This window comes from Taudactylus pleione, unplaced genomic scaffold, assembly GCF_031769625.1.
Source record: "Taudactylus pleione unplaced genomic scaffold, aTauple2 ptg000033l, whole genome shotgun sequence".
In the NCBI taxonomy this organism is placed as follows: Eukaryota; Metazoa; Chordata; class Amphibia; order Anura; family Myobatrachidae; genus Taudactylus; species Taudactylus pleione.
Window position 1 is genome coordinate 4,691,556 of NW_028284435.1, and position 139,562 is coordinate 4,831,117.

Consider the following 139,562-nt stretch of genomic DNA (forward strand, 5'->3'; position numbering starts at 1 on the left):
TAATAGCCCGGGGTATCAATTAGCCCACGGTAAATTACCACAGCTAATTGAAGTCCCCCCATAGAAATTAGTTAAATAAGCACAGCTGCTGCTGGATGCAAAATAGGCAACTCCTATTCTCATATCCTTTTCAGCCTGTACCTCATGCTATGAACCCAGTAAAGCAGTGTTCCTCAGTGGATAAAGCTTCAACTGAGTGATGCAATGTAAATGGCATTTCAAATGTGGCTCTTATTATTTGTGGGCACTAGGGAGCAGCTTTACAACACCTCCCTGGCCCTTTTCACTTAACATTAAGGAGGGTGTATTCAGAAGGTTTTAGAAAATAACAATTTAAAAAAAAAAAAAAAGAAGAAGGATGCAAGGAGATCACTTACAAGACATTACACCTAAGAGATCTGCATTTAAAGTACCAAGTGTGATACTATAGTCCTTGCATGGATTAAACAGTCTTATTTTTAACATGCTTTTTTGTTCTGGCAATTAGGTCTTGATTTTCTAGTGCCGTAGAGCCAATAATGTTTGGGTGCATTCAAATGATTATCCGATTCCAGCTGGCTGCCGCTTAATTGTAGAATCAACAAGTCTTGACACAATAAACTGTTTGCCAACAGAGTTGTGTATCAACTTACTATGAGACATCGTGAATCGAAGAACAGGGTGTGCCCACAAAACACACAGAAGCTACAATAAGCCTCTCAGTTCCATAATAGAGTATGCATGGCGATTGGTAAGCATTAAGTTCAGGCTCTTGTACATTACTTGTAGCATGACCTATACTGGTGTGTTTGTACGTACTAGTATGATCCTCAAAATTCAGCAAAACATCAGCCACAGATCACAATGGACAATAGTCTTTGCTGCAAAACTCATGGAGAAAAAAAAAAAAGCAGAAATGCTTGCTTAGCCTTAACATGGGGTACAAAAAAATTGATTAAGCATCTCAGAATTTAATAGGAATAGTTGTACTATACACGTTTTCCACATTTACACATTTTATGTATATAAAATATCAAGTGGATGTGGAAGGCTGCATTTACTGTATGCAGAGTACAGCTTTAACTGAACTGATTGGGGATCTGTGACAAACACAGTCTGTACGCATATGTGCTGACCAAACCACTATATAGCAGGCCTGGCCAACCTGTGCCTCTCCAGCTGTTATGAAACTACAAGTGCCACCATGACCTGCCACAGGTTTGCTATTAGGAAATGCTAAAAAACTGTTGCAGGGCATCCTGGGACTTGTAGTTTCACAACACTTGGAGAGCCACAGGTTGGCCAGGCCTGCTCTATAGAATTAAGTATGCTATTTGATTATCTCAGCTTTAGGGGTTTTACACCAAAAACCGGCTGAAAAATCTCAAATGCATCTTTAAAGCTTAATTGTTACGAATATAAAATTTTACTAACAAATAAAATCGATAGATGTTACTACCTGTATTTAGATATCAAAGCAAACACACTTTAACACTGTTCATTTGCACAGATAGGAAAAAAAAGACATCAGATTTTATATTAAAAAATTAGAGGAAGATTTATTATAAAGAAAAGTGGGTAAAGCTACATCATGACGCAGGCATAAAAACACAACAGCTTGTCTTCCATGCTGGTGAAATAATGTGAACACAATTTAACAAGCGAAGCCATTATAAAAAAGACTAGATGAATTCTAGAAATTAGGAGAAACATTTTCCCTCTCATAGGATCTCATTAAAATAAAATTAAAAACTGGTTGGGAAAAAAAAACCAAAAAAAAACACCAAGGGGTGGGTAAAAAAAAATAATAAAAAAAAAATAATAATAATTATATTTAAATTGCACTGCTATATGCATGCAGAATGAGCCACCTCAAATGAATCTTCAACCCAGAAAATACTGCTTGTCCACCTAAAGAAAAACAAGAAACACAGTTACATTAGTATTCTTTGGAATAGGACCATCTAGAATATTGCATTTTAACCCCCCTTTACCAAGATATGCATTATATATTTAGATCTATAAATATATGTGTAGACAAGAAAACTAAATGTCCAAGAGCTTTGAAATCCTTGTGTGCACCAAATTATTTTCAAAGGAAGCCAACTGTTTTGTATTTATCGGTTTTCACTAAAAAGGAACACAATATATTCCTTCACATTACAGTACATTGGATGCATTATGCAAATACATATTTTTTTAAACAGCTATAAAATACACGTTCCCAGAAGTGGTTTGTTAGGATTACAAGTCTTCTGTAGGTAAACCTGCATTTGAAAAATTGATACACAACAGGAATTCAGCCCAAGAACGTATTGCGATTACAGCTAAGTTTATAAATAGGGAAAAGCAAGCATTTAAATAGATTCATAATTAATACGGGAATCCAGAGATAAGCTGTATCCTTAGAAGAACAAATAGTTAAAATTATTCAGTAAAGTTCACGTATCTAATGATTACGGGGCCTGTAAAAAAGTATTAAAATTACCAGTATGTTTTATTTAAAAATGTTTTTAACGCAAAAGGAATAAGTGAAAGCATAGCTTGGAGTATCCATTTTATATTATAATGCTGATACAGGATGTTGGAAGAGACCATACCAAACGGCAGCATTCGAGAGCGTGAGCATCTCGTACCCTGTCCGCATTGAGCGGGCCTGTGAGAATCGTGAAGTCAGCGCGACACAGGGCCTGCAATGAATTCCCCGCTGGCGGGTACAAACAAGGTATAATGTCAGAGTTAGTAGGCAATTCCTTATTTTGTACCCATTAGCAGTACGTTACCTGTTAACTTTACTGACTTGTTATAAATAGGGCAAAAAAAATAAAGCGCTCTATAGCACGTGTTCGTATCTTCAAAGTCTCTATATTACGCTATAGTAAGCACTTCTGGGTGCTGTAAAATTTTAAAATAATTAAGCATTACAATATCTTAAATACTTAATATATATCTTACCATTACGCTTAATGAAAAATAATAAAATCAAGGTTTTGAAAGCAAGGAAACACAACATACCTGTTTGTGAAACGTTGTAAAGGGAATAATTTAGTACGGTTTGTAACTATTTTGATGACCACCTCGTCTGGCTGTTTTCCCATAACCACTCTGCTGATCTAAAAAATGAAAAATATCTGTTTGATAGCAAAGACCAGAGAAGCAATGGATCTGAAAGCGACATACATGTGCAACGTGTGCCATGATATAATGCCATGTTAGTCTTAATATAAAACATTCACAATATGTAGAAGTTATAGGACAAAATTATACATGCAAATTTGTGCATATCCCTGTTTGTTGGCTGAATGCAAGCAGGTCTTCTGCAATCCTTCATGAAAAGGTTCCAATGTCAATAGACATTACAGCTGGACTGGTGCACATAGAAGGAAAAAATACCTTTCCGACACACAGCAGACTTGTTGGTACCTTCATAAAGGATATAAACCAAACCCAGGTTTGAGCCAAAAGTCCAGGAAAGAAAACATTGAGTTGACAACGTAATTGTGAACTGACAATAATAATAAAAAAAAGGTTTACCTTTATATTAAAAGATAGACAATTGTGATCTAGATATAGATGCAATAAATAATGCAACTAATTTTGAAATTCAGGTTTTCAATGATTTTGTGACAGAACAGAAAAAAATAAATAAGTATCCATATAGTTGGGTTAATCATGGTGAGATTTTGCGCACACACTAAAAGTATATAAGTATGGGTGGACAAATGACACATAAAACAGGAGTCAGTCATGCAAATCTAGTACCCAGCAGGATTTTTTAAAGGAGCCAGAGAAGATATTCTCCCAGGGACAGAAATAGAAATGAACACAAGAAGTCAGACGCCAGCAGTACATTTTCAGCTGCATTGACTACCTGGCATTTATGCAGCCCTGGTATATAAGGTTATTGATCTAACCTGCTTCATAGAGAGTCAAAAACAAGAGCAAGAGTCCCTCATGAAAAGAACTACATAAATAAAACCATAAACCAGCTACTCCGTTTTGTCACATGCACTAGAACTGCAGCTATTGCATACTTACTATGGGCAGTTGTTGGAAACTACACAGAGTACTGTGGCCAGTCTAATACTTTGGGGCGATTCAATTATATGCGAGCTGCCTTGCCTGTATTTTTCCCAAGATCCACTAGAAGGATAGTGTCTGGCAACAGGGCTTAATTTCACTCATTCTTGGTAAGATACCATTGCCATTTTACACTACTTATATGCAACACCACTAACTCTACATATCGTCATATTAATTGACTGATACTCACTACTGTAGTCTCCATATCCATAGTAATTATAACCAGTGTAGTCATAGTTGCCATAGCCTCCGTAGCCCTGGTTGTTATAGCCATAACTACTGTAGCTTGGATTCCAGTAACTGCTGTATCCCTGGCTCCAACTCTGGTTTGCGCCTGCGGAAAGAGCATTAATCAGCAGGAGCAAGACTGAGAAGGCAGCAGTGTATGGTACAGATATTTAGTTATGAAAACTCAACCTCCTCTTCCACGAGATCTTGATGAAGATCCTCCACCTCTTGTTCCCCACTGTTGCTGCTGTTGATACTGTTCCTTTGAAAGTGCTACTTTAATTTCACACTATAGATAAAAAATATATATAGAGAGAGGATTATTTATCTCTTAATCTTGGTACACACAATAAGATTATCTGTACAATCTGGCTGGTTGGAGTGAAAATCTGGTAATGTATGGGAGCAAATGACAATCACCATTTATTCCCAAATATTGGAACACAGACAAAAATGGTAATTTCAAACAAACTGTTTAATCCTTTTGATTTAACCAATTTGTCAGTGTGTTTGTCTGTTTTACAGTGTTTGGGGGCAAGAAGAAGGACTTTCGTTCCAACCAGACTGATTGAACAGAACTCTTATAGTGTGTACCTAGCTTTAGCAATAACTTTAGTAAGTCTGTATAACAAACAGCTGGATGGCTAAGCAGCACAGCTTCAATAAGATTCATGTCTGAACCTCACTTTCTGAACATAATAGGATTTGAAATGCCAAAACATTTGTCCACTTAAAACCAAATTAAAATATAATTGGATTGTATCTACTAGTAAAATCTTGAAAAGAATGACATACTTTACTCAAGCCAACATTATGGTATTTCTTTTCCATTATCTGTTTCACTGGTTCCTCTTCCTTAAACGTGATGAAGCAGAAACCTCGTCTTTTGTTAGTCTTGTTGTCCATAGGCAGCTCAATTGCTTCAATCTGAATCAGTGGAATTTATAAAAAAAAAAAAAAAGTGGGAGTCAACTTATCAGGACAAGGCATTGTGTGCGAGTGGGATCATTATTACATCTAATTAAACATTTTATCTGGACAACTTTAAACCACTTCTAGCAAAATGTAAGTACCTCCCCAAATGTTCCAAAGTATTCCCTTATCTTGTCTTCTGGTGTATCTGGTGATAAGCCACCTACAAATATCTTTTTAACAGGTTCTTTTGTCTTCATCGCTTTTGCCCTCTTTGGATCAATAACTTTGCCATTCAACTTGTGCTCTTTGTGCTCCATCACCTGCAGGAATAAAGCCAGCACTATAAATGGTGCATATATGGGCTACATGCAAAAGCAGCCAGCATTTACCCTGCATGCGAAATAAAATAAGTTTATTTGCACCCCTTGCAATGTAGCATGGTTTGTTCCAGTTGCAGTGTTACTTGCTCTTCTTTGATTGACTCCAAACTCGGAATCAGGCTCAGTATGCCACATAAGGAAGTGTATAGTATACAGGTTAAACAGATGTCCAAACCTTCCACATCTTTCAACAAGCCTGTTTTTATTTACAAAAAGCTGATAACAGAACAAATAAGAAGGCAGGCACTCCGATCCAAGCAAATGTAAATTCCCATTGTATCTTAAGCTGGGTACACACCATGAGATGGTGCGGCCCAGCAATGATGAGATGTAACAATACATTGCACATGCCGTACACTGCACAATGATGTTGTCACATTCTGCATGTAACAGCCCCATGTCATTCATTGCATCGTCTCATCTGCCGTGCAGAACAGCAGATGGGACGAAGCAATGTACGATCGTCTGAAACGGTGGATTGGGCATACACACTATATGATATGTACGATATATTAGTCCGATCCACCTCGGAAAAATATATCGTACAATATATCGTACAGTGTACATCCAGCTTTTATAAACACAAGATTGAGCAGCCGGTTAATGGGAAGGACAAGAGTATATTTAAAAAATTGGCCAATCGGTGATAGCATGATATGTACAGACAATACTACTTAAAATGGATTAAATTCATTAATTAACTATAATTAAATCTTAACTATAATTAATCTGTAACATGGCATGTTAGTGGTCCAATGTGTGCTGGCATGTTATCGAGGATGGATCACCACACAAGTAACATCCAGAAAACCGCATTCCTGGGGATCACCAAAGCGGCTAATGGAGGGGAACATAGTATGTGCAAATTATCAATCTACAGTCAGTGAATGCTAGAGTACATTGGTCATGTCTTGTCATGGATGGGGTATGGCAACCAACAGCTACAGAGTACCACTCCAGTAATAAAAAAATTGGGAAGAGGAGAGGGCCAGAATAAGGCTAAAGCCAGTCATCCAGGGATCCACTCTGTTACCTGTCAAAACAGCAAATGTGGAGGTAGCGAGTAGGCTATAACAAACTGAGGGAAAATGGTTACTGGCTAGATGTACTTAATACTGTCACCAATCCAGTGTCTGTGACGTTTATGGATGGCTCCCGTAAACAAAACTTCCGTGAATCAAATAGATTTACACCAGAAAATGTAATTATTTACTTTGGCGCCTACTCTAATGCAACAATTATACTACATTTCTGTTTACATTTCTCTAACAGTGCCAACTCACATGCAGGCCTAATTGGCCGCACTGCTGAAAGACCAGATCCGTGTAAACAGGTAGAGAACAAAATGACACAACTTTGATTATTCAGACAAAAGGTGTAATTTATTGCTGTCACCTTTATTATTGAACTGGGCAAGATGACCAATAATACTAATAACCAAACTGGCATATGACAGATCAATGTGTGGTCAGACTAGTCTCGACAAATCCCTAAAATTGCTTAAAATGGGGCATACTTAATAATGAGTGATATTCTGGTTATTACTCATTACTAATCTTAAATGTTGATCCAACCAATCAGCTCCTGTCATGTGTTTAAAAAAATGACAGGGGGGAGTGAGGCCCTAGAAACTGATAAATAGATCCATCCAAATAAATATGCACCACTAGTAACATCTAATGAAAGACCAAACCATCGATCCCCACGTAACCATTCCAACAGCAATAAATCATATCAGAGGGATGAGTTACCTTACACTAGATTTGAAACTATGAATTACACAACAAAAGGGAGGCTATAACAGGAGCCTCAGGGGCCAAAAATATAGAAAAAGAATATTTAACATTTATTCCAAACAACTAGACAAATCACAATTATCTTTACTGAGTAAGGATCTTAAACGCCCTCCAACTAGTGAACCCAACATTTTTGACCTGTATGTTGATTTGAACAGTTTTATACGGACCCTCTGTTGTAAGAGATTCTATGCTAGGAAACATTTGACTAAACAGTGATGAATCAATCCCTATTCTACTGCATAGCACAGAAGACATCATGCTATCCAGGGCCGTAGCTAGGGTAGTGTGGCCAGTGCCATCGCACAGGGCAGCACAGGTCAGGGGGCGCTGTTTGGGCCTGTCAAATTTCTGTTTATTATCATTCTTGCTTGTAGCTTCCTCTTATTTCATCCCCAGCGTCTCCTGGCCTCTCCTATCTCTTCCCTGGCCCTTCCCCATGAAGCCATGGCCCTTTTTTGGGTGCATTATGTCCCTTTGAAAAATGAGGGGGCACCAATGCTCTTTCTGGCACAGGGCACCAAAAAGTCTAGTTACGGCTCTGATGCTATCTACCCCTGAGGAGTTATGGGAGGAGAGGAATACAGACAGTATAAATGAATTTAAATATAAGGGAATTAAAAAGATTTTTCATTTAAATAGGAGCTTGCGTGTGCAAATACAAAAATTGTTCTTGCGAGATTAGGGATATTGAGACAAGATAGTTTGCTTGAGGACCTTTTACCATCTAAACCCCATATTGAGTTTAGGAAAAATAGATCAAAACCATCTTGGCTCCCAGCCATCTAGAAGACATTAAATATAGCAGCAATCTGACAGGCTAAGGTTGGTTAAACAAAAAAAACCACCTGGATTTTTCAGATGTGGGAAACCAAAATGTTCACAGAAGTGGTTATACCTACATTGAAAGATAGTTATAAGTTAACTGCATTTATAAAATGTGTTTCCAAATGAATTATATATTTGTTAACCTGTGAATGCGGTTTGTTTTTTTTGTGGGCCGAACCAAGAGTTCTTTACGCACACTGTTTCTGGAGCACTGGAAAAAAATTGTCAATAGGAGCACTCTACATAGTGTTCCTTGACATTTCAATGATAAACATAACAGTGTTCCTGCCTGTTTGTCAATTATTGGCCTTGAAATAATTCCACCAACAACCAGAGGATATTGATTTAATACACTGTGCTGTAGGGAGGTTTATTTGATGTTGAAATTGAACTCCCTGATGGTTTGAACAAATCGATTGAGTTGAACTCAGTATCCACTAACCTTTGTTTCCTCATTTCTTCCTTTCCCATCCACTACAACAATGGAGGTAATTCAATTCAGGGCAATGCTAAATATCCCCGGGAAGGAGTTCCTGGAGCTATTCAATTCACCGTGCTGTTAAGTCCAACTAAAGCCACTTATGTCGGAGAATGCCAGTTAGCTCGACTAAAGCAGGGTATTTTGTCTCGCTAACCTTAATTCTCTGACTAAAGTGGCGACTGCAAGGCTGTTAGCGCCACGCTAAGCTGAGAACAGCATCGTGGCCGTAACTTTAGTTGGATTTCTGCTCATACCCTCAGGAGGGTGCAAGAAGAAATCCTTTAGTTGGGCTAACAGCACAGTGAATTGAATAGCTCCAAGGTCTCCTTCCCGGGGCTATTCAGCATCGTGTTGAATTGAATCGCCCTCTATGTATGTAATCCATGGATGTATTTTAAATTTCTTTACCTATAGACTAACTTGCTTAATAATACCTTTGTATTTCTCTATGTTTACATCCCAGTCTGGTCACATTGGTTTGTTTACATCATGTGACCTTAGGCGACCCACCCAAGTCACATAGGGAGTGATTCAATTCAGAGCGAAGTGAACAGTGCCAGGAAGTTGGTCCCGGAGCTATTCAATCCACCTCGCAGTTTAGTCAGACTACAATCACTTAAGTGGGAGAATGCCATTTCTTGCAACTTAACCTGGGTGATTAGTCGTGATAACCGGCATTCTCCAAATAAATTGTGTGGGCCGTGAGGCTGTTAGCGCCGTGCTAAGCCGGCAAAGAGCCTCGCGGCCGGCACTTAAGTCGGATTTCTCCTCGCACCCTAAGGAGGGTGCTAGTATCATTAGTCGCCCTAACATTGCGCTGCATTAAATAGCTCCGGGAGCTCCCTCCCGGCGCTATCAACAGCGCACTGAATTGAATCGCCCCCATAGAGACGCGAGGTGGATTGATCACGTGACCGGTCTGAACGAGTGATGCGCAACCTCATGCAGATGTGCTTACCTGGTGTCATCTGATTAAAGTGAACCACATGACCAGGAAGCCTACTACAGTACCAAAGTTTGTTTATTAGCAACTCCGCTGGATTGGCTTAGTCCAGCACGTGACCATTGTAGGTCACGTGATTAGGATGCCAGACATCAGAGCTCACTGAATCCAACCAATCTATGGGTTACAGGTAACATTATTACCAACGGACCGATTAAAATATTTGAGAATTAAGTAAGAATGCCTGAATTATGTTTTAGGTTATAATTTGATGGATAGTTTATCCTGGTTTGGCCTTATTAATCACAGATAGCACATGTTTGCCAATTACTGAATTGTTATATAAAGGGCATTTTGACACACAGCGCTATGCTCCTGAGGAAGTTGGGTGACTATAGCCCAGTGAAACGTGTACTGGACTCCTGCGACTTATTTGAATATTCAACATTACATCTCTCCCTGGAAATATATGCAGCGTTCCAGGATACCTGGTGGACTTTATCTCAACCCATATTTCTGCAAAATTGGATGCTAAATGACTGTTTTGGATCACTGGCATCACTAGGTGGGTGCGGGCCGCACTGGGTGACCCCATCCGAGGGCGTGACACCAAAATAGCATCGGGTGGGGTCACCGTGAAGCCAGGACACGGAGAGAGGCAGGGAAGATACTGTGGGCTTCTTCCCTAGCAGCTGCAGGAGCGCTGGGGTAGCCCACTGTATGCTGAGTACAGGAGGTGGTAACGCTCCCAAGTTTGGCACACGTAAGGGGGCGTGGTTTTGCAGGTCAAGGTCACACTCCTTTCTGCAAAGCCACGCCCCCTTTCGAGAGCGCACGAAAGAACTCAATCCAGCCAGATGTCACCCAGGTAAGTGATGCCTCTGTTTTTTATACACAGATCCACGTAATACCCTGCTGCTAAACTGATTCCTTTTGGATACGCAGGAGAGAGTCCTAACTTGATTACTGATTAGCACAGGAGCTAGTTTGACATTCTTGTACTGTATTGTAACACATTTATGGCCATTTGATTGATCACAATTTTTATTGCCATTGAATTGTTTATATTGAGAAATTTAATAAATGTGTAATGTTTTATTTTTAAACCTTCCATCATTCAGTTATTGTTCCTTTAGCACTGGTGTTTTACTTTTTTATTTTTCTTTGATATTTGCAGGTGCTAACTATCCCTTTACCAGCTGCTTTGTGACAGCCTGCTAGATTTTCTCTTCTTTATATTAAATCCCTAAAATTGCCTAATATGGGGCATATGGTGCTCCAACCAATCAGCTCCTAACTATCATGTGTTTGAAAAAAATGACAGTTAGGAGCTGATTGGTTACATCATTATTTAAGATTTGGAATGAGTGATAAAAAGAATATCACTTGTTATTAAATATGTCCCTTAGAATTTCAAAAAAGAAAGATAAAATTGCACTGTACCTTGTCAACACCTTCAGCTTCTTTAAATAATACAAAGCCAAAGCCTCTTGACCGACCAGTGATTGGATCCAGTTTCAAGGTGCAGTCCACAACTTCTCCAAATTTGGAAAAGTAATCCTTCAGGTCTTTCTTAGTAGTGTCCCAGCTAAGCCCACCGATAAACATCTTTCTATAGAGAAATGACAAATACAAATATGTGAAGTAAACAACTTCTACAGTTGTTTCAAAATAAATAAATCGGACCTATATTCTTAAGCTTGGTACACACCTGGCCGTCCTATCTAATGATTGGTAAGTGCATACACACTTACCAGTCGTACGGCCGATGTGTCTGCGCTGACATCACATCTGTTAGGGAATTTCAATTGCCCGCCCAGTTGAGATGTCAGTCACTGGCGGGTCGCCTAAAAGCAAGTTTATGGGCGGTCGGCCGATCGCCTGTACAAACAGCCAGATATATCGATACATATCTGAACAACATCGTTCACAGACATATCTGTAAACGCACGTCTGCACACAACCACTAATGCACTACAGATATATCGCCCGTTCAATGCAACGGGCGATATAACGGTCAGTATGTACCCAGCTTCACAGACTGAGCATGGACCAAAATGTTTTAAAAAACATAATGTAGGTAAACACTTTCATAGTGTTTATATACTAGAACTGCTCACGCGGCATTACTATATTTAGCCAACATCTCCAAGTACAAATAACTATCTGCTGGGCTGGTAGCATAAAAAATATTATGCAAACATATATATCTAATAATGAGAACAAAATGCGGCAAATTATTTATACAACCCAAATTATAAAACAGTATTATGCAACCAATCATATCAGAAAAAGAAAGTGCAGATAATGGCAAAATATAAAAAGTGGGTGAGAGCCAGTTCCACCAATACCACCACATATAAGGATATCATAAACCGTTAGATACTGACAAAGTGTATAGATAATGGATTATAACAGCAGAGGAGGGTTGGCTACACATTCCTGAGAACACTGCTAATTTTCCTAGATACCTCTATGGGGTATGAAGGAAAGTTGGCAAAGCTGATAGCTGGAAGGTTCCAGTGTTTCCTCTCCTGTCAAGTTTGACAAAAGCTCTGTGTTCTTATTATTAATAGACCCGAAAAATAACATTCCACGTGGCTGCACATCACAGCAATTTGGAATGTTTTAGATTATTTATCAATCTGGCGATCTCAAGTGGTCATTTTGTCACCCTTGCGGCCCAGCCTAGTACTGCCGATATGGTGCTCCTGCATTATGTTCAGCCATCGGGCCTCAATTGTAACCTATGGGCGGAATTCAATTGTTTTCATCCCCTATCGCGCCCGACGGAGCTATTCTATTCTTGCTCCTGTCGGGCGCGATCAGCTGCCAAGTGCTACATTTCAGCTCGCAGCCCCTGGGGGATGAGAGCTGAAATGTGCAAAAAGTGACATGTCTGGGCGCCCAAACATCACTTTTCGCGATCGCGCCCAGCACTTTGGTCGGGTTTAGCTGCTTTACGCAGCTAAACCTGACCTCTATGGGCGCGATCAGCGCGAAGAACGGAGGCAATTGAATGGCGGCCCGCGATCTCCTGTCACTTTAGACGGGAGATCCGGACCGCGTAATCAATTGAATTCCGCCCATAGACTGCAATGGCTAACACTATTTGAAAATGGTGTCAATTTTTGCAGGATTAAGCTCTGAAATTTTTCATAGTTTAAATATTTAGGGAAGAATAAAGACACCCTGCAATCTGACCCCTTTGTACCAAACTCTTTTGTCCCTTTGGTTTACGCCATCCACAGATGGTGTAAACCACTTAATGCCTATGTAGGCATTCTCGTCCCACAGCCTCCCTCCAGCTCTTGAACCTGACACAGTACAATATCAGATTCTCTGGAGAAGTCTTTTACAAAAAGACTCCTCCGGTACCCTGAGAATGTAACTTGCAGGGACAGTGGTTAGTGCTGCCCCTGTCCCTGCGAGTTACATTTAGGGGGCGATTCAATTGTTTTTAAACTGTGATAATTAATGAGCGCCCAGTGTTGCAATTCAATTGTTCTGGGCGCTCATTAATTATCACCCTCTTCGCCCGGGTCTAGCCGGAAAGTTCTGGCTAGTGCGCACTAACTGCGGTTAGCGCGCCCTAACCAGATTATTCTCACACATTTCTGTCCGCACCTTCCTGAGGGTGCCAGCAGAAATGCTGGCACCGCCGGATATTGCACCCTGACTGAGCAACAATTGAATAGCTCCGTCGGGCGTCTTAAAGAAACAGTTGCAGGCAAAACATTTGAATTGCCCCCTTAGTACAGAGCAAAGATAATTATGTACAATTGAGTATCCTCGCTGCAAAGTATAATTAAAAAAAAATAATAAAAACACAGCACTTTTAGCAATTTTTAGTACAAATGCCCCCACACATGGAGCGATATAGCGGCCGATCCGACGGATTAGAACAATATCGCAGCTATATAGTTCCGTGTTTGGGCATGATATCGTCTGCTGCGGGGTCGTCCGTCACTCCTCCAGATCTTCCTGCATGCACAAGAGATCTTGAGAATTGACGGACTACATACAAGTCTATGTGGGGAGGGGGCCAGAATATCGGGCACCAAATCGATCCGTGTGTGGGGACCGCCTGATATGTTGGCCGTCGGATCATGAATCGCATCGCTGGGTGCACATCACACAGTGTATGGGGCCCTTTAGTTGTCTATGTACTAGGTTTTGGTGAGAGAAAGTGGGGGGAGATAAAGTGCCAACCAATCAGCTCCGGTAATTTTTCTCAAACACGGCAGTTAGGAGCTGATTGGTTGGCACTTTATCGCTCTCCAAGGCTCAGTAAATAAACCGCTAAGACTTTTATGGTAGCAGCTGTCTGGAACCAATATTTTAAAGTGGTTAAGGGACAGCATAATAAAAGCTGCAACTAACCATGTTAAGAATAGATTTTATATATAACTATATATCCGCATGACATGGAAACGTTACTCGGGTGTGCTGAATATTTGGAGTCCTGTTACCAGCTCCCTGTACAGGTAGGAATCTCAAGCACCATTTTACTTAACATATTAGCACAGGGCAGGTTACAGCATAGCAATGCCCCAGTTATCCCTGAGCCCATCCTGTGTAGGGCATGGCACCTCTCCAGCATTAACAGTGCATTCTGATGGGCGGGGGGCACTGCTTACTGGGCAAAATGTTAAGAGCACGCCAGTGGATGACACCCTAACAGCACGAGCAGCCCTGCAATGCCACCATGTAGAAACACAGAATCATGACCCGCTTGCAGTGCACACATGTACTGCAGTGCAACCGATAACAGAGCTGGGCCGGGTAGATAATGGAGGGGAGGCTGCAGGAAAAGCTCCCTGTCCCAGCGCAAGTGACACGGGTCGGGAAGGCACACAGGCTGCCTGCAGCAGTGTGCGCGGTAACGTACAGCTCCATCGTACCCCAAGTGCCCCGTTGTACGCCCGCCGCCTAATGGTAAGGACGTCAGGGTACAAATACTGAAGGGGGTCTATCCACTACCCTAATGGTAATAACCGCTCACCCCTCGTCCTCCTCGCCTTTACTTGCGTTGATCTTCAAGCCCTCGTTGGGTCCGGTCCCCTCGGGCTCATTGCCGGCGGCCTCCACCATAGCTTCGTCCTGCATCTCCTCCTCGGCTATCATGGTTATTAACTATAAACAATAGCGAAAATAGTGCAACTGCAGTAGCTTGGAAAGCGGATAATGGCGGCTCCCTTGCCTTGCCACTCCTCCAATGGTAATCATAGCACCGCCTCCGCCTCGCAGTAATGGCGGCCGCACGGAAAGTGCTTGAAATGGCCGCCGGGGCAAAGCAAGGCATATCGGTATCACCGCCAGCAGTATCAGACCCGTCTTTAGCCATCTCACAGTACGGGCAATATGCACAGTCGTTATGATACGCTATTACTATAATCCTTCAGAACATTATTTTTGGTTTAAGGCCACCTTACGATCATATTGTAATGAAATGGAATTGGAGATACATGTAACCGTGTGTGTGTGGCCCATTTATCAAAGTGAATTTGAGGTAAATTCCCCGAGGGTTTACTTCAAATACTAAGTATCCCCCGGATGTATGAAGGAGGGACTGCAGCAGGTATCTCCGATACCTGCTGCGATCCCTCTAGTGCCGCTGGCGGAATCGGTATGATTTACGGTCGGAATCCCGACAGCAGCTGCCCGACATGGGTGAAAATCCTGATCGTCCCTAAGGTAAGTATAGACTAACCTAGCCCTAAATCCCCCCCCCCCGGGGTGCCTAACCCTCCCTCCCCCTAGCCTAACCTCCCCGGGGGGGGGGGTGCCTAACTCTAAGTTTCCTACGGGAGCCCTAATCCCCATCCCCCCGCAGTTGTCCGCGCCCGGCGTCCCTTCAGTCGGGATGCCAGGCGCCGGTCTCCCAGCGTCGGTAAAATGACAGGCGTCTAGATTTAGACGCCTGTAATTTAACCCTCGCCGGAATACAGCCGTCGGGAAGCCGGCTGTCGGGATTAGGTCCGCCGGCTCCCCGACTGTATACCCCGCTGGCAGCCGCCTCCCCCATAGGTTTCCATGGGGGATGCGATGCTGCCAAATGTATCAATACCGGGAATGCGAAGCATTCCCGATATTGGCCCCAGCAGCTAACGCCATCTGAAGATAGTGTTAGCCGCTGTAGTCTATGACAACTTACCGCATATCAGCCAGTGGAGGGATCTCACGGAACCCTCCGCCGGCAATGAGAGCCGCTCATGTGCAGTCTGCGGGACTGCGCATGCGCAGCAGCCCCGACTGCACTCCGGAGACGTCTCCCTGCATATCCCGGACAATACATCCAGCAGATAGGATCACATTTTGCAGTGCGATCAGGGCCGTTACTGGCATGCCCTGATCGCATTGCAAAAGCGATCCTTGATAAATGGGGCTCTGTGTTTTTACAGATTTTACCTGCCATATTTAAAAGGGCAATAATATTTAAATCAAAACAAGCCAGATTTTCCATTTACTATTATTGCAATTTTAAATATGGCAGGCAAAATCTGCAAAAAGTAAAGGTTTTGAAAATCCATAAATATACCTCTAATTGGCTAAAGTTCAGAACATGGTGTACACCATAGGTGTATTTATTAGGGTTGCATGATGTTACCACACAGGCCACTGGGTCCAGGGGGGGTCCCTCACACCCTGCACCCAAAGTATACTTACCTCGCTCCAGAAAGCGGGTCTCTCCTCCCCTGCAACACCATCTTTCCAACTGAGCCAGAGCCTTTGCTCTCTAGTGAATGTGTCATCTTCCCAAATGTCACTGGGAAGTTGGCACCATGGAAGAGGAGGGACCTGCTTGCCGGAGCAAAATAAGATGCCTGATTTTGGGGGGGCACTGCACTTGCCCCCCCCACCCCCACCCTGATATACACTATATTACAAGTTTAGTGTTTCTGATGATTAGAAATTTTACCCCAGTCTTATATTATATTCACAGATGCACTACAATACTAATAATGTGTACAACCTATCTAGGTTTGGTATATATGTTCAACACGCAATGTCAACATTCATCATGTCGACATGTTCGCAATATCAGTTTTGTACTGTAATTCTGTCCCTAACCCTCCTGGAAATGTCAACATTTTAACTATGTTGATGGGCTCTCAAGAGCCACTTCTTCATTAAAGCCTTCCAGCTCTCATCCTAATCCACTGCTCCATGACCATTCCTCATTGTCTACCCCATCTGTATCACCCATTTGTTTGACCCTTCCCTTTAGAATGTAAGCTCTCGCAAGCAGGGCCCTCTTCATTCATGTGCTTCTCCTACCCTTACTTATACTATCATTTACTCATAGGCCCTCTTTTCACTTGTTTCTCCTACCCTTACTTATACTATATTCTACTCCTAACTCCCCACAAAGGCACCTTACACTTGGTTGGTGACACCCTGCTGCTTATTTAAGTGTTATTATTGCTAATGCTGCAATTGGCTAGATGGCAGTCTTTTGCTGGTTGAAATAATTTCTCACCGACAGGTCAGTTTCTTCTAGTATAAACTCTTCATCACCAGTGCCACTTCCATGTGGTGTCCCATATGGTTCTATACTATCTCCCATGCTTTTTGCAGTATACATGCTACCACTGGGTGAAATGAAGATGTCATGGCCTAGTCTACCACTGCTATGCAGGTTATATGTCCTTTGCTCCAGGTACTGAGAACCCAATACCAACCCTAAATGGCTGTCTAGCTGAGCTCCAGGAGTAGATTGAGTGCCAGTTGGCTGTGACTGAACCCTGATAAAACAGAGGTCCTTATGATAGGTCACAGAACAAGACTGCAACATAGCCAACTAACAGGACGTAAGGTGTATACACACGTAAAGATTTTCTGTCCAATCATCCAACTAGTTGATTGGTTGGAATGAAAATCTGGTAAGGTATGAAAGCAAATGACAATCAGCAACTTGCTCCCAAATGCCGGAAAATGGACCAAAACTGTTGTTTGAACAAATTGTTTAGATCAGTGGTTGGGGAACAGGTGTAAATTACCCCACATGGGGTAAAAATTAAATTCCTGGGGGTAATGGACAGACAGCTGGGCATGCATATGAATCATTCTATAATATAGAATGATTCATATGCATGCCTGGCTGTACCGCAGGGAGACTCTAAGCCGGACGCCCGCTGAGATGTTATTACCAGCGGTCGCCCAGCTCCTTCCCTGCAGTGCCGCATTAGCCGGAGGCTGGAGTTCCCTTCTTAACTCCAGGTTCCGGCTCTCCCCATGCGCACTATGGGAGAGACATCATGACGTCTCTCCCATAGTTCCGAGGAGCAGCCGGATGGACAGGACGGCGGCGGATGCAGGAGCGGGGATTAAGGTAAGTGGGGGTTTATGTTTTTTTTTAGTACAAGCGGCATAACTATGGGGGCACTCCTACAGGGGCATAACTATGGGGGAACTACTACAGGGGCATAGCTATGGGGGCACTACTATATGATTTCCTTCCTTTCAATTCAAGGGGGTAATGTCGGAGTATCTAAATATATTTTGGAGTAAAAGGTAAAAAAGTTCCCTGACCCCTGGTTTAGATCAAACATTTAACAAACTTGTCTGAACGACCATTTTCATCTGTTTTCTGGCATTTAGGAAATTGCTGATCATCAGTTACTCCCATACGTTACCAGATTTTCATTCCAACCAATCAACTAGTTGGATGGTTGGACAGAAAATCTTTACGCGTGTACCCAGCTTTAACGCTTGGGGGTTCAGAACGACAAAATACTGAACATGTGTGGAATCTTGGTGTTGTCCTGGATAGTGGCTTGACACTTAAACATCTGGTATCAGCCACAATCAAATCCTTATTATTTCATCTGAGGATTTTAGCCAGAATCAAGCACTTCATTCCTTCAGATTTGCCTGAAGTCATACATGCATTTATATAATCACGCCTATACTGCAATGCTCTCTAACTTGGTCTCACAGCTTGCAGATGGTACAAAATGTAGCTGCCAGGCTTTTAACTTACCAGCCCCATAACACCAATTCTCTACTCCCTTCACTGGCTGCCTGTAAGATGTTGTTTTCAAGGTTGGCTTACTGACTTTCAAAGCTCTACATGGCCAGGGCCCAAGGTACATGAAGCAGCTTCTGATCCTTTACTGTCCCACTCAATCACTGGGATCTGTTGACAAAGGACTATTAACAATACCTAGAAGCTCCCAGAATTCATTTGGGGGTTGCGCTTTCAGCTTTGTGGCTCCGACTCTATGGAACTCGCTTCCTCGCACTTCGAGAAGCCTCCAGTCTAGAATCCTTCAAAATAGACTAAAGATTTACCTGTTCGCACAAGTATTTTACTAATGTCCCTTGATAAGCTTGTACAGGATGTTTCACTCGCTATTAGCCCCAATGTTTTTCTTATAATTTAGTGAAATGTGACAGACATACCTTAGTCTATGAGAAACATGAGGAAGTTATAGCAAGTGTTCGCCATTAGCATCCAGGCCAGCTGTACACACATGCGCAAAGTGAAGGCCAACTGTTCACCACCCTAGTCAGCAGCACAGTCCAAATATCAAACAGGGGAACCACACCAACTGCCATTCTCACTAGCGGTACCCCTTTTTGAATTTTGGACTGTGCTGCAGCCCCACCTCTTGGACGTCAATTACTTTAAAATGTTTAAGAAAAATATTGGGGCCAATAGTGAGTGAAACACTCTTTATTTTGTGCTGTTAAGGCAAATGTAAAGCACAGGAGAAAAGTGCTATATAAATATTATTATAAACCTCCTGCATGTTTGGTACTGTTAATAACTCTTTCCTTGTACCCATTTGCTAATCTACTTTGTATGGTGCTGTGGAACCTTTGTGGCGCCATATAAAGGATAATAACAATAGATTGAAATGAAAGCACTTGTGATACCCCTTTTACACCAGAGCTAAAACCCAGTTTATTGCAGGGTTAACCCGGATATTTCCTTGGTGTAAAAAGGGGACAGGGTTGGATTCCCAGGTCAAGTGACCCAGCAATCCAACCCAGGTAATTTGCAAGGTTTAAGACGGGAATGACCCGTGAAACCCTGCTGTGTAAACGGTGCAATCCGGGTCGCGATGACCTGGAGCGCGCCGATTGGCCGGCTTCAGTGGCACTTGGAGATGGCATCATCTCCAAGCATCCACTTCCACGCCGGGTCACTGCAGACCCGGCGCCCGGCTAAATTCTGGGTCTGATCTGGTTTGGAACCCTGTTCCAACCTCCAGGTCAATGTGTCAATAAATTGCATTGGAAAATCTGGCGAGTGCTCCTTTCATTTCACTTTATCTTGGATATCCACATCAATTAAGGGATAGACCCCGGTGGATTGAAAATTACTGAATGTGTCCGTGTGGACCTTATACCTGTTATCTATGTACTGAGAGTGTGTATGTGTCTGTTTGTCCTTTATGCACGACCACTTTTGTACCTAGATCCACCAAATTTGGCATGGTGTTGCAGTTTGACCAGGATTAGGTAATTGCCTAGGTGTGAACTTCGTCAGGGCCACATTCCCACAAAACCGGGACATTCTCCAATTACACAGGTTCTGGGGCTGGCTTCATACACACACTGTCGCACTCTCATCTCTTCCAAAGTGCTGTTGTATCACTTTTCCAACAGCCGCATACATGAAATACGGAGCTAGTCAGCCCTGTTTGCATGATAAACTTATGTTGGGTACACACTAACAGATATATCTGTCCAATCTGTCTGGTGGAAAGGAAACTCTGGTCTTTCTTCCAGGGTTTTGGAGCAAATTTCTATTGGTATTTGCTCCCATACATTACCAGATTTTCCTTCCCACCAGACAGATTGGACAGATATATCTGTCAGTGTGTACCCAGCTTTAAACAGTGATTTATTAGCATTTCACTCACTGTCTCATCTTACAGTAGCCGCCCTGGTGGGTCTTAGCAGAGTGCCTGGCAGGGTCATGAGCAGCTCAGCGCAACTGTGGCAGACAGCATAATCAATCCACAACCTTTGATCCTGGCAAAGCTTAGTATATGGAGATTACAAACAACAGAGGAGATTGATCGCAGCCACAGTGTCACTGTGGCTGGGCTCCCTTCTCTCCAGTCCCAGCATTCCCCTCCCTGATGGCAGCCCTGCTAGACATGGTTTACAATGTTGATCTGCAGAGTGATTTCAGTGGGTGATTCAACTGCGGACGCAATGACGGAAGCATGTGCAGTCCAGTCTACAACCCATTTAGGGGGGGTGACACCTATGTTGCAGACATCGCAGCTAACATGTTAGCAGCTGCAATAGCTTATCCATCCACAGCTGAATCACCCCCTGTTCTGCAGTGATTTCTGAAACTAAAGTGATTTTGGAAGCTATACTGATTTCTGTTCTGTAAGTCAGTCTGCTCTTAATATACCCCATATGATAATACACCTGCCTGCACGGTCATTTACTCCTAATTTGCATAATTATCCAGATGGAATCGGTATGAAATACCGATGGACGGGATGCCTGCTCTCAGTACACTGACAGCGGCATCCCAATGGTTCAAATCTTGACAGGGGAACAGTAAGTAATGTTCCCATCCTATTTAACCCCTAACCATCCTTTCCCGCACCCTCCCAGTGCCTAAACCTAACCCCGCCGCCCACAGCCTAACTCTAAGTACCCCCGGGCTGCCTAAACCTCTCGGTTGTAGGGATGTTAACCCCATCCAGGTTATAGGAGAGAACAATTTTCTAAAAAAAAATTAAATGAAGGCTGTGGATGTACTTCAGGGTCCAGTCTTCAACCTGGGCAACGCCAGGAATCCCAGGTAGTTATATAAAATCATACTTGCCTACTCTCCTGCGGTGTCCCTGAAACTCCAGTTGACCTGCCCTGCAGATCCCATCCACTTACTCAGTGACTTCACAAAGCAGAGAGTGATGACGTGCTTTGTGTCATATCACATCATACCCCACCCCCACTGCTGCACCGTGGCATTGTAAATTTGGGATGTGGCCTTGATTATAATTTTCACAACACTATGCCCAACACCACCCAGCTTGATGTCTTCCCTAGGATCTCTAAGGCAACATACACACTAGACCACAGGTTCCGTGTGGGGTCCTGAGGACAGAGTTTGGGAACCACTGCACTAGACTGTGCATGTATGCAGCGATAGTCAGTGGCGGGCCAGGTAGTGTATACACACTTGCAGACAGCGAGCGGAGCCATGCTGCATTCAGCAGCATGCCATCATTCACGATATCCCCAGGTTGGGCTGCATGTACAGCTGGCTGGGGATATCATTGGTCATCTGGACCATACACACTAGACAGTATGAATGATATATCATTGAATGTTTTCAGTTTTATCGTCTGCTGTAGTGTGTATGCCCCATTAGAGGCAATGTTTAACCACTTAGCTGCAGTAGGGTTCAACATTCACATATACCTGCTTACGTTCCTTCTCCCTACCAGGCACTAATTACCAGTGGGAAGTCCCAAGTGTCTGTAGGCTGGTCCCGAAGCAGTGACATTGGCACGAATGCACATCATTTGAAAGTGTGTGTGTGTGTATGTATATATAATTTACATTTATTTAAAAGTGTTTTAAGTGTCAGAGAGGTGACTTTAAAGGCACATACACACTGGACAATGTGTCCAGTGAGCAGTGTCATTAAGTGCATACACACATGGCGGGGGGCGGCAGGGCTATACTGCATTCAGCAGCTTGGCATCGCCAACGATATCCCCAGATTTAGGTGCATATTCAGGCGACTGGGGATATCGTTACAACCCACGGGAGTTTTGCATCATCCGTCATTTACTGCATATACTGAACGATATATAGTTATCGTTCACAATTGTACAGTGTGTACGCGGCTTTAGTCTCTCTGGGTTAGATGTACCTAGCCTTAGACAGATTAAGAGGGAAGATAAAGTACCAAACAGCTCCCGACTCATTTATCATCAAGTTTTGTCATTCACAAGTGAATTAACTTGTTGCATATGATAATGGTGCTCAAGCCAATCAGCTCCCAAAGGTCATTTTTGAAACAGATGAGTTAGGAGCCAATTGGCTGGAGCACCATCATACGCAACAAGTTTTATCACTCACTGTGAATGACGAAACTAGTTAAAGGAGGTCCTATAGCCTGTAAAGTAAATTATAGCAACACTAGCCGATATATATCAGTCGTTCAACTGAACGGCCAATATATCATGGGTGTGTACCAGCGATGTCTGAACGTCATTCACAGACATATCGCGCTGGCTGTGCAGCATAGCTGATGGCAGATATATCGACACATTACAGCATGTGTACAGCCACCCAGTAGAGGCCACCACTGACTGACATCACAACTGGATGGGCATGTGTTAATGCCCACCCAGTTGTGACATCAAGCACAACATTGTGCCAACGAGAAGGAGGTAAAGTACCAAACAGTCTGTAAAATGGCAGTTAGAAGCAGATTGGTTGGTACTTTAGCTCTTGGACGTTTTGATAAATTTCTCCCGTTGTATGGGAATCACCAGCCAGTATCATGCACCACAAAAGATATTGGGGAAGGGCAGTGTTTTAACGCCTGTACACACATTGGGGGCACCATGACTTGAAAGAGGGAATTCTCTTAAATGATGTGCCTATTTAGTATTTTCTGGTGATCACATTCTCAACCAGCATCCAAGGTTTTAAATTCCCCTTAAATACACAACTTGCTAATATTTTTTAAAAAATAAATTGAACTATTTAAACCTGATTCAGTATTTTTTTAATTGTAGTTTGTTAATAAAAACCATACTGAATCAAGTTTATATAGCCAATTACAAAACTTAATAAAAAAAACAAAACGAAAATTGGAGTTACAAGATGGTTTAGTTGTTTTTATTTTTGAGAAAAGTACAAAAATACTTCTTACGGCACTTAAGCCTCCAAGGAGAAGACAATCCTTATTGCAGTGGTGCTGCAAAGAGAGGTGGGAGACGCAGCTGCTGGGGCCTCAGATTGTGCACAATTCTGTTAGGGTACGTACAGCCTGGCGTGGCTGCAAATTCTGACATGACCACAAACAATGCAACCCAGTCAGAAACACCCATTGGGCAGCTGCCGGAAGATGATCCACCAGCAGCCATGATTTAGAGGGATCTACATCCTCCATTAGCTGCAGTGTAGCAGATTGCCGATTGGGAAGCCTTACCACTGAAGAGAGCAGCAGCTGCCAGGGAAATGTAAGTTTAGCAGCCCTCAGTCCCCCCCCCAGTGTATACCTGGCAGCTGCTCAGAGCAACCACCAAGGAAATGCAAAGCCTAGGCGGTCCAATATATCTCTGATCTATATTAAAATAATGTTAACAAAATAAAATTACATTACGTTATAATAAGTAGATGTTCTGACCAAATTTAATTTAAAAACAATGAGCATATTTTTAGGAAAATAAAAATTATCCAGTTAAGTGGTTAACATGCTGAAAAATGTTAGATACAGCTATTGAAAAAGCATAGTATCCTAGAGAAACATTGGGATAATTTTCAGCAGGAACTCAGTTCCTGAAACTCATTAACTATGATGTAATGTCCTGGGCCAATATGCATTTTCAATTAGTTAAATTTCATTTTAAAGTCCCTTTTGCGTATACACACACCTCTGATCTGTTTGATAGATCAAAGTGGTTTCAGCAGAAAACCATCAAAAATAGAATATTTGTGTAATATTTTGGCAGAATCATGTAGTGGTGAAGTTTATGTTACATACTCAGTAATGTTAAACAGGCACTTGTCTCTTTTATGACCAAAAGCTAGAGGTTACATACAAGTACCATATCTGAACATTGTATGCAAGATATGCACAATGCAGTTATATACACCAGTCAATTTTTATTTAATTCAAATCAATGGCTTGTTGCAATTGCAAACAAATTTATATTGGTTTCTGCCAATCAGTTCCACAATCATAACAGTATGTCCTTATCAATGTCACCTAACCCCGTCAAGCTACTGTCATGTCAGTCTCTCAATGTACAGCACAAGCATTCTGTAGAATCTTACTGCAGCACTACCAAATTGAATTCTGTAGACCTCAAGTGTTAGACAGAATTCCCATATTAGTAAATGTCCTGGAACGCAGTAGGTTTTACTCAATTCTGACCATACTTTTAGCCATAGGGTGTCTTTTTAAATCATTTTATTACAAACACTGGACATTTATGCAGTGAAAGTCACAAGGTAACGTTACAGTTTATAAACAAAATTCAAGGAACATAAAAACCACTGTTTACAGATTTTGGGGGGCAAAAAAATAAAATAAAAAAATGAAGCCATTAAAAGAAAATTAAATGAGCCAAATACTATTTACAGCAAGACACCTTTGTGTCCTGTACACAAGTCCTCACAAGAGAAAAATGGGATCATAAACTCCCAGCCTGGATGAAAGTCCTGTAGCCAATCCTCAGTCCTGTCTACCTATAAAGAAAAAGAAACATGTTACTCTCTTCACACTGGCAATGGGGGGATTCTTTACAAAAAGAATAATCAAATCAGTTCTCTATTTAAATTCCTCTAAAAAAAAAATCATATGCACATTCTGCATTGACATGGCATTTTATCCCCACTAATTCCAGGGTGTCCACTATGAACTGACATTTAATTATGCACAAATGACCTTGCAAACAGTTCACCCCTCAGTTTATCAAGTTCCTCTGTCTGTAGAATTCACTATTTGCTATAAAGAAAAGAAGCAAGCATTAAATCCTAAAATGCACAAGTCAGAATTGAAGATTTATCAAAATGAAGAGCCAAAATGATTAAGCTGTAAAAAGGCATCTGCTCTTAAAACGCCTGTAAAAAACAATTTAAATTGAACGTTAAACAGAAAGACTTTAAAGATTAAGAAGCCAAAGACTGAAGTGGTTTTTTCCCCCAGTTTAATCTTTACGCTGGTACATGAAGTTGGAAGAGACCATACCACAGGACAGCGGTTTCTGGTGTACGCCTTGCGCTCTGCCCACAACGTGCGACCCCAGAGATAGACGTGGTCAGGGTGACACACGGCCTGCAATGAAGTTCCCGCTGGCGGGTACAAACAAGGTATAATGTCAGAGTTAGAAGACAACATTCTTCTTTACCTTAAGTTGTACCCATTTCAGTACTTTACCTGGTATTAACTTTTAAAAATTGCTTATTTATTCCTTAGATCGTCTGGCATAGACCAGAAAACCCCAATTTAAAAAGGATTCTGTATTATTTAAAGAGGGAAAAATATATATTTTTTAAAGAAAGAACACATCTTTAAGTTAAACTCTAACAAAATGCAAACAATTTACAAAAGGGCTGTTGAGGAAGTTAATCAAAGCATTTTAAAAAAGGGAGTCCACACACTGTTTAAGTTATCTTTATTAAAGTTATGTTATAAACATTTTAAAAATCTACTTCAATACACACCTTATGTGAATCATAGTCCATTAGTAAGGCTGATAGTTATTTTGATGGTTTCCAGCACCCCTTGATGCTTTTCCATATGTGCTTTGCTGACCTGCATTGAAAGATATTATTGCCACAGATGACATGAAGTTAGTCCAGCAAAGCAACAGTGCTAGACACAGCTAGAGACTATTAGTCAAGCTAAACCTTGCTGGCATTGCATGAAATTTGAACTCACCACTGTAGTCTGTGTACCCTTGGTTGTATCCACCATAGCTTCCATAGTTATACCCAGAGTAATCATAGCCACCATAGTTATTATAGCCGCCCTGGTCGCTGTAAGAGGAGTTGCCGTTACCATAGCTTCCATATCCTTGATCGTAGTAGTTATTGTAACCCTGGTTCCAATTTTGGCCTATCAAACAAATTTTTCAAAGTTGTGAACACATACAACTGCTTCTTCAAATTCACAGTAAAGGGATCAATTCAATTAGGCTCTAGGAGGGCAAGGTATCGTAGGTGCAAAATATAGCTGCACTTACTCACACAGCTAATTGAATAGAGCATTGTTTTAATTACATACCTCCCCTTCCTCTACCCCTTCCGCCTCCTCTTACAGCTGATGTGCCCCTTCCTCCTTTCTGCTGTTGTTGCTGCTGTTGTCTGTAAACTTCCTTGGGCTGTGCAACTTTGATCTCACACTAAAGAAAAGATGTAGCATAAAGCCTTAATGTATTTTTATATATATTTACAGTAACAACTTCATTTTCCACAAGCCTTACCTTTCCTGAGCCAATCTGATGATATCTGCTTTCCAAGAGCTTCTTTACTGGCTCTTCACCTGTGTATGTGATAAAGCAGAACCCTCTTCTCTCGTTTGTCTTGGTGTCCATAGGAAGTTCAATATTTTCAATCTAAAAAGACAATAGGTTGGTTACACCAACTGCCAAATACCCCCAAAAGTAATGTTTGCTAGACTTTAGTCATGCACAGGTGATTTAGCTGGATCTATAATTATCCCTCCTAGTTCCAGAGAAATCCTGAACACTTTGGGGGGAGATTTAAGAAGCACTGACACAGCACGTTTTGTGCGCTGACACCACTTCTCCCTGATGTATGATCAGGGGCTTTGCTATGTGCTCTTCATTATCGGTGCTGCTATCATTAACCTGGGCCATGTATGAACGGTCAGATCGCCTGAGCATTCTGCCCGCTGTAGATGTCACTGTTGACAGTTACAGCCTGGCGATGCCCTATCCCCACAGCAGGGACAGCGCTGTCCCTGCTGCCGGCTCAAGGGGTGCACGCGAGATCCCGCGCAGGCTCAGTGGAGCCGGCCAGGACTGAGAGACAGTGCATCAGCACTAGACTGATGCTGTGTAATCAGGCAGAGATCGCCGGAGGGGGGAGTTAACACTGTTATAGGTACACTAGGATTGGTGTATAGAAACACTGCTATAGCTGGCAAAGCCTAGAAAATACTATAAAGCAATAGGTTCTGTATCTTTAGTTTTGCTTGTCAAACAGAAACTTAATTCTTGGTTTTGCTTTCCGTTGCCATGGCTGCTCAATTTGTGACACCAGATGCAATATAACCAAGTATGTAGGAGCCAGCCAAGTGACCATTGTGTTAAGGTGTGTACACACTGGGCGATTAAAGTGGACGACTGAAGGATAACATTCACTTTATCGTCCTTTTTTCAACTAAAAAATGAACGATAATGACAAACGACCAACGATGCGCGTTCCCGCAGGTAGTTAGTCTTTATCGTTCAGCTGGCAAACATGCAGGCCAACCTGACGATATTGTCAGGTTGCTGCATGTTGGGGTATGGGTGTGAGCCCTGCTTTGAATAATATAGTTAATGACATCGTTCAGCGGGTGTGCTCAATGTCATCGACATTGAGCACACCTTGCCAGGGACACACTAGACGATATCGCTCAGGGAGCATATCGTCTAGTGTGTATGCGCCTTTAATTTGCTAAATGTACAATACTTACATCTCCAAAGCCACCAAAGTAGTCCTTGATCTGTTCCTCTGTAGTATCTGGGCTCAAGCCACCAACAAACACTTTTTTGGGAGGCTCTTTGCTTTTTAAAGCCTTTGCCCTCTTTGGATCAATGAGTTTCCCATCGAGTTTGTGCTCTTTAGTCTCCAGTACCTACAAAATAAAATAAGTCATAACATATCTACTGTACCTCTAATAATTGGACTTAGGAATAAGAATAGAGTTTACCTTGTCAACACTGATTGCATCTTTGAAAAGAACAAAGCCAAAGCCCCTTGATCGCCCAGTCACAGGGTCTGTTTTAATAGTGCAGTCAACTATTTCACCAAACCGGGCGAGATACTCTGTCAGATCTTTCTTGCTGGTGTCCCAGCTCAGGCCCCCGATGAACATCTTGCTGCAAGACAATGAGCGGCAGCACAGGGTTAGTAACAGCACCAGTACACACGGACAGGCAGCAAGGCTACTGCGGCTATTCTGCAGGACTCGCTCATGTGACCGCGCAAAGCCAATCCGCAGTGAGCACCACCCGTCCCGCCCCCCTAATGTATTAGTGCCGCTGACGACATCCCCTTATACCCCGTCGTTAGTGCAACAATCGCTAGTATATAAACTAGCCTCGTGCATAGGCAGCAACCGCGGGATAGTCATGCCGCCCGCACATTGTGGCATCACCATGGCGACGTCAGTAAGAATAAATAACTCCCACCCCCAGGCGGCTCTAATCCCGACACTCACCCCTCATCTTGCTGGTTCTTGCTGGCGTTGATCTTAGAGCCCTCGGAGTACTCATCCACGTTTCCGTAGCCGCTCATGATTCGGAATAGTGATAGTGGGGCGATGCCGGGACTGGCGGTATTTCACACAACAACCCTGCCGCAGCCAAAAACGGAAAAGATCGCCCAGTAGCCCGCCCTCCGCTTATATACAGGGAGCGGGAGCCAATGGAATCGCGCTCTCTTTGTGACGTCACATGGGAGCGCTCGCTTACCATTGGCTGATGGTGGGACAGTGGAACGCACGCTGCGGCCGGAAGCTCTCCCTGCGGGATGCTGCGCACACTCACACACACAGCGCCGCAGCATGCTAAGGGAAGGGAGACAATGGCTGCTGCAGCACGTGAGCTGCATGGAAAATGGCGCTGGGGCCGGGCCGCCCTGTGTGCAAACACACACCAGTGTTGTTAATGCACAGATCGCCGTCACACGGCGACCAGTAGCCCGCGGGCAGAGACCTGTGTACTAATATATATGATATGTGTGTGCGGAGCTCATACGTACTAGTAACAGTAATTATACATAGCGGTACAGCGTGCGTGGCTGCTGCAGAGGCGGATATATAATCATTTCCCCAGCCTGCCCTGCAGCCCCGGGAGGGAGTCCCGCTCTCTGGCCTCAGCAGCAGCAGGCAGGGTGTGTTCCTGCTCTCACGCCCCCCTCACCGTGTCACACACGCAGCAGTAGGCCAGGCTCATCAGTGTGTGGCCGAGGCTGCTGATGGTAAACAGACATGCTGCCGCTACCCCCCTCAGTCACCGCTGTACTGTTAGATATCGAGGGCACCACTACCCCAATCACGTTTGTGAAGGTAAGGGTGGCCCCCAGGGGCCCCTCATATTATGACACCACAGGCTCACGTCACACATCGTCAGTTATCGTTCTTATACATAGACCCCCGGGTACTGTTGGGTCCATTCATTCATGTCCTTGTTTCTTCCCATAAATCTAATCTAGCCTAGCATTGTGCTGGGGCAGGCTTTAATGACAGAAATGAGCAGACTTTTTTTTTTTTTTTATAATTTTCGGCAAAATAAATGTATATTTCTTTGTCTAAGAAAATCAGTTAATGGGTTACACCACTGATACGTGTGATACTTGCTATACTGTCTGATGCAGCAATTCTAGTACATTTATGTTTTGTGAATATTGCCCATTATCAGTAAAGTATTTTGTTCGTAAATCGCTGTTGTAGAAGAAATATACAAAGATAACATTACCTTAAAAATAGCATACTACATCCCCTTTAGTATTGGCTAATTGTACAGTCACTGTTGAATTTACAAACATAGAAAAGTTTAATTGTTTTGTTTTGGCTTCAGTGCAACCAATTGAGCTATAATTTATTTTCCCACAAGGGCCCTATAAATTAGTATGTACACTTTGTGTAATAACATGGTTTACGAAGGCTGATGATTTCCCCAGCCAGGGAAAAGGAAGTATCATTTGTGGGGGTGAGGGACAGTGTGTGAAATCAGTTCCATTCATTGAAATTCTGTTTTAAAATTGTAAAACCAAAATTCAATTCCCTGCATGCACATGAATACATTGTGGGATTAAAATTGTAATCAGCCCTTTCTGCACAAAAAATATACATAACTAGATTTATTACAGGAATCCAAAATCTTTCTAAATGCTTTAGATTTGAATCAGAGCATCTTATTGTATTATGCCTTTATGTCCTGGTCATCTGTGATGTCCTCAGTGAGTGGGGGGTAGCACAACCTGTACCCAATCAGATCATCAGCAGATGTGTCCCCTGCCCACTCCTGTAAGTGTGTTAGTGGGGGCAGGGTTGCATATGGCAGTAGTCACAGACTGATAGCAGAATAGTGAATGTGACACTGGTAATGAAGGAAATGTGTTGTGTCTTGATTTGAAACAAGGTTCATACATCATTTTACATATTTCATAAAATAATTTCTTGTCTACATAATAAAACTGTAGTTTTCAATTGTGTGGAAATTTCAGTAAGCGATTTCATGCATCAGACTCCATTTTTGTTTTGCGCTGCACAGTTACTCCTTTGTTTATTCTTATTGATGACTGTGTGCTACCACATAATACCTTGAAACTATATAGGACGTCTATGTATTAATAATCGCAGAACTGCCACGATTATTAATGTTCTGTGTCACGGTGGATATTTTCATTTTCAGTGAAACTATGCCCATTATGTAAAAAGGTGAATTCGCAGGGACAAGCGGTTACATGCAAGTTATATCCCCGACCTATTGTAGAAGTCTATCACGTTTGTGAAAGACTTCTCCGGTGGAAGCTGACACTGCGCATGCGCACAGTGTCACCTACTGCTGCCGTCCGGAGGCTGCGGGAGAGAGATTGGAAGATCTCTCTCCTGCTTGTAAGCCTCCATAGGTTTAAAAGCAGTTTACATCATCTGAAGATGGTCTAAACTATCGGGGCCAAACTCTGAAAAGGGGCCAGATCGTGGTCATTGATAATAATGGGGACTGCGATCTGCAGTGCTAATTAGCACTCTGCTGGAGCTTTCTGTGAAATCTGCATTGTGCTATAAGTACATAGCTACAATATATAAAATTATGTACAGTTTCTACGTAATTGTATGTAAAATGGTTTGATACATAGGCCCCATAATCCTCATACAGGTCATGATGTGACAAATGCATATGGCACAATCAGATTTCCAAAAGTAAAGTGAGCTTGTGACTGTAGGGCAGGGGTCTTCAACCTTTAAGACAGTGTGGGCCACATCAAAAAAATCAACAAAGCCTGAGGGCCCCTAAGCTATACTGCAGTATTTAGAGACTGTCCCCTCCCCGCGCAATTATGTCCCATAATTTCCACCTGCTACAATTTTAATTAGGTCCCAGAACAGCTCAGCCTCCTCCCACCATTATAATTATGCCCCATAACTGTCCCTCCTCCATTAATTATGTAAGTTGCCCCCACCCTCAAACAATTATGTTCCTTAACTGCCCTCCTCTGCAGTGCCCCTTATACAGTGCCACCAGTAGTGGTCCCCATTATGCAGTGCCCCCAGTAGAAGACCCCCTATGCAGTGCCCTCAGTAGAAGTCCCCCTATTGCAGTGCCCACAGTAGTGGTCTTTATCCAGTGCCCACTGTGGTAGTCCCCTCTATGCAGGCTCCCCCCTATGCAGTGCCCCTTATACAGTGCCCCCAGCAGTGGTCGCCCTATGCAGTGCCCCCAGTAGTAGTCCCCCCTATGCAGTGCCCCTTATATAGTGCACCCTTTAGTGGCACCCCCATTGCAATGTCCCCAGTAGTGCCTCCCCCCCCCTATGCATTGCCAGTCCCTTACATATATAGGACAAAGACACACAACAAAAAAACTAACACTTATCTGAATCCACGCTCCGGCGACCGCCGCCGTCCGCTCCTCCGTCCTCCCTGTACGGTCTGCACTTTGGGAGAGACGTCATGACGTCTCTCCCTTCACCCACTGCAGGAGCCAGAAGGGGGAGCTCATGAGTGAGCTCCAGCCCGGCTCCGACCGTTAGTGCAGCAGCCAATGAGAGTCTGTCTGACTCTCAATGGCTGCCAAAACAAACCAACCGCCGGTGATGTGTTTGTTACTGTGTAGTGTGGACGGCACTCGCTGCGGATCGCACTACACTAACTGAAATGGACCTGGAGGGGGTGACATTAGGGTGTGCCTGCACACCATTGGCGGGCCACGGGGAACAGCTCCGCAGGCAACGGGTTGAAGACCCCTACTGTAGGGCAAGCCAGAAATCAATGGACCTATGTTCATTTGTATAAGTAAATGGGATAAAATTGCAAAATCTAAACCCATGATGCATGATAATGAGAACTTATGTCCTTTGTAGCAAATATATATATAGCTAGTTTGCAAGTCTGTTGTACAACAGGGTTCCTTTTTCTGCCTTGTGCTGGCGGCATACACTGCAATAATGTTGCTTGTGTACTATCAAAAGTATTACCCATATTAATCAGATGAAATGTAGCGTTCGCGCTAGGCTGTTTTAGCGGGGTGCGGCGCCCTGCCCTCACAGCCTGCATGTACCGTCTTCACCCACGGGTCGAGTGTCCCGCAGGTGGGGAAATGTGCGGTGACCCAACATCTATTCTCCCTGTTAGCAGCGCTTGGGGGCTGCCCGGTGTGTCCGTAAGTGGCGGGCACGCCCCCAAGAGCGAGGAAAAGGGTGACGCGTCTTATAGACATGCCCCCTTTTCGGGTACTTCGGCGCGCGTGGCAGTGCCTTCTCTAGCTCCGGCGCCCTGTCTGCCACCGGAGCTAGAGTGAACACTAGAAATGTGAGTGCATAATTTTTGGTACATGCAATTGGAAGGTATCCACAGTCAGCCTATGGGCTTAATCCTATTATGTTCAAATTGGATCCTGCGAATATCATTTGCAGGTGAAAAGGCAGGGCAAACCTTTATTTGAAGGTAAAAATGTCAGGACCGTGCAGCACCTTTGGTACAATCCTCCCAATTAATAATCATGCACTTGGAGGTATATAAATAGTATGATTTGGCCAATAAAGGCATATCGGTTTTCAGATGAAATTTTCTAAAGAGTTCACTAATGATGTGGGATAGGTTTGTGGAGGTGTAATGATGGAAGAGGTTTCTTTTTTTTTTAACTTGCAGATGACAAAAAAACACTGAAAAACTACTATACTGATATATTTTCTGTACCCCAAAATGCAGGAAAGACTAATTTGATTTAAAAAAAAAACAAACACTTTCTCTAATTTTTTAACATTAATTAAAAGTGCAAAAATCACTAATTTGACACCGTTTAAAAACCTCCAATACTTTCTTTATGGTCACTAATAAGGCCCCCATACACGGGGCAATATAGCAGGCGATCCGACTGATTGGTGCAATTTGCCTGCTATATCGCACCATGTATGACCCTGATATCGGGCCGAGCGCGCTGCCAAGGGGTTGTACATCGCACCCCCTGATCTGTCTGCAGCATGAGATCATGGGATGCGATGTGTGATCCCATGGATTGCTATACGGGAGAGCAGGCACATCAGGCGGTCGACCACCCAATATGTCTGACGACAGATCGCACCGTGTTTGGGGGCCTTTAGCCTTATATGTTTTCTTGCTATCTGTTGCCAAGTTTTGGGGGTCCAGGATGGTTCCTGCAATTATTCATGCACTTCTCCCAAGTCGCATTTTGTAGAAAAGTTGCTGCGACTTCTGCAAATTGCCATTTATATTAGGTTCTCGCATACAGTATCTTGGGTGCACGCATTTGTGCTTTGCGAGTTTCTAGAAATGCATTTGCAAATTCACAGGTAGCATTCCCGCTAGGCTGTTTTAGCGGGGTGCCGCGCCCTGCCCTATTTCTGAAAGGAAGAAAGCACCCTGGCCTCCAGTGCGGCGCCCCGCTGAGACAGCCTGAGGGTTCTGTCTCCACCCGCAGGTCAGTGTCCCGCGGGTGGTCAAAACAGCGGCGCAGCGGTCACCGCCGCATCCATTCACTGTGACTGCAGCGGTTTGGGGCTGCCCGGCCTGCCCCCAGGAGTGACGAAAAGGGGACGCGTCATAAAGACACGCCCCCTTTTCTTTGGTCATTCTCCCCCTAACGGTGTTCTAGGTCCAGCGCCCTGTCTGCTGCTGGACCTAGAATGAACACTACACAGGTAATAGGGTTGAGCTCTATGTGTGCGGCTATATTCTATGCACACTAGAAGGCCTCAATAATGCGACAAGGGGTCTGGTTGCCTGGCCCATGCACAGAAGAGCTTCGCAACCACGTAATTTATAATTTGTATTATATATAGGCTTACCATACTGTCCCCTTAAACCGGGACATGAATCACACAGGTTCAGTGGCTGATTAAAACCAGGTGAAATGCAGACTTGAAGACATACAGACACAGAACCTGTATAATTCATCATTTTCCTGGTGTAAAGGGATAGTTTGGTATGCCTAATTATATATAACAACAATCATTGTTTCTAGTGTTTATTATCCTGCCGCCATTCTACTGACTGTTTTTTATTTGGGACTTGCTCCCTATTCAGAAAGGCAACAGGGTAAAGCTACAAAAGTGCAAACACACGCACACTCTCTCTCTCTAGTTTTTTGCCTAGGTTTGAACCTCGTCAGGCCCACACACAATCACTAAAAATGGGGACACTTGATGGTTCCAGTGGAAATTGGCAATCTGTCAAAAACCTGTGAGAATGCAAAAAAAAATTATCCTTTTCACCTAAGTCTGAGCAAACTAGATTACTCATGCAAGTTCATATTAAATCTAGAGCCTCTGTGTTTGCATGCAAGGACATAACCAGGGGCGCAGAGAGCTGACATAGGGGCGTGACCTAATTGTGGGGGGCATGGCCACGCCCCCCTAGGATAAAAAAAACTTTGCGGCAGTGGGGAGGGGGGGCGCTGTGAGACCCTCAGCTCGGTGCAAATCCACGGGGGGCTGTGATCAGTGGAGGGCGGGGGGAGGGTAGCGTCAGAGGGTAATTAGTACCCGCTCCCACCCTCTCGGCTCCCCTGGGCGCAACTAGAATTTTGTGGGCCACAGAGCAAGATCTTAAAAGGGCCCCTCCAATAGGTAAAAAAAAAACCGCATACATTTGCCACCACACAGAGCCCATTCATGTTATGCAACACAGACCCCATTCATATTATGCCACACAGAGCCCATTCAGGTTATGTCACACAGTAGTACCCCTTATACTAGGGGTGGGCAATAAGCTGCCCCCCAGCTGTTGTAAAACTACACATCCCAGCATGCCTTCCCACAGTTTTGCTATTTGACTGTGCTAAAACTGTTGCAAGGTATGCTGGGATGTGTAGATCAACAACAGATGGAGGGCCGCTTATTGCCCACCCCTGCCTTTTACACATTATGCCATGCAGTAATAGTGCCTCTTATACATTATGCCACACAGTAATGCCCCTTACACATTATACCATACAGTAATGTCCTTTACAGATTATGCCACATAGCAGTAGTGCCCCATATAACACATTATTCCACACAATAGTTGTGACCCTTACACATTATACCCCCCCACCCAGCAACTCACCTCCCCCTGTGTGCCATCAGCAGCCAGCCAGTGTAGATTTGGGCCTGGGCCGCCAGCTAATTACAGCTGGCACAGCGGCAGGTAGCAGAAGACATGAACAGTCAGCACTGGCGCAATTTGAATCTGGCGCCGGTCATGAGGCAATCAGAGCTCGCAGACTAGTAGCCAATCAGGAGCTGCCACTGCTGATTGGCTGCCAGTCCACAAGCTCTGATTGCCTTTCAACCGTCGGTGCTGTCTCTCCATGACTGCCTGCCATTTCACCAGCTGTAATCAGCTGGCGGGTTGGCACCAAATCAACATTGCTGACACTTGGGCTCCCCTGACGGCCCTAACTGGACTGGCCCACTTTGTGTGCGTGACTGGTTGCAGGGGGAGCTGTGGGCCACAGAGGCAGCTTGGGCACCATAGCAGCCACACCCCTTGCACCCATGCTAGTTATGCCACTGTTTGCAAGCATGTTAGCAAACAGTGGGGTCCTTTTCAGGATCAATGGAATGGGGTTATGGGCGAGGACAATGTAAACAAATAAAGGCTGCAGGTGTACTTCAGGGTCCAGTCTTCAACCCGGGCAATGCCAGGTATCCCAGCTAGTACAATAATCTATTTTATTTGGTTCATTTAATTACATTTGTAGCTTGTTGAATTAAGGCATTTTCATGTTTGAACCAATTAAAATTTTAATGAACCACAAATAATATAAATATATAAATTTATTATATTTATTTTCAGGGTCTATAGGGCTCCACAGGGAGACCATGGGGTGTAGGTGGGACCGGACACCAACAGGAAAGCTTTTCAATCCCAGGATGCTTCGGTCCTTCCCCTTATACCCCGCCCACAGCCTGAGGGTACTTCAGTTTTCGTTGGTGTCCGGCAGGACCTGGACCACCATTATAACCCGTGTCTTAGTGCAGTCTTGCCTCCAGTCTCAGGAGACAGAATGGAGGCGCTGATGTGGACACTCGCCCACTAGACCACTGGGGCATAACAATACTGGCTCAGAGGCATATTATAAAGGCAAGGGGACCCGGTGGTTAACATCAGCCACGGGATATGGCGCTCTCCCTGCAACCCCTCCCCCAGCTAAGGGCGCCTTTCCACTGCGGTCTTGGTGTTCCCTGAGCTGCTCTTCCCTCGCCCTCTGCCCCCTCAGAGACGTGCGGTAGCCATTTTAGGCAAGCAGGTCTCCGGGAAACATAGGGTCCAGTCTCCCTGTATACCTCTCCCACGGGCCAGGTTATACAGCGCTATATCCTACAAGTCACTGTGGTCTGTGTAGTTGATTTTAGTGCCCATTTTAGACATGTAATGTTTTTTTCTACGTTTGTACTGTATGGGACATGTGCTAGCGTTAATCTCTATACTGTCAGTTTATACCTGTACCTTTTTTCTACTATACCCTGACATACTAAGGAATTGGGTGTTTATTGTACTTCACATTTGCTTTTTAAGTGTGAGGACTATCACATACTATATAGCGCAGTTGCACACTACACTGTGCCATATATAGCGCGGTTGCATACTACATTGTGCCATATTACACATACTGCAAAGTGTTCATTGCACTGTATCATACTGTGTATTCTATTATTCTTGTGACTATGTCTGGCAGAGGAAAGAATAACAAGCAGCCTGATACTGCTCCTCCTACTCTATCTTGTAAGTCCTGCTCTGCGAGCTTAGCCACAGAGGACTTCATTCAGGATGGTCTCTGTATTAATTGTTACACAGCCCCAGGTCTATCAGCCCCGGTGTTTCTCCGTCAGGACCCACGCTGGGCTGCCTTTTCACAAATGCTGGCAAAACTTGTGGACCAAGAAGCAGTCCCCGTGGTAGCTCCCCCTATGGGATGGCCACAGCAGGTGCCCCCTGCAAATCCTTTGCCTCCCCCATGGGTAGACATACTGTCTACCTTAGTACAGAGTTTGGCTAATGCCTCTTCGTTTTTTTCAGCAAATGCTTCAAAAAGATAAACCTTTACCTATTACCCCTTTCACATCACAAACCTGGCTCTGATCCGGTAATTTGAACACTGGTCCAACCTGACTGCGACCCAGGTCAGACCCCTTTCACACTGCACCAGGGTTATTGCCGGGTTGGCCCTGTTCACACTGAACCCGGGTCAGCCATGTAAAACCCTATGGATGTCATTAAAAATTGAAATTTTCAGGCTCACAAAGATAAGATCACTTAAGGCAGTGATGGGGAACCTCAGGCCCGGGGAGTCATTTGGTCTGGCCCTTGGAGCTTTTCTCTGCTAGCCTCATCTAGAATGGCACCCTGCAGCCAGAATCTATTCAGCAGTGCCGCCAAGAGCATCCTTAGGACGCTTCAGATGGTCACACCGCTGCCCTTACATCTAGCCAGAGCATTGTCAGGATGCTTCGGGCATTGCTGTAATCACCGGAGTTTGTGGCCCCGTCCTATGTGTCGTCACATGAAGGGAGCATGGCCTGCACCGGGCCCGCAAATAATGTTATATATATATCAAAATGGCTCTCGGCAGAAAAAAGGTTCCCCACCCCTGACTTGAGGGATGGGGACTGCTCGCAGCATTGCAGGAATCATGGCTGATGGATTGCCACTGTGTAGCCCTGAGTTTGTGCTTTACTGCTGTTTGAGTCAGCCAATGAGAGCATGATGCAGCTTCTGGCAGCATAGTGTACAGTTCACTTCTTCATCACTCCAATTAGCCATAACTGTAGTGATATTAACCTCCTTCAGACTGCCGGAATGCTGCCTCTGCTGTTGTTTGCAGTGTGCTGCCTGTGTGTCTGGCTGCTGAGATCATTAGGTGAGACCCAGGAACATCCAATCAGCGTTGTTTGCCGAGTCCAGGGTAGGGCCTTTTCATACTGCACATCAACGTGGCTTGTTCCAGAGTTCAATTCTGGTCGATTGCAGGGTTGAAATGGCGAGTTGCTGAACCCGGCAAGTTTTCTGTTGGCGCGTTCACACTGCACCTCGACCCGGCAATATCCCAGGTTACTTTTGCGATGTGAAAGGGGTTCTATTAAGCCTACTAAACATACTATGATATCTTCCCAATCCACACAGTTATCTGATTCTAAGATATTATCTGGAGAGGGAGAAGACGCAGATCTCTCTCACTCTGACCATCTCAGGAGAAGAGGAGCCACCCTCTGCACTAAATATACCTGCTCTTGTGAGAGCTGTTAAAAGTATTCTACAAGGATAAACCCACTCCTAAGAAAAAACATGCACTTTTTAAGCGACAGAAGTTTGTTTTACCAGAGTTTCATCACCAGCTATCTGATCACATGAGTGAAGCTTGGAATATGCCCAGTAAAAGGTTTCGAATTCCAAAACTGTTCAGTTCCTTTTATCCACTTCCATCTACTGATTGTACTAAATGGGAAGTTCCCCCAACAGTGGATTCTCATGTAACACGTCTGGTTAAAAAAATAAATAAATGCTACCTTGCCCATTCATACTGCAACCTCCTTGAAGGAGACCACAGATAGACCTATAGATGCTTCTATATACTCTCTTACAGGAGCTATTACTTGTCCTGCTAGGGCTACGGCCTGGGTGGCAAAAGCCATTGAGAGTTGGGCAGAGGCTCTAGAAAAGACTTTTCCCCCTGATGCTTCGAGGGAACAGCTGTCCTACATATTTCACATTAGAGCTGCAGCCTCCTACTTAGCTACTCAGCTATGAACACGGCTGTCCTGGTCTCCAGAATATCTGCCACTTCGGTAGTGGCCCGCCTTTTTCTTTGGCTACGTTCCTGGAAAGCAGATTCAGAATCAAAATGGGCTCTAGAGTCTCTGCCTTATGCAGGAGACATCCGTTCTGGTCCAGAATTGGATAAAATTGTGACTACTTTGGCAACTAACAAGACGGCGTTCCTGCCCTCTGCATATAATACAAAGCCGCAGACGTCATCCTTTCGGTCCTTTCGCCTTCAAGGCAAAGCCAAGGGGTCAGTCTTTTCCACGGCAACAGACATCAGCCAAGGCCTCCAAGCCTAGGGCCAAACAAGCCTGGGCTACTAGAGTTCCACCTGCCAAGTCTGAGGACAAGCCTGCAGCCTGACGGGGCGGGCCTCTCCCTGGGTGGGAGGCAGACTTCTTCAATTTGCCCAAGTTTGGCATCAAACCACGTCAAATGCCTGGGTAAGAGAAGTGGTCTCCCACAGATACTACCTTTCCTTCCTGAGACGACCTCCTCCCCAACAGTTCTTTTGCACAGGACCTACATCGGACTCAACCAAGGCCCTGCTGTTCCAAAAAGCCATTCAGTCCTTACTGAATTCAGGAGTAATAATTCAGGTCTCCTCCTCACAATGGTGCAAGAGCTATTATTCTACCCCTTTCTTAGTTCATAAGCCCAATGGGTCTCATCGGTCTATCCTCAACCTCAAGTCTCTGATCACGTTTATCAGGGTGCCCAGGTTTTGTATGGAAATCCTCCGTTCTATTATCATAGCTATGGAGCCTGAAGATTTTATGGTATCCCTAGACATTCAGGACGCTTACCTACATGTACCTATAGCGCCTTCTCATCAACAATATCTCCAGTTTGCTATACTGCAGCAAAATGACCAATTCCAGGCTCTGCCGTTTGGCCTCTCAACGGCCCCTCGGGTCTTTACCAAGATCATGGCAGTTATGGCGGCCTCTCTTCATCGTCAAGGGATCAGACTGCTCCCATACTTAGACTACCTCTTGCTGTTGGCAAACTCTCCTGAGGCACGGTTGGCTGATAAACTGGTAAAAGTCTTCCCTTACACCCTCTCAAAGGATGGAACATTTGGGAGCCTTCCTCGACTCTGGAATTTAGAGAATCTTCGTTACAGCGGACAAGATTTCAGCACTACAGCACAGACTAGGCAGACTGCTTCACAATCGCAGAGTGTCGATTCACTCTACAATGCAGGCCTTGGGATTAATGGTGTCCACCTTCGACATGATGGAGTTCGCCCAGTTTTATTCCAGGCCCCTCCAACACCTGATCCTCTCCAGGTGGAACGGGCTACCCCATCTGCTCAAATCCCAGACAATGAGCCTCCCCCCCAGAGGTTTGCCTGTCCCTAGCCTAGTGGCTACAGACTTCCTATTTGAACCTAGGTCGTCCTTTTTGGATCCCGAACTGGACTCTTCTCACCATGGACGCAAGCCTCAGAGGGTGGGGCGCAGTAACCGGCCAGTACTCCTTGCAGGGCTGATGGCCCACAGTTGAGGCAGTGTTGCCAATAAACATCCTGGAACTTCAAGCCATCTACAGAGCTCTCACTCTGGCTCAGAATATTCTGAAAAACAGGTCAGTACAAGTACAGTCTGACAATGCCACAGCTATGGGCTACCTCAATCACCAAGGGGGCACTCGAAGTCAGTCAGCAATGATAGAAGTGTCCCGCAATCTCCCAGCCATCTCCGCAGTGTACATCCCGGGGATTCTCAATTGGGAGGCGGATTTCCTCAACCGTCACAACGTGCATGCAGGAGAAAGGTCTTTACATCCAGAAGTCTTTCAGCTTCTAGTGGACAAATGGAGTCTTCCAGAGGTGGATCTCATGGCCTCCAGACACCACAACAAACTTCCAAATTATGGAGCCAGAACAAAGGACACCGACGCGGCCTTCATAGATGCAGTGAAATGGAACTTCCATTTATATCTCCATTCCAATATCCCTGCTTCCTTGAGTGCTTCGAAAGTTCAGACAGGAGGGAGGCACAGTCATGTTAATAGCTTCCAGCCTGGCCCAGACGTCACTTGTACTCCGATCTTCAAAGGCTCTCCGTAGATGTACCTCTTCAGCTTTCTCTATGAGTAGACCTGTTGTCTCAGGGTCCATGTCTACATCCGGACCTAGCTTGTCTGTCTTTAACCGCTTGGCTCTTGAGACATCCCTCCTAACGGCTAAGGGTTTTTCCAGCTCTGTGGTCCAGACCATGCTAAAAGCACAGTCAGGGTTTACCAAAGAATATGGCATACATATTTCCAGTGGTGTGTTCCAAGAAACTATGACCCTCAGGTCTTTAAGGTTTCTAGAACTCTTGCCTTTCTTCAAGCTGGATTGGATCTAGGCCTCCGCCTAGCATCTCTGAAAGTGAAGGTCTCTACTTTGTCGATCTGGTTTCAGCGCAAATTTGCTCCTACACTGTATGTTCACACGTTCATGCAGTGTGTTCTACGAATACAATCTCCCTTTGTTCCTCCTATGACTCCATGGGATTTGTCAATGGTGCTCCAAGCACTTCAGGAACCTCCAATCGAACCTCTGGAATCAGTGGATGTCAAATGGCTCCCTATGAAGACTCTGTTTCTCCTGGCTATAACATTTGACCGTAGGGTATCGGATTTAGAGGTGTTTTAATGTCGCTCCCCCTTTTTGATATTTCATCAGGACAGGGCAGTTCTTCGAACACGCCCAGGCTTCCCTCCCAAGGTGGTTTATCGCTTCCACCTGAATGAGGAAATTTAATTCACCAGACCTCTCGCAGGTGAGGCCTCTTTGGATGTGGTCCATGTTCTAAAGATCTATGTGGACCGTACTGCTTCCATCTGGTAATCGGACTCCCTCTTTGTCCTATATGGATTCCACATGACTATCTCACAGGCTTACATACGGGCCTTCCTGTGCCAACTACAACTCTGCTCATTCTACTCGCTCTCTGGGTCCCTCGTGGGCATCCTGGCATGGCGCCTCAGCTGAGCAGCTATGCAAGGCAGCCACCTGGTCTTCTGTCCACACCTTTCTTAGAGTTCTCCGATCAGTTCAGGAGCGTTCCCGCCCTTGAACAACTGCTTTGGGACATCCCTATTGTCTCCCTGTTGAGCCCTATGGAGCCTGAAGAAGAATAGGAGAGTTATGGTAAAACTTACCTTGGTTAACTCTTTCTTCAGAGTCCATAGAGTCCATAGGGTCCACAGGGCACCCGCCCTGACGCTCCTAGCTTCTATGGGTTTCTTCTCCTGGTCACTTGTTTCCTTCTCTGTGTGAGAGTGTGTTTCTTCAGTGTACCAGTCTTCCTTCTCTCCTATCCTGCTCTTGCCTTGGGCTTGTTAACAAAACTGAAGAGCCCTCAGGCTGTGGGCGGGGTGTAGGGGGAAGGACCGGAGCATCCTGAGATTGAAAAGCTTTGCTGTTGGTGTCTGGTCCTCCAGGTCCCACCTACACCTCCCTGTGGAGTTAACCAAGGTAAGTTTTACCATAAAACTCTGTTCATTTAAAAAAACAAAAAAAAAATAACAAAATGGAATATGTGACTCAAAAGAAAGGCGCTAGTGAAAAAAATATATAGTGAATATTACGTTCCTGGAACAACACATGTGTCCGTGATGGAAGTCTGGAGAAATCTTCCTTCTTTTTCCTCCAGTGTACATAAAAGTCATAAAAAACACAAAAAAAAGATGTGTAGTACAGTTTTATGTTACATAGTGTGTAAATTGTTCGTTGTAGAGAAGATAATTCATTCTGTAGGGTGCAGGCGTACCCCAACTCACAATCAATTGTGTATTTTCATATATCAAAAAGTTTCTTTAATATCACCCCTGTGTGAAAAGGGCTATACGACCCAAAACCAGACGTCTTGATAACGGCCTACCACAGGCCGAAATGCACTGACAGTACCACGAGTGTGAACAGCCTTTTTTTCCTGTTACATCAGAGAGTGGCTGTATATGAAAACTACTAAGAAAAATGATAAAGAAACCTTTATATGTTTGAAGTCGTCTATATCTACCGTGAGTGGGGTACGCCCCTAGTTTGTGAAGGCTTTTTAAAGATACCTTGATGTGTTTCAACCCTACACCCTTATAGTGAGGAGTAGGGTATGCCACCTTTCTTCTTCCATTTTCCTGTTTTTTTGTCGTATAGCCCTTTTCACAAAGGGGTGATATTAAAGAAACCTTTTGATATATGAAAATACACAATTGAGTGTAAGTTGGGATACGCCTGCACTCTATTGAATGAATTATCTTCTCTACAACGAACAATTTACATACTGTGTAACATAAAACTGTATTACACTTATCTTTTATTTTTGTGTGTGTTTTTTATGACTTTTATGTACACTGGAGGATAAAGAAGGAAGATTTCTCCAGACTTCCATCACGGACACGTGTTGTTCCAGGAACGTAATATTCACTATATTTTTTTCACTGGCGCCTTTCTTTTGAGTCACATATTCCATTTTGTCTGTTCATTTAATTGTATTGAATTTTTGTGAGATTTCACATGTTGACTCATATAGGCTGCTTTTGTTTTTGCACCATTCACTAGGAATTTTATACTATTTCTTACTTTTTTTTTTTTTTAATCCGTAATGAATAAAAAAAAGTTTCCTGTACCTTGAATGAATTTTTAGCATCAGTTGTTAGTCTTTAATATAACTTCCAATTGTTACTTGTCTAGATTCTGTTGACATAGTCTTGCTAATATTAAAAAGTGCTCTGTGAAAAATATTTTTAATATTGAGCCCTAATTGCTATATTATTCAACCTATTTTAACAGCTACTTCAATGTAAAATAATCTGTTGTGTTATTTACCCACAGGACATCTTGTTTCCTTATATACATGACAATGTTGAAGAATATTTGAAGAAGCACTGGCAAGAAGAAGAGTGCCAGGAGGATGTTCGGCAACTAAGACTACAGGTTAGAATTAGACAGTAATTATTAGATGGCTGAAAACTAAATGGAACATAGCAGAGGTTCCCGAACTCTACCATAGCACTTCAGGTTTCAATGATATCCATTCTGAGGTCCAGATGGTTAAATCAAATTCACTATGGTACTAATTAAGTCACCTGTGCTCATGCTTGGATATCCTTAAAACGTGGACTGTAATGGTGGAGTTTGGGTACCTCTGGTACAAATCATATTAAGGGGTCAATCCAATTGGGTGCGAATTACGAGGTGCGAGTTGCTATTTTCTCTTCGAATTCGCATAACGAATTCATTTTGAAATCCAATTAACAACTCGTACGGAATCAGTCAGTCTGAATTCATTTGCATTCCCTGAGATGGAAAGGAAAATCTTTATTTTAAGGTTAAAATGTCGGAACACTGTGGCGACCCCATTGGACACCCCCTTAATGACTAATTAGGCAATTGGAAGTTATTTCATTTAACTAGTTTAATTAGTTTGAGATTAAACGAAAAAAGTTTTTTGTTTTTTTTAATCATTTTTAAGAAAAAAGCACAAATCAGCCATTTCACACCATTTAAAAACCTACAGTACCTTCCTAATGTCCACAAACAGCCTTCTATACGGTCCTGCTAACCAAATTATAAATTTTGGGGGGTCCAGGATGGTCTCCCCACTTTTTCATGCACTTCTCTCAAATCTCATTTGGCAGTCAGTTTGCAAACCTTCCCGGTGAGCAATGCAAATAGGCATTTTTAATTGGATTGGAGACTTGTCGGGAGTGTGCATCGATGCGAAGTGTGCGAGATTCAAGAAACAAACTCGCTACGCGCAATTCGCACCTTATGGGATTGACCCCTAAGAGTAGAAATATGCAAATATAAAATATTTGTACAGCCAGTAAGTAAGCAGTATCTGTGCTGGCTATCAATCCAGTAACTTAGCTTACTATCAGTCCAGCCAGCAAGTAGGGCAGTAACTGGGCAGCACTGCCATTCATCTGCAGCTAGCAAGTGGGGCTGGTTATCTGTGTCCAAACAGCCAATGGGGTAGTATTTGGGGACTGTTAAAAAATGTATTTGTGTCCAAAAAGCTTTTGGGCAGCATCATCAAAATTGTTTGAGCTAGAGTCTTACAAATATAAATAATGCATACATTTTCAACAATAACTGAGCTCGAAGATTCTTTTCCAAATTTAGAAACAATAGCTGCTATTGGGCTGACTACACCTGTAAGCACAGCTGAATGTGAAAGGATTTTCTGCTCTAAAACTAATTAAAACCTGTTTAAGGAATCGAATGAAGCAGAACACACTAAATAATCTAATGCTGATTTCACTGGAGGAACCAGATCCCACAGACATTGATTTTGAAAAAGATGCATACAACTGGGCCTCTAAAGCTGGGTACACATTATACCATTTATCTTTCAATAAGTATCATTACGACACGAATCGGACTGCTGCATCGTATAGTGTGTATGCCTAATCCGTCGTTCATTGAATCGTCCCATTAGTTGTGCTGCACATTAGATGGGATGATTCCACGGCTGTTGCAGTGTTCTTACATGCAAAATCTAACGACACATCGCACATCGTCGTATGCTAGATCGTGTAGTAAGTACGGCAATGCGATGTTTCTTCTTCAGGGTCCATAGGCTCCACAGGAAGACCTTGGGGTTTAGGTTGGGGAACCAAATCCGGGCACCACGCAGTTAAAGCTTTCAGCTCCCAGGATGCACTGGGCCCACTCTCCCTATAACCCCGCCCCCCGAGCCAGAGACACCTCAGTTGGAGTTGGGGCCAGGCTGGAGTCGGGTCACTGTTATCGCAGAGGGGCTGAATAGCAGCCCCTAAGGCTATTTAATTTTATTTTGTTTTCATGATTTCTGATAGTGAAACTATCTCCAGAGTTCGCAGCCCATCAGGTATGTACAGTCCTGATGAAAAGGCTTTAGAGCCTTGAAACGTCGACCTATTTCTGTACTAATGCTTTTGTTCATCTAAACACGTTTTGACCTACAGTCTTGCGAGTGCCGCTTCCTTCTTTTCCTCACTGGCCCGGTGCTCGCATGCACCCATACAGGAGAAGTCTACTTTTATTTATATAATCTGTGGGAAGGCACTCCTATAGACTAATACAACCACCGTGGTGCACAGCAAGAAGAGATATGCAGAAAACAAGGTAAGCGGCACTCATCCGGATTCAATAATGACAACAACAAATTCAAGTTGATCTTCAACGTTTCGGAATTTAATCCGTCATCGGGAAGAATATATGACATATATAACATGTTCTCAAGAACTAGACCCGCCACCGATCGCGCACCAGGCTCGGGGGCCGGGAGAGACCGCCCGCCATCGTAGACTTAACCTCCAACAGTGAACATCCGGGGTGTGACGCTCAACTGCGTCCGTAACCATGGCAGCGATGTAAACACTACTATGTTCCCTCTGTTAGCAGCTAAAACAATAAAAGCGCATAAGTAAAAAATTGTAACGGAATGGCAAAATGGATACATCACTGTAATTAAATCATATACAGATATCGGTAAATCTAGAAATAGTTTCTCTAAAGTGAGTAATTACTGAAACATCACCATTGGTACATAAATCAATATCCTCAATGTTCCAACAGTGTTATATATTATATCAATAAAATACCATACTCTGTAGCAGCACAAGTATGTTCCAACAGTCCCTGGAAATAGCATACCACAAAGTTGAATATAAACAAAAGTGATATGGGACAACAGAAGATGGAGATCATATACAAAAATCATCTGTATAAGCAGCATGAAATAGTGTCATAATTATATCAAAAAAAGGATGGTCTGAGTTAACCCGTCATGAGCACATACAAAGGAGATGGAGATGCTCATTCATACACTAGAAGTCCTATAAGGCACTATACTTAAGATGTTCATTTAAACCTCGTGGAGACACCATGTCAAGTCTGTGAATTCACTGGGTCTCTAACTGGAGCAGTCTCTTTCCTCTATCTCCACCTCGTATGTCCTCTGGCACATGATCTATGATATCATTAAAAGATGTCGCTAAACTATGTTTAGCTAACAAGAAATGTCTCGCTACTGGTTGGTCTGTATCCTTTTTGTTGCGAAGTGCTCCCTGGATTGCCACTGATGGAGGGCCATTCTCTCCTTAAAAGCACGGATTGTCTTACCCACGTAGCACAAGCCACATGGGCACTTAATTAGATAGACCACATGAGTGCTTGAGCAGGTCAATGGATGACGGATCATAAATTTGACCCCAGTATGTGGATGAAAAAACACTTTGGTTTGAAGCATGTAACTGCATGTAGTGCAGCCCAAACATTTATAACATCCACACCGTTTACTCTGAGTATTGGAAGGCAATCTCTTCGATATGTCTGTTCTAACAGTCATGTCTCTCAAGTTTCTACCTCGCTTGTAGCAGTACATGATGAGAGAATATTTTTATTTCTTTAGGTCTTTATCCTGTTGTATTACAGGCCACAAGGATCTAGCTGATTGTTTGATCAGTTTGTCTGCTGTATTGAATTCATGTACCCAATGGAGACGATTTACAGATTTACTAGTCTGAACCGCAGTTCAAGAGAGTAGTCCGTGAGATCGAGTCTACTTTCTTTTTAGTGTGTTTTGTATGTTATATATTCTTCCTGATGACTGATTAAATTCCGAAACGGTGAAGATCAACCTGACTTTGTTGTTGTCATGAAATCCGGATGAGTGCCGCTTACCTTGTGTGTGTGTGTGTGTGTGTGTGTGTGTGTATATATATATATATATATATATATATATATATATATATATTGTGATAGGATCACTGGTAAAGTGGTCTGTGACAGGGACATTTATCCCAGATTCCTGTCCTATGTGTTTAAAATCCCCAGGAGAAAGTCTGCAGTGTAGCAGGCTTGAGTCTCGGCTTTTTGAAAAGCCGGTTTGGGACCTGGGGGTTGTGGGTGAGAGGAGAGGGAGGGCTCCGCCCACGGCCACTCCAGGTTTTGGTTCTCGCAGCCTGGTAACAGGCTTGTTAGGATTTCCACCTGAGAGTGGCCAATATAAGCCTAATGTGTTTAGGGCTGAGTGTCTCACCTGGGAGAGCAGACAGGGAGTTTGCTCAGAGACACTTTAAAACTTAACTGTAAGTGTTGTGCTGTGCTTTTGTTGCTGGTGAGGGCATTAGGCCCTGCCAGGTTCTGGTAGTGAGGGAACTACCTGTGAAGTTAGTGCCCCGACAGGGCTAGGATTTACGTTTATGTTTTCTTTGTGTTATTTCTGACATTGCACAATAAAGACTGGCGCCGACCAGCTTGTACTTGCATCCAGTCTGGCGTACTGTTTCCCAGCTGCTGTGTGTGAAAGGAAGGCGTCCTCTACCCAGGAGAGGGACCCACTAACCTAACTGTGTCACAATAAATATATATATATATATATATATATATCTGCATTGTATGTGACTTATGCTAGCGCTGACTGTCTGTGCTTTTTCTCTCAACTGTCAGTTTATATCTACCCCTTTTCTTTACAATCTGCCCTAATACAGGTGCACTTAGGGTGGTTCTGAGGCCTCACATATATATACTTGTCAATATTTGTGAGGTTGGTCACATACTGCTGCGTGTTGCCATATTTTAGGTGGAACTGTGTGTTGCATACGCCAGTGGTTCCCAAACTTTTTTGAATCGCGGCACCCTAGTGCATCAGAATTGTTTTCACGGCACCCCTAAACCAAAAGTTTGTAATTGAGAAATTCAGAAAAAATGTAGTGAAGTAAATTGTGCTTACCTGTCATCCATAGGTTCAGTTATGTAGTGGGTGACAGGTTTGCGCTTCTGTTTGTCCACATATTTACATTACATTGGCCATAAATAATTTGATTTGGTGCTGAACCACCAAGCTGAGACACCCCTGCAAGTGTCCTGAGGCACCCCAGGTTGCCGCGGCGCACAGTTTGGGAACCACTGGCATACGCTGATAGTGGGTCCCTGCAGCTAGTCCTGATATTGCCACAATAATTGTTGGTCAGATATGTCTGACCAGGAAATGGAGCACAATACTGCACCAATTTTGCTATCCTGCAACTCATGTGCTGCAGGTGTGAGTGAGGAGGATTTGACGCAGGATGGGTTATGCATAAGGTGCCATCAGGTGCCGGGCCCCTTAAAGGACCCCCCTTGGGTGTTTTTTTTTTCTCAGCTCAGACCCTGGCCTCCATTGTGGATCGCCTGGTGGCACCAACAGTTGTAACCCACTTGGGGTTACTTCAACATGCTATCATTCCCTCTCAGGGTATCTCGCAGTTTTTTTGCAGTCTACTCCTGTGACACAGACTGTCGCTCCCTACCAGGGTTTTTCACAGTACATGCAATCCCCTCAGGCACCACAACAGTCTGTAATTTCCCTCGTAGGGATTACCGCAACGCCACCCTGGGTGGATGTCTTTTCTAAGCTACGGCCTTTTCAGACCATGTTAGAGAAGGACAAACTAAGAAAGCGTCTAAATGCCCTGTGGTGTCTTTCCAGTCTGCACTGCTGTCTAACACAGATTGTCAGATAAGAGAGAGATGGATGATGTGTCTGACTCCTATTCCTTCATCACGAGGGGGAGCCCAAATCAAGTATTGATATCCCTGTTTTGGTGCTGGCTGTCAGGTCCTTCTTAGTTATAGAGGATGTCGAACCTGCACCTAAATCAAATCGCCCTCAGTTTAAGCAAGTTAGTGTTTTTCCCCTCTCTGACCAGCGGGTGGTTCACATGGCGGAGGTCTGGCAATCGCCAGATAAGAGGTATCACAAAAACGTTTGGCCTCATGTTACCCATTCCCTGAGGGTCATTGCAAGTAATGAGAATCCACCACAGGAGGTGATTCCTATGTTATTCGTTTGGAAGCTTGCCTGAAATCAGCTGTTGTCCATTCAACCGTGGCTATTGCATGGGTGGCTAACGCTATAGAGAGCTGGGCTGATGCATTTGAAAACTTTTATCCCTCAGAACTTCTGGGGATCAGATGTCTTTTGTTGCTCACATTCAAGATGCAGTTTACTATGTTGAAGGAGTAACATTGGATGCTAGTCTCCTAACCTCCAGGGTTTCGTCCGCGATGGTATCCGCCCGCCATACCCTGTGGCTGCGCTCATGGACGGTAGTTGTGGATTCCAAGATAGGCCTTAAAGGATTACCCTATAAGGGGGAAATCTTGTTTGGCCCTGACCTTATCAAGGTTGTAGCAATGTTGGCAGCATCACAAATTTCTGCCTTCAGCTACTTCCACTACAAGGCCGCGGACTATATCTATATCCCAAGGAAAGCCAAAAGGCCAGTCCTTTCCTAGGCAGTCGGTCTACACGAGGGTCGCCATACCCAGAACCAAGCAAACCTGGAACACCAGATGCCCTGCTTCTAAACCTGAGGATAACCCTCAGCATGATGGGACAGGCCTTCATCTGGGGGATCCCAGAGTGAGATGCCGACTTCTTCAGTTCACCCAGTGCTGGTGTCAAACCACCACGGATGCTTGGGTAAGAGATGGGGTCTCTCATGGGTTTGCCCTCTCATTTTTCAGATATCTTCTCCACCTGTTTTTCTACACAGGCCCTCCTTCAGACCCGAACAAGGCCTTACAAATCCAGAAAGCTATACAGTCCTTGCTGTAAGCAGGGGTTATTATGCCAGTCCCACTATCTCAGCGAGGGACTGGTTATTCTACTTTCTTTCTGGTTCAGAAGCCGAATGGGTCTCATTGGCCTATCCTCAATCTCAAATCCCTGAACAAATTCCTAAAGGTGCCTAGGTTCAGGATGGAAACCCTACGCTCCATCATCTTAGCTATGGAGCCTGGGGACTTTATGGTATCCCTAGATATTCAGGACGCATACCTACATGTACCTATAGCACCCTCTCATCAGCGTTATCTCCGGGTTGCTATGCCACAGCAACACTTCCAATTTTCAGGCTCTGCCCTTTGGACTGTCCACAGCCCCACCAGGGTTTACCAGAATTATGGCTTTTATGAATGCCCACATGCACAGGGTATCTGACTGCTACTGTATCTGGATGGCCTCTTGCTCTTAGAAGGATCCCCAGAGGTGCTTCAAAGCCATTTCCAGTTAACCATTGCTTTCCTTCATAAGCACGGATGGTTAATCAACTGGGAAAAAGTCTTCCCTGATTCCCTCACAAAGAATGATTCATCTGGGAACACTGCGGGATTCTCAGGATCAGAGAATCTTTCTGACATCAGACAAGATCTCCACTCTTCAACTACGAGTGCACAGTCGACGAGTGTCCATACACTCAGTAAAGCTGGTTCTGGAATCCATGGTGTCCACCTTCGACATGGTGGAATATGCTCAGTTCCATTCCAGGCCTTTGCAAAAACTGATCCTCTCCAGGTGGAACGGGTTTCTCCATCGGATCAAGGTTCAGACGATAATGCTCTCACCGGAGGTGTGTCTGTCTCTATCTGGGTGGCTATAGCCATCTCATCTAACCAAGGGTCACCCCTTTTTGGATCCCGGACTGGGTAGTCCTTACAACGGACGCCAGTCTCCGGGGCTGGGGTGCTGTGACCGGTCCGCACTCCTTTCAGGGCTGTTGGACATCGGTCGAGGAGGCACTCGAAGTCGGGCAGCAGAGACAGAAGTGTCACACATTCTGACATGGGCCGAGGGTCACCCCCTGGCCATCTGTGCAGTGTTCATTCCGGGAGTTCTCATTTGGAAAGCGAACTTCCTCAGTCTTCACGATGTGCATCCCGGGGACTGGTCTCTTCGCCAAGAGGTGTATCAACTCCTAGTGAGCAGATGGGGCCTCCCGGAGGTGGCCCTCATGGCCTCCCGACACAATCACAAACTGCCGGTGTACGGGTCCAGATCTGGAGGTAATGAAGCGACCTTCGGAGATGCATTGTCAGTGAAGTGGACCTTCCCATTTGTGTACCTGTTCCCTCTGGTCTCCCTTCTTCCTCGAGTTCTTCAGAAGTTCAATCAAAACGGAGGTACTATCCTGCTGGTGGCTCCAGCTTGACCCAGACGTAACTGGTATTTAGTTTTTCGAGTCTCTCCATCGACACTGTTCATGATGCCTCAATGTCTGGACCTGTTGTCTCAGAGTCCTTGCCTTTCCCCGGACCTGGATTGTCTGTCTTTGACTGCGTCCCTACTAAGATCCAAAGGATTCTTTGGCTCTGTCATCTTGAGGATGCTTAGAGCGCGTAAGCTTCTGGTGGGATCTGCCACAGAGTGTGGCATACATATTTCTAATGGTATCGTACCAGTAGCTACGATCCTCAAGTGTTTAGGACTTCCAGTCCTGGCATTCCTTCTGGCTGGATTGGGTCTAGCCTTCCGCCTGGCTTCCCTGAAAGTGCAGGTATCGGCATTGTCAGTATGGTTCCGGCGTAGAATTGCTCCACTCCCGGGTATCCAGACCTTTCGTAAGGGTGTTCTCTGTATTCTACCTTCCTTTGTCCCCCCTAGGGGCTCCTTGAGATTTGGCAGTAGTTCTTGGCCTCCGTTTGAACCACTAGTTTCGTTAGACCTTTCTTAGACTCTCTTTCTTATGGCGTTTGCATCTGCCAGGAGAGTGTCAGAATGGAGGCGCTTTCCGGTGGCTCCCTCTTCTGCATATTTCACCAAGACAGGGCTGTGAGTCGCTCTTGTCCTGTGCTTCTTCCTAAGGGGGTTTCTGAATTCCTTTTTATTCAGGAACTTATTGTACCAGCCTTTGTCACCTGTCCTCTCGGCAGGTGAGGCCTCTTTGACTGTGGTCCGTGCTTTCAGGATTTACGTGGACTGTACCAGTTCCTTACGGAAATCTGACTCCTTATTTGTGCTCAATGATTTTCACAAGAAAGGATGGCCTGCCAACAAACAAACATTGGCTAGATGGCTTCGTAAGACTATCTCAGGGGCTACACACAGGAAGGCCTTCTAGTGGGCTGTTCAACCTTGCAAGACAGCCACGTGGTCTTCCATCCAGACCTTTTTAAGGTTCTATGCATTAGATACCTTTTGTCTCTCAGGATGTTTCCTTTGGGCGCCCTCATCTCGGTACCTAATGGCAGTCAGGCTACCTCTAGCGAGCACATGGAGGGCTGTGCGGCCCCCCCAAAGAAATGCTACCCCACACCATTACTGACCCACTGCCAAACCGGTCATGCTGGAGGATGTTGCAGGCAGCAGAATGTTCTCCTTGACGTCTCCAGACTCTGTCACGTCTGTCACATGTGCTCAGTGTGAACCTGCTTTCATCTGTGAAGAGCACAGAGCGCCAGTGGCTAATTTGCCAATCTTGGTGTTCTCTTGCAAATGCCAAACGTCCTGCATGATGTTGGGCTGTAAGCATAACCCCCACCTGTGGACGTCGGGCCCTCATACCACCCTCATGGAGTCTGTTTCTGACTGTTTGAGCAGGCACATGCACATTTGTGGCCTGCTGGAGGTCATTTTGCAGGGCTGGAGGTAGCGGTCCTGCTGCTGGGTTGTTGCCCTCCTACGGCCTCCTCCACGTCTCCTGATGTTCTGGCCTGTCTCTTGGTAGCGCCTCCATGCTCTGGACACTACGCTGACAGACACAGCAAACCTTCTTGCCACAGATCCCATTGATGTGCCATCCTGGATGAGTTGCACTACCTGAGCCACTTGTGTGGGTTGTAGACTCCGTCTCATGCTACCACTATTTATTTTATTTATTTATTAACAGTTTCTTATATAGCGCAGCATATTCCGTTGCACTTTACAATTGTAAGCATTAATAGAACAAAACTGGATAATAACAGACAGATATATAGGTAGGAAGGCCCTGCTCGCAAGCTTACAAAGCACCACCAGCATTCAAAAGTGACCAAAACATCAGCCAAAAAGCATAGGAACTGAGAAGTGGTCTGTGGTCACCACCTGCAGAACCACTCCTTTATTGGGGGTGTCTTGCTAATTGCCTATAATTTTCACCTGTTGTCTATTCCATTTGCACAACAGCATATGAAATTGATTGTCAATCAATGTTGCTTCCTAAGTGGACAGTTTGATTTCAAAGAAGTGTGAATTACTTGGAGTTACATTGTGTTGTTTAAGTGTTCCCCATATTTTTTTGAGCTGTGTGTGTGTATATATATATATATATATATATATATATATAAGCAAGGCATATCTTCATTTGCTATGCTGCACAGCAGATCGGATATGTCTGAAATACGTAATTCACAGACATATCTGCTGTACACATTAGCAGGTGCACTATAGATAAATTGCCCTAGGGCGATATACAGTACTTTGCAAAAGTTTTAGGTAGGTGTGCACAAAATGCTGTAAAATAAGAATGTTTTTAAAACTAGAAGTGTTAATAGTTTATTTTTATCAATTAACAAAATGAAAACGAATGAATAGAAGAGAAATCAAAATCAAATTAACATTTGATGTGACCACCCTTTGCCTTCAGAACAGCATCAATTTTTTTAAAATCTTCTAGCTACAGTGTTTGAAGGAACTTGACAGGGAGGTTGTTCCAAACATCTTGGAGAACTAACAACAGATCTTCTGTGAATGTAGGCTTGCTCGAATCCTTCTGTCTCCCAGACAGACTCTATGATGTTGAGATCAGGGCTCTGTGGGGGCCATATCATCACTTCCAAGACTCCTTGTTCTTCTTTACGCTGAAGATAGTTCTTAATGACATTGGCAATATGTTTGGGGTCATTATCCTGCTGCAGAATAAATTTGGAGCCAATCAGAAGCCTCCCTGATTGTTTTGCATGATGGCTAAGTATCTGCCTGTATTTCTCAGCATTGAGAACACCATTAATCCTGACCAAATCCCAAACTCCATTTGCTGAAGAACCTCCACCATGCTTCACTGTTGCCTGCAGACACTCATTATTGTACCTCTCTCCAGCTCTTTGGCAAAAGTGCCTTCTGTTACAGCCAAATATTTAAAATTTTGACTCCTCAGTCCAGAGCACCTGCTGCCATTTTTCTGCACCCCACTTCCTATGTTTTCGTGCACAGTTGAGTCGCTTGGACTTGTTTCCACATCGAAGGTATGGCTTTTTGGACACAATTCTTCCATGAAGACCATTTCTGGCCAGACTTCTCCGAACAGTAGATGGGTATACCTGAGCCCCACTGGTTTCTGCCAGCTCTGAGCTGATGGCACTGCTGGACATCTTCTGATTTCGAAGGGAAGTAAGCATGATGTGTCTTTCATCTGATGCACTAAATTTCCTTGGCCGACCACTGCGTCTATGGTCCTCAACATTGCCCGTTTGTTTGTGCTTCTTCAAAAGAGCTTGAACAGCACATCTTAAGACCTTGCTGATGCAGTAAAGCTACCTTGTGTTTTGTTGCTGTGCTCAGTCTTGCCATGGTGTATGACCTATGACATGAAACTGTCTTCCACAACATTACCATTGTAGCAGAGTTTAGCTGTTCCTCACCCAGTTTTAAGCCTCCTATACAGTTTTTTTTTCTGTTTCAGTTAATGACTTTTTCAACTTATATATGAAAATGAAGATCATTATCATTTGTTTGGCATAATTGATTAATCATACACCTGACTATAATCCTACAAAATTCCTGAGTTTGTGCAAGTGTACCTAGAAGAACTGCTGTTTTGAAGGGAATCGGTATGTAATGCTGGCGCTGCAGGTAAGTACCCTAACCCTCCCTTAGTGGTGCCTAACCCTAATATCTCCACATAGTGCCTAACCCCCCCCCCTAGTGGTGCCTAACCCTTATAAACCTAACCCTCTCTCCCACCCCCCCCCCCCAACCCAGCGGCTAAATGCCAAGACACCCGGCTTGCCTTCGTTCGGTAAGCCGGGTGTTGGGATTTTGTAGTGGGGCAAATGATAGGCGTTGGGTTTTCGACGCCTATCTTTTTAGTCCCATGTCGGGATGTCAGTGTCAGGATATCGTCGGGTGGGATAGCGCCCGACGGTATCCTGACTGCTTCCCGTTTTGAAGACAAAAGGTGGTCAAATATTGATTTTGTTAATTGATAAAAATAAACTATTAACACTTCTATTTTTGAAGCAATCTTAAATTGCAGCATTTTTTTCAACACCTGCCTAAAATTTTTGCACAGTATTGTATATATAACAGTGTGTACCCTACTTTAGATTGCAGGTTAGAGCTAGGTTGTGTAATTATGCCTAAGTGCTTTATAAGGTTACCATTCGGCCTGCCTATTCATTGTGTTCCACCGTGCTCTCTTTTCTACCAATGTTTGACTTTTCTGCCTGCAGTTAGTTTGAACTATTGATTATGTTTGCCATTACCCAGACTGACCTTGGATTAATTGGACCATTCACCTGCTTCCAGCTCTGGGCTTTTCCATTATTTTTGTTACAATGTTAACTACCTGCCCTGACATTTTGTCTACCTATGATTATTGTTTATTCTCTTCTGCCCAAAATGGGTTTCTGTAATGTAACGATACCAGTATGCACACACTGTTTTCCAACCCTATAAATGTGCAATTACTTTTTATTAATGTCAGAAACATTCCTGTATTGCAGTTATTCAGTCTATGCCATCTCCAAGTAAACTTGTACTAACTCGCACATAAGTCCTGGTGGCAACTGAGTATAGATGAGCACATTAAGTTCTAAAGGAAATGTGGCTGCTAAACGATAATACCAGATTGTTCTGTAGGTGTACAGTACACAGAATCTGAGTGTCAGTCATTACACATACAGGGTGGGAAATCCCAGCTTTTTCTGACAGACCTTCACTTTTCTTGTTCCATTAAATGTTCAAAAGTGTATTCCGTGGGTTTTTAATGCAGTGGAGTCTATGGGGATGCTCATTTGCACCTGCTGAGTACTTAACATTACTATTCTTGCATTGCTGTCTTTACAAAACTTAGTTTTGACCTCAACTAGAGCCCCAGCTCTTTACAGGACATGTCTTACTACACTGCATACTTTAGGTAAACAGTAAGACACTTTCTGTAGCTCATATATTAATGCGTTCCAAGCATGCTGTGTACAGTTGTTTAGTGCAAGGACAATTTGTCTGTTTTATTTAACATACTGGTAATTAGCATTGTACCAAATGCTCATGAGGATAAGCCAAGATTCGGTCTTGTCGGTCTATCTAATAGCACCGTGAAATGCAATGTAGTCTGCCAGCCAATTTTCCTATTTAATTCAAAGTAATATCACTTTCCAGCCCTCTACGTTCTCGCTTTTACATGTCTGACAAAGGCCCAATTATTCCAAGACATTTTTTTGTCATAGACTTACAGGGGTATTCAATATGAAACGTTAACTTCACTTCCTGAAGTTTACGTTTCATATCAGAGTTTTTTTCTGCGTTAAGGTATGGTGCGCGCTCCCGTGTATCCCCGTATTCAATTTGAAATCGTTGAAAACGGGAACCTCCGAAGTTGGATTTGCGTAAAGTTACGAATTTTTCCTTAAAATAATTGTAAGACCCCCCTAAAGTTGTAAAAACATGGGGGAACACTATGGGTACCCCCGTTTTAGCCTTTAATTGAAAGTCGGGGATTTAAATAGCCGCAGCAGGTGTTTTTTTCCCCGACATTGAAGAAGTGATGCAGAAGAGCACTTAGGTTATTTTTTTCATTTTTTTAAGTGGTCCCATCAAATTTGGGGTACATGAAAATGGGTACTAGCATATTTTTAAGTCCCTAAAGTAAGTTTTTAAAAATTCTGCATTTGTGCACCTGCCGCTATAATTCTATTCTTCAAAACACTTGCCGCATACTTGCAGAATAGCCCTGAACCTATTTCCCTACAATTTTTTCCCATTTTTTTTTTTTTCACCCCAATTTTTTAATTAATTTTTTGGGGTGTCCCTATTTTTTTTTTTTTTAAACCCTAAAACCCAAATTTATTTTTTTATGGGTGTCCCGATTTTTTGTAGGACATTTTTTTTTTTAACATTTCCTTTTAAGGGGACATTCCCAAAACTACAGGCTATTTTTTATAAGCCTACACCCCCAAAACCCTATTCTGCTTTTTTTTCACTTGCTATAGTGCTTAGAAAAATTATCCCTGTTTTTCAAAAAATGACCCTCGTGTAACACGTTTTTTTGTTTTAACACACCCATGGATTACTGCAGAGACCAGCGCTGGATGTAGGTGAGTATGAAATCTTTCTTGCAGGGCCAGCTACCATGGATCTCTACTGGACAAGGGGACAGAAACTTCTGGTATAGGTAAGTATGTGTGAATGGGTAGGTGTATGTAATAAACTTATACTGGGCACGGTGTGTGTGTTTTGTCTTTTTTTAACTATTTATTTTACAGTGAAATTACAGGTGCCGCATGTCTGCTGGCACTTATAGTTCCACAAGTGCAAAATGGCAGGCATGCTGGCACTTGTAGTTCCACTGTAAAGTACAATAGTGTTACATTATTTGGCCCCCCTATTACCCCCTTACCCACCAAGCAAGGGGTATGGGGAAGAGCCCCAGGCTTCAGCGTAAGCCTGTGGTGCTCGGGAGAGGGAGGACCCTTTTTTGGGGGGTCCCCGACTCCCCCGAGATCACCGGCTTGCGCTGACCGACTTGGGGTGTAATGCTTTGGACCTGGAGCCCTGGTGATTGGGTCTCCGGGCTGTGGCATTGCACCCCGGTCGGTTGGGTCTGGTGCTGGTCTTAAATATAGGGGGTACCCCACGTCGTTTTTGCCCCCTATATTTAAAACCAGCACTAGTCCCTGCAGCCTGGTGTTGGTTTCTAAAATACGGTGGAACCCTACACATTTTGTTCCCCGTATTTTTAGAACCACCACTGGCTGGCAAGCGTGGGGCTGGTTTGGCTTTTGGGGGGGGGACCTTATGTCATTTTTTTAATAAATTTTTACACATTTTTTTAACAGGTTAACAAAAACGGGAATTTTCGGAAAATATTCTAGGGACCCCCCTAATGATGTCTAGATATGGGGGATCACTATGGGTACCCCCATTTTTAACTCCTGAAGGAAGTCGGGCTTTCTAATAGCCGCAGCAAGTACATAAATGCGACTTTGAAGAAAGTGGTGCAGAAGAGCATTTAGAATTTTTTGGGGGGAAATATAACTATGCCCAGCAAATTTGGGGTACTTGAAAATGGGGGTCAGCATATTTTAAAGTTGCTAAATAGACTTGAAAAAATCGTGCAAAACCCACTTGTGCAAGTAGCTGCAATTCAAAAAACACCTGGGGCATACTTGGGGACCCCCCCAGAGTCAAGTTCGCTATTTTTTAACTTTGTTCCCCAACATTTTTTTTTGGGGCCCCCAAATTCAAAGTGCTTTTTTTGGGGTGTCCCGATTTTTTTTTTTTTTTGACACAGATCATTTCAAGGGGTCATTCTGAAGGGTGCAGGCTATTTTTTTTTAAGCCTGCACCCCTAAACCCCAATTCTGCACTTTTTTTCGACACCTATTCAATGGTGAAAACTTATCCCCGTTTTTTAACTTCGACTTTTCAAAAATGCGATAAGTCTTTGATATTGAATACAGTGTAAAAGTCAAACCTGCGATAATGACGTCATACCTCCGATATTAACGCAAAAACGGACTTATCGCTCCCATTTGAATACCCCTATAAAACTGTTAAATTTCCTACATTACAAGCTCCTTGTGTATTTACATTAAGATATTCTTAATTCTGTTTTGTAGCATTTAGCATTCAAAAACATTGGGAAAAAAGACTGAGGAAACTTCATATCACATATAACATTTAAATTGGCGGATGAGTGTGACATGAAGAGCCGTATTCAATTAGCGGCAAAAACGGCTGGTTTTTCCACCATTGGCGAAAATGGTCGGTTTTCACCAAAAAAAACTCTGACATTTTCGCCAAAAACAGGTGAAATCGGCAACAGGTGAAAAAAAAACTGGAGAAAAGTTTTCTCCATCCCAGACCAGGAGAAAAAATATGCAAAATCCCTGTTTTTGGCTAAAAGTGTGGGGATTTCTTTCAGAACACTTTCGACACCACCCCTAATGATAAATTACAGGGAAAAAAAATTGTAAGTTGCGTACTATGGTGAAACATGACTACAAATTTTGGGTGAAAAAAAAAATCGTTAAAAATGGTTTTAACGTATTGGGTCCTATTTTTCGGGGGGTGGTATGGATGGAATCGGTATGAAATACTGCCGGCCGCATGGTTCGATTCCCGGCAGCGCCTGGCTGACATCAGCAGAGTTCCCGGCAGTGGAAGCCCGACAGGGCTGGAAACCCTGATCGTGGATAGGTAAGTACTAACTAACCTAACCCCCTACCCCTAACCCTCCTTAGAGGTGCCTAACCCTAACCTCCCCCCCAACTGCCTAACCCTAAGTCCCCCCTGGGGGTGCCTAACCCTCCCTCCCCCTGGGCTAACCCTCCCAGGGGGGTGCCTAACCCTAATTCCCCCCCGGGTGCCCTAAACCTAAACCTCCCACCCACCTCCCCCCCCCCCCCCCCCGTGGCTGTCTGCTCGCGGCACTCGGCATCCCTTCGATCAGGATGCCGGGCGTCTGTCTCCCGGCGTCGGGGAAATGTCAGGCGTCTACATCTAGACGCCCGGCATTTCATCTCTCGCCGGGATATGACAGTCGGGAAGCCGGTTGCCAGTATTAAGGCAGCCGGCTTCCCGATTGTATACCGTATGGATGCATCAAGTGTGTTAAACATCGCACGCGTTTGCAGCAGGTGTTTTTTTAACGGTTTTTAAAATTTCATTTTTACGACACGAAAATATACTTGCACCCATTTCAACGTACCCCCAATTAACGTGGAACAGTAATTTCCTGGAAAAAATACTTAGCTTTCTATCTTTTTTCAACTATTTTATTTTTTTTTCGCCCAAAATTTGCCTAGTCGTTTTTCGCCAAAGTTCGCAACTTACAAAATTAATTTTCGGTAATTTATCATTAGGGTGAGGGGGTGTCCAAAGGGTTCTGAAAGAAATCTCCACATTTTTTGCCAAATATCGGGAATTTGCATTTTTTTTTTTTTTTGCTCCTGGTCTGGGATGGAGAAAACTTTTCTCCCAGTTTTTTTTTTTTGCCTGTTTTTTGGCGAAAATGGTAGTTTTCGGAGCTAAATGAACATGGCCCGAATTCGCATACAAGTAGTTGGGATAAGAAAAGGTATCCTGGGAGACTGGAAGTAACGAGGAGGTTTCTTTTTTTGTCCAAACAGCATGCAAGAATACCCATAGCAATAATTATGCTGCCGTAGAGATCAGCCAACAAGCATTGCTAGACATTTCACACTGAGGGCCTGATTCAGAGCCGCTCGTAAGTGGCCGCTCGTTCACTCTGCGCGATGTTTGCACAACTGCGCATGCGTATGGTTCGCAATGCGCATGTGCAAACCAGTCATTGCGGTCGGAAATCGTGCACTCGTAAAACAACGAGGGGCTGCTAATTTGATTGACAGAATGTACTGTTTGTGGGTGGTAACAGGGGAAGTTGCTTGAAAACGGGGGAGTGGAGATCCGAATGCAGGCGTGCCAAACGGTCAAAACGGCGTTTAATGGGAGTGCATAATTAGTAAAGGAGCGTCATCGAACACGTCACTTGGTTGTCTTTTAGCCTGAACTGCTCGTAGTGATAGCGGGAAGTAAATCCTACCACAAGCACTGCGACATTCTTTCGATGTTCCCAATTAATCTAATAAATAACGGAGATGACGTGTGATGCGAACGGCAAAGGGGCGTCTTTACAAAATAGCGAGTGCATTTTTCGGACGCTCGCTCAGACATAGAGGCGTCAACACATGGCAAAGAGCGAGCGCTCAATTTAAATATCCGGCCCCTTTTTAAGAACGAGCGTCCGCAAATAGCGTCCGGGTCTGAATCAGGCCCTGAGCTCCTTCATCCTTTTACCATACAAGCTCACTTAAATATGTGAGTTGAAAGGTTATTCTCATTCTCTTTGTATATCCTATTCCCCAATCATGTTCTATTCATTATTACTTATGTGAGTTCAAAAGCTCATAATGACAATCCTCTGCTGCCTGCATATCCATCGATTGTCACAATACCATAGCTCTCTTGCCTAGCCTCACATCCTTTGTCTACTATCAGTCTACTTTAATATTAAATTTTTGCACCCACTAAATCCCCACTTTTATTCCGCTCAATAATAAGCTTTTGTTGTTGTGCATACACATTTACCAACACTGCTCTTTAACTTGCATTTTTGCAAATCTCTTGCACTTTGTATCACATTCATATTTCATTTATACTTCAAGTTTTCTTCCCTCTAGTTACCTTAGTCACACCATGACAATGTTTTCTTCAACTCCCCCCTTCACTCAGTCCATACCTAATCCTCTGTTCTGCCCCCCTGCTTCCACCTTTATCCTTTGCCCCTCTTCTCCTCCACCTCCTCCTCCCCTTCTCCCCCTCCTCTGTCTGCCTTCTTTCCCCTCCTCTCCCGTTGCTCCACTTTCATCCTGTACTACCCCACCTTGGTCCTACTACCCTATAGGCTAATCCCTCCTCCTACACTCCTCTCCCTGTCACTTCACCCCACTGCTATTTACATCTCATTAAACTCCCTTCCTGCCCACCTCCTACAAGTTCCCTCTGTAGCTCAGGTGCCCGCAACATTGCTACACTCTATTCATATCGGGCCCCAAATTAATCTCACCTCCACGCTACAGCAACCCTGATAATCTCATTCCCATCTCCCCCACAAACTCTGTCCCTCTATCCTGTGCCCTCTGGAATGCCAGATCGGTTTGTAATAAACTGGTCTCCACCCATGACGTTTTCATCTCCAACTCCCTACATCTCCTAGCCATTAATGTAACCTGGATTTCACCCTCTGACACCATTTCTCCTGCTGCTCTCTTCTCTGGGGGGCCTAACCTTCTTTCACATCCCTCGGCCCGTGAGTCGCCATGGTGGTGGTGTTGGGGTCCCCCGGTTACTCCTACCAGATAATACCCTCAGAAACATCCCTTGCATTTTCCACAATTGAGGTTCATGCTATATTCCTCTTCTAACCAGTACACCTTTGAGTAGCTGCCATTTACCGTCCCCCTGGCCCTCCCTCCATTTTCCTTGACAACCTTGCATCCTGGCTCCCTCACTTTCTCTCCTCAGATCTTTCCTCCATTATCCTAGGTGACTTTAATATTCCAATTGATCTCCCCACAGAATCCTCTGCCTCTAAACTCCTTACCCTCACATCTTCATTTGGTCTCTCCCAATGGACCTCCTCACCCTCCCATGTGAGTGGGCACTCACTTGATCTGGTCTTCACTCACCGTTGTGATATTTCTGATTACTCCAATTCATCTTCTTTGACCATCACCTTTTTTCTTTTAACTTATCCCTCTTTCCTTCCAGTGCTCTACCTCCTAAGGCTACCATTACTAAGCGTAACATTGAGGCTATCAACACTGTTTCTTTTTCCTCCATGCTGGACTCTCTTCTTTCCCCTATCCTTTCTCTCTCCTGCCCTGACCAAGCCACTTCCCTTTACAATAACTCCCTTACCTCTGCTCTTGACTCTGTTGCTCCGGCGATCACTACTCACCCTCGCAGATCCACACCACAACCCTGGCATTCGAAATGCACCAGATACCTGCAAAAGTGTTCACAAATTGCCGAGCTTCAGTGGAGGAAATCGCGCTAAAAGCAGACTTCCTCCATTTCAAAGTTATGTTCTCATCCTACAGTGCTGCTCTGTCCCTCTCCAAACAATCATATTTCAAGAACCTCATCTCCTCCCAGTCCTGAAACCCCCGGCGTCTCTTTGCCACTTCAACTCCCTTCTCTGTCCTCCTCCTCTCCTCCCCACCTCGCTCTCTGTTCTTGACTTTGCCACCTACTTTACATCTAAAATTGACTCCATACGTCAGGACATCATATCCCACCAGACCCTCAGCACTCCACTCCCTCCTTTCTCAGACCACCCCTCCCCATCCATCTTACCAACTCTGACATCCTTCTCCCCTGTATCTGGAGAGGAGAGAGCCACTACTCTCTGCCCATTCTCCTTGACCTCTCTGCTGCATTTGACACTGTGGACCACCCTCTGCTCCTGCAAAACCTTCGCTCCCTTGGTCTACGTGGCATTGCCCTCTCCTGGCTGTCCTCCTACCTTTCCGATCGCTCCTTCTGCGTCTCATCTCATGACTCCTTTAATCCCCCTCCCCTCCAATTCCACTAACAGTAGGCATTCCCCAAGGTTCAGTTCTTGGACCTCTCTAATTCTCCCTATATACATCCTCTTTAGGTGAACTCATCAACTGTTTTGACCTCCAATATCATCTCTATGCTGATGATACTGAGATCTACCTTTCTTCCCCTGACCTCTCCCCCTCACTCCTCACCCATGTCCCCCATATGTCCAACTGTCTGTCTGCTGTCTCTTCCTGGATGTCCCAGCGCTTTTTTAATCTCAATATGGCTAAGACTGAGCTGATCATCTTCCCACTCTCTCGCTTAACCTCACTTCTCACAATTTCATTATCAATTGATGGCACAACTATCTCCTCTAGCCCCAAAGTGCGCTGTCTTGGAGTTATCTTGGACCCTCTCCTTCAAACCACACATTCAGCACCTCTCGCAGTCCTGCCATTTCCATCTCAAAAATATTTCCAGGATTAGACCCTTTCTCACCCTGGATGCTACTAAAACCATCATTCACTCACTGGTCATCTCTAGATTGGACTACTGTAACCTTCTATCTGGCCTCCCAGACTCCCACATATCTCCACTCCTACCTTCCTCAATGCTGATGCTTGGCTTATCTTCATCTCCAAACGTTCTACATCTGCCTCCCCTCTCCTTCAAACCTTACACTCTCTCCCCTTCAGATGCCAATTCAAGGTTCTTACACTCACCCACAAAGTCCTCTCCTATTTACATCTCTGACCTCATCTCCCTTCACACTCCCGCCCGTCCATTTTGTTCAACTTATGCACGCAGCCTCTCCTGCCAACTGATTACTTCCTCCCACTCCTGCCTCCAAGATTTTGCCTGTGCTGCTCCCTACCTCTGGAACTTGCTCCCTCTCCCCATCAGACTCTCCACCTCTCTACAAATCTATCAAACGGGCTCTCAAGACCCACTACTTCATCAAAGTCTCATCCTAAGCCACTACATGGTCTTTCCTCCCTGTCTACCCCATCTGTGTCACGCCTGTTTGTCTGCCCCTCCCCTTTACAATGCAAGCTCTCACAAGCAGGACCCTCTTCCCTCATGTGCTTCACCGTATACTTTCTTCTACTCCTTTCTCTCCACAAGGGCACCTAACACTTGTCTGCTGACTCTCTGCTGCTTATTTTGAGTGTTTTAATCGCTAATGCAGCAATGTGTGTATAAACCATGTCTTTCTCCTGCACTGTATTGTACTGTAAGTCACTGGTTTCTTGTTCACTGTACTATGTAAGGCGCTGCGTAACACTTCTGGCGCCATAGAAATAAAGGATAATGATAATATACTACAGATGTCATTTTGTTTCCTGCACACGTTCCCATGGACAACAGGCTTATGCTTAATGAAACTACAAATAATCATAAACTTATTTTTGTATTTTCTCTGTTCATACTTGTAAGGCAGAAAAAGACTGTGGACTCAATGGATTTGTGCCTATTCCAAACGTAACCGATAATACAGCGGCGTCACAACAAGTTATCCAAAGCGTAGTTGATAATGTTCATTGGCAGATGTCACTGGACAGGAAGACTACAGCACTTAAACAGCTCCAGGGCCATATGTGGAGGTGTGCATATGCTACTGGACAAGTTAAGGGAGAGTGAGTATTTACAGCGTTGTTGTTTTTTTTTGTTTTTTTTTTTTTAAAATGGTTTATTTATGATTTAAGGTGCAAGAGACAATAACAACATAAACATCCAGATGAGAGTGAGCAAACATTATAGAATCAGGTATACATCTGGAGCATGTAATAGCAATATCAAAAACAGTATTGCTAGCATAATTAAACGAGTATATACAATATGGAAATATATTGCAAATAACTGATTAAAAATAGTTACTGTTTATAGCGTATTTATAATCATTTGAGGTTAGTGAGCTGGAGTGTCTGACACGTCATTACGATACATATAATAAAAATATCAGCTCATTATCATATTTGTATTTAAAAACACAAATATTAGAAAAAAAAATGAATCCTCCGAACAGTGATTGGGGATAATCAAGTATAATGATATTCTTAATGTGCCTTTAAGAAAATAGCACCTCAAATACTAAGATTGCTAGGGATTAAAGCTATTCACTCAACATACTCTTGAATTTGCAGACACCAGCTCCTCCCGCCTCTGTTGTCATACTTGTTTGTTATAGCCTGCAAAACTGATTAAAATATCTGCTGACATATTATTACGGGATGTAGTCATATGAGGCCGCCGGTCACAATCCCTACAGCGGAATGCCGGTTAGGATATATGATAGGCGTAGAACCGATGCCTATCATAATCCTGAAACCGGAACGCCGAGGACGCCATCACAAACAAAGGTAAGTCCGGGGCGCCTTTAGCGTTAGCCGCAGGGGGGGGTTAGGATTAGGGAGTCTAGCGTGGTTAGGGTTAGGTTTGGGGTGGGGAAGCGAGATTAGGGTTAGACACCCCTAGGGGGGAGGGTTGGGGTCAGGCACCCCCAGGGAGAGGTTAGGGTTAGGCACCCCCCTGGGAGGGTTAGGTTTAGGTGGCGGCAAGGGGTGGTTAGGGTTAGGCAGCCCCGGGGGTAGGTTAGGGTTAGGTACTAAGGGAGGAGGTTAGGGTTTGCACCACTAAGGGAGGGTTAGGGGGAGGACAGGGGAGGTTAGGGTACTTACCTGACCCTGCTGGGATCTTGATCCTGTCGAGCATCCGCTGTCTGGATTTGAACTGGCGGCTAAACAGCCATCGGCATTTCAATCCCATTCCATCATTACAGATTAGTGTCTCTTTGAGTAAGAGTGATGTGCAGCCCTTTTAAAGGTTAAAGGGCCCTGCAATGAGGCTCCCAAAGCGTATCAGGTTGCCTAAACTTGTTTAAATAATACTGAACAATAATAGACACTAGGAAAGGAGCATTATCACAGTACTCACATTAGACAGTTGATTCAAAATGCTAATCCTGGTTGTAGACATTAGGGAGGACAAAAGTAAGACAATTTATTGAATGTACCTGTACAGCCTGTGTTAAGGAAAACAATATAGCACTGATTAGCCACCAGTTACAAGCCTGCTTCTTTGGAATCCTCCAAAACAAAGATATTGTAAGTATCATAGCAATACTGATGCAAAAAAAAATAAATCTTATTATATACTATGTAATACTGTGTAACAGTGAATAAGAGACCAATTAGTTATAAAATAATTTCTTAACTTTGTGACTGGCCTATATGAGATTAATCTTATTCTTTTAGTTGAATTAGAATAAGTTAAGTCTATTATAGATCTAATTTCTACTTCAGGGTCCATAGGGTATCCACAGGATACCTTGGGTATAGGTGATGACGTCAGGCATCGAGCACCATAGAGTTAAGTTTTCAGCATCCCAGGATGCACTAGGGTCCCGCCCCTGAGCCAAGGCATCTCAGTTTTGTTGGTGCCCGGCTCGGAGTCGGAGCACCTGTTTAGAGGGGGGCTAAGGATTAGCCCCTGAAGTTTTCTTCAAGGCAGCTGTGGCTGCCCATCTGGAAGTACAGCATGGACAGTCACTACTGACGTCCATGCTGTCTTCCCTACACCCCCGCCGGTACCAGAACGCCGGTACTGATCCGGGGATGCTGGTAAGCATCTGGGGTCACAGCTAGCGGTGACCCCAGATGTTTTGGACCATGGCCGGATTCAAGGGGGGCAGCAGGTAAGCAGCGAGGTACCGCGGTGGGTCACCGCTGAAACACGGTTCTGAGTCCCCAGGCAGGGGGCTCCCTGGGGACTGGCTGCAGCGTGGAGCCAGGTAACAACCTGCGCTTCCACTACCCCCCTGGGAGAGGGTTAATTGCATGCCAGGGGAGCGCGCCTTCCCTGTATACAGCCGGCGCCTCCCCCGCTCCACACAGCCCACTCTGCACTGCCGATTGGCCCTGTGGCAGCGCTCCTCCCCCAGGCCGGCCTCCTCTCTGCTCCTCGGTGGCCATCTTTATGGAAGCATGGTGAACGCTGCTGGAAGCTGCTGATCGGTGGCATCGTGGTCTGGGTCCCCCGGCATACCTCTCCGTTGGAACAGCTCTGTGTATGCAGCGCTGTGTCCTACCAGGCCCTGTGTCTGCGTAGTTGAGGATCAGCGCTGATAGTGCAGGGATTAATTTCTTTGCATTGTATGTGACTGCTGCTAGCGTCTGCTGCCTGTACTTTCACTTTCTACTGTCAGCTTTTTCACTGTCCCTGCGCTTCTTCTGCTAAAGCCCTTGCGGTGTGATTGCAGGGCGGTTCTCCCACAATACTAACGAGTTTCAGTGAGAGGGGTCACATACTTGCCATCATGTCTGAGAGTGATTTTCCTCTCCAGCTTCTGTGTACTACGGGCCTGATTCAGAGCCGGACGCTATTTGCGCTCGCTCATTTAGAAAAAGGGGCCGGCTATTTAAATTGAGTGCTCGCTCTTTCCGGTCTGTTGACGCCTCTATGTCTGAGCGAGCGAAGGAAATATGCGCTCGCTATTTTGTAAATACGCCCCCTGGCCACTCGCATCCTACGTCATCTCCGCTATTTATTTGATTAATCGAGTACATCGAAAGGCATCTGAACTGCTCGCAGTGCTTGTGGTTGGATTTTACTACTGCAATCATGCGACCAGTTCAGGCTAAGAAACAACCAAGTGACGTGGTCGATGACGCTGCTTTGTTAATTATGCACACCCTTAAGACGCCCGTTTTGACCTTTTGGCACGCCTGCGTTCGGATCTCCACTCCCCGTTTTCAAGCACCTTCCCCCGTTACCACCCACAAACGCCTCATTCTGTCACTCAAATTAGCAGGCATTCGCTATTTTGCGAGCACACAATTTCCGAACGCAATGACTGGTTCGCACATGCGTATTACAACCCATACGCATGCGCAGTTGTGCGAACATCGCTCAGAGCGAACGAGCGGCTCTGAATCAGGCCCTATGTGCAAGGTACCTATAGCGGAGGGGGAGGGTTTTGCCAAAGCGCTTACATCCCTAGTGGGCCAGTTAGCTCCGCAACCTGCGTTCTCTCATCCAGACCGGCTATGGCCGTATGTTGGGTAGCCAGAGCTATGGAGTGCTGGGCCGATAGTTTGGAGGCGTCTTTGGATTCCGACTGTTCGGCTGAACAGTCCGAGTTGATAGGCAATCTCCGGGATTCGGCCACTTACATTAATGAAGCGCCTTGGATATTAGTACCCTCGCTTCTCGCATTTCTTTGGCAGCTGTGGCTGCTCGTCGCACCTTATGGTTGCGATCCTGGAAGGCGGACGCTGATTCCAAAAAGGGGTTGGAAGCTTTGCCATTTAATGGAGAAGTCCTCTTTGGTCCGGATCTGGAAAAAAAATTGTGGCCACGCTGGCGGCAGCCAAGTCTGCATGTCTCCCGTCTGCTGCGGTCCCTTCCAGTTCGGGTACGTCGTCCTTTCGGCCTTATAGGGCCCAGGGTAGGCCTAAGGCACAGTCCTTTCCCTGACAGGCTGGGCCCAAGAAATCGGCCAAGCCCAGGAAACAGGCCTGGAGTACCAGACGTCCGGCCCCTAAGTCTGATGACAAGCCTGCGACCTGACGGTCCGGGCCTCCCTTTGGGGTATCCCAAAGTGGGAGGCCGCCTGCTGCAGTTCGCCCAGTATTGGTCGGCAACTACGACAGACACTTGGGTTCACGAGGTGGTTTCTCACGGGTACGCCCTCTCCTTTCCTTTCGGCACAGACCCCCATCCCGATTCTTCACCACGGGTCTTCCCTTAGACCAGACCAAGGCCATGGAACTGCGGAAGGTTTTGCACACTATGCTCCAGGCTGGAGTTATAGTGCCTGTTCCATTCTCCCAGAGGGGACAGGGTTTCTATTCCAATCTATTTTTGGTGCAGAAACCCAATGGGTCGTACCGTCCGATTCTCAACCTCAAGGCCCTCAACAAGTCCTTGCGGGTGCCCCGGTTTCGGATGGAGACCCTACGGTCCATTATTCTAGCGCTGGAACCTGGGGATTACATGGTGTCATTGGACATACAGGACGCTTACCTGCATGTCCCTATTCTTTTGCGTCACCAACAGTTCCTCAGGTTTGCAATCCGCAACGATCACTTTCAGTTCCAGGCGTTACCTTTTGGCCTGGCGACAGCACCATGTGTATTCAACAAGGTTATGGTGGTCATGGCGGCGTCCCTGCGGCTGCAGGGAGTCCACTTGTTGCCGTACCTAGACGACCTTTTGTTGGTAGCAGGGTCTCCAGAGCTCCTTCTACGCCACTTGGATCTGACAGATTGCAGTACTGCAACGCCACAGCTGGTTGATAAACTGGCAAAAGTCCACCCTGATCCCGTCTCAGAGGATTCTGCACCTCGGAGCCTTATTGGACTCCAGTCAGCAGAAGATCTTTGTGACGGGGGAAAAGATCTCTGCCTTGCAGTTGAAGGTGCGCTGTTGTCTGCAGAGTCGCCGTGTGTCTCTACACTCGGCGATGAGGTTACTGGGCTCCATGGTGTCAGTATTCGACATGGTGGAATATGCCCAGTTTCACTCCAGACCTCTACAGCAATTGATCCTGTCCAAATGGAATGGACTGCCTCAGAGTCTAAAATCCCAGACGATGCTGCTCACTCCGGAGGTTCGCCTGTCCCATCTCAACAAGGGTCGTCCGTTTTGGGTGGAAAACTGGGTCCTATTGACAACGGACCCCAGCCTGCGGGGCTGGGGAGCGGTCACGGGTCCACACTTGTTCCAGGGAAGATGTACTCGGAAATAAACATCTTGGAACTCCGCGCCGTTTTCAATGCTCTCCAGCAGGCACAGCGGGTTCTCCAAGGTCACCCCGTGCAGGTCCAGTCGGACAACGCCACCACCGTGGCCTACATAAATCATCAAGGAGGAACCCGAAGTCGGGCGGCACTCGTAGAGGTGTCCCGCATTCTGGTCTGGGAGCGCAATCTCCCGGCCATATCAGCAATATTCATCCCGGGAGTTCTCAACTGGGTAGGCGGACTTTCTCAGTCGCCAGGACGTTCATCCGGGAGAGTGGTCCCTGCACCAGGACGTCTTTCAACTTCTGGTGGACAGGTGGGGTCTTCCAGAGATTGACCTCATGGCGTCACGGCACAACAACAAGTTGCCGGTGTACGGGTCTCGCACAAGAGACGAAAAGGCGTCTCTGGTGCATGCTCTGTCCGTCCAGTGGACGTTCCGGTTTGCTTATCTATTTCCTCCGTTTTCCCTTCTTCCTCGGGTAATCCGGAAATTCAAACAGGAAGGAGGAACGCTCCTGTTGATAGCTCCCGCGTGGCCCAGGAGGCACTGTGGACAGTCCTCTGCGGTTGCCGCTGTGACCGGACCTACTGTCTCAGGGTCCTTGTCTTCACCCGGACCTGACTCGGCTGTCTTTGACGGCGTGGTTGTTGAGACGGTCATGTTAAGGTCCAGGGGGTTTTCCAGCTCTGTAGTACGGACTATGCTAAGAGCTCGGAAGCTTTCTTCTGCAAGAATATACCATCGTGTGTGGCATACGTTCTTCCAATGGTGTCGGCCGAGAGGTTATGCACCTCGGGAGTTCCGTCTGTCTAGAGTGTTGGCTTTCCTACAGGCAGGACTAGACCATGGGCTTCGCCTTGCTTCTCTGAAGGTGCAGGTGTCTGCCCTGTCCGTCTGGTTCCATCGTAAGATTGCTACAATCCCTGATGTGCGCACCTTTTATGCAAGGTGGTGTTCGAATTCAGCCGCCATTTGTTCCACCGGTGGCGCCTTGGGATTTAGCTGTGGTCCTGAGGGCTCTCCAGGGACCGCCATTTGAACCACTGGGCTCAGTGGACCTTAAATGGCTGACGGCTAAAACAATTTTCCTTCTGGTCATCGCTTCGGCCAGACGTGTTTCTGACTTAGGGGCTCTATCCTGTAGACCCCCTTTTCTGATTTTTCATGGGAACAGGGCAGTGCTGCGCACTCGCCCTGAATTTCTTCCCAAAGTTGTTTCACGTTTCCATATCAACGAGGAAATCGTTGTGCCGGCTTTTAACTCACCCGACCTGTCAGTGGGTGAGGCCACTTTGGACGTTGTGCGGGCCTTAAGGATTTATGTTGACCGCACGTCCTCGTTTCGGAAGTCGGACGCCTTGTTTGTCCTCTATGGCTTCCGTAAAAAGGGTTGGCCTGCTTCAAAGCAAACTTTGGCAGGTTGGATTCGGATGGCAATTTCAGAGGCTTATCTTCATGAGGGCCTTCTGGTTCCATCCTCTGTGAGGGCTCATTCCACTAGGTCTGTGGGTCCTTCGTGGGCAGCTCGATGTGCTGCCTCTGCAGTCCAGATCTGCAAGGCTGCCACGTGGTCCTCTGTCCACACCTTTGCGAGGTATTACGCGTTTGACACCTTTGCCTCACAGGATGCTTCCTTTCAGCACAGGAGCGTCCCCACCCTTGAAGGATACTGCTTTGGGACATCCCCAAGGTATCCTGTGGATACCCTATGGACCCTGAAGTAGGAAATATGATATGGTAAGAACTTACCTTTGTTATCTCTATTTCTACGAAGTCCATAGGGTTCCACAGGACTCCCGCCCTGTCGCACCTGTGCTGCAGATGGGCTTTACTCTGGTCACCAGTTTTTCCGTCTCCCTCTGGTGAGAATGTGATTCTTGTTGTGTCCAGATCTTTTTTCTCTCTCTTCCTTCTCCTCCTCCGGCCTATGGCTTGGTACGTAACTGAGATGCCTTGGCTCGGGGGCGGGGTATAGGAGGGGGACTCTAGTGCATCCTGGGAGGCTGAAAACTTAACTCTATGGTGCCCGATGCCTGACGTCATCACCTATACCCCAAGGTATCCTGTGGAACCCTATGGACTTCGTAGAAATAGAGGTAACAAAGGTAAGTTCTTACCATATCTCATATTATAATTAATCAAGGAACATGTGGTTGTAGTGGGCCGGCATGCTGGCTTGGTCGTAAAGCTTTCAAATTAAATTCATTAGCATTTTTAGACTGACACTTTTGCATTTAGACTTTAACCATTGCTTGGTGCTATGTGCAGTTGATTATATTTACTAATGACTTAGGTAGGGGGATGGGTATAAAGGCACACTACAGATATACTGATCACAATGGAGTTATATGTGCTTTTGTGATCTCTCCTGAGTCCCATATTGCCCTGCCTACCCCATGTGCAGTCCTTGTTCTCCGGAGTCCAGTGCATAGAGTACGCGCTAACACAGTTCAGTTATCCTAGCTGTCAACCACCACTTGCTAGATTACATATATACATTGGGCCAATAATTTACTTATTAGAATTAGGAAGGTTGCAGTTTATTCACACTAAGTGCAGTCTTTTAATATACTAAATTAAACATCTGCCATTATCCTGTAGGGTATACGAGGATGTGCAGCCGGCTTTAAGAAAATGGAGGAACGCAGGCCTGAAACTATATATATATTCTTCTGGCAGTGTTGAAGCACAGAAGCTCTTGTTTGGATACTCAATTGAAGGTGATCTGCTTGAGGTATATAATTCTCTGAATTTCCTGGTGTAATTCTGTTCCTACATAATTACTTTTTTAATGAATGCTGACACATTTTCAAAGTGTGTCGTAAGGTGCATACGTTTTTGAACGATTTGTCGTTAACGACGTTGTTATCGTTCCAGCGTTCAAAAATAGTTCAGTTTCTGAGTTATAATGATGAACGATAATCATTCAAGTGCGCTCCCGTTTGTAGTTTGTAGTTCATCGTCCATTTCAGACTGTCCAACATAACCATTTTCATTAAGGGAAGGAACATTTTTTGTTCATCGTTGTAAAAATTGTTCATTACACTTCAAAAAATCGTTCACTTTTTTCAAGGGGAAATCTGACAGAAAATCGTTGGTCACAAAATCGTTATGTGTGTATGCACCTTTAATGTTACATGACTTTGCAATACTTTTAGTGTGTACACAACAAGGGTGTCTGTAGTTGTTTGTGAATATGAATGAGTTAAATTTTCAGTGTCCCGCAAAATATTTGCCTAGTACAAGGTTTGGATGCAAAATTGAGCCAGTTGATATTTAGCCTAAAGTGTTTTCTGTCTTACCCTAACCACATCATATAGCAGAATAAGTTGTCACTTTGCCCAGATGAAGGGATCACAATTACCCCAGCTTTATTCACCAAATAACTTCAGAAAAATGGGAATTTTTAAATTAACCAGCAAGATGATTCTCTGCGCGTGTCCAAAAAAAGGGGTGTGGTCACTAGAAAAGGGGGCTTGACCTTGAGACACACCCCCTTTTCATCGCTATAGGAGGCGTGCCTAGCACTCCTGGAGATGTTGGGCTTCCCCCAATCTCTCCCCACAGTGTGAATAGAAGCTATGCGCACAGTTTTATCAAAACTCCCCCCCCCCCCCCCCCCCCCCTTGTTTCGCTACCCAGCTCTGTTTGCAAAAATATTATCAATAACTTTACTTTAGTAGTAGTTGTAAAGCTATTGCAGTTGGTGTAAAGCTAATGTACTAGTTGTAAAGCTAATCAATGTGTCTTTCATTATGTCTCTGATTACCATCTTATATATGTTTATTATACCATTGTTTGATTGGAACTAAGAAACTTTAAGTTGACTGCTCATGTTGCGTTCTAATCATTCAATCAAATAAATTTTGTTTTAATATTGAGGATATAGAAGTCTGTTTGATTAATGGCCAAATCGTTTCATAGTTTGTTTTTGGAAAAAGAACAATTTTTGTTCAAAATTAAGGATGTTTTTTTCTAAAAAAAAAAATGCAAGTATTAAACTAGTAAGTGATAATCTTTGTTGCATCACAGCACCAGAGATGCTAAACAGCGCTTGCATTCATTCACTGTTGTTACTTTGCCCTGGAATTTAAAAATTACTTTGTAGATCTTGTGGTATTGGGACCTACAACCTTTCATTAGGCTGCATAAAACCATGGAGAAACATGGAGAAATAAACTACAGGGTTTATTATGTCAGCAAAATCATTGTACCAGACATGTAAATGGCTGCACTGATGAGAAACCAGCATTTACATGAGAAATAGAGGCATATAGGAGAGGTGTGAGAGACCATTCTAATGCAAACATTCAATCAGAGCACACAAAGCAGAGTGCGCCAGGATATGTACACAAATGGAAGAGAAAGGAGTTACCAAGTGTATTTACATATTATTTGCCCCTTAAGGCCATTCATAATGAGTTCTTTTTTACATAAAAACCTGTACAGAGCACATACATATGTATAACAGATTAATAATAGAGCTGTTAGTTCAACAGCTGTCTTGCATAAGTATCCACTCTCTCTCACTATTAATGCTATTGGGTTACATTACCTAACATGCCCACATGTGTTACTAAAATGTAATAGGGGATTTGTGAAGTGTAACGCCCAGGAGAGGCTACCAGGTGCCATGACATACATTACATCTAGCTTTTGTCCTTACTGCCTGCCATTTCCCAGCTCTCTACATCATCACATATTTTCAGGTTAATGTTTAACTTCCTAAACATCAGTGAAGCAAGTGTGCCAAGCAGCCAGGTTCCATGTATGTTTTAGACACTCAATCCAATTAAGTGCGCAGGGGGTGAATTGCCATTGCAACGGCAATTTGCCACCTCGCTGCCTGATCTCACCCTGAACTCGCACATTTTTGCTTGCAGCCCTATGCGGCTGTGAACTAAAAATCGCAAGTCAGGCAGTACAGTGCAGCATACAACAGCACTTACTTGAGGGTGCAAGTAATTTGCACCTAATTGGATCGTAGCGACTGCGAGTAGTGACTGTTTTATGGAACTCGCAGACTTCGCACTAATGCACACTCCCGAGAACTCTTCAATCCAAATAAAAATGCCTAATTGCAGTACTCACAGCGGAGGGGTGCAAATTGACTGCCAAATGAGATATGAGAGAATTTTGTGTAAATATGAGAGAAGTAAGCATAAAAAAGTGGGGAGACCATCCTGGACCCCAAAAAATTATAATTTTGTTAGGACCGTATAGAAGGCTGTTTGTGGGCATTAGTAAGGTACTGCAGGTTTTTAAATTATGTCAAATGGCTGATTTGTGGGTTGTTTTTTTAAAAAAATGCTAAAAAAAAGCAAACTTTTTTTATTTTATCTCAATTTAATTAAATGAAAAATGCAAAAAAAAGTATGAAAAACAGTGATTTTGGGGTACTTTGAGGCACCTTGGAAAATTGTAAAAGAAAAAACCTATTTTCCAATTAAAAAATTTGTAATTAAATTAGGGTTGCCTAAACTAACTAAAAAGTTGATTTTGAGGTAATTTGAGGACATATTTTTTTTTTACCACAAGAAATATGTAGTTATTGGACTAATAAGCTAATTGGAAACTTCCCATTGCCTAATTAGGAGGGGCATCCAAGGAGTTCAGCACAGTGTCCCGACATTTTAACCTTAAAATATAGATTTTCCTTTCCATCTCTCACCCTCAGGGAGTTGTGAATGGAAAATGCAAATTCAGTCTCACTGGTTCAGTGCAAGTTGCTAATTGGATTGCAAAATGAATTCGCTGTGTGAATTCGAAGAGAAAATATCAACTCGCAATTCGCACCTAATTGGATTGACCCCTAAGTGTACAAATGTTTGGGCCTGTAGATTACTGCAGATCAGAGGTACGCACTATATTTACTAGCTATACAGTATGGGTGAGATGAATCGAATCTTCAGGAGAGGAGATATAGCTACAGATGTGTCCTAACATATCTTTGCTGCAGTTGCGCCAAAAAAGCCGCTCTCGAACGCGGCAGGTCCTGTGAAAGTCTGTTAGCACTAGGTGTTCTTTTTTGCTGAAAATGTGTCTAAGGGGTCTATTATTCTATTAGGTGCGAATGGCGAGGTGCGAGTTGCTATTTTCACTTTGAATTCTCATAGCGATTTGACTTTGCAATCCAGTTAGCAACTCGCACTGAATCAGTCAGACTAAATTCGCAGCTTTCCACTCGCACCTCCTTGAGGGTAAGAGACTGAAAGGAAAATCTTTATTTTAAGGTTAAAATGTGGGGACACCATGCTGAACCCCTTGGACACCCCCCCCCTAATGACTAATTAGGCATTTGGAAGATTCCAATTAATTAGTCCATTTGATACCATTTAAAAACATACAGTAACTTCCTAATGCCCACATACAGCCTTCTATACGGTCCCGCTAACGAAATTATCCATTTTGGGGGGTCCAGGATGGTGTCCCCACATTTTCATCAAATCTCATTTGGTAGTCAATTCGCACCCCCTCACTGCGAGTAGTGCAAATAGGGTTTATTAATTGGACTGGTGAATTCTCGGGAGTGCGCTTTGCTGCATACCTAATTGGATTGAGCCCGAAGATACAATGCGACTAGGACTCACCTGCTGCCTGTGCTGAGTAATTTTATTTATGACACTTGTATATCTATGTGCCTGAATAGTACCTGAATTTGTATACGAAGTAGCAGCCGCAGCTTTTTTTCATCTCAAATTCCGTTGTGCTTCTTATACAGACTCAGAAGAACACAGATATACAAGTGTCACATATCAAATTAATCAGCACAGTCTGCTGGTGCGTCCGAGTCATATCGCATTGCGACTTAGATGCATTTTAATCATTTTTAGAAAGATTGGTACATCTCCCCCTGTGTGCTTTCCTGTAGTAGCTTCCTTTATATGTACCAAGGCTCTCTGGCTACATAAGGCACTGTGTGATAAGCAAATACACAGCAGTAACAACATTACTCAATTATGAGTCTTACTCATTGTCACACACTTGGCGGATTTAGTAACTATCTTGGCACGCAGCACACCATGTAATTACAGTGCTGTTAATAGATTTCAATATAATAATGTCTTTTTCAGTTCTTTCACGGGCATTTTGACACTACCGTTGGTTCCAAGGTGGAAAGCGAGAGTTACAGAACAATTGCTGATGGGATTGGTTGCTCCACTGGGAACATTCTTTTTCTCACAGATATTACTAAAGGTAAGCAATGGGACACTCCCCTTAACCATCCATAAATTGCACATATGTTCATTAGAATGATATATAAAACATTACACACCACATATACAAATAGCCAGAGACTAATGGTATCACAGACCATGTAATATAAAAAAATGAAGCACAAAGCGTGAACATATAGTATTATAGAATAAATTCTGTGACCAAATTACAAAAGAGGTAGTGAAGGTGGAGGATTTGAGGTAGAAGCTTCAGAAGAGTTACAGAAACCTGCATCCTAATTAAACTTTATACAGCCCTCTTTCGGCTAAATGGCAGTGTTGTGAATCCTTAATACAAACTTGAGAATTCCCAAATCTAGGCATTCTGCAGAAGTCATGTGCCACTTGGTGTGGAAAAAGTTTAATATTCCAGGAAAGTTGGTAGTATGGAATGTATTGGGGGTCAAGATAATGAAAGTTTGAGATCCCATGTGAAAAAATAGATCAAAACAAAATTGCACCCCACACACGAGAATGAAAACACATTATGGCTGTTAACTAATAATGCCTTATGGTGGGTATACACTTTAGACATATATCTGCAGATGATGGTTGTTCGTACAAACTGAACATCCATCATCTGTGCCTGCCCGCTAGTCCCGGAGCCCCCCACGCGGCTGCCGCTGTGTGTGTACGGGCGGTCTGCAGATATATCTGTCCATCGGCTGTACAGCACAGCCAATGCGATATGTCGGTGAACGCCGACGATCACCGACATATTGCGGGTACACACTGCCCGACGGCCAGCAGATATATTGGCCGATCATTTGATCAGCCAATGTATCTGTCAGTGTGTACCCAGCTTTAAGATGTGAAATTTGCGCTGAAGCAAGCAGCAGCCAATCAGCAATATCTTTTGTCTAATTATTACAGGACAATGAGAAAGTGTCTACTTTTAGTGTTACTTAATACAGTATTAGTAAATGAGATGTATTGTGTTCTGTAGTGCCATTTCCAACTTAAATTTTTTCATTCAATGCAGTGAAGTTAGAAGAGGTAAATGAAAATATATTTGATGCAATCATAAACACTGAAATGTAAAGGAATAAAGATTTGACATTTCATGCTGAAGGTTTTTAGGAACCAGCGTAACAGGTGTGATATATTTATCCAACTCTCCTCTGTATAGCTAAAAGGGTGATGCACTGTAAGATCTAACTGGGAGCCATCTTGTGCTGCTCATGGCATTGATGGACTGGAGGGATTGCTATACAGTAATTTGAGCCGCAACTAACATTAGCAGGTTGTGGTTCAGTCTGGCTTCCTGTTTCAGGTATCTAGAATCCATAATTACGTTTTGCTGTGTGGGGTGTTATACTGAGGGATTCTCGGTATATTGAAAGCACGTTCTTCCACACAAGGGGTTATCATGTTTTGGATAATCTTTTCTCTTACCTGCCCTCTCCCCTTTTAGCAAATATACGATTTTCTCCTCTTGGCCCCCCACAGTTACCTGAAGAGAGAGGATTAAACAAAACTAGACCATCTATAACAGCCCATCATGCTTAAGGCATTGGAACCAACCTTTGAAAATGTTTGGGTGTACCCCTCCATAAAACTGATCTATCTCATGTATAGATAATGGCAGGACAAATATTGGGGTTGCTAAAGCATACGGTCTATGTGCAATACTTCTGGGCAGTACCAGTTGCCCAATATGTCTGCTATATGTTATATTTTATCGCTACATGCATGCAGCTATTTGAAAGAAGGCATTGAACAAAAAGGGGATTTGAATGCACACATAATGAACCTTTGTATCTGGGCAGAAATATTGCATATAGACCAAGCAGGCTAATCCACCTGTTTTCTGGCTAACAAGCTTTACATTTCTAACTTTTAAATATGTTTCCTTACCTCCTGTGGAATACACTGGCCTGGAAGAATTAACAGGGAAATAAAAATGTTGTGCCCATGCCAAGTTCTGGTTCCAAAAATCATAGTATTATATTGTCCTTTTTCATGTAATCTACAAATGGCAGTGAGTAGTTATGCCCTACAAGTATAATAAAAGGCAGGTAGATACAGGTTGACTCTCCCATATCCAAATATTCCGAAATACGGAATTATTTTGGCATGACTGAGATAATGAAACCTTTGATTTTTGATGGTTCAATGCACACAAAATTTGTCTAAGGCACAAAATTATTGAAAATATTGTGTAAAATGACCTGCAGGCTGTGTGTATAAGGTGTATATAACACATAAATGTATATGTTTGGTTCCCATTCCCAAGATATTTCATTATGATATGCAAATATTCCAAAATACGGAATATTCCGTTATCCAAAATACCCCTGGTCCCAAGCATTTTGGATATGGGACTCAACCTGTACCTCAATTTCTGTTTATCTTTGCATTTATTTTATTTTCCAGTTGTTACTATTATGGCTCCTGGGGATAATGATCTCCAATCTGCTGTCTATTTCAATGTGAGCCAATTACCTCCTGAATATCAAACGTTCAATATAACACAATGGAAGCAGTTGATATAGAATCTGTTATTGGCTACCTAATTGTGGGATAAACCATAGATTCCGTCCGTATCTACTTTCCCTTTTTACTTCTGGGGCAAGTAGATACTGTCATGTGAAGATACCAGGAAAAAGGCAACTGTAATTGGCAATGAAAAGGGTAAAGTACTTAGATTTTTCTTCTTCAGGGTCCATAGGCTCCACAGGGAGACCTTTGGGGTGTAGGTGATGGGAACTAATCCGGGCACCATGCAGTTAAAGCTTTTAGCTCCCAGGATGCGTTGGGTATACCCCGCCCCGAGCCAGAGGCACCCCAGTTACGTTGGTGCCCTGCCGGAGTCGGGTCACCATTTTGCAGGGGGCTGTTCATCAGCCCCTAAAGCTTATTTATTTTATTTACTTTACTTTTACAAGGACTAGAGCGCACAGCAGCAGACTGTCGGTGGGATGTCTGCGCTGCCGCTCCGTCAGCCCTCCGGTGCCGCAACGCCAGTACTGATCTGGGGATCTCGGCGGGTGTTCCGGGGGTCAGCGCTAGCCAGGGCCCCCGGAGAGGACCCAGACTGCACCCGGACATCAGGGGACAGGTAAGGCAGTGTCACCGCTCGCAGTGACACGCGCCTAATCGCAGTCGATACCTCCGGTCTCAGGGGACAGACCGGAGGTGCTGGGTGTGGACGCAGGCTCCGGCCATCACGCTCCACTTGACCACCAGGGACATATTGGTGCGGGAAACCAGCGTCCCAGGGTTTAATAACCGGCCAGGGGAGACAGCTTCCCTGTTGAAGCGGGTACTCCCTTCAGCTCAGCGCGCCTTTTCACTGCAGTCTGGCTTCCCTGAGCTGCTGCTCTCCTCCGGACACGCCCCCTCTGAGGTCACCAGTGGCCATTTTCTATGGTGCAGTCGCAGTTCTCCCAGGACAGCGCGTGGTCCGTTCCCCCTGCATACCTTTCCCCAGGGTCAGCGTACTCTCCCCAGGCTCAGCATATGTAGCGCTATTTCCTACCAGACACTGCGTCTGTGTAGTTGAGTATAGTACCGCTTTGCAGCGTCTTTCCTGCATTGTATGTGACTTGTGCTAGCGCTATCTCTCTGTGTCTTTTTTTTCTATCTGTCCGCTTATGGCTATACCCTGTTGTGTACTTAGGCAGCAGGTTCCTACAGCTTACCTAAGCATAAGCTAGGACCAGTATATTGCTCCCTGGTAGTATTTATACATACTCGTGGTTGCTTTGTACTCAGTACCATATTGTGCGTAATTTTTACCCTGCAGACATGTTTGACAAGGGTAATGAACACATTACTGTACCTATGTCGCAATCTTGCAGATTATGTACTGCAGTTTTCAGTGAGGAGGATGTGGTTCGGGGTGGGTTATTTGTGAGGTGTTATAACCCGCCAGGTTCCTCGAACCCCCCGACATCAGTACAGGAGCCACCTTGGGCGACTTTTTCGCCTTCTGCTGGCCTCTATTGTGGACTGTCTTTCGGTCCCGGCTGTAGTTCCTCCTATGGGGGTACCACAGCAGCCCATCCCGCACTCACAGGGACTACCACTGATTATGCAGACCCCTCCTGTACCACAGCAGGCGGTCATTCCCTCAGTGGGATTACTACAGGATGAACCTCCACCATGGGTGGATGTTTTCTCTACCTCAGTACAGAGTCTGGCTACGACCTCTACGGCCATTCAGACCATGCTGCAGAGTGAGAAGCCCGTTAGACCAGCTAAGCGTCCTGTGTTGTCATCTCAATACACAGCTGTCAGAATCTGAGATGTCATCTGATGACGGAGAGGTGGCTGATGCCTCTAACCCCGACTCCCCTCGGCAAGAGGCGGAGCCTAAGTCAAGGATTAATATTCCTGCCTTGGTGCGTGCGGTCAGATCCGCATTGGTTATAGAGGATGACGAACCAGCCCCTAAATCCAAACACCCTCTGTTTTAAACAGAAAGCAGGAATACTGCTAAAGACACCTTTATCAGATCAGCTGGTGGATCACATGGCTGAGGCCTGGTAAGAGGTATCAACCTCAGAAACGTTTGACCCCATGTTACCCATTTCCTGAGGCTCATTGTAAGAGGTGGGAATCACCCCCTGCAGTGGATTCACACGTTACACAGTTAATTAAAAGTGCAACGTTACCTATGCCTTCCATTTCTTCTTTAAAGGATCCTATGGATAGGACAGTGGAAACTTGCCTAAAGTCTATACACTCTCTTTCAGGAGCTGTTGCCCGGCTGTCCATGGCTATCTCCTGGGTAGCTAAGGCTATAGAGCAGTGATTTTCAACCTTTTTTAAATCAAGGCACACTACACGAGATTTTAAAATTACCAAGGCACACCATCCGGCGATTTGGCATGTGCGACATATGAAAAAACCCACTACATTGGCACCCGCAAGAATAAACCCCACTACATTGGCCCCCGCAGGAATAAAACACACTACATTGGCCCCCAGAGGAATAAAACACCACTACATTGGCAACCGCAGGAATAAAACACACTACATTATCCCCCGCAGGAATAATACCCACTACATTGGCCCCCGCAGGAATAAAGCACATTACATTGGCAACAGCACAAATAAAACAATCACATTGGCCCCCTCAGAAAAAAACACATTGCTCCCCAACTGAAAAAAAAAGATTGGTTCACTCTGCCCCTGGGCTGGAAGCGCTGGCTCGGTCACTGGCACAGGGCGGGCTGGAAGCGCTGGCTCTGTCACTGTGGTGGGGCAGGAAGGAAGCGCTGACAGTCACTGGCGCGGGGTGGGCAGAAGCGATGGCTCTGGTGCGGGCAGGAAGCGCCGGCTCGTTCACTAGCGCAGGCACGCGGGCTTGCTGGAGGCAACGTGGCGTGCGCGACCTGTGATGTCACGCCACCGCATCTAGGCAGGTGACGGCCTGGGCGCGCCTGAGCCTCCCAGAGGAGCTCAGCGGCAGCCCGGACCACACATTAATGTATAATGTGCCTGGCCGCTCTGACAGCCGCTGCGGCACACTTCACAACTGTCCATGGCACACTAGTGTGCCGCAGCACACCGGTTGAAAACCGCTGCTATAGAGAGTTGGGCTGATACACTTGAGAACTTGGAAGTTCCAGAGAATCAGGTATCACTGGTCGGCCATATTAGTATATTATTACTGGACTGCATATATCGGTGAGGCCGCTCTCTGGATGCTAGTCTATTGACATCTAGGGTCTCGGCTGCGGCTGTATCTGCTTGCCGTTCCTTGTGGCTACACTATTGGAGCGCGGATGATGATTCTAAGAAAAGCCTTGAGGCACCCTATAATGGGAAGATTTTGTTTGGCCCAGACTTGGACAATTTGACACACATTGGCCAAATCTGCTTTTCTGCCCTCAGCATCTGCTCCTGCAAAGTCTCGAAGCTCCTCCTTTCGGTCCTTTCGTACCCAAGGAAATACCAAAGGGCAGTCCTTCCCTAGGCAGTCCGCTGCCAAGACGACTGCCAAGCCTAAGAAACAGGCCTGGAGCACAAGACGCCCCGGCCTCCAAACCGGAGGATAAACCCGCAGTCTGAAGGGGCAGAGTGGGAGGCCGACTTCTTCAGTTTGCCCAGTGCTTGTGTCAAACCACCAGGGATGCTTGGGTAAGAGAAGTGGTCTCTCAGGGGTACGCCCTCTCATTCCTTCGAAGGCCTCCCCATCAGTTTTTCTGCACAGGCCCTCCTTCAGACAAAGCAAAGGCCTTGCAGATCCAGAAAGCCATACAGTCATTGCTGCAAGCAGGTGTAATTGTACCAGTTCCACTATCTCAACGAGGGACTGGTTATTATTCTACTCTCTTTCTGGTTCAGAAACCAAATGGGTCTCATCGGCCTATCCTCAAATCTCTGAACAAGTTCCTCAGGGTGCCCAGGTTCAGGATGGAAACCTTACGATCCATCATACTGGCTATGGAACCTGGGGATTACGTGGTATCACTGGACATTCAGGATGCATACCTACATTTTCCCATAATGCTTTCTCACCAGTGGTTTGCTATACTGCAACGACACTTCCAGTTTCAGGCGCTGCCCTTTGACCTCTCCACGGCTCCAAGGGTATTTACAAAAATTATGACTGTCGTGGCAGCCCGCCTGCGGAGTCAGGGCATCCGGCTCCTACCATATATGAACGACCTCCTCTTGTTGGCAAGTTCTCCAGAAGTGCTTCACCACCACCTGCAACTGACATTCATCACGGAAAGCTTGTGCAGGATCAGTCCGAAAATGCCACCACAGTGGCTTACATCAACCGTCAGGGAGGCACTCGAAGTCGGGCAGCAATGACAGAAGTGTCACGCATTCTGACATGGGCAGAATCTCATCTCCCGGCCATTTCGTTAGTGTTCATTCCGGGAGTTCTCAATTGGGAAACTGACTTCCTCAGCTGTCACGACGAGCATCCAGGGGAATGGTCTCTTCACCAAGAGGTGTTTGAACTCATAGTGTACAAATGTGGTCTCCCAGAGGTGTGGACCTCTTGGCCTCCCGACACAATCACAAGTTACCAGTGTACGGGTCCAGAACAAGAGATGCCGAAGCAAGCTTGGTGGATACTCTGGAGGAAATAGGTACGCAAACCGGAAGTTCCATTTTACTGACAGTCTCCCTGCTTCCTCGAGTTCTTCGGAAGTCCAAGCAAGATGGAGACACTGTCCTGCTGGTGGCTCCAGCTTGGCCCAGGCGTCATTGGTACTCAAATATTCGGAGTCTCTCCATCGACACTCCATTCCTGCTGCCTTAACATCCGGACCTGTTGTATCAGGGTCCTTGCCTTTACCCAGACCTGGATCGTCTGTCTTTGACGGCGTGGCTCTTGGGACATCCTTCCTACGGCCCAAAGGATCCTCCTAGCTCAGTCATCAATACGATGTTTAGAGCGCGCAAGCCTGCCTCCGCCAGGATCTACCACAGAGTGTGACATGCATGTTTCCGGTGGTGTCGTACAAGAGATTACGACTCACAGGTGTTAGAAATTTCCAGAATCCTGGCATGCCTTCAAGCTGGATTGGACCTCTGCCTACACCTGTTGAAAGTGCATGCTTCTGCACTGTCAGTGTGGTTCCAACGTAGAATTGCTCCGCTTCCGGATATCCACACCTTCCTCCAGGGTGTCCTCCGGATTCAACCTCCCTTTGTCCCAACAGTGGCTCCTTGGGATTTGGCAGTAGTTCTTCGGGCCCTCCAGGGTCCTCCCATTTGAACCACTAGATTCAGTGGAACTTAAGTGGTTAACAGCTAAGACTCTTTTTCTTCTGGCTATTGCATCTGTCAGGAGGGTGTCAGAATTGGGAGCGCTCTCCTGTCGTCCCTTTTCTGATATTTCACCAGGACAGGGCGGTGCTTCGTACTCGCCCTGAGTTCTTTCCTAAGGTTGTTTCTAGGTTCCATATTAATCAGGAAATTATAGTTCCGGCCTTTCTATCACCAGACCTTTCGGCAGGTGAGGCCTCATTGGATGTGGTCCGCGCCCTCAGGGTTTATGTGACCGTACCAGTTCTCTTCGGAAATCAGACTCCTTGTTTGTGCTCTATGGATTTCACAAGAAGGGATGGCCAACCAATAAACAAAAATTGGCTAGATGGCTTCGTATGACTATCTCAGAAGCTTACACGCAGGCCTGCCTGTTCGACTTCTGTTAAGGCTCATTCTACTCTGTCTGTGGGTCCCTCGTGGGCAGCGCGCCGTGGCGCCTCGGCTATTCAGCTTTGTAAGGCGGCCACGTGGTCTTCTGTCCAGATCTTTCTAAGGTTCTATGGCTTTCATACCTTTGCCTCTCAGGATGCTTCCTTTGGGAGCCGGATTCTCCTCAGCGCAGGAGCGTCCCCACCCTTAAAAGGACTGCTTTGGGACATCCCCATGGTCTCCCTGTGGAGCCTATGGACCCTGAAGAAGAAAATGATAGTTATGGTAAGAACTTCTCTTTAACTCTTTCTTCGAAGTCCATAGGGTCCACAGGGCAACTGCCCTGACGCACCTGGCTTTATATGGGCTATCATGCTGGTCACTGATTTCCCGTCTTCTTCTCTGTGAGTGTGATTCTTGAGTGTTTCAGGCTTCCTTCTTTCTTATCCTCCTCCGGCCTTTGGCTTTTTACCAACTGAGGTGCCTCTGGGTCGGGGTATAGGGAGAGTGGACCCAATGCATCCTGGGAGCTAAAAGCTTTAACTGCATGGTGCACGGATTGGTTCCCACCACCTACACCGCAAGGTCTCCCTTTGGACCCTATGGATATCGAAGAAAGAGAGTTCTTACCGTAACTCTCATTTTTTCAGATCACACCTGAAGGAATTCCACTTTAAACCTTTTTGCTGGTACTTTATACAAAGTGCCATCATTCCTGAAAGAGCTTTCATACCATATACCCAAACTTTCTTGAATCGCTGTGCCCTAGAGTATCAGGATTTTTTTCACAGCTCCCCTAGGCCAAAAGTTTCTTTTTGAGAAATTCAGCAAAAATAACTAATTAAGTAAATTGTACTTACCTGTCATCCTTAGGGTCAGTTCGGTGATGGTGAACAGGGTTGCGCTTCTGTTTGTCTACATATTTTATGATAGGCAAAACCACCACTGGCATCGCCTATCACATGGACCATAAATAATAAAATTTGATCCAGGACCACCAATCCTTGGCACCCCTACAAGTGCCCTACAGCACCCAATTTGGGAACAACTGCCCTATGTGATTTAGAAGTTATGCTGCGATAAGGACTCCTGGCACTTCTCTCTTTAATCTCGAATTCCATGCTATCTGACCTATCTCTGGTAGATTGGGGTTTCTTGGGACAACTGGTTATTGTGACAGAAACTAGCTTGGTGGACTTTTCATCATGGAGAAAGTTTTTGGAAACCAGTGATGACCATTTTGGGAGAAATTATGACTGTTGCATTGTCCTAACTTCGACTCTACTGCAGCTCCTTATAAATCCTGTACTTTCTTGCTTTGAGACTACGCAGTGTGAAAACATGCTTGATGTAGTCATCAAACTGGCGTATGTTAAGCCTTGCGTCAGCCCTCTATAATAAAGGAGAAATTGTTATGTGTGTACTATTTGGTGGCGGTATGCAAAGTAAGGAGTAAATTTACTAAAGTGAGTTTTATAAGTGATGTTGCCAATAGCAACCAATCAGATTCTAGCTATTATCTTCTAGAAGGTGCTAATTAAATGTTAAGTAGACTCTGATTGGTTGCTATGGGCAACATCACTTTTAAAACTCACTTCTAAAAACTCTCACTTTAGTAAATTTACCCCTAAGTATTACTCACCAGCGGATTCACCAGCACATGCTTCTGAAGAAGGGCACTTATGTGTCTGAAACGCGTTAAGCTTTGTTTGTGTAAACTCTGACCGGTACTGTTTGATGGGATTTGTGGATGATCGCCTGGTGATTGATGCATGATTCCCGGGAACTGTGTAATCTTGGTCCAAATTCCAAATAAACTACGGGTAGGCGGACCCACAACCCATATCAGGTATACTGGACAAAGAGCATTATATACTTGTGTTTATTTGTTACATTGTGAGTGCATTCATTATATTAAATTAATCCTTTTAAAAAGATCTCTGCACTAGCACTTTGTTTCTTGTATCAGCCCAATTCGTTTACCTATGGTATGGAAAACGGGAGATACAAATTTTTGGCTTCCAGATTGAAAATGTAGCCACTGAAGTGTACCACACCACTCCTATAAATTGTGGAACTACTATTCTCTGGACAAGCACTATTGGAATAACCTGGACAGAATATCCACCTTAACAGGGGGGTTACTACCCATTATATAAATATTTTTATTAATTAAACATGTGTATGGTAACAGCGCCTTTGGTGACGTTATTTTATTACTATGTAGCTCTAACAGTGACAAGCCCAAACGGCGGCCATCTTTGCAAAGGAAGATGCTTCCCTAAAGGAGCACCATGTAGGTAGCACACTCCATATTTCTAAAAGACAATATAAACAAAGTTTAAAAACCGTGTATAGGCAAACATCTGAGTGTTGCTTCTAATGCTATGTTACTTTGTATGTAGTATTGTTCTGTATTTCTACAATCTCTTGAATGGTAAACTTGTTTTTTCCTTACATTTTGTCAAATTATGAGTACACATGCAGAAAAGTGTTTATAGAAGAAACAATAGACTGTGGTCGTGGTGGAGCTTTTTCTTGTCTTGAATTTGATCAGAAAGCTTAGGGCCTGATTCAGAGCCGGACGCAGTTAGCGCTCGCTTGTCCAGAAAATAGGGGTGGCTATTCAAATGAACCGTTCGCTGTTTGCGGTCTGTTCACGCCTCTAGGTCTGAACGAGCGAACAAAACTTGCGGTCGTTTTTTGGGAAACTACGCCCCCTGGCCGCTCGCATCCTACGTCATGTCCGCTATTTATTAGATTAATCGAGTACATCGACCAGCGTATGAACTGCTCGCTATTCTTGTGGTTGGTTTTTGCTACCACAGTTTTGCGAGCAGTTCTGGCTTAAAAAAAACCCAGTGACGTGGTCAATGACGCTGCTGTTTTAATTATGCACACCCATAAAACGCCCGTTTTGACCTTTAAGCACGCCTGCGATCGGATCTCCACTCCCTGGGTCCTCCTCCATATATACCCCGCCCCTATCCATAGGACTTCAGTTTGTTGTTTGGTGCTGCAGGATCCAGAGGCACTGTTGTAACGGAACTGCTCAAGTAGTCCTAAGCCTTCTATTTATTTTTTTAAGTTTTTTGAGTTGGCAGTACCAAGCATCTGTATTAAGACGCATGTACTGCGACTCAATCTATCTCCGCCGGGCCACAGCATCAGTAATTGTGCTGGTGATTTCTGTGGGTTGTGGCTGAGCTTAGCTAGCAGCGATGCTGCGACCTGCACTGCACAAGATGTTCGGAGATGTCAGGTAAGGCGATTCCTCGCTTACGAGGAATCGCGTGCAGCAGTCCTTGCTTCTGGTGTCAAGAGATGCACCAGAAGCTGCTGCTGTAAGGGCCAGTGATTGTATTCATTCCTGGAGCACTCAATTGGGAAGCAGACTTCCTAAGTCACCAGGACATACACACCGGAGAGTGGTCTCTCCATCTGGGAGTGTTTCAGCTCCTGGTAAACAAATGGGGTCTACTAGAGATAGATCTCATGGTGTCACGCCACAACCACAAGGTCCCCAGGTACAGGCCAGGTCCAGAGACCCATCAGCAACCTTCGTGGACGCAGTGGCAGTAAGATGGGACTTCAAGTTGGCGTATCTCTTTCCTCCAATTTCCTTGCTCCCAAGAGTTCTCAGGAAATTCAAGCAGGAAGGCAGAACAGTAATACTGGTGTCTCCGGCTTGGCCCAGACGTCATTGGTTCACCGACATACAGAATCTGTTGGTAGACAGTCCGTGTCCTCTTCCTCTATGGCAGGATCTGCTAACACAGGGTCCCTGTCGACATCCGGACAAGCCCCGTCTGGCTTTGACAGCTTGGCTCTTGAATCTTCCATCCTAAAGCGAAGGGATTTTCCAGTTCTGTAATTCAAACGATGCTTAGAACATGGAAGCCTGCTTCTGCCCGCATCTATTACAGAGTTTGGCATTCTTTTGGTCAATGGTGTTCTCATAAGGAATATGATCCTAGGGTGTTTAGGATTTCCAGGATACTGGCTTTTCTGCAGGCGGGGTTGGACAATGGTCTCCGCCTGGCCACTTTGAGAGTGCAAGTTTCTGCATTGTCAGTCTGGTTCCAGAAGAAGATTGCTTCGTTACCAGATGTTAGAATTTTTTTCCAAGGAGTCCTGTGAGTTCAGCCTCCTTTTGTTCCACCGGTAGCACTATGGGATTTTTCTTTGGTTCTTAAGGGGTTACAAGCTTACCTATTTGAACTTTTAGAGTGGTTGACAGCAAAGACACCTTTTCTTCTTGCCATTTCTTCTGCTCGCCGAGTCTCGGATTTGGCAGCACTCTCTTGTCGCTTCTCAGTTTTTGGTTTTCGTACAAGGGAGGTAAGAAATTGTTGTTCCAGCTTTTCAGGCTCCAGACCTTTCTGTAAGTGAAGCCTCCCTGGATGTAGTTCGTGCTCTCCATATTTATGTGGAGCGTACAAACTGTGTTAGAAAATCAGATTATCTTTTTGTATTATATGGTTTTCACAAACGAGGATGGCCAGCTATAGCAGATTCTGGTGAGTTGGCTACACATGACTATCTCTCAGGTGTACACACAGGCTGATCTTCTTGTCCCAAGCACGGTGACAGCACATTCTACTCGGTCTGTAGGGCCATTGTGGGCATTCAGTCGTGGTGCCTCTGCTGAACAATTGTGCAAGGCTGCCACCTGGTCTTCTGTCCACACTTTTCTTAGGTTTTATGCCTTTGATACTTTTGCCCCCCATGTTATTATTATTATTATTATCCTTTATTTATATGGCATGTACTGCTTCCTTTGGGCGACAAGTTCTCCTTTCTGCTCAACAGCGTCCCCCACCCTAGGGGAACTGCTTTAGGACATCCCCATGGTATCCCTATGGACCCCAAAGAAGATATCTAGAGTTATGGTAGACTTACCTGAATAACTCATTTTCTTTGAGTTCCATGGGGTGATTTTCTTTCGGTCATAGATTCCCTCATCTTCTGGAAGAGTGTTTCAGGTGTAGGATTGTTCTTCCTTCTCCTCTTTCCTTCTCCTGCCTTTAGGCTTGTTAACTAAATTGAAGTTCTATGGCTAGGGGCGGGGTATATATGGAGTTGGACCCAGGGCATTCTGGGAGCCATACTTTAACTGTTTGGTGCCTGGTCTTCCAACCATAATATCCCCATGGTATCCCTGTGGTCCTATGGACCTCGAAGAAAAGGAGTTATCTAGGTAAGTCTACATAACTATATTTTTTACCTTCTAAGGGCTGTATTCAATTAGTTTCGCGTCCGCGATAAAGTTTCGCCTACCCAACTTACCACCTACATCGCATGTTTTGGACGCGGAGACGTCCCCCAAAAAGATGCACTAACATTGGGGGTCAATGTAGATGTGCCCGAATAGCCCTAATAAAGCTATTTGGGGTACTTAAGTTTTTTCAATAGCTTCTTATTAGCGTCTTTGCACAAGTGGTGAAGAATGGCATTAAGCAGTATTTTTTTTTTTAAATAAGTAGACCTGTCAAATTTGGGGTACTTGAAAATAGGTGCTAGCATATTTTATAGTCTCAAAATTGAAGTAAAAAAAAAAACCTGTTGCAAGCACCTGCAATCAAAAAAAACACTTGACCCATCCTTGCAGACCCCCAAAAATCTATTTCGCTGGTTTTTATGCTTGTCCACACACTTTTTTTTTACTTTTTTGCCCCCAAAATAAAAATACTTTTTTTGGGGTGTTAACTTTTATGTTGGATTTTTTTTTTGACACCGTTGTCCTTTGGGGGGCTGTCCCAAAGGTTCTGAGTGGTTTCCCCACCTTTGCACCCCAAAATAAAAATGTTGCACTTCTTTTCTCCTGCTATTCAGGGGCAAATCTTTTTCGCCTATTACATTGCATTAACTTTCCGCGTACACGAAAAGTGGGTGGAATTGTATACGGAGATAAGTTTCCGCCACGCAAAAAAACAAGATCGGCGATACTTTTCTGTGGATCTCGGCTTTTCGCATCTAATTGAATACGGCCCTAAGTATGTGTATATATCCGTTATGCTGTGTGCGAACATGAGTTACAGTAAATGTGCATTGTGTGTGCTAATAAACAAAAAAAACTACAAGTGGCTACCCAGAGGTTCACTGTTTATTTAGAAGTGTTTTTAAAATGTGTAAACTTCATGTAAACCTGTATGACACAAAAAAAACAATTGTCTTTAGTATTACCATACATTGCGGTAGTATGTTTTGGAACAGTACTTCAATACATTTTCCACATTTAAACACACTGATCTGTAGTAATGATAATCAAACATGTCTGCATGTGTATCTGCATTCTGTGTAAATGAGTTACTGGAATAATTCATGAAAAAATCCACTAGATGTCAGCATTCTTTCAGAATAATGTTTTTTTATCTTAGAATCGCTCTGTATTATTCATCCTGATACTTTCTTGCAGTAATCAGCCCAGTTTAAGGATGCATGGGGGAGATGTATTAACCGCTGAAGCGGCATCAGCGTACGTTATGTGCGCTGATACCACTTCTCCCCCATGTTTGATTGGGGGGGCCGGGCGGTAAATAACAGTGGCGCTAAACTTCCCTTTCATTATCGGCGCTGCTATCTACAAGATAGCAGGGCTATGTACGAATGGTCAGTTTGCCTGGCTGTTCCGCACGCTGCACTTATCGCTATCGACAGCTGCAGCCTGGCAATGCCCTATCCCCACAGGAGGGGCGGCTGCTGGCTCCAGGGCTCTACGTGGGATCTTGCGATACTTGCGGGATCCCGCGCATGCTCAGTGGAGCCGGCCAGGGCTGAGACACAGCGCATCAGCACTAGGCTTATGCGCTGTGAGCTCTAGCGGTGATTTCCGGAGGGGGAGTTATCGCTCCCCCACTCCGGCCGATGAGATGTTAATACATCTCATCGTTCGTGCTTCCTGCTTCGCCTCAGTAAAGAGGCGAAGCAAGAAGCGTTGTAGCGGCACTATAAGTGCTGCTATAATATCCCCCTATGTGTTGTAGTGCAGGGTGCAGATTTGAAAAGTTGGCTTAGATGGATAGTATGCCCAGATGTTTCATTACTGCCTGTCTGAAAGCTGGTGCTGGGAATACATTTGAATTTTCAGCTCCTTTACAGGAGGCCAGAGGTTTTTATGGAGCTCTTTCCTCTTCTGTGGTACCATTTCCCTTTAGCATCCCTCTGTACCTAGTAGTACAGGTGTTCTCCCCAGCTTATTCCAGAGTAATGAGTAGGTATTATTTTATTTCTGCCTGTCTGAGCCTGGTCACCAATGCTTTTTGTCCTGTCCCTAACTTCTGTTTGGATGAGCAAAATAGGTTACCTTTTCAGTACCAAGCAGGTTTTTTCACAAGCTTATCAAGGGTCTTTTTTTTAATACATTTCCTACATTTTCCTCTGGGGTATCCACTGACTTATCTGCCTTTAATGGTTTCCTTGACTACTTCAAGACAGCACAGCAGCAGACTCGTGAGCAGGTGTTGACATGCTTTGTCCCTCTGTGGGATCATCTCAGGTTCAGGTGTGGTAATTACTCTTTATTTACCACAATAGTGATCATGATGAGAAAAAAGAATAATTCAAAAGCTGAGCCCACTCCCCATCTTAATCTTTAACTTCTTTCCCTTAGATGTATATATTTCTGCAGGCACGGGTTCAGGATTTTTCAGGGAATAAGGTTGCCTCTCTCTACACCTAGTAGCATCATTACAGAACCCTCACTGGTGCCAGAAGGTTCTCTGTCCCATAACCTCTATCAGTTTGCTGCTTACCTTTATACCATTTCAAGTTATTCATTGGACTTGATTTGCTTAAATTTCATTGGATTTAGACCAGAACCTCCTTCCCGAAGGCCTTATACGGCCCTTGGAATCATTTGGTGTGGCACTCTGAGCTTCTTTCTGCTAGCCTCAGCTGGCTAATAGGGTACTTAGAATGGCACCCTGCAGCCAGAATTTATGCAGCAGTGCCACCAGGAGCGTTCTTAGGATGCTTCAGGCAGTCACACTGCTGCCCTTACAGCTCCCCGGAGCATCCTCAGGATGCTCCACGCATTGCTGTAATTACTGGCGATTGTGGCCCCGCCCCCGTGTGACACCACACGGAGGGGGCATGGCCTGAACCAGGCAAACAAATAATGTTACTTATATCAAAATGGCCCTCGGCAGAAAAAGATACATCTTTTACTAGTATATGCATGGTGATCCATGCCACATGTAATTCTATCATAACATGCATTGCTCTGTAACTCAGACATTGGTCAGTTGATGCTACATCCAAGAGAAAACTATTTTCTCAAACATCCTTAGTCCGATGTACGACAAGGTAACGGGCGGGAAAAGTACTTTTTTTTACCTATGGGCAAATATTCTTTTTTCATTAAGCGTCTATCAGTCAGCTGCCTGTCATTCTACTCGCTTCAAGTCTTTTTGTTCCTTTGAGGTCCAGTAGTTCAGGGGCTAGCAGTCTGATCACTTTCTGAAAGAAAGCAAAAGTGAGCTCTCTGTCTTCTGGTATGCAGTAGCCACTTCAAAATGTAGTCATTTAGTTTTTTTTTTTTTTTTTTTTAATAAAGATGTTTTTATGATTTCCATCAATCTGCCAGTTATCCAATCCAATCATACCTGCACATCCCCATTCATTCTACTCAGGAAAAATATCTCTCTGTGGTGGAGAAATCTACACTTTTTCAATACTGAGTTTTTAAATTTGTACTTTCAACTGCACTGTGACTCTTCACAATAGTCTTTTACACAGTTAAAGCCAATCTATGGCAGATTGGGATATCCCCCTCCCTATAGTAGGAAAGTATTTTGGACCAATCTTAAACTTTATACAGTCTTTAAATGCTGGGTATACACAGGCCGACATATCTGGCATTCAATTGAACAGCCAATATATCGTGTGCACGTCGGCCAGTAGTTCAGACATATTGTTTCGGCTGCGCAGCACAGCCGCTGGCAGACTGTAAATTTTCCACAGTGGACCCCGGCCAGCAGGACCGCAGTGATGGTTGTTCAGTGTGTTGTGTATGAACATGCAGGTCAGTCAATCTGCAGATATATCTTTCTAGTGTGTACCCACCTTAAGTCTCCTTTGCTTGCCCCTTTCAGTCAGCTTATATATACCTAAAAGATTTAACAGAAGACAATGGGGTAGATGTATGAAGCCCAGAAGCAGTATCAGCACACGTTATGTGGGCTGATACCGCTTCTCCCCGATGTATGATCGGGGGTCTGGGCGGTAAATGACAGGGGCGCTATGCGCCCCTGTCATTATCGGCGCTGCTATCTACAAGATAGCAGCACCAAGCGGCAGGGCCATGTACAAATGGTCATACCGCATGACCGTTCGGCCGGCTGTAGCTGTCGTTATCGACAGCTACAGCCTGGCGCTAGCCTATCCCCACAGCAGGGACAGCACTGTCCCTGCTGCGGCGGCTGCCGGCTCCAGGGCTCCACGCAGGGATCTCGCGATACTTGCGAGATCCCGCGCATGCTCAGTGGAGCCGGCCGGGACAGAGACACAGCGCATCAGCACTAGGCTGATGCGCTGCTGTCTCTAACGGGTAGTACCGGAGGGGGGAGTTAACGCTCCCCCTCTCCGGCCGATGAAATGTTCTTACATCTCATCGGTAGTGCTTCCTGCTTCGCCTCGGTAAAGAGGCGAAGCGGGAAGCGTTATAGCGGCACGTTAAGTGCCGCTATCATGCATCTACCCCAATAGCTTGTATTGAGATGCATATATAACCCTCTTGCCTAGTTGTTCACTGCTGGCGAAGTCTCAGTAAAAGTAATTTCACCTTAGGTTCATTCTTGTGGTTCTGACACTAGAATGCTTCCAAATAGCTTATGCTATAATGAGTACATGAGGATATTTTCAATATATTAGCTGTTTGTTTTACAGATAGATCTGCTATATTTATATATTAAACAATAGTATGTTTTCACACTGTTATTAATTATTCTAGTAGCTTATTTGTATATAGTATGATCTTTATGTATAATAGTCTGTCTCTCTGTGAAGACATTCACATTGTGCACTCTAATGGACTAAGTGAAGTTGATATTTAAACCGCACAATGTTTTAATACGAACTATAAAGGTAAAATACATTTTGTTAACCTGATAATCCAAAGTACTGTAGCTCTGTGATTGCCTTCTCATTGCACTACAGACAGCTGAAGCTCCTTCCGTATAGTCAGACAGTTGTATGACAGAATCTGATGCTGTAATAATAAAAAGCTGAGATAGCAGCCATGAGTTGCTGTGACATCCCTGATCCTTTCCCTGTGTATGAGCCCCCACCAATCCACACACAAGAGGTTACACAGAGTAATTCTGCCAATTCTGTCATATGTGTCAGCTTGGTGCAGGGGAATGAAGGAGACCATGGTGGACATACTTAGGGGAATTCAATTAGCCGCAAAAAGCGGGTTATCGTGTTCTCATCGCGCTATCCTATTAGCCACAGCTTAAGTCACAAATAGTTTTCACTATCTCCTGAGCTGGTGAAAATTTTGAAAATCCCTATTTCAAGGTAACATTGTCAGGACTTGGTTTAGAACCACTGGGACTCCCTCCTTAATGACAAATTAAGCAAAATGAGTCGTATAATTAGCTTAATTTGGCCAATAATGACATGTAATTTTGGGGGTGAATAAGTGCAAAATGCAGGAAAATGGGTTAAATGATGTGGGACATGTATATGGGGGTGTAATATGAATGGGACAGGTTGGGTATGAAATGGCGACGGTCGGGAAGCTGTCTGACTAAATCCCGACGCCGCAAGTCCAAACGCTCGTGATCCCGGCTGGGGCTGGTAAGTGCCCTAACCCACCCCTCTCCCCCATCTATCCTTAACCCACCTTTAGTGGTGCCTATCCCTAACCACCTCCGGGTGGTCCCTAACCTCGCCCCGGGGGTGCCCTAACCTCCCCTCCACGCACCCTGAACCTAACCCTCCCGGGGTGGTGCCTAACCCTAACCTCCCCAGGGGTGCCTAAGCCTAACCCCCCTCCCTGCAACCTAACCCTGCCTAGCCCTAAGTCCCCCTGGGGCTCACTATACCTAACCCTCCCCTCCCCCCCCCCCCCCCCCGTGGCTAAGAGTGAACACCTTCGTTCAGGAAGCCGTCCGTCTAGATTTTGCCGTCGGGATTTCGACGCCTGTCTTTAGTCCCGTGTCGGGATTTAGACAGATGGCCTCTTGGCCGTCGGCATTTTTATCTGTATCCTGAATGGGACAGGTGTTTTTATACATGCAGGTGAAGGTTAGATGCATATTTTGAAGGGGGTTTTTTTAAGTGTCTTTAAATGACACAAATATATACTTATAAGTATTTTTATGCTCCCCCAAGTTAAGAAGCACATTTATTTTGACAAAAACACTTGCTTTCTATCATTATTTGATGAATTTAGAAATATGCATATAACAGCATTTGACACAATTTAACCCCAAATACTTTTATTAGAGCCGCTAATACACTTCTATATTGTTATCCTATATCACTTTGCCTTTTTTTGGGGTAAAGGCAGATTTCCCCATTTTCACCTATACTTATCACAAGTAAAACCAGGAAGGATTTTCGCACGAATGTCTCATCACTACTTTTGAAATTGAAGTGCACAAAAAACAGGTGTGTGCATATATGCGATAAGCGAAATTCGCACATGAAGGGTGCAAAAACCTAATTTTCTCGTTATCGCGGCAAATTTTATTTCTACCCTTAGTATACTATAAAAACATATATAATAAAAACAGGTTGAGTCTCCCATATCCAAGTATTCCAGAATCCAGAATTGTTTTGGGCACGACTGAGATAGTGACACTTTTGCTTTCTGATGGTTCAATGGACACAAACTTTGTTTAAGGCATGAAATTATTAAAATATTGTATACAATTACCTTCAGACTGTGTGTATAAGTTTTATATGAAACCTAAATGAATTTGGTGTATGTACACAAACTTTGTTTGATGCACAAAATAAAATAAAATTGTATAAAAGTACCTTCAGGTTGTGTTGCATTCTGTATTTAGACTTGGGTCCTATTCCAAAGATAACTCATTATGGTATGCACATATTCCAAAATACGGAAAAATCCGATATGTGTGTGTAAATGTATGTGTATATATATATATATATATATATATATATATAAACACACTATACCAGACCAAACTGTTGATGCCAGGATCAGAGCCTAAATGAGTTGCATCAAAATATAGTATAAATGCCAAAAAGGTACTCGCTACATGGAATGCTTATTCCCTTCCAATAAATGAGTAGCATAACATATGCATAAAGGGAATGTATCCACATCACTTAAGGGCAATACACTTAGTCAGATGTTATTTGGAAACAAATGCCTGATATGCAACCACTATCCACGCAAGGGGATATATCTGATAGATTAATTCCAAGTGTGCATAGCAAGCAATACTTATCAACACAGAATAGTCTCTGGACTTTGACACATAAATAAAAACGGATTTTTTTTTTTTTAGGATGTTTCCAGCATTGGAACCTTGAATAGCATTGATGGTAATTAGAAGGTGTAATGGTATTCCACTCCGCTGTAATGAAGAGTTAGTTCAATACAGTTATTATAGAGCTTCCAGTAATACAGCAATTGTGTAGCTGAAACCAGTTAGATGGTGTCTTTGTATCCAGTTTAAGATTGAACCTCCAGAGTGTTTATCACAGGTGGACAGATAAGATCGAAATAGTAAGTCTAACAACAAAGTGGTGCAAATGACCTCGGCGCTAGGTTAACTCCTTAAAGTCACTACAATCACTTGTATAACAAGATTAAGAGAAAAAAAGGATTAGTTTCCTTAAAAACCACTACTAATTAAAACAGCTGCATGTCCACCTAGTTTGGGTAACCCTGCACCAGCAGTAACGTTCGGCTCCCACGATCTTTAAACAGTCAGGCTGCACCGCGTTACCAGGGTAGTCTGTGTGTGCAGCGGTAAGCGGCGTGTGTGTGAGTTTACTGTAAATAAGTCCACTGATGTGTTTCGCCCCTATATATGAGGTCTTCATCAAAGAGTTGATAAAACCCTCGTATGTAGGGGCGAAACGCCGTCAGGGCACTCCTTTACAGAAAGCACCTGGATCCGTGATTTAGACACTGGAGTGTCATTTCGGTCCCATTGTCCACAAACGGAGGAGACGCGGCAAGTACACACGCCACTTACCGCTGCACACACAGACTACCCTGGTAACGCGGTGCAGTCTGACTGTTTAAAGATCGTGGGAGCCGAGCGGTACTGCTGGTGCAGGGTTACCCGAACTAGGCTGCCACATTGAGTCATTTAGCCGACCAGGTACATCTCACGTGGCCGCTTATTGCGCTACTGCAAGAGACATTTTATTAATACCAAAGATCTCTTGTCCTGTGGAGACTGACAATATATTTGGGATACTTAACCCTTGTGCATGCCAATTATCACGGATTACTTTTTTTGCAAACAGGCATTTGTTTCCAAATAACATCTGACTAAGTTTATTGCCCTTAAGTGATGTGGATACATTCTTTCTCTTTATGCATATGTTATGCTAGTCATTTAATGGAAGGGAATAAGCATTCCATGTAGCGAGTACCTTTTTAGCATTTACACTATATTTTGATGCAAGTCATTTAGGCTCTGATTCTGGTATCATCAGTTTGGTCTGGTATAATGTGTTTTTATATATGTATATGTGAAAAATATGTGAATTTTATAATTATATAGACAGCGCTTCATTAATCGATTTATTATTATTATATTTATCAGATCATTTATATTCAAGCCAACAGAACCATGTTGTGGTGAATGTAGAGAGACGCTCTCTTGCAGACAGCGCAGTCTCTTCCATAGTCATGTACAACTTGGTTCCAAAAGGAAGTTAAGGAAGGGCAGAGCCACCAGATATTCAAAGGAGAGCCTGGGTTTCCATTACATCTCTAGCAGGGAAACATTTTATTCTGAACACTAGGGTACCTATACCACCTTGTAATAACCTTATAGTGTGTCTCGAGAACAGGAACACTCGGAGAGGTGTAAAAATTGAATGGCCTGAGACCATTGCTGGTCAGTTAGGGAAATGTTCAGGTCAATAATCTAATCTTCTAACATTCAGATATCTTGTTTTTCTGTTTTAGATCAAGTAATATGTTATTGCAGTTACTATGCTTAACTATAATTTTTTATCATTTTAGTGCTATATCCTGTAACACTCTCTTTTTTTGTTTTCCCAGAGGCACAAGCTGCAAAGGAAGCAGGAGTGCATGTGGCATTAGTAGTAAGATCTGGCAATGCAGCGCTAACGGATGAGGAGAAATCAAGTTACCAGCTTATATCCTCATTCAATCAGCTTACCTTACCTTCCACACAATGAGCTTAAGATACTTCATAACTGCATAATACTGTTTTTTGTTTTTTTTGTTCAAATGTAATTAAAATAATGAAACACTATAATGCATTATTTCCAATAGATTTTTTATTTTTTTTTGCAAATTATTTTTATTGAATACTAACACAGAATACAGTTAGCATATCATACCATGAGAAAACAAAAAGGAATAAAAAGAAAAGTGAATCAAGGCATGACACAGACAACAAATCAGCAAAACAAATAAAAACATATGCTGGACCATAAACAAGTCAAACCATTTGGTTAACATTTTTATAAATACACTATATAAATCAGAACATTTGAAAAAAACAAATGATGAACAAAGAGGGGAAAGAAAGAAAAGAGACCTCATTCCAGGGTAGAAAACAATACTACCATCTAGTAGTTATAAGGTAAATATAGAACTACATGCCACATCAATGCTATTAACCAACCATTTGCCTCAGCCCACACCCCTACACAGCGACTTATAGTGCTCAGATTCTTTATAGGTCAACCATGGGTGCCATATCTTTGTAAAATCTTGACATATAAGGTCGTCCATAGACATGTAATGATCTAATCGAGCACACCATTCATTAATAGTAGGTATAGAAGTTGATCTCCAGTGCACTGGAATGACTGCCTTTTGAGGCACTTAGTATGTGCCTAAGTAGCGTCTTTTTATATTGTGCCTGAGGTCTTTGTAGAAGATTTAGTAACCAAAAACTACGACATGAGGGCAAGTTTTCTAGGAGAATGAAACTGGCTGTTTCTACCTCAGGGTCCATAGGTGGTCCACAGGGTTGACCTTGGGGATATAGCTGGATCAGGATCCATGGGCACCACACACTTAAGCTTTTAGCTCCCAGGATGCACTTGGGTCCTCCTCTATACCCCACCCCCAGTGTAAGTTGGTGCCCGGCCGGAGTCGGTCACCGCGCAGGGGGGCTGCAGGAGCAGCTCCCAGAAGCTTTTTATTTTAGATGTTATTAATTTTATCTCTCTTTTTTACTACAGACGGTAGTGAAGGGCTGTCTATACAGACGCCCACGCTGCCGCTCTGATCCCCGACTGGCGCCACGACGCCAGTACTGATCTGGGGATCGCGGCGGGAGGACAGAGTCAGTACTAGCTGGACTCTGTCTACCTCCCAGGACTGCTGCCGGAGTCGCCGGGGATTCAGGTAAGCCGCGCGTCGCTGGCTAGCGGCGGGGCGCGGAATGCCTTCAGATGCAGTCCTTTAGCCTCCGATTCTGGGGACAGACCGGAGGCTGCTGGCAGTGGCGGCGGGCCCCCCCATAACCCGTGGGACCACTAGACCACCAGGGATAACAGGCAAGCGGGAAGCCAGCATCCCCGGGGTTATGGCCAGCCAGGGGAGGAAGCCTTCCCTGTTCAGCGGCTCCTCAGCTCAGCGCGCCTTTCAGCACGCAGTCTTTCGTCGCTGAGCTGCAGTCTCTTCAGCCACTCCTCCTCTGAGGTATCTGGGGGCCATTTTCTCACAGTGGCAGCGCAGATCTCAGGGAGCACGCGGACCGGTCCCCCTGTGTACTTCTCCCCTGATTTAAGGACAGTGTACACAGCACTATAGCCCTCCCAGACACTGAATCTGGGAGGTTGATTGTAGTGGAAAGGTGCAGTGAGTATATCTTCTCTGCATGGTATGTGACTTTTGCTAGTGCTGCCTGTCTGTGCTTATTTTCCGCTTACTGTCAGCTTATACCTGTCCCTTTACTTCTCCTACAAGCCCTACAGGTGTGTGGGGGAAGGGTGTTTCTACTGACCTCACTTACATAGATCACGTATTGCGTTGTGTGCGACACAGTGCCATATTGTGGGCTGTTGTTCAACACACCGGTGAGTGCGTTTACTTATGCCCTGTTGCCAGATATATAATATATTCTGTCATGTCAGACGAGGAGGTTGAGCGCTCAATGGCTCCGGCGTTGGCCTCCTGCGGACGCTGTTCTGCAGGAGTGGATAGGGAGGATTTGTCACAGGATGGCCTGTGTAGTCGGTGCCAGGTGGCTCCTGGCCCATCCAGACCTCTGACGCAGGAACCACCGTGAGCGTTATTTTCTCAAGTGCTGGTGTCTATTGCGGACCGTCTGTCGGTCCCGACTGCTCTCCCTACTAGGGCGTTACCCCAGCCGACCATTCCCCGGGTGTCCCGCAGTTATTGCGGAGTCCTCCTGGGTCTCAGTCTGTGGGTCCATATGCGGGGTTGCCTATGTATATACAGGCTTCCCCTGTGCCGCAGCAGCCTGTGGTACCTTTTCAGGCCCCTATGGCGACTCCTCCACCCTGGGTGGTTGTGCTCTCCAACTCCGTGCAAAATTTGGCGGCCGCATCCTCGGCTTTTCAGTCAATGTTGCAGACTGACATGCCTTCCAGGGTTTCAAAACGTCCACTCATGGCGTGGGCGGCTCAGGTATCGGACTCAGAGGGTTCCTCTGATGATGGGGAGGTCCCTGATGACACTGACTCGGACGCCTCGGGCCAGGAAATGGATACCAAGTCGTCCATTAATGTGCGAGCACTGGTTAGGGTGGTGCGAGCTATTCTTCTTATAGAGGATGAGGCACCGGTTCCTAAGTCGAAGTTTCCTAGTTTCAAAAAAACTAAGGTGGCTTCTGCGGTGTTTCCCCTGTCGGATCAGTTGAGGGATCATATGGCGGTAGCTTGGCAGGCACCCAGTAAGAGATTCCTTCCTCAGAAGCGGTTGACTTCTAATTATCCCTTCCCTGAGGCACATTGTAAAAAATGGGAAACTCCACCGGCGGTGGATTCCCATGTCACCCGTTTAACTCGGGGCGCTACCTTACCATTACCGTCGATATCCTCGCTGAAGGATCCCATGGACAGGAAAGTTGAAACTTGCTTAAAGTCTATTTGCTCCCTCTCCGGGGCGGTGGCCCGACCGTCCATGGCCATCTCCTGGGTGGCCAAGGCCATTGAGGGGTGGGCCAATGCATTGGAAGATACCTTCCCGGACGACGCTCCGGATGTCCAGAGGGCATTGTTGGGACAGATGAGGGACGCTGCTTCTTACATTGGGGAAGCTTCTTTAGATGCTAGTCTGCTGACTTCGCGGGTATCGGCTGCTGCGGTGTCTGCCCGCCGATCCTTATGGTTGCGGTCCTGGAGAGCGGACTCTGATTCAAAGAAAGGGGAATTACTATTTGGTCCGGACTTGGACAAAATAGTGGATACCCTGGCTAAATCCAAGTCTGCTTTCCTCCCTTCGGCGGCACTGCCTGCTAAGGTTCGGAGTTCGGCTTTTCGTTCCTTTCGGGTTCAGGGTAAGGCAAAAGGTCAGTCCTTCCCGAGACAGTCTGCGAGTAAGACTGCCTCTAAACCCAAGAAGCAAGCCTGGAGTGCTCGGCGCCCTTCTTCCAAGCAGGAAGATAAACCTGCGGCCTGATGGGACGGGCCTCCCTCTGGGGGACCTCAGAGTGGGAAGCCGACTTCTTCTATTTGCCCAGTGCTGGCACAATACCACCACGGATGCCTGGGTTCGAGAAGTGGTCTCCCAGGGGTACGCCCTGTCTTTTCGGCACAGACCACCCCACCAGTTTTTCTGCACCAGTCCTTCTCAGGACAAGACCAAGGCGTTACAGATTCAGGAGGCTATAGAGTCCTTGCTGAAAGCAGGGGTCATTGTTCCCGTTCCTTAATCACAACGAGGAACGGGGTATTATTCGTCTCTGTTTCTGTGCAGAAACCCAATGGTTCTCATCGCCCTATCCTCAACTTGAAGTCTCTGAACAAATTCCTCAGAGTTCCCAAGTTCAGGATGGAAACGTTACGTTCCATCATTCTGGCGATGGAACCGGGGGATTACATGGTGTCCCTGGATATCCCGATAGCACCTTCGCACCAGCGGTATCTGAGGTTCGCTATCCTTCAACACCACTATCAGTTCCGAGCGCTACCCTTTGGTCTCTCCACTGCACCGAGGGTGTTCACGAAGATTATGGCGGTCATGGCCGCACATCTTCGGAACCAGAATGTACGGCTGCTGCCGTATCTGGACGACCTCCTGTTGCTGGCGAGCTCCCCAGAGGTACTGCTTCAACATCTCCACCTGACGATCGCTTGCCTGCAAGCTCACGGGTGGTTGATAAATTGGAAAAAGTCCTCCCTGATTCCATCACAGCGGATGCTTCATTTGGGAGCCCTGCTGGATTCGCGTCAGCAAAGGATTTTTCTGACTCCGGAGAAGGTCGCCTCCCTACAGCTGCGGATACGCAGTTGCCGCCTGTCGGTCCATTCGGCTATGAGAGTTTTGGGGTCCATGGTGTCGACATTCGACATGGTGGAATTTGCCCAGTTCCATTCCCGGCCCCTGCAAGGGCTGATCCTATCGGAATGGAACGGGTTACCTCACCGGATCCGCTCTCAGGTGCTGGTGTTGTCTCCGGAGGTTCGGCAATCTTTGGCTTGGTGGCTTCAGACAGCTCATCTGGTCGAGGGGCGCCCCTTTTGGATCCCGGACTGGGTCCTGCTCACGACGGATGCCAGTCTCCGGGGTTGGGGGGCAGTGACCGGCTCGTCACTTCAGGGTCGTTGGTCTGCGGAAGAAGCACTTCTCCCCATCAACATCCTGGAACTGCGGGCAGTATACCGGGCCCTGCAGTCGTCCGGTCCCGCTCTTCACGGAAGGGCGGTACAGGTGCAGTCCGACAACGCCACCACGGTGGTGTATATCAACCACCAAGGAGGAACTCGCAGTCGGGCAGCGATGTCGGAGGTGTCTCGCATCCTGACTTGGGCGGAGTGTCACATTCCATCTCGGCGGTCTTCATCCCCGGTTTCCTCAATTGGGAAGCGCACTTCCTCAGCCATCACGACGTGCATCCCGGGGAATGGTCGCTTCACCCAGAGGTGTTTCAGCTACTCGTGGACAGGTGGGGACTGCCGGAGCTGGACTTGATGGCCTCCCGTCACAATCACAAGTTGCCCGTTTATGGGTCAAGGACAAGAGACGCAGGCACAAGTCTGGTGGACGCGCTGTCGGTGAAATGGACGTTTCACCTGGTGTATCTGTTTCCTCCGATATCCCTACTTCCTCGGGTTCTGCGGAAATTCAAGCAGGACGGCGGCACGCTCGTGCTGGTGGCTCCGGCGTGGCCCAGACGGCCTTGGTACTCCGATCTCAAGAGTCTCTCCATCGACGCGCCGTACCTTCTTCCTCAGCGTCGGGACCTGTTGTCTCAAGGGCCCTGCCTTTACCCTGATCTGGGTCGGCTGTTTTTGACGGCGTGGCTCTTGAGACAGCCGTCTTGAGGTCTCGGGGCTTCTCCAGGTCGGTTATTGGTACCATGCTCAGGGCACGCAAGCCTGCTTCAGCACGGATTTATCACAGGGTGTGGCACACTTACTTTCAGTGGTGTGAGTCCAGACATTATGATCCTCAGGTGTTCCGAGTTTCTAGGATCTTGGAATTTCTTCAATCAGGATTGGACCTCGGCTTACGCCTTGCATCTCTGAAGGTTCGTGTGTCCACCTTGTCCGTGTGGTTTCAACGGCGGATTGCAGTACTGCCGGATGTTCACTCCTTTTTCCAAGGTGTTCTCAGGATCCAGCCTCCCTTTGTGGCTCCTTGGGACTTGGCGGTGGTTCTACGGGTCCTGCAGGGTCCTCCATTTGAGCCTCTTGAGTCGGTGGAGCTCAAGTGGCTGACATTTAAGACTGTTTTTTTCTCCTGGCAATTGCTTCGGCCAGGAGGGTATCTGAATTGGGGGCGCTTTCCTGTCGCCCTCCTTTCCTGATTTTTCACCAGGACAGAGCGGTGCTCCGCACTCGTCCTGAGTTTTTGCCCAAAGTGGTCTCGAAGTTCCACATTAATCAGGAACTTGTTGTGCCAGCTTTTCAGTCCCCTGATCTTTCAGCTGGTGAGACTTCCTTAGATGTGGTCCAGGCGCTTAGAATCTATGTGGACTGGACGGCTTCGGTTAGGAAGTCTGATTCCTTGTTTATCCTATTTGGTTTTCACAAGAGGGGTTGGCCTGCCAACAAACAAACGTTAGCCCGTTGGCTTCGTTCCGTTATTTGTGAGGCTTATGCACAGGAGGGTTTACCTGTGCCAGCCTCTGTTAAGGCTCATTCCACTCGTTCTGTGGGTCCTTCTTGGGCTGCTAGACGTGGCGCTTCTGCTGTTCAGCTGTGTAAGGCGGCCACTTGGTCTTCAATTGAAAAGTTTTTGAGGTTCTATGCGTTTGACACCTTCGCCTCTCAGGATGCATCCTTTGGGCGCCGGGTGCTCCTTTCAGCACAGGAGCGTCCCCGCCCTTAGTTGAACTGCTTTGGGACATCCCCAAGGTCAACCCTGTGGACCCTCTATGGACCCTGAAGTAGAAAACAAGAGATATGGTAAGAACTTACCTTTGTTATCTCTGTTTCTACGAAGTCCATAGGGTCCACAGGGTGCCCGCCCTGACGCACCTGGCTTCAAATGGGCTGTGTGGCTGGTCACCAGTTTTCCGTCTCCCATTTCTGTGAGTATGGTTTCTTGTGTGTTCCAGTCTTCCTTCTCTCTGTTCCATATTCTCCTCCGGCCTAGGCTGCTTACCAACTGAGGTGCCTGTGGCTCGGGGGCGGGGTATAGAGGAGGACCCCAGTGCATCCTGGGAGCTAAAAGCTTAAGTGTGTGGTGCCCATGGATCCTGATCCAGCTATATCCCCAAGGTCAGCCCTGTGAACCCTATGGACTTCGTAGAAACAGAGATAACAAAGGTAAGTTCTTACCATATCTCTTGTTTTCTATCACGTTTTTCCAAAAGGGCTGGAGGAGAGAACATTCCCACCACATATGCAAAGGTGTTCCTACCGCTATATTGCACCACCAGCAAGTGTTTGGAATCCAGGATACATTTTAGTTAGTAAGCTGGGGCAGCGTTACTAGCAGGAAAGAATTTTATAATGCGTTTCCATCACCAGCATATTCGTGCAGCTAGAAAATGTATTTTTGAAGATCTGCCAGTCATCCTCACCCACCAAGCCCTGTAGGTACACCTCCCAGTCACGTGTAAATTTAGATCTAGTGGAAAAGGTGTGATCTACCAGAATTTTATAAATAGAGGACAAGGGGTGGGAGGGGTATGATTGGAATGAACACATATTTTCAAATGGAGTAGTCCCTTGACAGTAACCTATGGGGTGGCCTATGCTCTGAAGAAAATGTTTACTCTGAAGATCTCTCTTTATTGGATAGGTCCCATTTAGCTTGAATCGAAGGGAACCTAAGGATACCCGATGCCTCTAGTAATTGGCTCACCTTAGTTATCCCATGTGTGCGCCAAATCCTGGAATGCAATTAAGATTCCCAAATAATGGGGTGAGAGTGGAAGGGAGGGGTGGGTAGAAGAAGTGGATGTAGGCGACGCCAACAAGAGATAGTAGGAGCTAGCAGGGGGTGGGTTATGGACGGAAAAGCGGAGAGCCAAGGCAGCTCCAGATTAGGTGTAGATAGAGAAGCGGCTGCAATGTCAACCCAGTATTTTTTTATATGATAATCGGCCCCATTTCATAATTCTCGTAAGCAAAACTGCATGATTGTACGAGGGAAAATGGGGCAGTACGTGGCCACCCCTAAAGTTACTTCTATATAATATTTTGTGCTCAAAAGGAGGCCTACGGCCCACCCAGATAAAATCTGGCTATACGATGAAGTGCTGTGAACGAGGAGTGTGGAATCGCAATAGGAAGGGTTTGCAGAAGATACAGTACCCTAGGGAGTACATTCATTTTAATAATTCTTATCCTCCCTGTCCACGAGATCCTCTTAGCATGCCAGGTAAGGAGATCTGATCGAAGTCTAGCCAATAAGGGGGGAAAGTTGGAGTGAAAGATCTGGAAGAGATCTTTATGCAATATTACCTCGAGGTACTTAATTTGTATCGGATGCCACGAAAATTGGAAGGTAGTTTGAATGTCCCGGAGGCTGGTTTGGTCCAGTGTGAGATTAAGAGCTACTGATTTGGATAGGTTAACCTTAAAATTTGATAAGGCTCCAAATCGCCCAAACTGGGGATTGATGTCTTGGGATTCGTCACTATAGCTAGAAGGTCGTCTGCAAACAGGGCCAATTGTTTCTCCTTATATCCAATATTTAAGCCTGTTATCTGATCATTCTGCTGAATGGCCCTCGCCAAAGCCTCCATACAAAGTACAAAAACTAGGGGGGATAAAGGACAGCCCTGACAAGTGCCATTGGAGATCAGGACAGGTTCTGACAGGTCCCTGTTAATCCTCACACAAGATGAAGGGGTTGAATAAAGGGAATCGGTATGATTTACCCGGGAGTTGGATTCTCGACAGCGGCATCCCGGCAGAGGAGGAAATCCCGATTCTCTAACCTAATTCTACCCCCTAACCCTCCCTTAGAGGTGCCTAACCCTAACCTTCCCCCCCAGTGCCTAAACCTAACCCCCCTTCCCCACCGCCTAAACCGAAGTCCCCCGGGGGGTGCCTAACCCTAAGTCCCCCCTGGGAACCCTAAACCTAACCCCCCCACCCATGCGGCTATCCGTGCCCAGCGTCCCTTCGATCGGGATGCCGGTCTCCCGGCATCGGTAAAATGACAGGTGTTTAAATCTAGACACCTGTCATTTTACCGATGCCGGGAGACCGGCGCCCGGCTTCCTGATGGAAGGGACGCCGAGTGCGGATAGCCGCGCGTGCGGGGTGGGGGTGGGGATTAAGTTTAGGGTTCCCAAGGGGGAAGTTAGGGATTAAGCAGTCGGGAAGCCGGCTGTCAGGATTAGGTCCGCCGACTTCTCGACTGCATACCGAATAAAGAGCCCGGATTCTCTGAAATGCTTCCGGACCCAGGCCCATATGTTCTAGCACACCTAATAAGAAATCCCAATCCACCATGTCAAATGCCTTCCCCCGCATCTGTGAGAGAAGTATGGCTTTGGGTCTTCCGACAAGAGGCCTCGTATATCAGATCGAAATCCTTTGTGGTATTGTCTCTGGCCTTGCGGCCAGGGACAAATCCCACCTGATCCGAGTGAATTAGGGCAGGAAGAAGCAACTTGAAACAATTGACCATCAGCTTGGCGAAAAGCTTCAAATTAACATTCTACAGTGAGATGGGTCTGTAACTAGCACAGTGGGCCGGGTCATTCCCTTCTTTGGGAATAACCGAGATGTGGGCTAAAAGTGATTGGAAAGAGAAGGGCGAAAGGTCTGAAATATCGTAAGAAACCCTAAGCATAAGGGGGGATAAAGCTTTCCGAAACATCTTATAATACCCAATGGAGAAACCATCCGGGCCCGGGGTCTTACCATTCGGAGTTGATTTTATAGCCCCCTCCAGCTCAAGCGAAGTAAATGGCTCCTCTAATGCCTCTCTGTCCACCTCAGAGAGAGTAGGAAATCCCACTTCTGTTAAGTAAACCTTAATAGCGGACCTCCAGGACAGCACATCCATCCCCCACTGCCGGATCTCTCAAGTTATATAATTGGGAGTAATAAGACTGGAAAGCCGCGGCTATTTCCTTTGTGGACTTACAAACAGACCCAGAATGTGACTTTATTTGGGCAATAATAGCAGCTGTGCGCTGGGCACGTAATGCTTTAGTCAACATCTTACCCAGCTTGTTTGCCCAAAGAAAGCGGCTGCAGCATTTAGGGGCATACAATTTAATGTTATCTGACATGAGTATTTAGTTCCTTACGGGTATCTGTGAGAGATTGGAAAGTATCAATGAAATGTGAGGACTTGTGTTGGAGTTCTAAGGCCTGTATCTTCTGCAATAAGGCATCCCTGGAAGCTAGATGTTGTTTTTTCAAATATGCCCCTAGCTGTATGAGCTTCCCTCGTATAACGCACTTATGCGCCTCCCAGACTGTAACTTTAGGTGTGTCAGGGAGATAATTTATTTTAATATAGTCATCAATCACCTCCCTACATTTCCCAGTGATTTTAAAGAGAGATTTACGCCGACAGATTATTAATGCAGTCTTGTACTTCATGATATTTGAAGGACCACTAAATGTAAAATACATTTGGTTTATGCTGTGATCGCAAAATACGCGCTATAGCACGTATTTATGTGCTACAGGTGATAAAGGACTGTTTTCTCTTAATGACCAGGTCCTGCAGGACGTGTGGTGTGTGTGCTGCAGCAGCCGGACCAACAATATGCTAAGAATCTCCATCACCAGTCAGTGCAGGCGGCAACATCTCCTCCAATCGGCGTTGAGATCTCCGCATCCCCGTCACGTGGTGTCGCCAGGCTCTACTCCACGATCTTTAGCTCCTGTTCCTGTGACACCCTGCACGTGCTGCGCAGTACTGGCTGATGTAAGACACTGTGCCCCAGGCCTCCATGCTGAGGTGTGTGGCTAGGAGACGCAGGGGCCCCCATCTCCCAGGGCCAATCTGCAAGAAGCACGTGGAGTAGCTGCTGCCCGGTGCTTATGGATTCTGAGTCTTCCTTAGCTGCCAATATGTGGTGCCAGAGTACTCCCAGTGTGCAGTGGGAGCCTGCTTTGCGGTGCCACTGTTTTTGTTGGGACCCATCTGTTTGGCGACAGGGTGCTGCCAGGGTTTTCGCTGGGTACCCTCTGTGTAATACCAGTGTGTGGTGGGATACTTCTGTGCAGTGTCAGGATGGTGTAATTTCTGTTTTGAGAGATGGCTGGGAGGAGACCCGTGGTCTATGCCAGAATGTGTGACATTCCTGTCATTGCTGCCCAACTACGAGTGTCTTCTAGATGTAAGCCACTGTTGTGACATTGTCGGACTGAACCTTTACAGGTTTACCATGAAGTATGTGTTAGGCCAGAGCGAGGGCCCAAGACAGCTTTAAGTTCCAATAAGTCGATTGGCAGGGCGGAATCAACAGACGTCCAACTGCCCTGAAAGGAGTGCGGACAGGTCACTGCGCCCCAGAGACTGGTGTCCGTTTTAAGGATTACCCTAAATGAGATGACAGACGCACCTCCGGAGAGAGCATCATCGACTGAACAGTGATCCAATGGAGAAACCCGTTCCATCTGGAGAGGATCAGTTTTTGTAAAGGCCTTGAATGGAACTGAGCATATTCCACCCTTCCGAAGGCAGACACCCTGGATTCCAGAACCCGCATTACAGAGTGTGATGCCACTTGTCGACTGTTGAGACATCCGCGCACTCGTAGCTGAAGAGTGGAGATCTTGTCTGACGTCAGAAGGATTCTCCGATTTTGAGAATCCAGCAGGGCTCCCAGATTAATCATACCCTGTGAGGGATTCAGATAGGACTTTTTCTCAGGTGATTAACCATTCGTGCTTGTGAAGGAAAGCAATGGTTAACTGGAAATGGCCTTAAAGTGCCTTGGTGATCCTGCTAAGAGCAGAAGGTTGACCGGATACAGGAGCAGTCGGATACCCTGAACAGGTGGGCTGTCATAAAAACTATAAATCTGGTAAACCCCGGTGGGGTTGTGGACAGTCCAAAGGGCAGAGCCTGAAAATTGGAAGTGTTGCTGTGGCACAGCAAACCTGAGCTAACGCTGATGAGAGGGCTCTATAGGTACCTGTAGGTACGCATCCTGAATATCCAGCGATACCATAAAGTCCCCAGGTTCCATAGCGCGGATGATGGAGCGTAGGGGTTCCCTCCTGAACTTAGGCACCTTTAGGAATTGGTTCAGGGATTGAGATAGAGGAAAGACCAGTGAGGGCCATTTGGCCTCAGCCCCAGAAAGAAAGTAGAATAACCAGTACCTCGCTGAGATAGCGGGGCTGGCATAATTACCCCTGCTTATGGCAAGGACTGTATAGCTTTCAGGATTTGTAAGGCCTTGTTCGGGTCTGAAGAAGGGCCTGTGTAGCAAAACATGTGGGGAGGCCGTCTGAGCAATGAGAGGGAGTACCAGTGAGAGACTTCAACTCTTACCCAAGCATCTGTGGTGACTTGACACAAGCACTGGGCGAACTGGAAGAGTCGGTATCTCACTCTGGGATCCCCCAGATGAAGACCTGTCCCGTCAGGCTGAAGGATTATCCTTAGGCTTATAAGCAGGGTGTCTGAATGTCCAGATCTGCTCGGTACCGGGTATGGCGGCCCTCGTGGAGGCCGACAGCCTAGGAAAATACTGGCCTTTAGGCTGTCCCTAAGGACAAAAAGACTCAACAGATTTAGTCCGAGGCCTTGTAGTGGGAGTAGCTAAAGGTGGAAATTTGCAGAGTGATACTGCCAACGTTGCTACAATCTTGTCAAGGTCAGGACCAAGCAAGATCTCCCCAATATAGGGTATCCATTTTAAGGCCCATCTTGGAGTCCACCTCCGCCTTCCATGAGCGCAGCCATATGGTATGGGTGCGGATACAGTTGCAGCCAAAACCCTGAAGGTTAGTAGACTGGCATCCAATGTTGTTACTCCAACATATGAAACTGCATTTTAAATGTGAGCAACAAAGGCATCTGATCCCCAGAAGTTTTTGAGGGAAAAAGCTCTACAAATGCAGCAGCCCAGCACTCAATAGCATTAGCCACCCATGTGATAGCCATGGTTGGACGGGCAACAGTCTCTGAAAGCGAGTATATTGATTTCAGGCAAAGTTACCACCTTTGGATCCGTAGAATCCATCCGGGCAAGGAAGGAAGGCGTAGTAGCGCTCTTAATCAGATGAGTAACATGAGAATCCACCTCAATACGTGTTTCCTATTACTTGCAATGACCCTCAAGGAATGGGAAACATGAGGCCAAACACTCTTGTGATACCTCTTATCTGGCAATTGTTAGACCCCCGCCATGTGATCCACCCGTTGGTCAGAGAGGGAGGAAAACAGCCGAAGACACTAATGCTTAAACTGAGGGTGATTTGATTTAGGTGCAGGTTCAACATCCTCTATAACTAGGATGGACATGACCGCCAGCACCAAAGCAGGGATAAAAATACTTGATTTAGGCTCCCCCTCGTGTGAAGGAGTCCGATACATCACCTAGTGCACCCTTGGCTGACAATCTGTGTTAGACAGCAGTGCAGACTGGGAAGTAAGCACAGGGTGTTTATTACGCCATTTTGTGTTTCGTAGAAACGACATCCACCCAGGGTGGCTGTTGTGGTAGCAATCCCAAGTGGGTTACAACTATGGGGGCCCAGTGGCGTAACTAGGGTATTTGGAGCCCAGGGCAAAATTGAAAACGGAAACCCCCCCCCCTAACACTCCATTTTTTTCCGCGCGTGGTCACTTAAAAATGGGGCATGTCAACATGACACACACCTTTATTTTCACGCTGAACATTCCTATCCATATGCACCTTAACCCCAGTAGTACCCCTTATACAGTACCCCCAGTATGCAGTTGTGGTCCCTCTTATGCAGGCCCATAGTAGTGCCCCTTATACAGTATCCCCAGTAGTGGTCCCCCTTATACAGCCCCCAATTAGTTCCCCTTACTCAGAGCCCCCAGTAGTGGTCCCCCCAAATGCAGTGCCCTATGTAGTCTTCCCCCTTATGCAGTGCCCCCAGTAGCAGTCCCCACAATGCAGTGCACCCAGTAGTGGTATCCCCTTATGCAGTGCCCTTTATATAGTGCCCCCAGTAGTAGTCCCCCCCCTATGCAGTGCTCTTTATATAGTGCCCCCAGCAGTAGTCCCCCCCATGCAGGTTTCCCAGTAGCGGTCCCCCTTATGCAGGCACCCAGTAGTGATCCCCCCTATCTAGTGCCCCCTGTAGTGGTCCCCGCAGTGTCCCTAGCAGTAAGCCCCTTATATAGTGCCCCCAGCAGTAGTCCCCCCCCCCTCCCATGCAGTGCCCCCAGTAGTGGTCCCCCCCCAAGTAGTGGTCCCCAGCAGAGGTTCCCCCTCCCGATTAAGTGCCCCCTGTAATAGCCCCCCCCCCAGTAGAGGTCCTCCTAATAATGGTGCCCCCAGTAATAGCCCCCCCCAGTAGAGGTCTTCCTAATAATGGTGCCCCCAGTAATAGCCACCCCCCCGTTGTGCCCCCACCCCAGTAGAGGTCCCCCCAGTGGTAGCCTCCCCCGTTGTGCCCCCAGGTTTTTAAAAATACATATATAAACACTTACCTGAATCCACTCTGCTGCTGCTCCTCCAGTCCGCGATGCCGCTCCCGCCGCCGCCGGCCGCCAGTCCTCCCGGGCTGGCGCGCTCAGCATAATGGGACAGACGTCATGACGTCTGTCCCTTTAGCCACTGCAGGAGCCGGACGGAAGTCCGGCTCTTGCTGTGGGTGCTGCAGCAGTCAATGAGAGTCTATCTGACTCTCATTGGCTGCTGTTTGACACACGCATCGCCGCCAGCGCTGGCGGCGATGCGTGTGTTATGCACAGCCTGAGCCCGCCTCCTGGCGCTATTGGGCAAGCGCTCAGGGAGAGGGAACGGGCTCAGGTGTGCAGCACAGGACCGGCGCTGGAAGCCTAGCGCCGGTCCTGTGTACATGTGTAGCGCTGACCGCACTCATTGCGGTCGGTGCTACACTGGCTAACTAGGGCGGGCGGGCCGGTACCGTGGCCGGCGGCGCCCCCCCCCCCGCGCCGCCGGTCCCACGGCGCCCAGGGCAAGCACCCCCCTCGCCCTGTCCTAGTTACGCCACTGTGGGGGCCGCCAGGCAATCCGCAATGGAGGCCTCTTGAGAAACAAACCGCCCAAGGGGGATCCTGTAAGGGGCCCGGCACCTCATCCTTAACCCTTTCCAAGTCAAATACTCCGTACTCACACCTGCAGCACATGGCTGGCAGGATAGCAAAAATGGGTGCAGTATCATGCTCTATTTCCTGGGTAGACATATCTGACTAACCACCATCGTGGAAATATCAAGCAGTGCTATACTGGTCCAGACTAACGCTAAGATTAGCTGCAGGGACCCATTATCAGCATATGCAACACACAGTTTCATCTAAAATATGGCAATGTACAGCACACAACAGTATGTGACAAATCTCACAAAAATTTACAAGTATATACATGTGAGGTCTCATAACCACCCTAAGTACACCTGTATTAGGGCAGATTGTAGAGAAAAGGGATAGATATACACTGACAGGTGAGAGAATAAAGCACAGACAGTCAGCACTAGCATAAGTCACATACAATGCAGAAATATATATACATAAACATTACATATAATATACTGCAAATGTCGCTACATTCAACTCCCCAGATTCAGTGTCTGGGAAGGCTATAGCGCTGAGTACACTGACCTAAATGGTGAGGTACGCAGGGGGACTGGACTTTCTGTCATCCTAGGAGGTCTCTGCTGCACCATAGAGGAAATAGCCACCCGGAGACCTCAAAGGAAGCGTGGCCCACGGAGGAAGCAGCTCAGGGATGCCAGACCATGCGCTGGAAAGGCACGCTGAGGGGAGAAGCCGTTAGACAGGGAAGGCTGCTTCCCCTGGCTAGCAATTAACCCCTGGGACGCCGGTTCCTGCTGCCAGCATAACTCCCTGGTGGTCTAGCGGCCACATGGGGTATTCCTCCACAGAGGGGGAGCCAACCGCCGCTGCTAGCGCCTTCGGTCTGTCCCCAGAGACCGGAGACAGGGGACTGCAGGATACGCAAGCAGTGACCCGTGATCTTACCTGTCCCAGTCGATCCGGCTGCAGCCTTGGGATATCTCCAGAGCCCGGCTAGTACAGACTTTGGGGTCCCACTGCGATCCCCAGATCTGTACTGACATCGCGGCGATGGCGGGGTGTAGGAGCGACAGCTTGGACGTCCAGTGGCCAGTCTGATACTGCTGCTCCAGATTGACCCAGACGTCACTGGTACTTCGCTTTTCGGAGTCTCTCCATCGACACTCCGTTCCTGCTGCCTCAATATCTGGGCCTGTTGTCTCAGGGTCCTTGCCTTTCCCTGGACCGTTTGTCTTTGACTGCGTCCGTACTGTAGTCCTAAGGCTTCTCTGGTTCTGTCATCATCGGGATGTTTACAACGCGTAGGCCAGCTTTTGCTAGGATCTACCACAGAATGTGGCATGCATAATTCTTATGGTATCGTACCTGTAGGTATGATCCTCAGGTGTTTAGGATTTCCAGAAGTTCTGGCATTCCTTTCAGCTGGCTTGGCCACCGCCTGGCCTCCCTGAAAGTGCGGGTCTCTGCACTGTCAGGATGGTTCGGATGTGGAATTGCTCCACTCTTGGGTATCCAGACCCTCCTTCAGGGTGTTTTCTGGATTCTACCTCCCTTTATCCCCCCTAGGGGCTATTTTGGCAGTGGATCTTCATGCCCTCTTGGGGCCTCCATTTGAACCACTAGTTTTGATAGCCCTTACGTGGCTTATGGCTTAGACTCTCTTTCTTATGGCGTTTGCATTTGCCAGGAGAGTGTTGGAATTGGGAGCGTTCTCATGTGGCTCCATCTTCTGGATATTTCACCAAGACAGAGTTGTGAGTTGCACGTGCCCTGTGTTTCTTCCTAAAGTGGTTTTTAAGTTCCATATTATTCAGGAACTTATTGTTCTGACATTTCAGTCTCCAGTCCTTTCAGCTGGGATGGCCTCATTGACTGACTGTGGTCCGGCCTCTCAGGATTTATGTGGTCCGTTCAAGTTCCTTCAGGAAATCAGACTCCTTATTTGTGGTCTATGGATTTCACAGGAAAGGATGGCCAGTCAATAAACAGACATTGGCTGGATGGCTTCGTATGACTATCTCAGGGGCCTACACATAAGAAGGCCTTTCTGTTTCTGTTGATGCCTATTCTACTCGGGCTGAGGGCCCCTCGTGGGCGGCTCGCTGTGGCGCCTCGGCTGTTCTGCCTTGCTAAGTGGCCACGTGGTTTTCTGTCCAGACCTTTCTAAGGTTCTATGCATTGGATTCCTTTGCCTCTCAGGATGCTTCCTTTGGGCGACGGATTCTCCTCTCAGCACAGGAGCATCCCCAACCTTATAAGGACTGCTTTGGGACATCCCCAAGGTCAACCCTGTGGACCCCCTATGGACCCTGAGGTAGAAAAGAAGAGAAATGGTAAGAACTTACCTTTGTTATCTCTGTTTCTACGAAGTCCATGGGTCCACAGGGCTCCTGCCCTGACGCACCTGGCTTCATATGGGCTGTGTGGCTGGTCACCGGTTTCCCATCTCTGTGAGAATGGTTCTTGAGTGTTCCAGTCTTCTCTCTCTTTCTTTCCTCCTCCGGCCTTTGGCTACTTTCAAACTGAGGTGCCTCTGGCTTGGGGGCAGGGTTATAGGGAGAGTGGACCCAGTGCATCCTGGGAGCTGAAAGCTTTAACTGCGTGGTGCCCTGATTTGGTTCCCAACCTATACCCCAAGGTCAACCCTGTGGACCCTATGGACTTCGTAGATAACAAAGGTAAGTTCTTGCCATATCTCTTGTTATATGTAGTAAATGTAACAGTGTCTGAAGTATATCTGAAAAGAAGTGAGATTATTGGAGCTGAGCGTGCTGTGACAGGTGTATTTCCTTATGTACAGCATACTTCATGCTAGTAAACCCTTTAAGGTCATTGGAAAAAGCTGAGAACGATAACTAATTCAGTATATTTCTGAATATTATTAGCAGCTCTTTTAAAGTGCAAATATGTATGTTTAAAACCAACTCTCAAAATCATCTGAATGAGCTGTGATTTATACGGATGAATGACAATTTTATTTAATGTTTTTCAATTGATTCACTCATTTCTAAAAAGAAGCCCTACATGTAGATCTTTTCTTTACCCACTGTTTCCCAATGTTGATGATCTCACAACATTTCACGTCATTTCAGATGGTAGTTTCAGCGACATTGGCTAAATTTAATTTAATTATCTACCTAGTTGAAGTGTAGTTTTAGGCAAAACTTGAAGAATCTTTAATTGAATTTTACAGTTTTTACACTTCTAAAAACAATTACTACCAAATACTGCCCCTCATTTCCTAAGGCGAAATTCACGTTGGCTTTTTGTGAATACCTGAAGGCCCCCATACATCAGCACTTGATTGCAGCAATCGTGCAATTTGCAATCGATTCTGTATAAAAATCTTTCCCTTTTTCAATCGATTGTGGCAATTCTGCAATCTGCAATTATTGATTGAAAAAGGAAAAGATTTTTATACAGAATCGATTGCAAATTGCACGATTGCTGCACTCAATTGCTGATGTATGGAGGCCTTTAGTCTGGAGAACCTTTTGGCACTTTCACATGCTCAGTGTGTTGGGTTGGAATGCAGCTGACATTGGAAGTTTTAAAGCCTTCGTAAATATATCTTAATGAATATAGCACCTGCCAGGTATTTACTAAGTGAAAATGGTTGTTCTTAAGGCAATTGTGCAATTTGCAGTCGATTGTGTATAAAAATCTTTCCCTTTTTCAATCGATTGCAAATTGCACAATTGCTAATGTATGGGGGCCTTTATTCAGACAACCCAAGAAGAGTTTAAACCCTTAAGCTGTACACTACTTAAAGGCACATAAAGCATTCAGGAAGAATAAATAAAGTCTTCCCATAGCAGGCACACATTAAAAGGACCTGTCATATATGGTGTGTAAATTAATCACAATTACATATGGGTAAAATACCTTATTTATTAAAAAATATAATATATTCTATTAATTAACCTATAATCATAAGCATCCTGTAAAAAACGTATTTGCAAACATACAGTGTACATACGAATTACATCAACCAATATGTCTAGTAGTGTGTGTGCGAATATATAAAAATCTATTCATAGTTAGCTCAATGATTTGTTAAGTTCAGTCCAGAGCAACATGAGAAAAGCCCAGAAAGCTTTAATCTCACCTTGTGAAGGCAGGCAGGTCCCTCCTCCTTGCTTCTGCTGCTCCAAGGCGTCCTCTTCTCCTCGCAGCCATTCCCAGAATGCCATATGTGACGACATCACGCCCGGCAGCGTGCACCGGCATTCTGGGAGACAGTGTGAGGGAGCAACTGCACATCATGGCGCCGTCGCAGTTTATTACTATCTATAACAACGGCGGGCAAGAGTGGGCGGGTGCCATCAGATTAGACGGCACCGACGAGTGACTGTGGCCTGCACCTTTAGACCACAGCGCCTCGGGCAATAACCCTGCTTTTCCGTCTGTAGAACCGCCACTGGATATATGTCAGTAATACACATAAATAATCATGAACTATATGTAAATGATTTCTGGTAATCACTTTAAATACAAAATTTGAACTGAAAATTTTAAGCAAAAACAATATTTTTGGAATGAGAACAGGGTAATGACAGAAGTTTTATACTGGCAATTAGTGCTTCTTTGTGATTTTACTGCATTTATTTGTAGACTTAAAAAAATCCAAAGTAACCAATGAGATGATAATTCATTCAATGTTCAAGGCAAGCTAATCCAGACAAAAATGGCATATGTAGTGTAATGAAATGAGAGAAAAACACTAGTATTCCTTCATGTAAATGACTTGAAAGTAGGTCAATGACTGTTCCAATCTGATATAAAGCCTTTCATTTCCTTATTAGGGGCAATTCAATGTTCTGCATACAACAATGCTGAGGGAAAAATCAGTGAAATATGCTGTCTTCTAAAAACTAATCTCAAACCAAGAGCCTCTGTTACAAACTATAATGATGTTCTTTCACCATAAGGCTTTTATCAGCTCCCACTTATTCTGTTGTAATAATGACTTCTTGCCCCCCCTCCCCTAATTGTTGCCCGCAGCATGCATTTATTACTGCCAAAACCTAAGTAATGACTATCTTTTACTGAATACCATTTAGGAATGTAGAAGTTAGTCCAATTGACCTCTAGTCTACAATTCCCTATAGGACACCATATGTACAATGGCTTTTAGCAGTCCGGTAGGTCGTACTCTGGAGTACCAAAGTTGTGTTATATTAGTCATGTCTCTTACACACAGTGTAGACAGCCGTCTTGTGTTCATTAGAATGTAGCTTCTTATTTCATTAGGAAATGGCAACATCACTAATGCATAAACCATAACGCGTTCAGTGAACTGGTAGACTGCATTTTATTTTAGGAAAGTAAATGTTTTAACTGTTTGTAGGTGATAAGTCAACTTTATGATTGCAGCCAATCTCTGCTGTATTTTTCTTCCCCACTTAGCAATACTGGCTTGAGGCACTGCCTGGGAGCTTAAAATAATAAATAAGTAAATAAAGATTACATTAATTAGGTAGGTGTCAGCGTGTGTTTGCTATGTTCCACGCAAGCGTAATATTTCTGGTGCTTGTCTCCTGGAAGTGGTCAGAGCGAGTCAATGCATATGGATACATCAAAGTAACCCCTTCAGTGTCAGTAGCGCAATATATATATTTAAAGTGCTGCTCATGGACAGCACATTTTTGGGACTTGGGGGTGAAGTCTGGCCAGCAGGAAGAGCATTTCTTTGCACTGGGCTTAACAGTAGAAGAGTAGTGACAATTGTTATACAGATGATCATTATTATAATATTGTATTTTTAAGGCACCATATACCAGTAGTTTCTGCAGTACAGTACAGGAAATATGCAAGTAACAATGACACTTGGCACATCAAAGGTACAGTAAATGTAAATTGACATTGTTAGAAGAACAGAGAGCACGTAACAAAAAAACTAGCCTGGACGTGGACACGGGGCGATGGTTGGGTAACTTACTGTATCATGACGGGCAAGTGATGGTGAGTCACAGGGAGTTGAAGGCAGTTCAGCACTCAATGAGACTGTTCCCAATGAAGGGGGAGCAGAGTCGCAGAAGGCTACTAGGATTACGAGACAAGGAGCACTGGAAGCAAGGATAGTGTTAGGGACTAGCATGAGGGAGGAGGGCCCTGCCCGTGAGAGCTTACATGCTAAGAGGAGAGGTGAACAATTGGAGGGTTAACGGGAAAAGATAAGGTCAGGGAATGAGAGATGGATTTAGGAAGAGGGATAGTAGGCTTTGGTCAAAAGCTGAGTTTTGAATGAGAATTTTAATCTAATGACAATGGCAACAAGTCTAACTTGGCGAGAGAGAGAATTACAATGGAGCAGAGCAGAGCAGAGCAGGAGAAATCTTGGAGGTGGGTGTGAGCAGCGCCAGATTAAGGTTAGCGGAGGCCCCAGGGCAACTAACTTGCGGGGCCCCTACCAATAAAATTTATATAATGGCGATGTTATTAAAACGTATAATGTGTAAATACTGTCATCTTCACAAATATGTTGAATATACTATAGTGCTCTAGTTCTGTCACACAACTCATACGTATTATGCAACCATGCCCCTACACTGGCAACCACTCCAGCCTCACTGTAGTTAATCCAGCACTGCGCGTGAAAGAAGGTGATCAGGGTGGAGTGGAGGTGGCATTCAGAGGAAGAGCGAAATGGGTTGGAGAGAGTTTGGAAAGAAATGAAGTCGGAGATGTAGGTGTGGAATCGGTATGAGATGCCGGCGCTCGGGATCCCAGCAGTTAGAGTCCATAAGCTGGCATCTCAAAAGGGTTGACATACCGACACTTGTTGGTCGGCATGCTAACCCTCTCCCTTTCCCTACCCTAACCTCCCCTCTTTGGTGCCTGACCCTAACTTCCCCCTCCCCAGTGCCTAACCATTCCCCCTTAGTGCCTAACCATCCCCCTAGTGCCTATACCTGCACCATAAATCTACCCCCCCCCCCCAAACACCCTGATACCTACATTCGGTATCCTGGCGGTCGGGATGACGGTAGTGGGCTTCTGACCGGCGCCGGTAAAAGGAGCATCGGCATCCAGACCGCCAGGATGCCGAACGCATACTGTAGGAGTTAGCAAAACTGTTTTTATTGGATTCTGAGGGGGATGGGGAGCCAATGAAGCAGGTTGCAAAGGTGAAGGCTTGCACAGAGCAGTTTGAAACAAAAATGAGATGGGATGCAGCATTCATTATAGACTGAAGTGGGGAAAGGCAAGTAATACCCCTTTCAGACTTGAGCCTAAAACCAGGGTTTTTACGCGTGAACCCAGGTCTGGCGTAAGTCTGAAAGGTGTGACCTGAGGTGACAGCAGGGTTTTTCCCTGGACTTGCAACCCGAGTCGATGACCCGGCTCAAGTGTGAAAGGTGTGACCCGGGTCTTGATGACCTGGGTCACGCCTAAAACAAACTGATTGGCTGGGGATAGTGGCGCTTGGAGATGAAAATGCCGGAAGACTCTGGTCACTCCAAGACCTGTGTCCGATGTGAATGGTGACGATCCGGGAATAACCCGGGTCGTCCCCCTTAGTGTTAAAGGGGTAGCCCGGCTTCAACCCTTGCTCAGTGTCCCGAGTCGGGATGAAGCTGGGATTTTAGGTCTGAAAGTGGTTTTAGAGGGAAGGAGAAGAGCAAGGTAGTAATAATAATAGTTTATAGTTAAGAATGTTAACTATTGTTAAAAAGTTGTGACATCAAGATAAACCTATATCCTTATAGTTAGTTAAGAAAGTTTACGCAAAATATTATTATTAGTTATTTATATAGCGCACATATATTCCGCAAATCCTTTTAAAGTGAATATTTGCTACTCACATCAGTCCCTGCCCCAGTGGAGCTTACAATCTATATTTCCTACAACATGCTCACACACACACACACACTAGGATTAATTTTTGTTGGGAGTCAACCTACCACTATATTTTTGGAGTGTGGGAGGAAACCAGAGTACCTGGAGGAAACCCACGCAAGCACAGGGAGAATATACAAACTCCACACAGTTAGGGCCATATGGGAAATCAAACCCACAACCTCAGTGCTGTGAGGCAGTAATGATAACCATTACACCATCTGTACTGTTTGTCTTCACCGAAGTCCCTAGACTTGCTTTATCCAATAACCACGGGGTGTGATCATTTTTCTTTGTCTAAATGGTAAATTTACTAAGCAAGCCACAGCTTCTCAATGTGTTTAAGCAGGAAATTTAAAATGGCAATATTATTCAAAGCAAAACACGCTAAGAAGGAAGTATGGTAAGCTCTATAAATAGATGGGTTTTTAGAGAGCATTTAAAGACAATGGTGTCTCAACATGTCTGCAACATGGTGATGAAAAGAAACAACCTGGATGGTGGAGGTGGGTTAGCTAACATCAGTGAGGAAGGAGGAAAGGCTTCTTCAGTGACATGAACTAGACTGGGGCCATGAAGAATGTGAAACAGAGGGCCAGATTCAGTTTAGGACGGAATTGCAAAGCTCCATGCAATTATGTTAATGAAGCAGGAGGTGTCACGCCTCTTGCATGCATTACTTATCCGAGCTGCGTCCAAGGACACAGCATCGGCTAATTTGCGATAACATCAGCCGGCTACGTGACCCATGGGGTCATGCAAGCCGGCCGCCGCAGTTACAACAAGTAGGCCAGGAAACCTCCGTCAGCCGACGGAAATCCTGGCTTCTTCCCTCCCCCCCAACAACGGCGACACGCCTCCGTTTCGGCAAACGGAGGCCGTCACTGCCCACTAGGAAAACATTAGAGTGAAATACATTTTCCTTGTGGGAAATTGAAACTTAAATAATGCACCTCCACTCAGATTTTGCTACATAATAAATGGCTGCTAGGTTATAGGGTGTTCCATATTCACAGGAACATGAACGTTTACTGAAAAATCAAAAAATACCCAGCACTTGAAGATGATGAATCTGTAATGTTGAAATTAGTATATTGTATTGTGAGGGCTTAAATTAGGGTGACTTGGGGACCGAGTTTGGGAAACTCTAACGGTCCAGGTTTTAAGGATAGCCATGCTTGGGCACAGTTGACTTAATAGTACCTCAGTCTTTTGATTTAACCATCTGTGCTCAACCATGTATATCCTTAAAACCTGGACTGTTAGACTTCATCTCGCATCTTACAAGTTTACGTCCTCTTTATCCTCACTTGAACTTACCAGCTTGGTCCATTATTTCCCAGGCATAGCACAGGGAAATACCCGAGTTACCTGAATTTGAATCAATTCTTAAAAGTTTGGAGACTGTTTTGCCTAATCTTAAGTCAGCACGGTTGCAAGAGATTCATCTTAGAGTATTGAATTAAACCTATATATCCCCTGCTCATAGGAAGAACTTTGCACCTTAAGATACTGGAAATTGTATCAAATGTAACCACTCAAATGCCTCTCTATCCCACAACATTGTATTGTGGAAAGGTTAGTAGGTTTTGGAACAAACTCTTATATTACTTAAACTCCACACTAAAACTTATACTATCTAAGAATGCCGCTGCTATCCTTTTCACTGACTTTTCTGCATTGGAGGCAGAATCCTCTTTAGGCCATTGGAAGACCTCCTTGATGGTTATGGTAACAATAGCCAAGCAACTAATCCTTAAGCACTGGATCTCACGGTCTTCTCCCACATTGGGTGAATGGAAGATCTCTGTACTAGATGTGCTTTATTGTGAGAGACGTATGGCTACCTTCAGTATTGAAAAGGGAGTCTTCGCCATCTTCAAAAAATGGGGAGCATATATTGAGTGTCTGCCTTCCCAAACACAGACTAACATTTGGAAGGTTTTTGAACACACTGAATGGTTTCTGTAACAACAGGTCACTTGAGGGTTTTTTAGGCTATCAGCCTTGCCCCCCCTCCTAATGGATTTCCATCGCGACATGGGTATATCATATTATATTATTTTATGTTTTCACTTATATTTCTATACTTATTGCATATCATTACTGTTCTGATATCTAATTTTGCCTATTTGTACTTATTATGTGTGTATATCAGTATGTTTTCAGTTTCTGTTTTGTGGGATTTATTGTTTTTGTCCTCTAGACAGGGGCGTATTAAGAGATGAGGGGGCCCGTGTTCACTCACCGTCCGGGGCCCCCTCCTCTCTTCCCGGCTGCTGTCAGCAAACTGACAGCAGCTGTAGACTCCAGGCACTAGAGTGTGCCTGGAGTCTACTGCGCATGTGCAGTTCACCAGGAAAATGGCGCGGAAGCCATTTTCCCAGTGATTTTCTACTGCGCATGCGCAAAACACCATGAAAAAATGGCCATGGCGGCAATTTTCCAGGCATTTTCAGCAGCGATACTCCGTAGGACAACGGAGAGGTACAGTAAGTGTGGAAAAAAAAGTATGGGTGCACCCTGCAGCCATTATAAATACGCCCCTTCCTCTAGCTGTTGTTGAGGGATCTTCTTTAACTCTCCCACACCTTAGAAAATTAAACTCATATTTGTACACATTTTAACCCATATTTTTTCCTTTTTTTACTCTTTTTTTTCTTTTTTACTCTTTAAAAATCATAACCGCAACCTCTAGCTCTGTTTTATGTTGAGAAATAATGCAGACTACTATTCAAATGTTATCCTGTATTTTATTTTATTCTTGAGATGTATGATGTACATTTTACTTTGCTGTTTGATAAACAGATTTAAAAGAAAAAAAAAACCTGGACCGTTAGGACTGAATTTGGGAACCTCTGGCTTAAATGTTTATGTTGTGCATGTGGTATGGTGTGTTTGGTTACAGAGCCAGGTGAAGGAATGTTACAGACATATCAGGGGAATACAATATGGAGCGATAAGTCCGTTTCTGCGAGGTTAACGCTAGAATGACGTCATTTTTCGGCAATTTGACTTTTACACCGTATTCAATTTGGAGTTTACGCAAAAAAAAAATGCGTAAACTTTTCGGCGCTATGGCTTATCGTTGGGCGATACGTATCCTATTGAAATTAATTGGTTAACGCCGTTTCCATATTCAATGTGAAAAATGCGAAAAAGTATCGGAGTTTTGAAGTGACTTTTCGCTGTTTTTTTAACGCCAATCGGAGGGTGGTGAAAACTCAGAAAAAAAATTGGGGGGTATTTTCACCCTTGGTATTGAGGTGGTAGACGGATTTCAGTAATGGCTGTACTTTTTTTTTCCCCAAAACGAGTTTTTGGGACTCTTAAATCAGCGTTTTTAATATTACCTCACCACACTTCCTGGTTTTACCTCAGGAGTATTTCCTGTCACTGACAGGAAGTCAATCACTCCTGGGTAGGGACATTCAGGGAGAAGCAGTATCTGTGCAATCAGCTGTATAAACTTTGCGTTTTCCAACACTTTTGAGGTATTTTACTTACGAAAAGTACATTTTTTTTACACTAGCTACAAAGATGGAGCAGCATACTGACACCATCTGGATGTTCATGGTCCGTGCATCAGTGGGGTCTCGTCTGGCCATGGACGAAGGTGGTGATCAGGAGGCAGCTCCATCGGGTGAGTTGGTCCGTGAGTCAATTCCACGCCCGCGTCAGTTTCGCACTAGACGTGAGCTGGATGGTCTCCCCGAGGTAGAAGTGATAAGGATTTATCTCTTATCTAGCTCATTAATCTATGCACTATATGATCAAATGGAGCCGGACCTGCAACCATGGAAGCGCTCAAACAAGGCAGTCAGTGGCATGTCAAAGCTCCTGGCTGCCTTGCATTTTTTTGCGTCAGGCATTTTCCAGCCGACCCTGTCCCAAGTAGCCGGTTTTTCCCAACCAACATTTTCACGTATTTTAACGCAGGTCCTCAAGGCATTCCTAAAATTGATGACCCAGTACATAAAATTTCCTGATCACGATAGTGAATGGAGGGAGACCAAATTTGTTTTTTTTCAAATTGCTCAGTTCCCCAACATTCTGGGCGCGATAGACTGCACCCATGTGGCTGTCCAACCACGCAGACATTCGGAGGAATGTTTTCGAAACCGAAAACATTTCCATTCCCTGAATGTCCAAATGGTTGCTTAAGAATAACCGATCTTTTGGTGGGCTTTCCTGGGTCGGCCCACCACTCCTTCATCTTAAGCCAGTCGACATTAGCTTGGAACTTTGAGAGCGGAAAATTCCAGAACGGCTGGCTGTTGGGTGAGTAGCATTTATTTGATTTTTATTGAAAAATGTGTTAAACATTGTGAGGAAAATAATAAAAAACTGACGTTTGTGATTTGAATTTAGCACCAAATAATTGATGTTGGTACTTGTTTTTTTTTTTTTCAAATCATGTTATGTCATTGATTACTCTAACTTAATTTAATTTTATTTTTTTTGTCTTTTAGGTGATGCGGGTTACCCCAATAAAAGCTTGTTGTTGACCCCATTATCCAATCCCCAAAGTGATGCTGAGAAAAGGTATCAGGCAGCACACATAGCATCGAGGGGTGTAATAGAAAGGACCTTCGGTGTACTTAAAAGCCACTTTCGGTGCTTAGACCGCAGTGGCGGTGTGTTGCTTTATTCACCGGCAAAGGTTTGCAGCATTGTTAATGCATGTTGCATTTTACACAACATTTGTGTTGCAAACCATTTTCCGTGCATATTGATCCTGAGGTTTGCCAGGATGCTGACCTTTCCTCAGCACCGCCGGAAGGTATGGACGACGGAGTCTTTTCGCGCCAAGCACTGATTGAGGATTTTTTTAATTGTAAGTATGACATTTTTTTAAAATAAGTAAATGCTATGTATTTTCCAAAATGGGTTAATTTCAAATACTAATATTGTTGTTCAAATTTTGTTTTGGTTGGTGTTTAGCTTGATGGTCCTTTCGAATTATTTGTTTTTGAATTCTTGCCGCTCATTTTTTTTTCATGTTGAAGATTTGTTTTTTTTTCCGCCAGTTGTGGAAGTTGTGTTATGTTAAGGTACTTTTTGATTTTGAAAAAGAAACAAAAATGAAATGTCAAGTACAATGTGTCTTATTTTAAAATGTATAAAATTTTTCTATTTTGTAGTTCTGTTCCTGTTTCAAATTATTATTTTGGGATGGTTGGATGATGTCTTTGTGTGATTGGAGAAAGTATCCTGAGGCCTCTACAGTCCCCCAAGCAACCTTATCCACTCGGCTTCCATGACTACTTGTCAATGCCTCCAAAATGAGGGTCTTCAGGCTGCACGTTTGTTTCCAAGGCTCGTTGCTAAGAAGAACAAAGACGCAGCACTTTGAACATGGTGAGTAGTAGTGTTGTTTTTTTTACTTGGTGCAAATGTAAATATTTTTTTTAAAAAGTTTACCAGCCTTTGTTATTTTTCCCTGCTACTCCTATGTTCATCTATTTCAGTTAATCGTGCTGTCGTTCGAGGACCTACCCATGGAGAGTGCATGGCACCTGAGTCCAACAATGCCCTGCCTGGCTTTAGTGCGTTTGGAGAAAGTATCCTGAGGCCTCAGCAGTCCACCAAGCTAACCTTATCCACTCGACTTCCGTGACATCCTCTTGTCTGACCATCCCAAATTAAGGTCTTCTGCCTGCACGGTTGTTTCCAAGGCTCGGTGCTAGAAAGAACAAAGACGCAACACTTTGAACATGGTGAGTTGCAGTGTTTTTTTCAATTTTTTTTTATTTTACTTGGTGCAAATGTAAATATTGTTTTTAAAAAAGTTTAGCAGCCTTTGTTATTTTGCGTTTTGTTTTTCCCTGCTACTCCTATGTTCATCTATTTCAGTTAATCGTGCTGTCGTTCGAGGAACTAACCATGGAGAGTGCATGGCACCTGAGTCCAACAATGCCCTGCCTGGCTTGAGTGCGATTGGAGAAAGTATCCTGAGGCCTCTGCAGTCCCCCAAACTAACCTTATCCACTCGGCTTCCGTGACATCCTCTTGTCTGACCATCCCAAATGAAGGTCTTCAGCCTGCACGGTTGTTTCCAAGGCTCGGTGCTAAGAAGAACAAAGAGGCAGCAGTCTTATACAGGTATGCTATAGTGTCAAATAGCTGAGATGGCTTATATTGTAAAGCAATTTGTGATATGTTTAATCTTAATGTGTTTAATCTTTCCCCTTTATTTTTTTACTATACAAATGTATTCCAGAATACACAGCTTCCTTTGAAGACCCACCCTGTGAAAGTCACACTCAGGACTTTTGAAGAATCTCATGGCAGGCAATTTTGCGTTTGGTGAATGTATGTTTAAGCCTATGCAGTCGGAAAATCCACTTTAGTAACTCTGATACCGTAAGTATTTCTTGCTACACCAATCAAATAAGGGCTTGCACCCTGCTTCTATGTTTCCAGGCTCGACGCTGATAGGACGTAAGTCGCTGCAGAATAATGTTGGTGAGCTGAAGTCTAATAGAGGCATGGAGCTGCTGGTTTTTAGTAAATGTCCAATTTTAAACTCTAATTTGATGTATTTGTATTTTTGTTTCTTATGGTGGAGTTTTGCCTGATGTCCTATGGGATTTTTTTCCTTATTGCTTGCTGTTTTCCTGGCCATTGCCCTTTGGACAAAGAAAATCATTGGATTACTTGAATTATATATTTGCCTTTTCAGTTATTGCCAGTAAGTATCCTCATTCTTGTGTAGTACCGTAAAAATATCTATGCCACATTGCTTCTATGAAGAATTTTCCTCTCAGTATCTAAATGAGGACCTTCAATATTTGTAAGCACCATTTGTTTTTGGTCTAAATAGAAGGTATTGTCAAGTAATCTTATTATGGTATTTTACACTATCGTTACAGTGTTAATAATTTTTTTATTATTTTTTTTTAGCTCATAATGGAGCAAGTACCTTGTGAAGATAATGACCATCAAATTACTACTTTCAAAAACACATCCATTTCATATGTAATAATCAAGGAAGAGACACTGCCTGGTTGTGACCCTTGAAAATTAGGATTTTTTATATATAACTAAAAGTATTTTTGTAACATTTATTTTGCAAATCTTATGTCTTATCAAAGTGTACGCGCCAATATAGCTGTCATAGAGGGTTTTTTTTTAGGAGAAATGTTAAACTAATTTTTATTTGAAAAGACAAATATAATAAGTTTTAATGTGAAGTAAATTGTCGTCACCGTTGGTAGTAGTGGCATATTTTGTTTCCAAATATTAATTGATTTCTCCAGGCACAACATGTATGGCTGATATTAGCAGCAACCCTGGATAATTGTGTCTGTACATTGCGATAAATGGCAAAATAGTATTTACATATGATCTCAGTAATCTCCATTTTGGCCAGTGTAGTTTGCAACTTTTGAACGTAATGTTACCCACTGTAGACATTGGATATTTCCATTTTTATCACACCAACGTAGGTTTCCCCAGAAACTTGTGTTCAAAGGTCTTTGTCCATCTTAAGTTCCTGCCCGTCTACATGTGCAGAAAGCTTTAATTGTTGTCAGCCAACAAAGTATGTCAGGTTTTATTTTTTAATAAAGTTTAGCAGCATAAACAGGTTAATAATTTAAATGTGGGGATGTTGTTTTTGAAAAATTTTAAACCTACTCAGTAAATGGCATCGCTATCGTATTATTATCAAAATAAACAATGAGGTCTATGTTTTCATTTACTTAAGATGTGTAAAATAATTGATTTTGCTTACATATTATATTGATTACTACATTTATAGTAATTTCAATATAGATAGCTGAAGTTGAATTAATGCTTTTAAAATTGTTGCCTATTCACCATGCCTTAGATGTTGAAATTAAAAAAAATTGTGTCCTTTTTTTTTTCCTAGACCACCTTAAACAACTGATTTGAAGAATTGGATGAAGTCACATCTGTACCGGTGATATTTTAAAAAGAATAAAAATAATTTTTTGACCAATAAAAAATATAAAATTTTTTGGTGATTTACGTTCAAAACTACAAGTTTAGCTCAAATTCCACTGTGTGTAACATTGTGAACATAAACTTTCAAGTATTTTCTGGATAATTTTGTTTGTGTTTTATTGTATTAAAAAATCATATGTAGGGTTGCCATTTTTCAGTTATTGTATGTATCTATTACTTAAATGTCTAATAACTGCTATAAAGGAATGTTTTTGCATTTATCTCCTTGTTTTTCACAATTATGTTTTGCAGTGGAATACGCCAACAATTTTTAAAGGCACTTGGCCCTATGACTATTTTTTATTTTTTTTAAACAACTTAAAAAAAATAGTAAAATGAAGTAAAAATTGTTGAACAGTTGCCCCAAAACTGAGATATGTAGTGCTGTTTACCTTTTAAGTAGTCACGTATGACCACTTAATCAAATTACAATGTACTATAGTGTATTATAGTGCTGTACAATTAAGCTATGGCAGCACTACAACTGTCTAAAAGTTTACTTGGTTGCCCTGATACACAGAATGTAGATGATAAGTTTTTGTTTGGTAAGAATGTTTTATTGTGGTCACATGATGTGTTTAATTGTTAACACCCATGATTTATTTATTTATTTTTTAAACATTGTCTGTGAAGGTAGGGCCTGATTCTGCCACGCTCGAAAGCGCATAGCGCTCGCAAGGGGATCAATGGTTAGCCAGTGCGCACGTACGAGCCCTGGAGCAAGCGCATAAAGCACTTCCTCCGGCGCTCACATGCAAAACGGTGGGGTGTCGATGTTGATTACCTTGACGCCACGTTTGAAAGGCTGGCCAAATGGAGGTGTACCTGCTGGAACTCCTTGTGTTTGTGGGTGCCTCTGAATACATTACTCGTGATGTCAACAGGTGAATTTCCTGCTGTAATAGAGCAGGTAGTCCTCTCGGTATTATGTAAACGAGACTCTACCGGAAGGGTCTAGTGGAAAGCCCAAAGTATGTAATGGTGTTGACCATGGCGACCTTCACCTGGCTGCTCGCTTAAGTTGTGGGTGGTTACCCACAACTTCGCAAACGGCCAGGCCACCTTTATTAAAATAAATATCTAGATTTTGAGCGTGCGCTCTATAAGAGCGGCCGGCTCTCAATTAGGGCCATAGTTCACCTTAGTCATTTCTTTAGCCATTCACAAGGCATTATGCACTGGTCCCAGCTCTTGTGTACTCTCTGCAATGCCACACTATTGCCCCTTATTCAGTGTCCACAGTAGTGGTCCCCTATGTGCATAACACTAGTATTGTGACCAGTAGTAGCCTCCCCCCAGCAATGCCCCTTGTAGTAGGCTAACCCCAGCAATGGCCATACTAGTAATGGGGTTCTGAGTAGCCTTCCCCCAGCTTTCCCTACTAAACCCACTAGTATACTATAAATATGTATACTAAAAAAAAAATAATTATATATATAATATATACATACATGTCACTCTGACACGCCACCTTGGTGTGCCTTGCACATGTGTCTTCCCTGGAGGACACCTTCCCCAATAATATACACCCTGCAACAGGCGGCACAGGAAAACATTGAATTATAAAAGATTGAGCTTGAAAAAAGCAATAATTTTTATTATTATATTTAATGCCTTTGAGTGTCACCTGTTGCAGGGTCTTTGTGTGTGTGTAATATATATATATATACATATATATATATATATATATACACACACACACATACATATACACACAGACAAGCAGCAGTAGCGGGTGCCGCTCCAATGAACACAAACACGGACACACCGTGAGTCTAGACTAGACTCACGGTGTGTCCGTGTGGTTTTGGATTAACCATTTGAGTCAGTGGTCGAAGTGGGAATTATGAAATGGGGGTATGGAGGTAGTCTGCACGTGCGCCGGGAAGGCATATGCCAAAAAATTAGTTTGGGTGTTTTGAGGAGAGTGGCTACTCAAAATGGGGGTGTCAGCATCCATCTCTTAGCCTTTGCACCCATAGGAAATAAAACGAACACAAATAAAACACAAACTGGGTGAATTCAATTGTTCAGGGTGGCGTCTATGCTAATGGGTGTCCGATGGAGCAATTCAATTGCTGCTCTGTCGGGCTCCCATTAGCTCTGGAAGACACATTTGTTCTCACAGTATCCTGACGTGGCGAGAAGAAAAGTTCGTGGTTTGGTTGGCAAAACGGTAGTTTGGGTGTTGAAACCATTACTTTAGAGAAGTTTAGCTGTGCATATTTTGCTTCTGTGCGCTTCAAAAATAATGGGTCATCGAACATTTGAATTGCTCTGTTGGGTGCCTGGTACTTTAGACGACACCCAGAAGAAGTGAATTTCCCCCTACAGACTTTCCATAAAAGAAATGTACACATTGGCACTGATAGGAAAATATAAAAATACATAGGCCACCACCGTTGGATAGGATAATGTAGTGGGGTAGACAGAGGTAATAAGGCACACAGGGGTGATGGGATACACAGGGGTGGCGAGGGACACAGAGGAGGCCTGGGACATGGGTGGCGGGGTACACAAGGGATGGTAGGGTACACTCTACACAAGTGTGGATTCTGGTATTAGCCACCAGTTGTTTTTGTACATACCTATGGAGGAGACTGTCTGAGCTAAGGAGGAGACTGTCTGACTATGATTGAGGGCTGTAATGGTGTGGAGTGGAGAGGTATCCATCCGGAAGAGTGCTGAGTACTTGGAGGGAAGCAGGAAGCCGTGCAGGTGACAGTGGGTGGCAGCAAATACTGTACTCAGAGGCCGCTGCATCAGGAAAAACTCCAGGGCTCAGCCATCCACACCAACAGTCTTAACGGCGGACCTGTATTGACGAGCTCTCCTGTCAGATGCTGTCAGGGTGGAGGGGGACAGCCGGCACAGCAGGGCTCCGGAGCATGCATGAGTGAAACTGTCAGTCTGTCACTCAAGGCACGCCTCGGCACTCAGCTCTGCAATACTGACAAATGAAAAGAAAAAAAAAAACTAGTGCTGGAAGTGGCAGTATGTTATTCCGTTGCAAGCCGCCACACTTCAAGCACTGATTTGAGTGCCACCCGCTCCTGCTGCTTGTCTGTTTATATTATAATGGGAAGGCACCTCCAATTACTAATATATAGGTGTTAGTGGCAAGTATTTGGACTAATAAATATATAAATATATATATATGTGTATTTATATATACATACACACACACACACACACTAACAGCTTTGTAAGAAACGTGTTGAGGCCTATTAGGAAACGATAGGTTTTTGAAGAAAATTATTTAGAAAAAAAGCCTTAGCACGTTAATAACAAGTATGCTCAGGATATTTTCAATATTTTTTTTTCCCAAAATCTATACTTTCCTAATAGTCCTCAAAAATTTTTAGGTTTCTTGCAAAGCTGTTATTGTGGCTTTGTATATGTGTGTGTGTGTATATTAGGGGTGTGCACCGGCCACTTTTCGTGTTTTGTGATTTGGTTTTGGATCTGGATTGGTTTTGCCAAAACCACCCTTCCGTGTTTTGGGTTCTGGGTTTTGTGTTTAGGATCTGTATTTTTTTTTAAAAAAGCATAAAAATAGCTAAAATCAAATAGGTTTTTCTGCTCCTATGGTATTATTAACCTCAACAACCTTAATTTCCACTCATTTCCAGTCTATTCTGAACACCTCACACCTCATAATAGTGTTTTTATGTCCAAAAGGTTGCACTGAGGTAGCTGGATGACTATGCTAAGCAACACGAGTGGGCGGCACAAACACGTGGTCCATCTAGGAGTGACACTGCAGTGGCAGACAGGATGGCAGTTTGAAAAACCAGGCCCCAAACAGTATATAATGCAAAGAAAAAAAAGAGGTGCAAGATGGAATTGTCCTTGGGCCCTCCCACCCACCCTTATGTTGTATAAACAGGACATGCACACTTTAACAAACCAATCATTTCAGCGCCAGGGTCTGCCACACCACTGTGGCTGAAATGATTGGTTCGTTTGGGCCACCACAAACCAAGCTGGCAATTAATCTGTCCCTGCACAAACTGGCTCTACGGAGGTAAGATGTCGTCCTCATCCTCCTCATCCACCGATTCCTCACCCTCTTCAGTGTTGTGTACATCCTCATCCTCACAGAGTATTAATTTGTCCCCGCTGGAATCCACAACCACAGGTCCCTCTGTACGTTCTGGAGGCTGGTCTCCCTGGAAGAGTTGATAATTAATTTTTATGAACATCATCTTCTCCACATTTTGTGGAACCAACCTCCTGCGCCTTTCGCTAACAAGGTTCCCGGCTGCACTAAACACTCTTTCGGAGTACACACTGGAAGGGGGGGTAACTCAGGTAAAATAGAGCCAGTTTGTACAGGGGCCTCCAAATTGCCTCTTTTTCCTGCCAGTACAGGTACGGACTGTCTGACATGCCTACTTGGATGCTGTCACCGATGTAATCCTTTAACAGACAGACGCATGCTTGTCGCTGCTGCTTTGAGGATGCAGGTGCGGCTACAGCCCACACAATTCACAAAGACAGGAAAAAAAAGAATATTTTATTTTTTGTCTAGCGCACTTTGAAGGTTACACCACCCTTTAACAGACAGATGCACGCTTGTCGCTGCTGCTTTGAGGATGCAGGTGCGGCTACTGCGCATACATTTCATACACAAACACAGAAAAAAAGATCATTTTATTTTGGTTGGAGCGCACTTTGGGGGTTACACCACCCTTTAACATACAGACGCACACTTGGCATTGCTGCTTTGAGGATGCAGGTGCGGCTACAGCCCACACAATTCACAAAGACAGAAAAAAAAGAAGAATTTTTTATTTTGGTTGGAGCGCACTTTGGGGGTTACACCACCCTTTAACAGACAGACGCACGCTTGGCGCTGCTGCTTTGAGGATGCAGGTGCGGCTACTGCGCATACATTTCATACACAAACACAGAAAAAAAGATCATTTTATTTTGGTTGGAGCGCACTTTGGGGGTTACACCACCCTTTAACATACAGACACACACTTGGCATTGCTGCTTTGAGGATGCAGGTGCGGCTACAGCCCACACAATTCACAAAGACAGAAAAAAAAGAAGAATTTTTTATTTTGGTTGGAGCGCACTTTGGGGGTTACACCACCCTTTAACAGACAGACGCACGCTTGGCGCTGCTGCTTTGAGGATGCAGGTGCGGCTACTGCGCATACATTTCATACACAAACACAGAAAAAAAGATCATTTTATTTTGTTGGAGCGCACTTTGGGGGTAACGCCACCCTTTAACAGACAGACGCATGCTTGTCGCTGCTGCTTTGAGGACAGTATCATATGCAGTGACAGTAGACTTGTCAGAAATTGTTGGCACATCCTTCAGTCCAGACCAGATGTCCAAACCGGCCCTTGACATATGACACAGGCGCACGCTTGGCGCTGCTACTGTGTTGATGCACGTGCAGCTACATCGCACACAAGTCATAAACACTGAAAAAAAATTGTTTTTTAATTTTTGGAGCACTTTTGGGCTTACACCACCCTTTAACAGACTTATGGGACACAGGCACACGCTTGGCGCTGCTCCTTTGTTGATGCACGTGCGGCTACAGCCCACACAATTCACAAAGACAGAAAAAAAAAAGAATTTTTTTTATTGTTTGTGGAGGGCACTTTGAGGGTTACACCACCCTTTAACAGACAGACGCACGCTTGTCGCTGCTGCTTTGAGGATGCAGGTGGAATCTAGACAGGATTTGGAACCGGGGACACACTACCTCCATCATTTGTCTAAATCCCACTGCACTAATGGCGGATACCGGACGCACGTCTAACACCAACATAGCAGTCAAGGCCTCAGTTATACGTTTTGCTTCAGGATGACTGCTGTCGTACTTTATCCTCCTCGCTAAGAACTGTTGGAGGGTCAATTGTTTAGTAAACAGCACTAGGAGGAAGTGGTTCTTGATCTTTCCCTAGTTTATTTTTATCGGAGAAAGTTTGGTCCTCCATTTATGTTATATTGATATATATGTGTGGCTAAGGCGCACACAAACACAGAAAATAATTTTTTATTTTTGTTGGAGACTAGTGCACTTTGTGGGTTACACCACCCTTTAAGAAATGAGCCAGCCGGCCCTTTACTTATGGGACACAGACGCACGCTTGGCGCTGCTCCTTTGTTGATGCACGTGCAGCCACAGTGCACACAATTCACAAACACAGAAAATATTTTTTTATTTTGTTTGGAGTGCCCTTTGGGGGTTACAGCACCCTTTAACGGACAAGCCAGCCGGCCCTTTACTTATGGGACACAGACGCATGCTTGGCGCTGCTTCTTTGTTGATGCACGTGCAGCCACAGTGCACACAATTCACAAACACAGAAAATATTTTTTTATTTGGTTTGGAGTGCACTTTGGGGGTTACAGAACCCTTTAACGGTCAAGCCAGCTGGCCCTTTACCTATGACACAGGCGCACGCTTGGCGCTACTTTGTTGATGCACGTGCGGCTACTGCAGACACAATTCACAAATACAAAAAAATATATATATTTTTTTTTTTTGGCGTGCACTTTGGGGGTTACAGCACCCTTTAACGGACAAGCCAGCCGGCCCTTTACTTATGACACAGGCGCACGCTTGGCGCTGCTCCTTTGTTGATGCACGTGCAGCCACAGTGCACACAATTCACAAACACAGAAAAAATATTAATTTTTTTTGCACTTGGGGGTAGCACCCCTGATGGACAGAGCACCCCCTGGACAACACTACAGCACCCCTTTAGGACTGGGACACTGAACAGGACTTTGGAGTGGACACAGCCCCTATGGACAACTGACTGCACAACACAGTCCAGCCAGCCCCTATGGACTTTGGAGGAGTGGACACAGCCCCTATGGACAACAGCAGCACAGCGCAGCACAACACTACACTGCACTACACTACACTACACATCCCAGTCAGCCCTAACTCCCACCCTCCCTCTTCACTGTCCACAGCCGAGTGAGAAAATGGCGCAGACGCGGGTACCTTATATAGAATCCAAAACCTGCGAGACCCGGAAGGCAGGATGATGATGTTTTGCCTCGATTTCAGATCCGAGTCAGACGGGAATAGTCGAGCCTGACTCGGATCGGCCTCGGATCGGGCGGGCTCGGGGGGGTTCGGACTTCAGAAATCCGAACCCGCTTACCCCTAGTGTATGTATGTATATATATATATATATATATATATACCAGTGTGGGTGGCACTCCCATGCAGCACAGCAATCACCAAGATGCCCTCCGGAGAAGCTCCACAACAGGGGGCTCCAACATACAAACAGACCGGCGGCACTCTCTTTAAAAGAACAACTCGGACAGCAGGTGTAGGCAGATCAACGTTTTGATGTTAATACATCGTCATCAGGATAACAAAAGACAAGCAAAGACACTTACTTATACCTCCACCACTCCCGCGTGCACAGCTGCGGCTTCCGGGTCCGTTATGGCGGCGCTCACCAATGACGTCACCCACGCGACCCGTTGCCACAGTTACCAAAGTAAACAATGTGAGAAAAACAGCATGAAGAAGGCAGTAAGCATAGCAGAAGAGGTGCGATACCTCTGATACCAATGCGCAAACAATAATCACATAAAGATAGAGGCAGAGGAACAGACTCGGCCAATATTATATGAAAGCTCAATAACAGCATGTTACTTACATATTAGCATAATAGTAAAATATACAAATAGCTACAATTGGATATGTTGATAAACCAGATACAGTATAATGCCGGGCAAACACTCTGGAGAAAACCATGATAACCATATAAGCAAAAACATGATCAAATAACTTATCCCATAAGGCTAATTACTATGCGTGTGCCACATGTTACTGGTAACTTATGTAAAAAAATCCTAGGTATTAGCCGCCACCAATTTAGGGTCTATCTAATGACAAAATGGCCATAACATCGTAATAAATAGCATAATAAAATTATAAAAAACAATGTAAACCCAAGTTGTCATTTAAGCCCCGAGGATGTAAGGTACCAAGACGAAATATCCAGTGTGACTCACACTGTAGTAGCCTGCGTGAACGATCGCCCCCTCTACGTAAGGGCGGAACATGATCTATTAAAATATAGCGGAGGGTAGATATATTGTGGCCAGCCTGTGAAAAGTGTCTGGCCACAGACATTGGTAGATATTGGTAGCGGTAGAAACAAAAACGAGA

The 139,562-nt window shown here is 44.9% G+C and overlaps 3 protein-coding genes across 11 annotated transcripts; 1 reads left to right on the top strand and 2 right to left on the bottom strand.

The window, feature by feature from the left end:
* Positions 1 to 1,517: 1,517 nt before the first annotated feature.
* HNRNPD (heterogeneous nuclear ribonucleoprotein D) lies at positions 1,518 to 14,861 on the bottom strand. 5 transcript variants are annotated; one of them, XR_015871389.1, is made up of 9 exons: positions 14,639 to 14,861; positions 11,077 to 11,245; positions 5,364 to 5,525; positions 5,086 to 5,217; positions 4,480 to 4,579; positions 4,253 to 4,396; positions 2,995 to 3,092; positions 2,580 to 2,686; positions 1,518 to 1,890 (listed from the first exon to the last, which is right to left on the bottom strand). XR_015871389.1 is itself a non-coding variant. In XM_088452135.1 (8 exons), exons 1-7 carry the CDS (start codon positions 14,758 to 14,760, stop codon positions 3,041 to 3,043), a joined length of 873 nt encoding a protein of 290 aa, XP_088308261.1. In that variant the 5' UTR covers positions 14,761 to 14,861; the 3' UTR covers positions 1,518 to 1,890; positions 2,995 to 3,040. The 5 variants fall into 5 exon arrangements, 4 of the variants coding, with proteins under 4 accessions (XP_088308261.1, XP_088308262.1, XP_088308259.1 ...); XM_088452135.1 differs by lacking the exon at positions 2,580 to 2,686 and having other exon boundaries at positions 2,995 to 3,084; XM_088452136.1 differs by having other exon boundaries at positions 1,518 to 2,686; positions 2,995 to 3,084.
* Positions 14,862 to 24,752: 9,891 nt separating this feature from the next.
* Positions 24,753 to 28,919, bottom strand: HNRNPDL (heterogeneous nuclear ribonucleoprotein D like). 5 transcript variants are annotated; one of them, XR_015871392.1, is made up of 9 exons: positions 28,754 to 28,919; positions 28,244 to 28,412; positions 28,007 to 28,168; positions 26,787 to 26,918; positions 26,588 to 26,705; positions 26,243 to 26,419; positions 26,026 to 26,116; positions 25,550 to 25,653; positions 24,753 to 25,043 (listed from the first exon to the last, which is right to left on the bottom strand). XR_015871392.1 is itself a non-coding variant. In XM_088452139.1 (8 exons), exons 1-7 carry the CDS (start codon positions 28,828 to 28,830, stop codon positions 26,046 to 26,048), a joined length of 906 nt encoding a protein of 301 aa, XP_088308265.1. In that variant the 5' UTR covers positions 28,831 to 28,919; the 3' UTR covers positions 24,753 to 25,043; positions 26,026 to 26,045. The 5 variants fall into 5 exon arrangements, 3 of the variants coding, with proteins under 3 accessions (XP_088308265.1, XP_088308264.1, XP_088308263.1); XR_015871391.1 differs by having other exon boundaries at positions 24,753 to 25,047; XM_088452139.1 differs by lacking the exon at positions 25,550 to 25,653.
* A 272-nt stretch (positions 28,920 to 29,191) lies between these two features.
* Positions 29,192 to 101,056, top strand: ENOPH1 (enolase-phosphatase 1). The gene is made up of 6 exons (XM_088452115.1): positions 29,192 to 29,602; positions 44,352 to 44,453; positions 65,974 to 66,173; positions 73,885 to 74,017; positions 78,357 to 78,480; positions 100,837 to 101,056. The coding sequence occupies exons 1-6, from the start codon at positions 29,525 to 29,527 to the stop codon at positions 100,974 to 100,976; spliced, it is 777 nt and encodes a 258-aa protein (XP_088308241.1). The 5' UTR covers positions 29,192 to 29,524; the 3' UTR covers positions 100,977 to 101,056.
* The last annotated feature ends 38,506 nt before the right edge of the window (positions 101,057 to 139,562 follow it).

Coding starts and splice junctions, on each gene's coding strand:
- HNRNPD (XM_088452133.1), bottom strand. CDS start 14,760: ATGATAGCCGAGGAGGAGATGCAGGACGAAGCTATGGTGGAGGCCGCC. Junction 5,218..5,363: donor ACTTTGGAACATTTGGGGAG/GTACTTACATTT, acceptor CCACTGATTCAG/ATTGAAGCAATTGAGCTGCC. Junction 4,397..4,479: donor AAGATCTCGTGGAAGAGGAG/GTTGAGTTTTCA, acceptor CTCTTTCCGCAG/GCGCAAACCAGAGTTGGAGC.
- HNRNPDL (XM_088452139.1), bottom strand. CDS start 28,830: ATGAGCGGCTACGGAAACGTGGATGAGTACTCCGAGGGCTCTAAGATC. Junction 28,413..28,753: donor AAGAACCAGCAAGATGAGGG/GTGAGTGTCGGG, acceptor ATTGTCTTGCAG/CAAGATGTTCATCGGGGGCC. Junction 26,420..26,587: donor AAGGGGTAGAGGAAGGGGAG/GTATGTAATTAA, acceptor TTTGTTTGATAG/GCCAAAATTGGAACCAGGGT.
- ENOPH1 (XM_088452115.1), top strand. CDS start 29,525: ATGCTGCCGCTACCCCCCTCAGTCACCGCTGTACTGTTAGATATCGAG. Junction 44,454..65,973: donor TTCGGCAACTAAGACTACAG/GTTAGAATTAGA, acceptor CATACTTGTAAG/GCAGAAAAAGACTGTGGACT. Junction 66,174..73,884: donor ACTGGACAAGTTAAGGGAGA/GTGAGTATTTAC, acceptor ATTATCCTGTAG/GGTATACGAGGATGTGCAGC.